General features: G+C 44.1%; 4 protein-coding genes across 4 annotated transcripts; all 4 read right to left on the reverse strand.

The window, feature by feature from the left end:
- Window positions 1–29,109: 29,109 nt before the first annotated feature.
- On the reverse strand, window positions 29,110–43,881 carry LOC141932961 (myosin heavy chain, skeletal muscle, adult). The gene is made up of 34 exons (XM_074847214.1): window positions 43,876–43,881; window positions 43,690–43,782; window positions 43,497–43,560; window positions 43,306–43,404; window positions 43,096–43,199; window positions 42,858–42,996; window positions 42,100–42,218; window positions 41,854–42,003; window positions 40,836–41,006; window positions 39,890–40,199; window positions 39,669–39,739; window positions 38,491–38,578; window positions 38,294–38,411; window positions 37,847–37,970; window positions 37,056–37,192; window positions 36,698–36,953; window positions 35,439–35,681; window positions 35,048–35,224; window positions 34,816–34,961; window positions 34,638–34,728; window positions 34,160–34,549; window positions 33,882–34,008; window positions 33,585–33,703; window positions 32,998–33,194; window positions 32,415–32,598; window positions 32,163–32,328; window positions 31,866–31,990; window positions 31,409–31,717; window positions 31,104–31,307; window positions 30,709–30,834; window positions 30,444–30,614; window positions 30,253–30,357; window positions 30,014–30,109; window positions 29,110–29,393 (listed from the first exon to the last, which is right to left on the reverse strand). The coding sequence occupies exons 1-34, from the start codon at window positions 43,879–43,881 to the stop codon at window positions 29,238–29,240; spliced, it is 5,181 nt and encodes a 1,726-aa protein (XP_074703315.1). The 3' UTR covers window positions 29,110–29,237.
- Window positions 43,882–45,804: 1,923 nt separating this feature from the next.
- LOC141932963 (myosin heavy chain, skeletal muscle, adult-like) lies at window positions 45,805–46,521 on the reverse strand. Its single transcript, XM_074847215.1, has 3 exons — window positions 46,313–46,521; window positions 46,090–46,233; window positions 45,805–45,996 (listed from the first exon to the last, which is right to left on the reverse strand). Exons 1-3 carry the CDS (start codon window positions 46,517–46,519, stop codon window positions 45,805–45,807), a joined length of 543 nt encoding a protein of 180 aa, XP_074703316.1. The 5' UTR covers window positions 46,520–46,521.
- An 11,567-nt stretch (window positions 46,522–58,088) lies between these two features.
- LOC141932964 (myosin heavy chain, skeletal muscle, adult-like) lies at window positions 58,089–102,225 on the reverse strand. Its single transcript, XM_074847216.1, has 73 exons — window positions 102,006–102,225; window positions 101,776–101,919; window positions 101,526–101,682; window positions 99,948–99,975; window positions 99,736–99,850; window positions 99,550–99,642; window positions 99,359–99,422; window positions 99,169–99,267; window positions 98,959–99,062; window positions 98,721–98,859; window positions 97,941–98,059; window positions 97,674–97,823; window positions 96,710–96,880; window positions 96,062–96,371; window positions 95,839–95,909; window positions 94,969–95,056; window positions 94,757–94,874; window positions 94,039–94,162; window positions 93,810–93,946; window positions 93,451–93,706; window positions 92,451–92,693; window positions 92,045–92,221; window positions 91,813–91,958; window positions 91,634–91,724; window positions 91,156–91,545; window positions 90,799–90,925; window positions 90,516–90,634; window positions 89,827–90,023; window positions 89,282–89,465; window positions 89,030–89,195; window positions 88,732–88,856; window positions 88,275–88,583; window positions 87,970–88,173; window positions 87,575–87,700; window positions 87,310–87,480; window positions 87,119–87,223; window positions 86,880–86,975; window positions 86,520–86,674; window positions 71,691–71,768; window positions 71,482–71,593; window positions 71,190–71,282; window positions 70,999–71,062; window positions 70,808–70,906; window positions 70,598–70,701; window positions 70,360–70,498; window positions 69,602–69,720; window positions 69,356–69,505; window positions 68,338–68,508; window positions 67,392–67,701; window positions 67,171–67,241; window positions 66,824–66,911; window positions 66,612–66,729; window positions 65,894–66,017; window positions 65,665–65,801; window positions 65,305–65,560; window positions 64,305–64,547; window positions 63,899–64,075; window positions 63,668–63,813; window positions 63,490–63,580; window positions 63,012–63,401; window positions 62,734–62,860; window positions 62,437–62,555; window positions 61,850–62,046; window positions 61,267–61,450; window positions 61,015–61,180; window positions 60,717–60,841; window positions 60,260–60,568; window positions 59,955–60,158; window positions 59,560–59,685; window positions 59,295–59,465; window positions 59,104–59,208; window positions 58,865–58,960; window positions 58,089–58,244 (listed from the first exon to the last, which is right to left on the reverse strand). The coding sequence occupies exons 1-73, from the start codon at window positions 102,210–102,212 to the stop codon at window positions 58,089–58,091; spliced, it is 11,190 nt and encodes a 3,729-aa protein (XP_074703317.1). The 5' UTR covers window positions 102,213–102,225.
- LOC141933131 (myosin heavy chain, skeletal muscle, adult-like) lies at window positions 74,577–76,197 on the reverse strand. Its single transcript, XM_074847521.1, has 4 exons — window positions 76,187–76,197; window positions 75,471–75,713; window positions 75,239–75,382; window positions 74,577–75,145 (listed from the first exon to the last, which is right to left on the reverse strand). The coding sequence occupies exons 2-4, from the start codon at window positions 75,675–75,677 to the stop codon at window positions 74,966–74,968; spliced, it is 531 nt and encodes a 176-aa protein (XP_074703622.1). The 5' UTR covers window positions 75,678–75,713; window positions 76,187–76,197; the 3' UTR covers window positions 74,577–74,965.
- Window positions 102,226–119,358: the final 17,133 nt, after the last annotated feature.

Here is a 119,358-nt window from a genome sequence, read left to right on the forward strand (position 1 = left end):
TCAGCTAGTTCTAGGATACAGTTCAGAAAAGGGTCTTACTAACAATCAAGAACACTAACTTCAGTTCTAAAGGTGTGTTTCAGAGTGAAGACAAACTTTTCAGAATTACCTATCAAAATGAAAAAGAGAGCTGTTCCTCACTTACTAGTTTGGCTTTAAACACCTAAAAATTGTGCAGGCTCCAAAGAGCATCTCTTTATACATGTCTTCCTGGCAGATACTCTTGTATCTTTTTTGAAAGCCACCCTTCAAGCATTATAAATAGTGCACTTTGTCTACTTCTCCCTTACACATCTTCCACTTTAGAAAGACATACACTGAAAGACAAGCTTATGTATATTTTATCTACTGTAAATCGAGCCATAATTGCCATTTTAAGAGCTATATTCAGTCATTTCCTGGTTTTGAAAACTTGCTAATGGGGAAAAAACTAGTTTCATTGGTGTTTCTCTAAATGCAGTCCTCAGCTCCTACCCAAGCAAAGATGTTCAAATGTATCAAATTCAATAAAGAACACACTAATATTATTCTAACTTCGAAGTGGAGAAAACAGAAAATGCTTTTTTTGTCAAGAACGTGGAAACTAAATGAGATGTGATTGGAGAAGCTAAGAAAGAGAAACTAAACATAGTTGTTGTTGATATGTCCTCACCAGTTTTCCACAGGTGGGGTGTAGGATCTTCTCATTCCTAGCATCTTCAAACTCCTATAACGGTGTTCCACATTATCTCAGTTTGCATTTCTGATCTAGGTGCCTTCCCTGGTCTCCTAAGGAATTGATTTATCAAGCGTTACCCAGATTTTTTTGCCTTGGTTTGAAAAAGTCTTTGGGGTGGGGTTTTTTGTTTGGTTATTGGTTGGTTGTGGTTTTTCATTTGGCTGTTTAATGTGGAGGCCCAGGTGTCTCTACAGTTTCTGAAGAAAAAAGCCACCTCCAGGAGTTAACTCCACCTTTTTTGATACATCTTTCTCAGGATGGCCTGAATCATTCTCTGTCAGTATCCACTCTTCTCCATTAACTACAGACAGAATTTAGGTGACAGAGACTTAGAACAAGGACAAGTTTGTTCTTTTGAAAGTGATTTTTTTTAATTTTAAGCTTACCACCTTAGCACCCTTATATAGTCAGTGGAGAGAAACAGAACCCTGCAGAAGGCAACTGATATAGCCTCAGACAGGGAATATGGAGCACAGATCATTTCTGCAGTTCTGTATAAGCCGCCTAGTGTATATGATTTAGCACTCCGGGAAGTATCAGGCATCAAATCTGGGATCTTCCTTACAGGAAACATCTAATCATTCTTCCAAAGATATGATTCAGCCCTTCCCTCATCTTCTAAGGCAGACTGGGTGGTGGAGCACTTATTATATGACAGGCATGTGAACCTTATTTAATTACCAGCATCTATTTTCTATTACCATCTCTTACAAACTCCACTGAAAGCCAAACAAAACACTTCTGTCCATTGTTCCTACTGAAGGTGAATCCTTGTACAGAAAGGACTGCAAAATGCACAGGATAAGAAAGATCTGTGCCTGCGGTTCCAATCTTCAGTCACTGTTCCTACATTTTTTTTCCTTATTCAGTGAATGCTGAGTACAGATTTTGTTGCTATTACCTGCCATGTATGCTAGGCTTTTGTGGCTCAGGTGTTCTTGACTGGCCAGTAAGATAATTATTAAGATACACCTTCACTTAATCCTAATGGGATTTAAGCAGGAAGCACTTGACTGCTCAGAATCTGGGGCACAACACATGGCAAAACTGGAGACATCTCCGGGTCTTTAACATAAGTGCAAATACCTTCAAGAGTCACTCATATTCCTATTTTGACTTTTATTCTTAAGGTTTTCTGGCAAATATTCTGGAAAACTTAGGTCTTGAAGCATTGTTAGGAAGTGTCTCCCCACCCTTCCTAGTCCATTCCTGCTCCCTAGGGCAGGAACAATTCTACTCCAGGAAATGATCAGTTGTATCACCTAGCCAGAGGCAAAGTCCACCTGCCTAAAGCACCACCCTGAGGTGGGCACTGGGAGCAGGTGAGTGTCAGCAAAGAAGCCATGGTTCCACAAACAGTTCTGGTTGGCCAGAACACAGGAAAACCAGGCTGTCTGCTGCTGCATACAGGAGCATGGCCTTGGGGAGAAACAACTTCCCACAGCAGACACCTCAGACTGTCCTTCTCCCTTGTGGAAGCGGGAGGATTGAATCAAGGCAGTTCTCCCAGTGGAGCAGTGAGATCCAGTGTGCCACCCAATGTGAACAGCATCATTCATCCACTACACCCAAGAACAACTGTTTCATGTGGAGATGCTGCTTAGCTGTACTCTGCCTCTCTGTGAAACAGAAATTCTGGCCTGAGTCCCCTGCACAGCAGAATCTGCGGTCCTGTCCTTGCACAGACAGGAGTGATCATCCAATGACCAAAAAAGGCATCAGCTTCAGTGCACGCAGTATTTCAGTGCCACATTTCCAGTTTTCCTCTGCAAATGGCCTTAGAGACAGGTTCCCACATATTCACACTGTGGAAGATGGCACTGAAACTTTGCATATAAAAAGAAGTTTAGGTCAAAAAACTTATACTTCCCAACATCTAGCCAATTAGGCATACTTTTATTCTGAATAAGCCTGCCGATCTGAGACACATATACTGCACTTTTTAGAGCTTTTCTCCCTTTTGACACTCAACTATAACGTATTATGACTACCTGAACTTAAATTGACAGCACAAATATTTGGTGACTAATAGCGCTGATTGGAAATAACTTGTAAGTGACATAATTGCATGAAAAAATGACTTTTTAATGTTTATCACAGTTTCAGTTTAATGGTGTTTTGATGCCTTGTAAATGTACATGAAAATAATTTATAAGAAAATAAAGGTTTATGAATTTAAAAAATTGAAGTGGATTTTTAAATCCAGTATTAGAATCCCCAAATGATAATACATTTCTCATAACTGGAATGTTCAGAAGGCAAGGCAATTTTAGATTTTCAGCTAAGTCTTTAAGCACTGATTTTGGATAACCAAGAGCAAAACATTAAATTAATTGCAGTTAAATGAGAGCTCCCTACATACTCAACAATTAAGTTTGAGTTTGGATGGGAAGAAAGATTTCCAGTTTTATATGTGGAGTTTGGATGGGCATAATAGCACAAAGTCCTTAGCAATGTCATAAAAGTTCCCTTCTTGTGAGGAAATGTGAATGGGTTGCATAGGTACCCCTCCGTATGGATGGAGAAACAGCCATCAGAAGACAGCAGGCTGAACAGAAAAAAAGTGCATACTGTGAGAGTAATACTGGTAATCTCTGGAGTCTAGTGGTCCTGCTAACTACTCAAGAACTGCCAAACCCACAACACCAAGACCTGCTAAATCTGCTCAAGTCCACCAGCGCACACCACCATCAACAATGACTTGTACAATTGAGATGACATCCAAGAGGTTAGTAAAGACTACAGGATGATACGTATCACCTGATGAAACCAGGAGCCACTGAGGGTTTTCTTGAACACGCAGCTAGAAGCTGCTGTCCTGTCAGGGCTGGCCTCCTGGTTATTGCTCCTACTGGGGAGTATGTGCATGAAAGAGCTGTGAAGAAGTACATTAATGTACAGTGTCCAAGGTTGCCTGGCATGAATAGTAACAGCTTGAGTCTAGTAATTGTGGCAGATTTATTAATGAAAGGTGTTCCAATAAATGTTGGTTGTGATCTGTGTCTTCACTCGACTCAAATCACATATCAGAAACCAGGAAATTTGCAACACTAGGAGGACACTGTATCACGTTTCAAAGATGACCAGCAGGACTTGTATGCTTTTCAACACAACGTTTTTCAATAGAAAACATGGGATAAAGTGATAGACTGACTCACACATTTTTCACTAATGAATAAAATATGCAAATATTTTCTCCTGGTGTAATCTGATCAGTTTGGATACTGCCAAGTCAAAGATTGAGGGACAAAAACCCCACCCTTTTCTTTGGTCCACAATTAAATGTGAGATGTCAGCTGGAAGTGAGTTTAAGTCCAGATAAGTGGAATTATAATTGAATTTTACATAACAGAGACGAAAACAGCTTGTCAACAGCAAACAATGTCTACCTTAGATGGTCTCTTACGGTAGGTCTACAGCACGTTACAAAGCACTATGCATTTCATAGTGTTCTGTGCACAGAATGACCATCATCAGGTCTGCATAACTGCATCAGTGTGCTCTCTCCACCCAAGTTACTTCATCCTACCAAAGAGCAGGTCTGATATAAACATACTGCTTCTAAGTAACATGTTATTTTTCTTACATTGTACTTCTTAGACACACTCTTTGGATGGCAAACAAACTCCCAGAATAATTTCCCTCTCCCCCCCTGCCTCCCTTCAGTAAAAATATATTTTAAAGTAGAACTGCTACACAAGTCCAAATCAGTTATATGTCTTTATTATACACAAGGAATGAATAAAACAGTGTCTTACCTCTTGTGGGATAGAATGAGTTACTTGCAGGCTGGTGACTTGCAGACTGGTAGTACTGTAAAATAAAAAAATAATTTCCCTTCTTATTGTTGTGCAGAAATTCAGAGTGAAGTTGCAGAATGAATATTTACAGATACCTTGAAAGCTTATTTAAAATATGAGCTGAGAAAGAGATCCCCTTCTGAAAATGAGGTCCAGGAGGAACAGGACTGCAGTTGTAACAGAGAATGCAAGACTCTATCCCCTCTTTGCTAGGCAAGATGCCCCACACTTACCTTGAAATTTTCTTTAAAGGCAGATCTGTCTTGTCTCACATCATTTTATACTCTTGTCTTCACATGGTACAGATACCCTTTCTTTCTTCAGTCATAACATTTTTGGCAAACTATGTTCCTGGCAAAGCATTGTTTGGCAAAGTCAACTAAAGGGAAAACTGTCAGGTGATGTGATCAGATATAATTAGAAATTATTGATATCTCACTGACTGAATAAATCCCCTATAAATAATATGAGAAGGATATAAAAGAAGGATTTGGACAAGTCCAGCAGCAACAATTTGAAAGGGCCTACTAAGCGTGGTGAGTTAAACACTGAAAATAATCCAGGGTGCATGTCCAAGGACACAGAGGCCTTGCTCTTGATGGAGAAAAATCACTGAATCATGGCATCCTGGAAAGATTTATGTCAGAATGTTCTCTGGAAGTCTCTCATACAATTCTCAAAACAGAGGTAGATCAAGCTGTGCAGGAACATGTACAGGTGAATTTTGGAAATTTCCAAAGAGGAAGTTGCCACAACCTCTCTAGACATTTTCCAGTGTTTAAACATTTGTTTGTACTTCTCCTTCTCACAGCACAGTCTAAAGTTTATGAAGAAATGTGCTAAATGTTTTAAATAAATTATGCCATAAAGAAGCAAGTAATTTTTTGTTAAAACTACTTACCAGCTGCAATAGCAAAACACCTAAAGCAGAAAAGACGAGATGTGTTACAGTCCAGGCTCCTTCCTGTGACAGTGCTGGTACTGGGGGTCCCTCACTGTCTGAGTCCATGACCATGCTGAGTTTCTGAGCTAGAGCCTCACACAGAGTACATCAGATGAATTCTGAGGTAAGTAGTTAAATACATACACGAGTGTACACATCCATTTGCACATGTGTACACAAGTACACTCAGCCTTTGTATTCCTTATAAAAATGGAAGAATGCTGTAGAAAAGGTGCTCTGTCCCAGCTGATCAGTTCTTTCTGAAGGAGCGTGCTTAGACCTGTGCCACCTGCACCACATCAGAAGCCAAAAGAGATGGTCAATGACATTCACAGTCTCTGACATAGGATCTACTCCACAAACACAGAGCAAGAAGTTCCTTCTGACAGCTGTAAACACACCTACATTGAAATATCACACATCCAGAAAATGTAAGAAAATATGCTATTTAGATGTTTGTATTTTCTAACTTCAAGATTCCAATTTACGATGCCTTGAATTTCAGTGTTGTGAAAAGAAGTAATTTGCAGATTAAGATTAAAGTGATTGATACTGGGTTTTTTAATGAGGAAGTGACTGATATTCATCTTCACCTAACACACAATGCACTATATTAACATGAAGACCTTCTGAATGGAGCCTTTCCACTTCCTTGCTACGACATTGTTATACAGATTATTGTCTGAGAAACTGTAGAAAGGTGCCCAGACATTAGCTACTGTGTTGGCCCTGAACCCATCTTCATCAGAGATTAAAATTAAGTTATAAGATGTTATAAGTAGCAGACAGGTGTGGGCACACATTTCCATCTGTCAACTCTTCTCTGCTACAAGGACCTGTGAGACACCTGAGAACAGCATTCATAAATTGCTGCACCTAAATCCAATAGAGCTCACCTGTTGGACCTTACACATCAGCAGCTTTAAATCACACCAGATTTAAACACATTCTTCTTCTGGTCATAGGCATTTTGGTTATTAAAAGAACTCAGTTGATAAAGCTCAGTCAATAGCACAGTTGGTAAGCTTAGAAAAATGATGCCTGTGATTCAAGGTAATAGCCAACATTAGGCACTGTCTTGAGCATGAAGAGCTTATTCCAAGCAGGGCTCTGGCACTACAGCACCCACATTTTGAGTGACTAGGCCCCAGCCTGGATCACTGCTGAACTCCATGTGCAGGACATGGGGAGGCTGATGGAAACACCCTGCCCAGGAGGAGCCCAGAGCCAGGCAGTGGGAAATGGCGAGCGCAGGGGTGCATCTGAAGTCCTGCCTCTCTGGGGAGCAGGCACCAAGGGGTGCTGGCAGGGCACCTCCCTCCAGCGGGACCCAGAGCACAAATGCTCCAGCGTGGAGGCAGCAGGCTTTGCTCTGAGGGGCTCCTGCAGCTGAGTCCCCGGGTGGTGGACTGCCACTTGGTGTCCAGCAGCCCAGTGGCTATCAGACCTGGCCAAGGAGGGCACAGAGAGGTCTTGGCAGCTCAGAGCATGGGATTAAGTATGGACATGAAGAAGCAGGGCTGCAGCTGAGCCCTGGTGGCAAGGGCACTGCACTGAACTGGAGCCCTGATTCTCTCAATATATTTTCACAGTTTATCAAACTGGTATTTTAAATACTCTACATAAAGAAATATATTTCACACACTTAACTTCATGAGCAATATCTATAGTATTATAATCTTGCTCTTTTCTATACATGATTAACATGCTGTCTCTGTACATCTCAATCTGACAATTGTGACATAAGGGCTAGTTGCAACTACTAAGTCATTGTTCTTTTATATGTCTTTAGTTCATAACTCAAATTTTCCAGCCTTTGGGGTTGGGTTTTTTTTTAAGATCTGGTGCTTTACATCCTTTATCCTTTCAGACTCATAACAGTTCAAAACTAAACACTAAAAAACCACTAAAAAACACTAAAAATTTTTCCTCAATGTGAAGCAAATTTCATGACCTATGATACACAAAAATGATTCAAGAGTATTAAATTAGAAAGTATGAAGAAAGTTGCAAATAATTCACAATCCTTCAAACTTTGCTACACTTACAATCAGAAGTACACTTTTTTGATTGCCACACTTACAATCAAATTTGAAGAGAAAAATATTTAAACATGATAATCTGAATTTGCACAAAGACACTGCCAAATTTAACTACTTGTTAAACCAAATGCAAGGATAAACATAGTTGCTGTCTATGTACTGCTAGTTCAACATTTAATGATACTGCACTCAGCTAAAAATACAAATGCTCCTCGTAAAAGAAGATACTTAACTTTGTTTTTTCCAGAAGCTAAGTGGTGTATGACAGAACTGTTCCACCTTTGGTCCACAACCTTGAATTGAAGGCTCAAAAGAGCTAAAGGCTCTTTCTGGGTTACTGTAAGAAGAACAACAAAAAAGAAGTAACGATATCCACCTGCTGTCAAGATGTCATAGAAATCCAGTGGTGGAAAAATCTACTCATTAGCAGGATCTTGTTTTGACATTTACAGTTGTTCTTTGCTTCTGCCCTCAGAGTAATGTTAACTGACTGTCTTCCACAGAAAGGTTTGCCTCATAACAAGGATTGGAAAACTTCAGAAAAGGTATTGATATCAAACATCATCAGAGCAGTAAGTACAAAATCTTCAGCAACCACCTCACACTGAACTAAGGTGAAGTAAAACAACTTAAAAAATGAGCTCGTTTTAAAAGACAGGTTTCTAAACCATGTTCAATAAAGACTAAATACACTGGCATGACAGTATTAGATAAGCTACCACTCTAGTAGTGTGAAGGATCAAGGAGTCTATGACAAATGCAAACAGATGCAGAACTTGTGTTCCCCTTGAGCTATCAATGACAGAGAGTTTCATAAGATCATAAATTGTCTGGATTTCAATATGCATATAATATAATACACAGAGAAAAATTTCATTTGACCTGAAAAATAAATGCCACTATCTGCTTAGCTTCAATAGGAAAAGACTATCTTGCTTGCCTGTGCAGATTCAGACATTTGCAGTACAGTAGGTGTCATTGTCTAAAAATTTGATTTCTGGTCTAAATTGGTCTTCTAGACTTGTCTTCCTATGGAAAGAAATAGGTACCTTTGTAAGTGATAAACCCTTCTCTAAAAAAGATGTCATGGTCATGGAAAGAAGTGACTTTCAGAATTACTTCTTTCCATATGCTACAGACTGAAACTCAAAATGAATAGCTTGAATCATGAGAATGACTGTTCTGGGTCAGACCAAATGTCAAGCCAGTCCACAAGGTGCCTAAAGCAGTTTCCTAGTGTAGTCCCATAGCATATTATATTTCCTGTTGCCATTTCTATCAGAAGGCCAGAAGCCTTGAGCTAGTTTAACAATACAAGGACTCATCAGAGCTTGCCTTGTCTTGTTGAGTCTTGAGCTTATTTAGCTTTGTTTAGCTGAAACAGCAAGTTTCCCAAAAGTTTGGAGACAAATGTCTAACTTGTGTTTAGCTTTAGCCTAGTTTGTATGAAGAAATTTTACTCTGTATGTTAGAGACCTGAAAACACTAAGTGATGTTTAGGCCATAGATTTATGGACAAAAAAAAAAAAAAAGGAGAATGTAGAAACCCCACCAGCAACATCATACTCTTCCTGGTAAAGAACTCAGGATGCTGAAGACTCACTATATCAGGAAGGACCCTTGATCTCAGAAGACTGGAAAAATGAAAACTCAGCATTTTTTAAAAAGGAGCAGATGCTATTAAATTTGTGATTTATCCATTTTGACTGTATCACTAAGCACCACTGGGAGGAACTGGGCAATTTAGATTGTAAGTATTAGTGACTGGACAAATAATATGTACTGTATTTTGATCAGACTGTTGAAACACTGTTTAGACTAACAATAAATTTTCTTGGACTGATGTGTGTCTCATCAGTGACACCTGGGGATGCACTGGATGGACATGGCATGGTCCATTGCACATCCACAGGACAGGGAGTCGCAGACCTCAGTACTGCTCTCACTCTCCCAATAGCTCCAGCTACGTGAGAGCGTTTTTCCCTGCCTGTGTCCCAGACACAGTTGCCCTTACAGATGGTCACCATGTACTCTGTGTCTTCTGAGGACCAGGAGCTGCTCACATCCCTTAAGTAGCAAGAAGACTGTGGAGCAGAGGAGGTCCTGGACTCTAAGGAGGAAACCTCTACCTTCTGCTCTGAAGTGGGGGCAGCATTTTGCCTTGCTGGTATGGAAGGTGACACTGGAGGAATCAGGGTGCTGTCATTCTCATGGCACCTCTATCCACAAGGAAAGCAGCTCTAGACTTCCTGCTGCCAGCTTAAGCCTCAGTGTGGTCCCAATTGCTCAGCTGCATCCTGGGACATCACCTTGTGGACCCAGATGATGACTCTTCCTCCCCAGAAGCTTGTCTCTTCTGTCAGTCTTCACGAGACCAGCCTTGCCAAGTAGCAAGTTCCATGCTGTCCACCCCTGGTCAAAGGTACATCTCTGACGCCTTCTTCCTTAGCCACTGCCTCAGCCTCTCCATCCTGCAACCAAGAGAAGCAGTTGTGAGACTGGACTCAGTATCAGCTCTCCCCTCTATCCTCCCCCAGGCATACTGGGACACTGACTGGCACTGGAAGGAGCCACAGCTCCAAAAGGGTGATCTTTGGCTTCTCACCCCCAGCCAGGCTCCTGCAGGGCTGGCTATACATTTGTGTGAGTTGATGGAGGGGATGCTCAGGTGATTTTTCTGCTCACCTCACTGCTCTACCTTCTGGGTGGCAGAGGTGCTCTGTTTGCATCCCTCTCTCATCCACCACAAAGCAGGTGAGGAACTGCTATATGGCCTGTGAAAACAAAGGCAGATCTTGCTCTACAGGGGCAGACAGGCTTCTAGCATCCTGCTATCACTGCTGATGCTGTGCTGGGAGGAACATGTCCTCTACCACCTAACACCCTCTTAGGAAGCTGCCTGGCTGTGTGTCCTCTGTGCTGGGAACTAGGACTGAGGGTGGGATACAGGCAGAAGGTGCTTCCTCTCTGGATACCTTCATCCCTGAGGGAATCAGAAGCCAGAAGGCATGGGAGGGCACTCATACATCATTACCCAGCCTCTGGTCTGTCCTCTTGGGCATCTCCAGTCATCTTCTCTCTGAAAAGCACTCATTTACTTACCTCACCACAGCACTCACAGTTGTCCTGGGACCAGAGTCAGTTCCCCAAGGCTGGTGCCAGAAAGAAGGGGAAGCAAGTTCCCATGCAATACTTGCTCACACTGGCCCTGCCAGGTACCAGCCCCTACCATCCATGAAGCTGTCCCGAGCATTTCCTGGGGGCTTTGCACTGGGACTCAGATGTCGAGGAGCTGCTCTGGTCACAATGCAACTCCCTCCAGATCAGGTACCGTGATATTCTCCCCACCCTTCCTCAAGCCTGTCCTCCTCCAGAAGCATTTTGTGCTGCTGGTCTGTGCCCAGGCTCCCAAGTCAACCCAGTCCCACTGCAGCAGCCCTGCCATAGATGTGCCCCTACAGTTCCCCGTGTCCCTTTCTGAAGCCCAACTACAGGAATGACTCCTTGTTTCCTCCAAAGTCACTTGGGCTGGGTTCATCTGTATCCATCAAGTATTCACAGTTCCAACCCAGGTTCCTTGCAGGCCTCTTTGTCAGCTCTGGGGAGAGGAACAAAGAAAACAGCTGTTATTCGGTATGCCTCACTGCTCCTCTTGAGATACTGTTTGAAGAATGAGGCTCCTACTTATCCCACAGCCTGGGTGGGAGCCCCTGTGCAAAGTTCCCACTAGAAATCACTCTCTGGGCTGAGGCCTTGGCAGGGTCCTGCCCACAACGCCTTTCCCATGCAGGCTGGAGGCTAGAGACCCACCAGGTGCCTCAGCAGTAGCTGGTTTGCACTCCTCTGCAGCAGCAATGGCACCTCCCCAGCAGCTGGCATCCCCCTATTGTCTGCACAACCTGCACAGAGGCAGAGGTGGGGCCACAGCACCCCTGGCCCAGGAGTTCCCTTGAGCACAGCAAGGCCCTCATTGTGGCCACCCTCCTTTTCCTGGCCCTGTGGGAAATATTGTGCTTCTCATGTTGGAACAGGCACGTCCTTATGGGACTGTGGCCCATGGATACACCCATGTAAGGGAAAGGAGTTCATGGCAAATGTTAAACCCTCATCCAAAGGGTCAAGGGGTGGAGACAATAACAGATAAACCTTTATATTGTTGTAGCCCATAATCCGCATTGTGTGTTATAGGAAGTGTTATAGCAGGAACCACACACAAAACAGTGGAGGATTAGCCTCACGAGAAGACATGCAAGTGCAGCAGTGAGCCATCCTGAGCTGGATTTGATGTCAAATAACTCCAAAAAACACACTGTCTTTCCTAGCCTAAGTGACCACCATAATAGATGGAACCCAAGTCATGGACTATATGAACTCAACAGATGTTTATGGGCATTTTAGGGACATTTTACAGGAGTGGTCTGTCATAAGAAATTATATTTGTGTATATATGATAAGATGTGGTAGGGGGTAGTGATTAATAAGGATGTATTAGTGTGAGACCAGTGCATGACTTAAATGGTATGGAATAACAGGTAGAGATGGTATTGGTTTTGGCTGGGATGATAATGAAAGCGCTGATGAGCTCATCATTCCATCTTTTTGCATTCACCAACACTTCATCTAGACAATGTAATGAAGAAAGACCTCATTGTACTAACAGATTGCATTTTGACAAGCCAGAAATGTGACTGTAGCATGAAGAAAGCAAAGGCACTCTCTAGCTGTATCAATGAAGAAATTTTACTCGACACAGTAAACACTGAATAAGCATGATATTTCATTCTATGACTACAGCCTTCTGTGAATCCCAGAAAATATTATCCTGCTAGATCTGTGCCTATGAATCGATGTTCACTGTCTGAAAGATACACTAGTGTGCTTTTGATTGATGTAGGAAGTGGTCTTGTCTTAATAATCTAGCCAAAATTAAATCCAAATAGAGATTCTGTTTAAAAAATTGGACTAATTTAAGAGAAAATAACTCTCTGAGCTAAATGAGAGAAATTGAACAAAAGGGTTCTGGATCAGAATACCATAAAAAAGACAGAGAACACATGAGTTTTAGTCCCTCATGGTCTCCATCACCTTTGCTGTAAGCCCTGCTGCTGTGTCCCCATTGTCTGTAGCACCCCACGAGCAGGATTTGCTTAGCTGTGAGCAGGCCCAGCTGTGCCACAGGTCATACCTCAGCACCTGAACCCAGGGAACATCCAAGGCCATGGCTTGGCACTGTGAGATGGATGCATAGAGTGCCACGAGCAGTGGCTGTGTCTGAAGCTGCCTGTGCTCAGCCTGCCTGCCTGTGCAAACAGAGGGCTGTCCTCCCTCCCAGGGAGCACAGCCTGCCCCGGCACCAGAGCAGCAGCACATGGGCTCCAAGCTCTCCATGGCACAGCCTCTTCTTGGTTGATCCCAAGTGGGACCTGTAGCCATTGGTCAGCAGTAATAATGACAACAGTAATTTTCAAAGAAAATATAGTTTCTCAAAGGCTCATGTCACATGTTTACTGTAGGCAGAAGGTGGGAAGGACATCCCCTGGAAATGCAAGAAATATCAGTAATTTTGAGTTGGAAACATACAGGGACACAAGATAAACTTGATCCTTTCCCTACCACACATGAAGTGTGTAATGACTTCTTAAAATGCACCAAGCTGAAATCAGGGCCCCACAGGGTCTGACTTGTTATGAAAATGCCTGTTCTATACTGGGCTCAAGAATCCAATTGTAAACACTTTTCTAAGGACCCCAGCCCAGACAGTTATTTTTATGGATGCTAGTGTCATTGCTCTTTGGAGTTGGGTTTCAGCAGAAAGAAGCTAGTGTTTCGCTGACATCTTAAGATATGAAGGAGAGCTTTGAGCCCTCTGAGGAGTGAGTGAAACATTTGGCTCTACCAGCTGCACAGGGAATATGATCTGAGCCAAATATAAGAGCTGAGGGATTTATACATTTGTTTCAGACATCATAAGTTCATTTTAAGAAATGATTCTCCCTGCACACATGCACACACACTTAACTCACTCACACCTGCATGTTATGATACTCTAACATTTTCCTTCAGCGTTAGTCTTACTGTTGCTGTGCAGAGCCTGAAGTCTTCCTGGGAAAAAATCTCTATGTGATGTACAGAGTGGTTACTTTTTCCACAAAGCTTTCTGAACATGACCATCATGATCACCCTCCTCTGCCCTGTTTCATAACATCCCTAGATCTCTCTGGCAAGAAAAGAAGTTCTTTGGTACAGGAGACTGAAAACTTCTCTCAGCTGATCAGATAAAAGAGTGCCTGGCAGAGAGATTTCTCCATGACTTATTTGGCCCTGAGATGTGGATTTCCTTCCTCAGCAGCAGGATTATAGTGATACATATGCTCTCCACACACACACTATTCTCTCATGAATACTGCTGGAGGGACGTCTCGTGCCGTCAATGTTACTTAGGGAAGCAGAGGCATCATATGTTATTCAAAGCACAGGTACTACTGATAAATGGCTGCAAAAGTTAGTTTGTCCCTTCAGTCTTTAATACCAAAGGCCTTGCAAGCCTTATACTTAGCAAAACTATGTGGGAAATTTTCCTGAATTTTACAACACAAGATATCACTTATCATCATGGTCCATGCTCAGAAGTGTTTTGCTATTCCTTCCTTACAGCATCTTGTGAATGCAGTTGCAGTTTTGGTTACCCATCCCTACAGGAGCATCAGGCAAGGAAGAACAACCCCTTCTCATTGTCCATAGCAGGAACATTATGGATGGTCTGAAAAGCTATGCTTGCTGAGTTCCCAGTATTTGTCCATAAAGATGCTGTTTCCTGATCAGAGGAAGCTGATACTCTCTTTCCCTCAAGAGATGCTAAAGTCTTCAAAGTCATGACAGCCAGCATTGTGGAGAACACTGCATACCTCCTTTTACCCTGAGTTATGTGGTTATAATCAAATACCAAGAATTACACGCATTGCTTCTGGGATGTCCAACAAGTCTATTTACACACTAAATCAAAGATAACTCCTTCACAGGTCAACAAAGGAACAAAGTAAGTCTACATATAGCAGAAAGATGTACAGACTGTTATTCACCCAGAAGTGCCCCCTGAGAGCGAGACAGATCTCTCCCCAACATGGAACAAAAAAAGAACCATTTTTCTTCCCATCCCAAGTGTTTTCTTCACACATAAGGTATGGAGAGTAGAAGAGCAAACATCCCCAGGCTAGTATCTCTGTACTGCTCTCACGCCAGCTTCATTCCAGACCTGATCAAAGGACAGAACACAGTTTTGTTACATCCCCTTGTCCACACAGTAACAATCCAGAAGAAAGAAAGAATATTAAAAAGCTACATAATTCTTCAGAGGAAACAGAAGAGAGATAAAAATATATTACAAAATATATATAACAGTCAGAGACAACTAATGATATGCAGGCCATCTGATTGGAAGAGGCCAGCCCTGTCTATGACTGCCTTGGGAGTGCATGAACTAGCAGGGCTAAAGGCATCAGGCACAAAAATTTGCCATAAGGGTGACTTGTACCTGAAGAAAGATAAACAGGGGCTGTTTAGACAGGAGACACTGGTATACTTGTATGTGTATCCAAACTGATCCTCAGCAATCAACCCTGTTGTTAACCTGCTACTGTGAGGGTAATCAAACATTGGAGCTGGGTGACCAGAGAGGTTGTTTAGTCTCCAGCCCTGGAAATATTCAAACCAACTTAGCAAGGTCTTGAGCAACCTGCTTTTGTTCACCTTACTTGAGCAAGAGGGTTGAACTATATGATTTCCAGAGGTTTCTTCTAATCTCGAGTATTCTGAGATTCTACATGGAATGTAGAATGGACTGTAGAATTCTACATGGAATATAAAAATGGTCCACAAAACTGGACAAACAAAGTTAACTACTAAAAGAACCGAAGATCAGGAACTGCTGTGAAAGTTAAAAGTTCAGAAGGAATATTAATATGAGCAACTCTGCCCCTTTCCTCCTCAAAGCAATAAAAGACACACAAAAAATGGCCTAGTTCCCTGCTGATGTGAGAATAGAATAGAATAGAATAGAATAGAATAGAATAGAATAGAATAGAATAGAATAGAATAGAATAGAATAGAATAGAATAGAATAGAATAGAATAGAATAGAATAGAATAGAATAGAATAGAATATTTTTAGAATTACATCACAATAATTCTCCAAATGGGACTATTGTACTTAATTTGTGCAAAGAAATGGAGCTAATTCATGATCAGCCAGACATCGCCTCATACAGATATCTAGGAATTTCCATTATTCCGAAGACAAAATGTTTGAGTATTTAATGAAGTTTTTGCTTGAGTTGTTTCTGCATCTCAAAATAACTCTTGAATAGAAAAGAGCTCTTCCTGACTACATGTGTATCTTTTATAAGCCAAATGCTCTTTAGATGTCTTCTCCATCTGCATTGATACCTGAGGGAATGGTTTCTAAATGTGTCTGAATTTGGCTTAGTAACTTGGACTCTATTCAGCAAGAAGACATAAAACTCAGAAGTAGGAGAATCTGCCTTCCAAAATCCTATCTGTTTTGAAGGGTTCTTCTCTCTTCTTCTTTGACTGATTTACTTTCCAACAAGCTTCCTACTTGTCAACACTGACTGGTTAATTAGTGTGTTTAAAATAGATGAGAAATGCTAAGATTCGTGTGTTACAAGCCAGTCAGACTGTGGAGCTTTCCAGACATGCTTGTCATTCGTTAGTATCTAAGACACTGCCAAAATATCTTTAGTAGTAGTTATTGAACTTCTTCCAGTCCAGCTAAGGCCAGCTAAAAGGTTAGCTTTATCATAAGAAAACAAGCCTAGAGGAAGAGTGGCATAGGAACACTGAACAAGCAATGAGACTCTCACTCTGCTATTACAAGCCTCAACGTTACAAATAGAGGAAATGGCAACATCCTAAATTATATTAAATGCAACACTGATTGCCTTCTCTGTAGCACTAGTTAAACTTCTTATTGCCTAAATAAATGCCTGCTGGAACTGTTCTTAGATGTTCAGTGTTAGGTGCTATGTTCCCTCAGAAGCAGTCTCAACCTGGGGAGACAGGTGTCTTTTTGCTCCCTAAATCTTTTGGGATTTAGGTTAGACAGAGTGTTATCTAAAAATCTTTGTGGGAATGCCTAGTGATTACACCACATGCTGTGATAATGAAATAGCTGTGCTGTGGGCTCTCATTAGCCTGAGTGACCATCAAATAACATACTATGACAATGCTATAATCATTAAGATATAGGCCACTTCATGTAGAACAACTTTCAAGATTTGTGGACCAGAGAAGAGAATACAGTTAGCAGACTGGGTCTGTTTCCTGCTAAGATGTGACTTCTTAGCAAGATATTGTGAGGGAGACCTGAACCCTAAGGATGCCTGGCAAATTTACAGTGGCAGTACAATCAACTGATTCTGTATCAGCCTGTTTGACAGTTAACTTGAGCAGTTTGTGACAAAATCAGGGGTGTTAGAGGGTGTAAAAGAGAAGCATTTTGGGATGGGAACAGTTGAAAAGGGAAGAAAGTACTATTATCTTTTTATATGGATAAGATAGCAGGAAGCACAATGATTTCAAGCACAAAAGCAGAGTAGAGTGCCACTTCACATGTAGTTGCTGTGAAACAGAAAGAAACTGCTCAGTAATGATGCTGCACAGAAAAGTGGCTACAGATATGTTAGGTAAGTATATTTAGGATGAAAGATTGCTTGGTCAAGACTCATTAACCAGGAAGTAGACTTCTGCTTCTAGACATTATCTAAACAGGTTTGGTATACATTTTAAGAGCAACCAGACAGGATGCGAACACTTTATTCATAAAGAAAAAAGCATTGTGATGGAAAAATTCTGAAATATTCAATACTGACACAGATCAGTGTTAACACAGCATGAGGGAAATAAGATTGGAGCAGTTAAGTACTTCCAGTTCAAATCATATGAACCCAGACTGGCCAGTCACTGGCATTCCATGTAGCTGAAACCATTCAGCCCAGCTCCCACTGCAAAAAAAAATTTTAGAATAAAGCCAGAATAGCAAAAGCTATAGTTGAAAAAAAGACAAGATAAAGCCAGAAAAGTACAGAATGGAACCAGAAGTAACTGAAGACATGAGGAAGCCACTTAAAGATCATCAAAGGAGATCTGAATCTTTGAAGTAAGAATTAAAGGACATTATGCCCAGAGATGTACAGGAAGAATGGCTTTACATCAGCTTTTGAAGCAAGCTCATGGGCCAGAAATCTATGCCTTTGATTGTTGCATAAGGTTAGCTAGTTGTTGTGGTTTAAACTCAGCCAGCAATTAAGAACCATACAGCTGCTTGCTCACTATTTCCCACTCCCAGTGGGATGGGGAGAAGAATCAGGAAAAAAAAGTAAAATTCAGGGGTTGATATAAGAACCGTTTAATAACTAAGATAGAATAAAATGTAATAATAGCAATAATAATACTGAATAATAATAATAATTGTAATAATAATTATAATGAAAAGTTTCTAGAAGTACTAAAGTTCAGGCACTGCTTATGAAGGAAGAGAGTATTCAGTTACTGATGGGGAACTATATTATTCTTCCCAAATAGTCAATCCAATAAGCTGCACTGTATCTAAGAAGACAGCCAATGGGTATGAGGTTGGTTTCATTCACTAGCAAGTTTCTGCTATTTCATTAGCCACATGGTCAAAAAGATGCGAGGTCAGAGAGATCCACAGATCTCATTGGCAATTTACAGGCAGGCAGTCCTAAGTCTCACGTGGATCAAGTCATTACATCTATTCAAATGTTATGTAATTACTTAAAATTCACAATGAATCTGGTACAGCAATATGTATCCAAGACCTGTAAGTTTCAAAAAAGTGTTATATGATAAAAAAATATAAAAATGTGAATGCATCCATTTCAAGGGAAAATTTGAAGGTTTAAGACATGAAGGGGGAGGTTGAAATAAATAATAATGTTGCCTATGATTAAAAGTCCTCAGAGCTAGGTTATTCAACTTTTATGGATGAGTAGTTTAACACCTTATTGTGGCAGTAAGTAGATACCACAGGCTATAGACATTGCCAGATCTGTGTAGTGACGATTCAGAAGAAATCACCATAAATTTATAATTTGAGGAAGAATTAAATAGAAAGAGAGACTGTAAGTCTTTACAGAAGGATCGGAAGAAAATTTTTTCTCAACCCAGGTTATTACATTTAAGTATATCCAGGTAAGGTGATTTTGAGCATAGCTCTGTAAAAAATATCGGAACTAGAGATTATGTCTACTTACCTCATGCTTCCTCACTAATTATGGTATCTGAGAAAAAAGGGATGCTAAGGTTTTGAGCAGACTGCAGAAAACTTAACAAGGTGGCTCTGCCCAATCAGTATCCCATATATAAAAGAGACTCATTTATCACTCTAGACAGAACAGAATACTTCTGTATGTAGGGTTTAAGACTACTGATAAATAGTATTGAAAAATGATTTTCAGAAAATTAGTCTTCATTTACCATTGACATGGAACAATGAGTTGAGTTTAACACAATTCTTTCTAGATAAAAATATAATTAAATTTCAGAGATCAGTCAGCTAAGTATTTGTAGAGTACTTGTTCTTGCTGCTCCTGGTAGTTCATCCACAAAATGCAGCCTACTATTTTTTCCATAAAAAGAGATCTGGAACAAAATCTGCATTTTCTTGACCAGACTGGTACACTCACTTCAAAAAAAAAAATGGTCTTTGTGTGATCTGCAACTTGTAAATACTGTTGTCGGCCATGTTATCAGAATTAGAAGAACATGCTTGGAAAGATCAATATGACCTGTAAACCATCAGTGTATATGACATGATGTAGGAAGTGTAGCCTCATTCTGCCGTTCCCTTGGTAAAAGGAGAGCTCCCAGGAATGTTGGCAGATGATAAGTAGAAATGTCAGAACATTAATCCTCCAGAGCAAAGCTTCTCATTGCTACACTTCGACTAATGTGTTGCTATGAAGAGGACCTGGAGATGGTAAGGACATACTTTTTTTATTAGATTTAATAAGTATTGGATCAGACTAAATTAATTACAGGGACTACCTTCTACATCATCCATGGAACTTGTCTGTTAAATATGGAGCTTATCATGATGTTAAGCTGACATTCTTAAGATGTCCTCTAAGAATCTCTTTGAATGTTCCTGATAAAGACTTCATGTGCTGGGGTGAGGGCAGATGGAATTTCAAACTGATTTCTTGAGATAACCCAGTAATTACCATTACTAATGTGAGTTGTGGAGTAATTCTCTAGGAAGAAATGCAGTTGAGACCAATAATTTATGTACATATGTAAAAGGCAATGTCTGGGAATAAATGTAAATCTCCCAAGAATATTATTGATGAAGACTAGCTTGTGCTGCGGTTCACTGAAGGCAGCAGCAGATGTCCATCCTATTTCCTAATCCTGCTCTTGCCTTCAAGAACTAATATCTGCAATGCACTATGCATTTGTAATTTAGCCTTATTACATAAGAAAGGAAACAAACATTCCATGTCTCCACATAGAGAATTTGGAAAATGGACTTTCATACATGTGAAGTCTTCTATTTCCAGAAATAACTCTCTGTTCCATACATAGACTAAAACAACCTAGTCCCTTGGAAAGGTCCTGAAACAGCCAGCTGAAGGTAGAAAGGTGGGTAAATGTGCAACCTGTGATTGAAAATGGGCAGTACTGCATGTACAGCAAGGTGAACAATGCACACACCTCCTATATCCACAGCAAATATTAAGTAACTCCTACGTGACATTCAGAATTCCATTTCCCTCACACATTTAAGCAGCTGAGTGACTCTAGTTACAGAACAGGTGAGTGAAGTAAAAAGGCTCAGAAGCCTCTGGGTAAAGTGCAGAAAGCAGAGGGAAAACAGGTGGCAAAAAGAGTTGGAGAAGGAGAGAGAGGTGGATGGAAGCTATTACAGATGAGTGGTTTAGATCACCTAAAGAATTTGTAAAAATGCAACTTCATTGGCAAGGTTCTATTACTTACTATATGGGAGAAATGTACAAAGGAAAATCGAGTTAGAATTAATTTAGAATTATTTACACAGAGATTAGAGATGTGAAAAAGTAAGGAGATCCTCCCATTGAGTCACGAGGTTCAGAATGGACCCCCTTGCTTTCTGAACTCCTTCTTAGAGAGGAGTCTAGGTGTGGCTGGATCCAGACTTTGTCTCAGACTTGGTCAATGGTTTATGGCTAAAAGATTGTGTGTGCACAGTCAATCCCTAGATCACTTCATTAGGATTTCAATGTTTTGCATGCTATTAATAACTTACAAATCTGTCTGGGCATCCAATGTTAGTTTGCTCTGAAGTTCAAGCCCTTGGTTTCCCAAAACAGAATCTCAGGCACTGAGTCTTATAAAAATAAATAATTTAATGGAGTGCTACAACAGCAGGATCAGCTTGAGCTGGGTGCCCTGGAGAGGGGGGGGCGGGCAAGGAAGAACCTGAACAAAGAAATCCCTGGGCAATTATACCCTTACAGATTATTTACCTGCCATTCAGGTGATCTTCACGCACCTTCTACACACACTTTGGTCCAATAGTGATTCTAGTCTATAATTTTCTGACACCTTCTGACACCTTACTGGATTCCTTCACTGTTTCCAGGCAGGCTGTTCTCTTGTCGAGTTGCAGCTGCTGTTGATGGTTGTAGCCTTGAAGCATCCTTATCTTCTGATTTACGCTGGCTCTGGAGGCCCCTGTTTTGACTGAGTAGGTACATGTTCAGTAAATTTAAGTGAAAGTTTACAGCTTGCATCTTGAGGTTTCAGCAAATCTGGCTACTCATGCTAAGTAAAGCTAAGCAAACAGCATATTAAATCACACAACTTTATAGCTCCAAGTGATTCATTCTATTTAAAACTTACTTATTTAGGCTAAGCAACTAATATCTCTTAACATGGAGAGTTATCCCTGCTCAAGGGGACAGTTGCCTGGTGTACAGTCCAGTTGCCGTCCAGGAAGAACTCAAATTGGGCTCATCCAACAATGTGTCATTGGTGAAAGATCTTGTTACTTCGAGGAGCAACCTTGAGAGGCGTCCCAGCTCAAGGGGAGATCACTGCCATGCAGCCACACTGCCTAGCAGGGACACCTCAAAGAAGGGTCACTTAGGCTGTCATATTTATGGGTAAAGTGGTTGGCTCATAGTCAAATTGCATACAGTGGGAAAGGTATGCACAAGATTCCTTCTGCCCACAACTCTCATTGTGTTGCTCTGCTCCTTTGTGGATTTCCTAGAGGAATTCTTGGCCTGGCTACGGATCAGATCTTTACTTCCTTTGGAGCCAGTACCAAACTTGTGCTGGTTTGGTTAAAGGGGGGTCAAGTGCCTCTACCACAGGAGGGAAATCAGAGTTGTTAGCACAATATTACTGCGAAGGACTCAAAAAGAGGTTAGGTGTCACGTTCCTTAGATGACCTTCTGTCTGTCACAGAATTGGAGAGGTGTCATGATGCAGGCAGTTTATCATAACTCTGTTGTGTGACTGTCAGACACTATAAATGGAATGTACAACTAAATTACGGTTTGCCTGAACTTTGTATGAATATTTTCTATCTGTCTTAAGCTATAAAGACCACTTCACTCAATCACTGCTTTACCAAGCATGCAGACCTAACCTTTGCCTTCTGCATCCATATTGTCAACTCCCTGGTGCTCCCTTAGGGATTTCTCCAGCTAGCCTGTGTCATCTTGGAGCAGGGTGACCTCTAGGGGACTCCGGGCAGAGCTGGCGTGGAATGAGCATGTCAGTGCTCTGCCCCACACTCTGCTTTGCACATTAGAAAACCTTGAACTTTACCTAGTGCCCTTAGTCTGAGGTCTTTATATATGTTGAATCATATATTCCCAGCAATATTATCTTGTCTTCCAAAAGACTACCCAGGTAAGTAGAACAAGATGCTTCAACAGACTCTGTCCTTTCTCTCTTTCATGAGAAAGACAGGATCTTTTTCAGCTACTAGTTTCTTCTGGGATTTGAATAGACTTGTAAGTCGTGAAGAACTGAATTGATAAACTTGGTTTGTCAGAATTCACTGAATAGAGGTTTTTTTCTACAGAACTGGAATATTTTCAGTTAATGTTATTCTGTCAATGAAACAGTGCTTATTTACTTAGGAGGCACATCACTGATGTCTAGATTATTATAGTTCTAAGAGTCTTTGCAATCTATGCAGCTCCACTGGAGTACACCAGCTGCATCTATTTTAAACTTCCTATCAATCAGAGATGTTTCTTTGTGGTAATTACGGACCAATGCTTTTTTCAAAGTCAGTGACCTCTGCTAGTAGGCAGCCTGACTACAGAGCGTGTTTATACAAGCTGATTCTAATCTTCAGTTTATGGCATCAAACTATAAATACATGAGAAATTAAATATACTTTAATTTACATGAATGAATATGAGATATTTCCCCAATATAAATAAGGAACTTTTCCAGATTCACAAGAACTAAACAAGTATTTAGGACATAATGTTTATTATTTGACTTTTTCTGGACATATGCAGCCTGGTGGCACATGCAGGTTGTTGCTATTAAACACCATCACCACCATAAATGTTCATCATACTAAGCATGAATGTAGTATAAAATTTTATTTAAAGAAAAAAAAACCCTTTTATTTTAATTATGGAGTACTTACCTCCTATTCAAATAAATAATCACATCAAACACGTAAAGTCTTTCTAAAATTTCTCTGCAAAATAATACCACGGCTCTCTGTATGAATGCTGTGATGTCTGCTTATTAGATTCTACCAAGATAATTTTTCTGGTCACCGAACAAATGAAAAGGAGATGGAAAACAAATAGCTTTGTAATAACATCAATATAAAATGTTTTAGTTTAGCTACTAAAAAATAATTGTGAACTGACATAGGCATATGGTTTTCCCCCAAATTATACTGACTGTATACAGATTTTTCTTTCCGTCTTCAGAAATGCCAGCATAGAAAATGTTGGCCAGGAAAGTTTTTTCAACAAAAGAAAACTCAACTGCCAGTATTTTTCTTCACAGACATTTTCCTTTATCCAAGATGCTTGCAGTGACCTTAAATGTTTAAAAACCAAAGTTATGATCTTCCTTATGTGATGCCATTTGCTTAAATTGTTAAATGTAAGCCATTATAGCATCTAGTTATAGTAATGTCATAACTATGGTTAGAGTTGCTCATATAATCATAATTATTTTACACATTTAAAGATATCCTCAAGCCTATCAATTCTTACACTAAAAAAGCAGCACAGTTCTTGTCACTTTTTCCCACCTCTAACTCCTATTAACTTCTCTTTGGTGTCACTCTTACCTGTAGCCTCTTCTAAGTGCAACAGCTATCAGTTTTTTACATTTTTCTTCCCCAAAGCTAACATCAATTTGCTTCTTATTCCCTTTTTCATATCCTTTCCTTTCACATATAGCCACACCTTTCCAGCTCATATTCCAGTTTCTTGAGGCTCTTCTGTGCCTGCAGCCTCAGCTGCACAGAGACTCCCAGACTGGACTGTCCCCTTTGGCACACGGACAATGTCTTTGGGGGTGGGTGTCACCCAGCCCCTGCCTCACCTCAGGTCCACACATGCTGCCATGGTGCAGGCAGCTTTAATTGCAGGGGGGGTCTTTGAAGATATCTTCATTAATGCTTCATGTCAAACAGGAAAATGCTATTGAAGCAAATCTCCCTGTTGCCCAACACTTCGGTTTGCAGGACAGGTGTGCACCAGGGCCACATCTAATGTGCTCCCCCCTCAGACTGGCACTCAGCTCTTGGGACTCCCACCCTTTCCCCCTGATACCCATTTAGTCTAGGTCTGCCAGGTCCTCAACACTTGCTGTTCTCCTGTCATGCTGTTCTCCTGTCATGATGAGGAAAGGACAGCCTGTGTTTCAAGCGTGTGCTAGTTGGTAGGATCACTGATGCTGCATGTTGGCCTTTTGATAGTCACACATTTCCAAGCATCTACGTGGTGCCCTTTCTGGGTAGAGTTCCCAGTGCAACTGAGGTTCTGCACACTGACCAGTGGCTGCTTCTGTCAGCTCAAGGTCTTTTCTTTCAGCATTGCTGACCCCAACATTTCCAGGCCTTCTTCGGCCCATTCCACCTGTCTTGGTTCTGTCCCAGCGGTGCACACATGAAACTGGCTGATCCACCTGGTTGGATTTTAACCTTTCTGGTGTGATTCGATCATAACACGTGGGCCAGGAAGTTTCAGCAGCTTTAAAAGCGCCCATTTTTAAGTGAGACCTAGTTGCTGCCACCCAGAGCAGGGTCCACCTTGATGGCTCCATGCTGCCACCCCCTGGCAGTGTGTGCCTGGAGCAGCGCGCCCGGACCGCTGCTGCCTGGCTGAGCTCCCTGGGACTGACAGGAGCCTGATGGAGCTCCAGACCAAGGAGAAAGCTGACGGGGCCTGTGCCCTCACAGCAACAGCCCAAATGGTGAGGCAAAAGACAGAGCCACCGTTCCAGCTGATGTCTCTAGGCCCTACACCAGCACCCACCTTGGGGTCTCACCGCAGCTGGCTGCACGTCCTTCATGTGTTGCCACCACCTGGGGCTTGTGTCAGTGTGAGTCAGTGGGCCGCTGCCTCATGGCACCCACCATCTCCTCAGGACCTCTTTGCCTGGGGGTGAGCAGACAGACAGTTTACTTGTAATCCCTGCCAGCACTCACCTCATGGGCTTGGCCTTCTCAAAGCTGGTGGGGTGCTTACATTCCAACCCACTTCCTGACACATTGTCTCAGGCCTCCAGCCTGGAGCTGCCCTCTCTGATGGCTCTTGCCTCGTTTGTACCCTTTCAGCCGGGGAGAATGAGGTAAGCTATGCAAATCTCACTGGGATAAGAGTATTGATTGTGTGGGCACATGACACAGTAGCTCGATATCACAGTTTAAGACACAGATCATCTACCTCCAGCCCACGTTTCTAAGGGAAGGGGATAGCTAAGGCAAGCGTGACCTGTCTAAGCAGGTTGTTAACAGTCTGTGTCTCCAAAAGACTCTTCACAAGTACTAAGAGAGTCAAGCATGTGCCTCCTAGTAGTACAGCCTCTGCTCACTCTCATCTGAACCCTGTGTGGGAGGATGTGCTTCATACCTCAGAATGGCTTAGATTTTTCGACTGGGCACATACAAAAATATTACTGATGATGGCTCAGTGAAAAATTTTTAAGACCTGAATTAAGTTTGAAACTAAAAAGGGCAGACCACATTTCTTCTGGCCTCCATTTATAGGCCGGAGATGTACTGCTGAGGTAGAAACTCCATGTATACCTCCCAAGATTTTAGGTCCACCTGTGGCATTCAAATCTGTATGGCTAGTTCCTGACATAGGAAAGGATCTGCTACATGATTTTACACATTTCCAATAAATAGTGCATCTTCCTGAAGAAGTGCAGTTTGTGCTTTTCCTTCTCTACAAGGTTATCTTAGAAATTGTCCCAAAAAAGGAAAACTGCATCTGACAGAGGCCTAGACCATTTTGTCCTGCACTCCTTTCTAACAGGAAAGGTCCCTCATACTCAGCTGGAGCTGACACATGCTAAAGATTTCACAGTAATTTGTACATTGTCTGTTGAGTGTGATTTGAAAATGTCTCTAAAATCTATTCTACATGGAAAATCACACATCCTGACTAGTGGGGCACAGAAGGAGGTATTTCCTTGCTATGGGCAGTTTGGTACACACCATATATGTGGATCTAAGTTCCCATTCTAAGTCTAATAATAAATTCATCTCATTGATAAAGAAAAGCCTCATTAATAAAACAGTTAAAATTCTTACACAAAATACTTTCTCTTAACAGCCTCTTTTGTGTGGTATTATACTTACCCTCCCAATGTTACTTTCTGTCCTAAGGTTGACTCTTCAGTCTTTCTTAAGAATGGTAGTGTGACAAGGAGGGACCCTACTACATGTTTTCAGCATCCTCAAGTCTACCAGGAGGAGTATGGTATAGCAGGGATTTCTTCCTACTTGGACTTGGGTTTGCTTGAGTGTATTATCTATTTCCTTATCACAGTCTGCTTCCCTTTCACTGGTTCCCAACTGATGTTTAAAAACTGCAGAGTAGCTTACCCTGCCCCAGTAAACATGAAGGGTAGTTCTTTACTACACAGTGACCCCCAAGGCTTGTCAGAGCTTTACTGTATATGGTATTCACAAAGTTTAACCTAAGCCATATTAGGTAGAAGTTGTTTGACTACTACACAGTTATTAGAACAACCTAAAATGACTTCAGGTGCAGACAAGCCCTAAGACTATGCCCTGTGAGGTCCATACAAACCCTCAAGCCTTTTGTTATTAATGGAAAAAAATCATATTTGCTGTTCTACAATAATGGAGGTTTTAAGGAACTGAAGCACCTTAGGCTAGACAGAGAATGGTGGGATATTCAGAAGGAGGAGTGAAAAGAAGATAAACTGATGGCAAAAACAGTATCAGAAAACAGTCAGGCTGGTCTCTGTCATGAGTGTGGGGAATAAAATGAAGTGAAAGAAATCTGAAGTCTACTAGGAAGCCACAGAAAGCCTTCTAACATGTCATGGGAAGGAAGAGCTAGAGTGGTATCACTGCTAGGTGTTAGATGGATTTATTGAGCTCTTTGTGGCTGAAAACTGATCAGCTCCAAAAAAGCTCACTCTCATCACTCTTTCAGAGAGCAATGACAGAGACATCAGGGGTTCTTGCTTTCTCATCCTCACTACTGACAGTAGAGCATCCTTAAAATTACTGGTGCATTTGTGAGTTAGCATCTTGGAGACAGATAATTAAATACTCATTTTGGTAATTCAGTCTTAGCCATACAGACATGCTGCTGTCGGCTTGAAGTTTCCAGTAGAACGAGCAAAGTTCACTGGAAGCTCACTTTGCTCTTTGGAAGCAAAGCCCATGCTGTGACAGTGGTTTCTACACACACTGACTGAGGGACCACTGTCAACCCTCAGAACTTCCTAGGAAACCTCAAAGAGCTCCAATGGCAGGCTCTCCTTTGAAAGCTTTGTAGATGAGTAAAGTTTTTGGAGACCACTGACCTCAGGTCTGGGCACAGCCATGGTCTGCATGCCATGCTTGACCACGCAGGTGACAGTCAGGGTCCCCTGCATTGCTCTCTGCTTGACAGTGCAGCTCCAAGGCAACAACAGTCATATCTAGAGCTTTTTTTTTTGTTTCCAATTTTCCTTTTAGGCAAAACCTAATACAGTCAGTAGGTGTCCAGAGAGCAAGCTATGGACAGCATAGACTGTAAATTCATGAGAACAACTCGGAAGCCTCCATATCCTTCCCAAACCATATATTCATCCCTCTGACCCTGACTGACAGACTCATTTTCCACTCCCAAATGGACTTGGAGCAGAGGATGCCCTCCCATTCCCCAAATGTATTCGTGCTCTGCTGACAGTAGCTAAGCCTGTAAAAAGAGAGAAACCAAGCATGCTGTTACCCTCAAGTGCTCTCCTGAACCTCTGTCTTTCCATACAGCTCTAAGCCTTTGAACTATGGAGAGGATTTCTGTGCAGTTGGTAAATTCTGGTAGATTTCTTCTCTATTAACATGTTCAAGCCTCTTTTCAATATGTGTAATCCTTTAGTGTGCAGTGACAAGGACTTCCACAGCTTAACTGCATACCTTCTCTCTTGTGGCTTTGAGTACCTTGCCGTCAGGTAGTTTCATTTTATTTACAGCTCCCTGTGCGTGCCCTCCCCAGCCCCCTGTCCTCCATCTTCTGCCCTTTGCACTCTCCTGTTCCTTTTAATGCCAGAGTTGCTTAGAACATTGATCCCTGTCAAGCCTCACCACACTGGGCTGATTTGTTCTGCTTTGTATGCCCACTCAGTTCTCTCCTTTCTTATCTTAAGTCTCTGGGTCTGTTTAATTGGTCCTCCAATGGAAGTCTCTCCACAGGTCTGATCACCTTTATTGCCTTTGCAATCATAATTCCTTGCAAATTGAGTTTATCTCTTTTTATTTTCTCTTTTGCTACCACGGCTGAGAAAAAGTGGATGCCTTCACATGATTATGCAGCTTATGTGGCAGACCTTGCTCCTGACCGGTAATTGTCAGTTCAGAGTTCATCTTTTTCTATGTGACACTGCATTGTTTCCCCACATGCATAATTTTGTGGTTTTAACTGTACTGAATTTTGTATGCTATTTAATGTGATTGTTTACTTAGAGTCATGAAAGTTTCCTGCATTTCTTAGGTATTGGTCATTGTCCTTACTGCCTGGAACAGCATTATTTCATTGGAAAATATCATGTTCCTTACTCTTCAACATCACTTGCTTTATCAATAACTTGCATAAAACAGCTCCCAGGAAAAAATTACTTTTCTCTTTCATTCTGTGTCTCTGAGGATAATTTATCTCAGTAAGAAGCTTCCTTTTTATAAGTCATTGAAGTAATATAGAAGGGTAAGTATTTAAGGACTAGGTAACAACAAGCTGTACTGTGACATAGGTACACAAAGGTTATAAGCCAAAACTGTGCCCAAAGGCTAATGATGACACAACCCTAATCAGTGAAAAGTGAAAAAAAGAAAAATACTGCTCATGGCACATATGCAAAGAACTCTAAACTTTATTCCCTAAATATTGAGGTGACTGCAAATATAAAATATAGAAGAAAGTGACAGAGAGGTTCACATTTTGTGCATCCCTCCGGTCACTTTGCTGCCTCATGACATCCTCACTCCTCCTCTTCTATCTTCTTGCCATGAAACTCCCGGCTTTTCACACGGAGCTTGTTGACCTGTGACTCTGCAATGTCAGCCCGCTCCTCGGCTTCCTCCAGCTCGTGCTGGATCTTGCGGAATTTGGAGAGGTTGACATTGGACAGCTCCTCCTGTGTGGGGAGAGGGAGTCGGTGGTGAGGAGCCCAGGGCAGGGGTTTCACTCCTCCTGTGCCTCGGCCTTGCGGGGCTGCGGCTCTTCCCTGGGAGAAGGCACAAACCTCCATCCCCCACCCACCACCGCTTACACGTAAGCCTCACACAGACCTCCTCATCCTCCCTTATTCAGGGCCCCACCATGACAAGCCTCAGCAGTACTGTGTCCCTCCTGAGGAGCAATTTTGTCACTTGGATTTGTCATTTGGGTACTTATTCCCCCATTATAGCTGCCCAACTATCAGTGTGGCTATTAGGTTGAGAAAGAACCTGAAACCCTCTGCTTTTGGTCAGCAGCAGAGATTCAGGAACCTCTTAGTCAGTGGGTGTGACCCCTGGTTTTGTTTAGTCTGACCTCCTGTATCAAACAGGCTGCAGAACTTCCCTCAGTTCATCCCTGAGTGCAGGGTGCCCAGAACTCTGCAAGGACTCGTGACATGATAGCAAAACGGCGTGGCCAAGACTGCTGTGACTTGGGAGTTTCTTTCATGCCCCTTTCCTGGGATTCGTACTCATCTCAACAAGCATGCTGCCCCGGTGGAAGGTGGCTCTTGCCCATTCTTCAAGCAATACTTACAGCCTCCTCAGCTTGTCTCTTGTAGGATTTCACCTTCATTTGCAGCTTGTCCACCAGATCCTGCAGCCTGAGAATATTCTTCCGGTCTTCCTCAGACTAGAGTGATTGGTAAGCAGCAAAGAGAAGGAATTATTGGTTCTGCATCATGTGTGGTTAACAGTTCCCCTTGGGGATGGTGTGTGCAAAATTTGACTTCTTGTGAGAAAACTCTGTCAGCCCAAGGAGGCCTCCTGCCTTACCTGGTAGGTCAGCTCCTTCACCCTCCTCTCGTACTTGCGCACGCCCTTCACAGCTTCAGCGCTGCGCTTCTGCTCAGAGTCAACCTCCGCTTCCAGCTCCCGCACCTGCAATGAGAAGCCCAGCTTTGGAGCTTCCCTGGTGGTTACTTACGTGACACGTTCACTCACACACAACTAAAAGCCCTACGCACTCTGGCCTCCAGCTTCTGGATTTGCTTCTTGCCTCCCTTCAGTGCCAACTGCTCGGCCTCATCCAGACGGTGCTGCAGGTCCTTCACCGTCTGGTCCAGGTTCTTCTTCATCCTCTCCAGGTGGGCACTGGTGTCCTGCTCCTTCTTCAGCTCTTCTGCCATCATGGCTGCCTGATGAGAGCAAAGGGTGAAAGCCATTTTGGGGCTGGAGACATTCTGGGGAGAAGGCAGTAATCTTAAGCAGTGAAAGGAACCCCCAGCTCACATCTGTGATGGCCTTCTTGGCCTTCTCTTCAGCATTGCGGGCTTCCTGGATCGTATCCTCCATTTCACTCTGAATTTGCACAATGTCTGTTTCCAGCTTCTTCTTGGTGTTGATTAAGCTGGTGTTCTATGCAACAGAAAAGACATGATTGGTACAGTTAGACCTAATGCCTCCACTTCAAGAGCTAAAACTGTGAGTATTGTTTATGAAAGTCTTTAAGGCAGGAGCCTTCTTTAGAGCCACAGCAGCAAACCAGACAGGGGTGGCTGCCTGGACTGGCCATGTTACGGCGTAGCTCTTCAGGTCTTTATATAGTAGTTACTGACAAGACGCATAGCAGTCGCATTCTGTGTTATCCCTGGCTAATGGGACTCATTTCCAGCAGAGTGCCTGACCTGGGTATGGAGGAGCTGCACACGTTCAGTGGCATCCAGGAGCTCCTGCTCAGCCACTTTCCTCGACCGCTCCGTCTGCTCCAGGGCTGCCCGTAGCTCCTCAACTTCAGCCTGCAACAGGTTTGCTCTGCGCTCCACCATGGCCACCTGCTCCTTCAGGTCCTCCTGTGTCCTGAGAGCATCGTCCAAGTGTATCTGGGTATCCTGTAAAAGAGACAACAGAAATTACAAGGTGGCACAACACTCTTGCGTCTTAAAAAATGTAAGGTGAGACATTCTTCTATACGCATCTTTGCTGAACAGACCTTGAGCACTGCCTGCGTGTTTCTCAGGTTCTTTTGTGCCTCTGCAGCCACGCGGTTGGCATGGCTCAGCTGGATCTCCATTTCATTCAGGTCTCCCTCCATCTTCTTCTTCAGCCGCAGGGCTTCGTTCCTGCTCCTGATCTCAGCGTCCAGGGTGCTCTGCATGGACTCCACAATTCTGAGGTGGTTTCTCTTCATCTGGTCGATTTCCTCATCTTTCTCTGCAATCTTCCTGTCAATCTCAGACTTCACCTGGTTGAGCTCAAGTTGGAGGCGCAGGATCTTGCCCTCTTCATGTTCAAGGGAGGCCTGGACAAGTCAGCAGGAACAGTGACTCAAACTAATGCTCCCTTTCTAACTAGTCTCTGATGCAGTGAAATCTAGGCTTGCTTTCCTGCCATCCCTGCAAATAACTACTCCCATACTTTCAGTCTGGACACCATTTCTTAGCACGTACCTCAGCTTCCTCCAGGGAGGCTTGGAGTTCAGATTTCTCCTGCTCAATCTGCTTCTTGATTTTCTCCAGCTCATGAATCGCCTTTCCTCCCTCTGCAATCTGCTCCGTGAGGTCGGAAATCTCCTCTGTGGGAACAAAGACCAGTGGCATGGTCAGGCTCAGAGCCGAATGGGAAGGGCACTGCCACACCAAGGTGACAGGCATCTTTGGAGAACTGCAGGCACAGACCCATGTCAACCGGTGGGCAGTGGTGGAGAGCGAGAAAGCCCTGCCAGGAGGAGAGGGCCAGGGACTTACGCTGCAAGTTCTTGTTCTCACGCTTCAGCGTTTCCAGGTGGTCCAAGGACTCCTCATAGGCATTCTTCATCTTAAACAGCTCCGTGCTGAGAGAGCGAGACTCCTTCTGGGAGGCTTCCAGCTCAGCCTGCGTTTCCTCATACTTCTGCTTCCATTCTGCCAGGATCTGAAGAGAAACGGGGCGTCAGTATGGAGGTGGCAATCAGGAGGACATGCTCTGCCCAGGAGCCCCGGTGCTGGAGCCCAAAAGACCTTGTCAAAGTTCTTCTGCTTCTTATCCAGAGCTGCACAGGCAGCATTAGATCGCTCCACGTCAATCATCAGGTCCTCCACTTCATTCTGCAGCCTCTGCTTTGTCTTTTCCAGGGAGGCACATTTGGCATTCACAGCCTCAACGTGTTCCTCTGCATCCTGCAGGCGCTGTGCCAGCTTCTTCCTGGGAGGAGATAAGCGCAGCTCTCGGTTAGAACTTAGAGGGGAGACAATTTTCGCAAGAGGTCAGTTGGCCACTTTGGGGGCTTCGAGCCTAGCGATTTTCACAGTGGTTTTTCTGTTCCAAGATTACATCCAGCCTAAAGGGTCTATCACCTCCTTGTCCTAGCGCCTGCTGTGTATTCACCCTGTCTTAGCATTTCTAGCCCTAAAGGCTACGTTTTCCTTCTAATCTACACTTTTTCCACACCAAACTTTCCTTTCTCTCCCTCTCTTCCCTCTACCATGAAGACACTATATCCCTGCCTTCATCCCACCCCTGTCCTAATGCACTCTAAAGGCTCCAATTTCCCTTGACAGGCTCAGCCTTCTCCAGCCATTTGACATCCCACGTCCCACGTACTTGGCCTCCTCCAGCTCCTCCGTACGCTGAATAGCATCCGTCTCGTATTTGGTTCTCCACTGGGCCACTTCGCTGTTGGCCTTGGACAGGGCGCGCTGCAGCTCCCCCTTGGCTTCCTGCTCCTCCTCATATTGTTCCCGGAGCAAGTCACAGTCGTGCCGAGCTGACTGCAAGGCGTGGGCCAGGGCGTTCTTGGCCTGTGGGGATATTGGGATTGGTAACCTGAATACTTGCCTTGAGATGCCTTTTGACAGTGAAGCTGACAGGGAAATTAGAATCAAACTCTAATTAGGCAAATGTAAAGCTGGGGGATGATGAACATCAACGTGTTCTGGAGGATCAGGATGTGTTAGTGACAGGTGCTCTGGGGAAAGTAACCTGCTGTCTCTGTAATAAGTGTCTCAATCCTGTCTTAGAGAGTATGGTCAGAATGTCATGAAAGCCTTGTGGATGACTTCCTCCAGCATCAAAATCATTACGCTTCCTTTCCTCTCTGGCTTATGAGCAGGGGGCATGTGCATTATTGGTGTTCACTCCAGTGCTACATGTGTTTGAGGAAGGAATGTTGGAGTAGAGTCATTCCAGACCTTTATTTCTTCCTCTAAATGTCTCTTGAGTTCCTCAATTTGTTGGGTAAATCCTTGCTTGCCCCTGGACAGCTGAGAAATCAGAGCATCTTTTTCCTCCACCTGGCGTGAATATTCACCTGGGAAGGGCAAAGTGAAAAAAGTAACTAGATTATTAATAATATAACTATTTTTGCCTGTAAACACATGCAATCATGAGTAGCCTGTAGAGGTTATGCCAGTTGTAACTTTTCAAACTGTGTTATCCTCATGGCATGCAGGACCTCCTATTGCACCTCAGCAATGAAGAAATGTCACCTGATTCTGTCTGCAGACGAGCTCTTTGAGTGTTGAGGTCATTGATCATGTGCAGATTCTGCTCCTCCTTAGTTTTAATCTCACTCAGCTGATCTTCCAGAGTGCGGCACATCTTCTCCAGATTTGCCTACAGAGCCAGTACAAGCAAGGAAAGGAAATGAACACCTGGACTCTGCCTTATTCTCACAGCACGGACTTTGTGATGAAAATGTGGCTGGCAGATGTAGCCTATGTGCCATATTTTGGCCCTGTGGGCATGGTCCACTGCAATCCCGTACCTTGGCTTTGGAGACAGACTCCATGTTACTGGCCAAGTCATCAATCTCCATCTTCAGCTCACTCTTCTCCTTCTCCAGCTTCTGCTTCACTCGTTGCAGGTTGTCGATCTGCTCCCCAAGCTCAGCTGTGCTGTCCGCGTGCTTCTTCCTCAGGGCGGCAGCCGTGGCTTCGTGCTGCAGCGTGGCCTCTTCGAGGTCACGCCGCATCTTCTGAAATTCTGCCTCACGCTTCTTGTTCATCTCGATCTGAGCTGCTGTAGCCCCTCCTGCTTCTTCCAGGCGCTCGCTGATCTCCTCTAGCTCCCTCGAGAGGTCAGCCCGATGCTTCTCTGCTTTTGCCCGAGAGGTTCGCTCTGCCTCAATCTCCTCCTCCAGTTCCTCAATACGAGCCTGGGGAACATTAGGGACCCTTCACACCCATGCCCTCCTCCTTCCTGACCTGACACTGGCTGAGAGAGGGCAAGGGACAGAGGCTTGCCTGCAGCTCCTTGATCTTCTTCTGTAATTGCATGCCCAGGGCTTGCTCATCCTCGATTTTGCTCTGGATCTGGCTGATTTCAAAGTCTTTCCTTTGGGCAAAGCAAACCATGTCAGAGCTCAAAGAGAAAAGACAAGTGCACCAGCCCAGCACTCAGGGGCCCCACAGCGACACTTACTTCTTCAGTTTCTCATCCAGCTGCTGCTTATCATTTTCCAAGTCCATTATGGTGTCATGGGCCAGCTTCAGGTCTCCCTCAAGTTTCCTCTTAGCTCTCTCAAGGTCCATGCGCAGTTTCTTCTCTTGCTCCAGGGACCCTTCCAGCTAAAAATAACAGGAATATCAGTGCTCTGCTGGCTATGCTTTCCTCTACAAAGTTTTCTTTTTCGTTTAGCTACACATGTGCTTACATCATCCACTTGCTGCTCCAGCTTGGTCTTAGCTTTGGTCAGTGTATTGACTTTGTCCTCTTCTGCCTGCAGGTCATCCAGTGTCTGCTGATGGGCCTCTTGGAGGGCTTTCTTCTCTTTTGTCAGCTTGGCAATGCTCTCATCCAGTGCTGCCATCTCCTCTGTGAGGTTTTTCACCTAAAAATATAAGCAATTGTCAAAATTAGGTGGAAAACATGCGTGCTGGTTCTTGGAAATTTTCCCTTTGCTGTCCTTAGCCAGTAATTTCATTTTTTTGTTTACCGCTTTGATAAGGCCCACCTCAAATGTTGCAAAGTCCTGGGGTAGCAGGATTTTTGCTCCAAGAAATAGTGATTTTTTTGACCCCTTATGTCATTCTCTATGTGTGTACCTTGTTTTCAGTGGCATGCTTTTCCTTTTCCACCTTGGCCAACGTTAACTCAAGGTCATCAATATCTTTCTTCAGCTCTGAGCATTCATCTTCCAGTTTCCTCTTCTTGGCTGTCAGCTCAGCATTAATTTCCTCCTCATCCTCAGCCCTTTCAGTCACCTCTTTTATTTTGGCTTCCAGCTGGATTTTGGTTTTGATGAGCTGGTCACATCTTTCCTCAGCATCAGCCAAGCTATCTGCTTCCTGGTGGGGACACACAGATTTTTATAGGTTGCAATGTTTTGAAGTTTCTCTCCTCTGTCTTTTGTATCACAGAGTAGACATCTGTTAAAATGGAGGCTGAACCAGGCCCTCCACTCCAGCAACAGGAAGATCTGGCCCAGTGGCTACTGGGAAACCTTGTCATCTGGAATCAACATCGATTTCAAATTCTTTTTGTCTCTTAAAAATGCCTCACAGGGAAGGTATCTATGAGAATACCTCATGAACCCACAAGCACAACACAACAACTTCAGTTACTAGTTTCAGCAGGAACAAGGGTTTAGAGTCTTTTTTCCTGACAGAAAATGTATTTAGTTACTTTTACTTTTTAATTGTTTCATCAAGAAACTTATAATATTTGGGAACTAAATGCTTTTCCACTTTTGAGAATAATTTAGTTGAGAAAGGAATTCATCACTTTTCTACATGCATTGAAATTGTTACAAGACAAATAGAGTTCTTGCATTGCTATCAGATACCTCCTTGTCTTCCTTCCATGCCATGCCTAGCATTTCCAATGTTAACTAGCTGATCATTTAATTTGGTGTGAAGAAACTGCCTTCTCCTAATTGAGTTTGAATGGGAAGTATCCATGTTTCTGAAATAATCAGTGCCTTCAAGTGTAGCTGTAAGTGGGCAATGTGGGTCCTTCTCAGGTTTACCTTTACTCTGTTAGACAGATACTCTGCTTTGAAAGTTGAGTAGATGGAGATCCTTCCCTTCCAGTTCAGAGCTCTGCTGTGGATTACATGTTGGCGAGCGCTACATGGCTCTTCCCCCAGACAGTAGGAATGCCAGGCCTCATGTGGGGCTGCCATGAGACACATCATGCCCCTGCCCGTACCTGTTTCCTCAATGCTAGTGTGCCTTAGGGTGTGTGATTTAGACTGTTTTCTGCTGCATGTTAGTCAGCTTCCTGCAAGTCTCTGTTTAGGGTAAGAAGCATTCTGGCTGCATATTGTTCTTTTCCCAGGGACAAAAGAATGCTGGTTACTCACTGCCTGCACTTGGAGCTGCAGGTCATTTTTCTCCTGCAGCAGGGCCACCATTTTCTCCTCCAGCTCCTTCCTCTTTGCCTCAGACTTTGCAAGCTCTTCCTTGGTTTTTTCAAACTCTTCCTTCATGTTGGCCATCTCCTTCTCAGATTCTGCACTCTTCAGCAAGGGCTTGATCTTGAAGAACAGCTTCATCCAGGGCCAGTGCTTGACATTCATGAATGCACGAACATTGTACTGGATACAGAAGATGGACTCCCTGAAATGAAATTCACATGCCTATTGCATAGCTTCGGTGTGATGAATTTAAACTTCATTAGTCAAGTACCATGAGAACAAACTTAATATGAGAAATGTCTACCTCCTCTCCACCATTCTCCGATACTCCACTCTCATCAGGAAGCCTCTGCACCTGGCTTGTGTGCGAGTGATGATTTCTGCCAGCTTGTCATCTCTCATCTCCTCCAGGAGCCCCAGCAGTCCAGCTTTGAAGAACACCTTGAGAAAGTAAATGTTGCAGCATGTCATTGTCAGGTAGTACAGAATAGAGGCACAGAGTGTTTTAGGATCCTTACAGACCTTAATGGCCATGACCAGGCTCCACTTGGGCCCCTTCTCAAACCATCCCTCCACAGGCCTACGAGCTTCTTATAAGTTCAGCTCTAAGCATTTGGTCCCTGTCTGAGGTATGTGGTATGTGTTCTGATTTCCAGCTCAGCCACAGCCTCAGCCACACCTCTGACTGATCATGGACCCCAGGGAGCTCTACCATGACCCATGGACTTATTTCCTGGCTTGCTTTTAGACCAATCTCATTGCTGTGGATCTGTCCAGGAATTAATGAATAGTGCCAGGGCCTTGTTAGCCTACCTATATCTGACCTTGAGCAATCTTAAAAACCAAGGCTTTATGGCTTGACCTCAGACTTCCTTCTTGTCACAAACCTTCCTGATGATCTGGGCTCTTGGCTGAACCTGATTACCATTCCAGGGTCTTCCCCACTTGCCTTGCTTGAGTACTGTTGGGATGGACACTTGCTGATTAAGGCTTCTACCCTACCAGCTCTGTTATTGTGTTGTGCTGTCTGCCACTGATGGAGCAGCCCACCCTTACCTCTTCCCAACAAACTTTTAACAGAGGACTTATTTCTACCTTGGTGTGACCAAATCTGTATTGGGTGTGATCCACATCAATGGACCCAAGGAGCTTTTCTGAAGCCTTCTTGCTGTCCATGAATTGTCCCTCTGGGATAGCACTTGCATTAAGCACTCTGTATCTGCAGAATAAAACAGACATGAAGAAATCCTCATCACTGAAACCACCACTGTGAGTGAAGCCCACAGCCTCCTCAGACTGTCTCACTGAACTGATCTCATGCCTGGAGACAGTTCATCCTTTCAGAATAGGATACGGAAAGTGGTTTTACTTTCTAAGTGCAAGAGAATCCAGATCTCAACATTGTCATATCATCATGAAGTGATGAAGAAACATTTCTGTATTACTGCTCAGTACCAATTTAAAGTAAAATGTTTCAAGTATATTATGGTACACAGGCTCTTCAGCTTGGTCTGAATGGGCAGAAAGGTGGAGCATTCTTACCTCTGTTTGAAGTCAGCATACAGGACTCTGCTGGGGAATCCTTTCCTGCAAATTCTGATCCCTTCCAGCACACCATTGCACCGCAGCTGATGCAGCACCAGCTCATGCTCCATAGCACCTAACAAACACCACCGTTAGTGACTACCCCGAAGAAGAGCTTCTGTGGCTTGAGTTTTTATCCTATTGGCTCCCCTTACCAGGTGTTTTTGTTTCATTTGGGATGATGCATCGTACAAAATGGGGGTGAGTGCTTCTCAGGTTAGCCATCAGCTTGTTTAAATTCTCCTGTCAGATCATGAAATGAAGTTTATATTATTAAGTGTAAGTACTGGAAGTTTAATAATGGACGCATCAAACCGAGTGTTTCAGGAGCAGACCTGTCTTCTCTAAAACACCTTGTAGAACTCCCAGAGGGAAACTTGGAAATTGAAGGCTCTCAGATTTTTGGTTTTGAAATTCTTTTGTAGAATAATGGTTAGTATTACTTTCCTTGATTTTCTTATACAAGTACAGACCTGCTACCTCACAGCATTTCTTCCACCTGGTATTTCTTGTGGTACGTATTTGGGCGTTTTAAGTGGATGACAGGTACTCTTGGTTACACATGAATAGCATCTAAATTAGCAGATAAGTCCTTTTTAAATAGATGGAATATTTCTAAAGCCCATATAAATTGACTTTTTTAATGGTAATTCAATCTCTCTAAATATCTCCACTTCAGAAAAATGGAAACCTTGAAAACATAACTGAAAACTGACCGGAAAAATTATTTATTTAACATTCACTCTCTTTCCCCATTGAAATTAAAACATGGACTTACAATCTTACAATCTCAAGGCAATTATTTTGCTTTTGATGTTTAATTTCTTATCTTTGAATTCTAAAATGTGACAATACTGAAAATCCTCATAGATACTTAAAACAGATATGGTAAGTATCTCTGAAATTTCCAGAACAGATGTTAAGGAAGTTCAGCTGATTTGTTATTCACTCCCAGTCTAAGTAGGTGAACTTCACCCTTGGAGATTTTGTAGAATATTCAGAAAAGGTAATAGCAAAACTAGGTCGGGTGGAAGAAAACAGCCAAAAGAGGGTGTAAGGCCAATAGTTAAGGGGAAAAAAAAAAGACTAAGACAATTGCCTAGGGAGTTCCAGGAGGCTGAAAATATCACTCTCTCTCCTTAAATAAAAGGAAGAACATGCACACATTGAAGTAGAGATTTTGTACTGTTCAAGGTAGTTCTGTAATTTCCAAGAAGAGCAAGGGAAAGATTCTCAAGAATGACAAGACCTATGACCAAAACTAACACACAACTTCTAGATTAATAATAAAATTCCTCTCCATCTTCAAATAAATGATGAATTCTGTACTTACCCGGAAAAGAGCTGAGACAGTCTGGAAGGAAGAACCCTTCTTCTTGCCACCTTTTTTGCCACCACCACCCTCTGTGAATGGAAGAAAAGAAGGAAGTATTAAAATATGGATGTTGCATATTGGAGACGACGGAACACAAAATTTTAAATGCTTAGTGTTCACTGCTTTAATTCTGTGTCAACATTGTCCCACACTGAAAATACAGTTTTCACAGAGCTGACCTGCATCTGCTCCACCATAGGTGGCAAAGAGTAAGGCCAATGTTTTCAGTGATGATTTCTGGTACAACCCAATGACAGTTTCATTCAGGGGATCCTTGTTCTTCTCAAGCCAGCCAGAGATGTTGTAGTCCACTGTGCCAGCATAGTGCACCAGGGAGAAGTGGGCCTCAGCCTTGCCTTTGGCAGGCTTGGGCTTCTGGAAGTTGTTGGACTTGCCCAGATGCTGGTCGTAGAGCTTGTTCTTGAAAGAGGTGTCAGTTGCCTTGGGGAACATGCACTCCTCTTCCAGGATGGAGAAGATGCCCATGGGCTGGAAGGTACCACAAGAAGTCACAGAGAAAAATTATAACGATGTGAAGCATGTGCTATGAACATCAAAGATACCAGGGTATTGCTGGTAGCATCTCTGCCGGGGTAAGGGCCTGAGTTTGTTCTCAGACAGGGAGCTTGTTTCTGCCTTCCATTGATGTCCTGCAGCCTGTCTTCACAGGACTGGTAAGAACATCTGTCTGGTTCAGGTTAGAATGCTGAGTAGAATCGGAGGGAGAAGTGGTAAACAGAAAAATAATTGGGAAAACAGCTAGAAGAGTCCCATTTGATTTGGCAAATCAGGCGAGACGATATTTATTTCCCAAATTTGTGTGTGGAGTCCTGATTTGAGTCTTCAGAGGAAAAAGGAAAGGAGATTGACTCCAGGGTTTTTTTAAGAAGTCTGTTGGTGGGAGTCCAGGCTATTTTTCCCATGCTTGAAGACCAGGTAATACAAGATTGATGACACAGATTTTCATTTCCTAATTACTCTTCCCCAGACTAAAATCAATTTTGGGGCGAAATATCTTGCTTAACTGACACTGAATGCCTGGCTGTGAGTTCCTTCTGAGCTGAATGTGGTTCAGAAACATCACAGAATTTCAAAATACATCATAAGCTTGCACAGAATAGGTACCTTCTCAATGAGCTCAATGCAGGCAGCCAGGTCCATCCCAAAGTCAATGAACTCCCATTCAATTCCCTCCTTCTTGTACTCCTCCTGCTCCAGCACGAACATGTGGTGGTTGAAGAACTGTTGCAGTTTCTCATTGGTGAAGTTGATGCACAGCTGCTCAAAGCTGTTGAACTGCCCAAAGCAAGGAGAGGTGCACAGGTTCTCAAGGTGTGCCAACACCACCGGGTTTTGCTAGCAGTCTCCTAATGCTCTTTGAAGTGCCCCAGCTGAAACACCACTCCTAACTGTACTGTAACTGCATGTGTTTCCTTAGCAGGACTTCTGTGGTAAAGTCTACTGTCCTTGAAGGATTTTATTATTATTGCTTTTGAAATCAAGGTTAAAGTAACAACCCTTTTTTACTGTGCTACTCAAAAGCAAATCCTTCAGTAACTTTAGCTGTGGCATCGTGTAGGTGTCTCAGTTCTCTGACCTCCCAGAGAGTGGACACCTCCTCAGGGTCCCACCCAAGAATGCCTCTGTCCTCAGATCAACAGTCAGGGGGTTTCTCTGCTCTGACAGAAGTCCTAGCATCATCACTGCATTCACAACACCAGAAACATGCTGTGAACTTCCCCATAGCACTACCCTTCCCTTGGCTCTTCCAAGAGCATCCACACATTTGGCCCACATCTGTGTGAGCCTTAGTCCTAAAGCTGTCTCTTTGTTTGCAAAGCCTAAGACCTTTGGCTGTCTCTTTGTTTGCAAAGCCTAAGACCCAAGGCCCCCTCAAGGGCCTCTGGGACCATTTGTCAGAAAGCAGAGCTTTCTTCTACCTCTTGACAACGTTAGAATCAAAGTCTTTGTTAGTAAAGCCATTTGAAGGTGCTACTGTGACAGAGAAGAGGGAGGAGTTTCTAGAAAGCTGCAGATGAGGAGGATAAACTCCTGAATCTTCTTAAAAAGAAGTGCGTTTCTGAGTCCTCATGACACCTCCCTGCCCCTCCCTTGACTGTGGTGCCAAATCCCGGTTCCTTACATCAAAGATCTCAAAGCCAGCAATGTCCAGGACACCAATGAAGTACTGTCTGGGCTGCTTCGTGTCCAGCTGTTGGTTGATGCGAATAACCATCCACAAGAACATCTTCTCAAAGACAGCTTTTGCCAAGGCACCCACTGAATTGTTCACCTAGAGCACAGAAGAAAGAACAAGAGTTACCTCCTACAGTCAAAAAAGAATGCTCAAGTACTCTTTCAAGATGTATTTTCAACCTCCAGATTTTACCTGTGACACAGTTTGACCTTTGGTCACAAATTCATTCCCAACCTTGACTCGGGGATAGCACAGGGCTTTGAGCAATTCAGCGGAGTTTAGTCCCATCAGGTAGGCAGCTTTGTCAGCCACTAAAGAGGGAAAGAGAGAGAAGCATTTATCTTTGGACAACGGCTAGAATTTGGTCAGTGTGAACAACTGCTGTTCATGTTCTAGAAATGGAAAAGAATTGGTCTGGTCTCATACATAAGCTCTGGGAAGGAATATAAATTCTGGAAGCCAATGATGGCCTCCTTTGAAGGCAAGAACAGGTAGGGGTTGTATAGGAATAGCTGGAATCTGGAAGTTCCCAGAAAAACTCCAAAAGCCTCTGAGAATACATGAGGTGTGCATGCAGCACATTCCTTTCCTGTGGAAAGTGGTTTTCTGCATAGCAGAGAAAGCAGGGTTTATTTCACTAAAAATATGATTGCACATCATGGTGACTTAGTGGTTGAAGGCTTTGCAGAGAGAGTAGTACTCTCTGTTGAAGTTGAAGTTCCCCCTTTCAGGCTGTGTGTGTTTGGGGAGTATCCATTAGATAAAATAACGGTATTTCCCGTGATCAGGGAAGCACCTCTGCAGATAGAGAGTCAATGAACAAAGATGTTTTTCCTCAGAATTTTATGTGGTGACTCGGACAAACAAAATGCCTGTCATTAGAGGCTAACATATCATCTCTGCAAACAGAGAAGTTCTCTGAACAAGTCAGCTGTTGAATTTGCTGATACCTTCTGTGCCGTCTGGCTCTGCCTGCTCTTCTCGTTGTTTCTGCTTGAACTTCAGGTTCCCGTAGTGCATGACAGCCCCTGTCAGCTTGTAGATGGCGGTCTTTTCATCAGCAGTGAAGCCCAGGATGTCAATGGCACTCTGCAGACAAAACAAAGAATTAAAATTCGTGTCCTTAGCAGGTCACCTATGTCACCTTTGAGACATGTACACTAGGTACCTTTTTGCTGTGTCACTTACATCTGTAGCCATGAGCTCCTCCTGGTCATCAATGCTGGGAACAGTGACCTCACCTTGACTCACATAGTGGAAATCAAAAGGGTTGGTGCTAATGAGGAGCATGTCTGAAAGCAGGAAGAGGCAAGGCACAGGCTTAGTTTTGCCAACCAGGTAACAGAGGCAACTGTTGCTCAGCAATCATCCTCAAGAAGACATCATGGTCCTTCCTACCAATTAGCTCCGGCTTCTTGTTGGACATGATCTGATAGAATATGTGGTAGCTTCTTTCTGCCTTGAGCTGGAAAGTGACTCTGGACTTCTCCAGCAGATCTGCCAAGGAAGGTAGAAAGAGTTAGGCACGGGAACGCACGTGAAGCTGGGCATTTAGGAAAGAATGGGATCAGGCCAGGAGAGTGTCTTACAAGTTTCAATGTCGGCAGAAGCCAGTTTGCCTGTGGCCCCAAAGTGGATTCTGATGAATTTGCCCTGTTAAGGAGAAGCAGCACCATTTCAGACTGGATAGGTTCTTCTGACGTCACCTTTACATGGAATACTGCTAGAGTGTCACTTATCTTGTAGTGACAGGGAGAGGTTTTGTCCAAAGCAACAACTTACAAAGCGTGAGGAGTTGTCATTCCTCACGGTCTTGGCGTTTCCAAAGGCCTCCAGCAGTGGGTTAGCGCTGATGATTTGATCCTCAAGCGTTCCCTGCAGAATTATAATTATTGCTGGTTATCCTCTCCAAAAATCATTTCAGGAACAGAGGAAAGGTTTGATTCAAGCTAGTATCTATTAATTTACCTGCATTTTGCCTGATGTCTGCTCCTCCTTCTTCTTATCTCCACTCGCTGCAATTGTTGCAAAGTACTGGATGACACGCTTTGTGTTCACAGTCTTCCCTGCTCCGGATTCTCCGCTGTGAAACCAAAGAGAGAAGCAGAGAGCGTGTGGTCAGGCGGGAGGTCCCCCAGCACCGGGCAGCCCCACAGGGACCCAAGAAGGGGTGTACATACGTGATCAGGATCGACTGGTTCTCACGATCTGTGAAAGAGGCAGAATGAAAGATAGTGTTAGTGACATTATTGAGTAGTACAGAACACAATGCACGTGACAAACACAAGCAGTGCTTTTAGAGAGCTTATTTTATATTGTATTATATGGAAAGGGCTGGAGTTATCAAAGTTTGTATTTCTTCAATGTTCCTTTCACCTCTGAGGGATTAATTTAAACTCCTTTTTCAGTTGTTTGAATATGACATTTCTTCTTAATTTAACTGATTTTTCTTGTCAATCTCTGTATGAAATGAATACTTATGCAAGAATGCCTGTAACTTTCCAGTGACCTCAAGAAGTCTGGAGGATTATCTTCCTCAGAGAAGTCTGTTATAGAGATTGGAAGATTTTGGTATGAAAGAACTCTCTGTAGAATCCACACAGATTAATATCTCATTTCTTGTGTGCCTTTTTAAGGTCCCAGCAAATATAACTAACTGCTTATACATCAGTGAGTCTTCAAACAATTTAAGAATCTTAAAGCAGTTTATACTTGGTCCCCTTTAACAAAATACCTTTTGAGAAGTCTGATTAATTAGGTCTCATCTCAAAATAACCAGGGGCTGTAGCCACTAACTGTATGGAACAAAAGCATTCTGATCTCCCCCTTTAACTAATTTGTAAGAGTGTAGAGATTTAATCTATGTTGGAAATGTTCAAACAATATTTTTTTTCCTCCTTTTCTTGTTTTTCTTTTTCACCAGTGAATTCAAAGGAATTATTTTTTTCTGAGATAAGAAAAAATGTAGGGTTTTGTGGGTTTGGTTGTTTTTTGTTTCAGATGTTTTCTGCTCTTTTTATTATTTCTGTCTTTACAAGTTTGTTTTTAAAGGAACCAACTAAGAGAAGGAAGAAAGAAAATAGCAAATGTGAAAAAAAATGTTAAATTACTTGTTATTTATAAACCAGCTCCAGTGTTAAAAGTGGAAGTGGAAAAGGAAAAGAAGAACTATTCTTATTATCATTCTATTTTTATTCAATAATCAGGGATTTTTCAAACCGTCAATATTATTATTATGTGATGTTCAGTAATATCCCTGTGGAATCATGAAACAACTCTAGATACATGACTATCAAATCATAGATTCCCTTCTGCATATTGCGGTTTTGGTGCACAGAATCTAGTCCTTTCTGGTCAAGTAACTTTCATGCCTAAGAGGCAAATACATAATACAGAACCATTAACTAGCAGCTAATTTGAAATGAAGTCATTTATCATTGTTTTCAGAGGGTGCAACTTTGCTAGGATTCTGGTTTTTGTTCATTCCCAAGAAGCTGTAAATATTAAAATAACACTTGAAATTGGATCATTTGTTTTTTTCAAACAATGTCTTCATGAAGCTAAAACACCTAGAAATTAACTTAAAGTATAGTTTTGGAAGATATTAATGAAATTGTTCTGAGGTCTATTAGTATTTTCTGTCACATTTTGAGCAAATCAGATCTCAGTAATAGGTAGGGGAGAACTTTTGTTTCACCTGACTTAATTCATCCTATTAATTGTTCTTCACTGTAACTTTTACAGTGGTGTTTTCTGTATGCTATAAATTAGTGTTCTAAAAATCATTAGGACAGAACTGTGTCTAATGCATAATATCAACAACTGTTAAAATAAGTTAATTAAAGTCTCATGCTGAGGTTTACACAAACAAATATTTTTAAAAAAAAACCTGAAATGTTATATCACCATGAAGATGCTGCCAAATGACTCACCAGTCAGCATGAACTGATAGGCATTGTCAGAGATGGAGAAGATGTGTGGAGGGGCCTCCTGGCGCTTCTTGCCTCGGTAGGCCAACACCACCTCCGGGTTGTACACCGGCAGCCACTTGTAGGGGTTGACAGTGACGCAGAAGAGACCCGAGTAGGTCTGTGAGGAAAGGAGACAGCATGTTGGCTTCCACTTACCCTGGCAGAGCAGTTCCTCCTCGCTGCCCGGAGGAAGACTGCTGCTGGTACTTACGTAGATCATCCAGGCTGCGTAACGCTCTTTGAGGTTGTACAGCACAGCGGGTTCATGGAGGTGGGTCATCATGGCCATGTCCTCGATTTTATCATACTTGGGAGGGTTCATGGAGAAGATCTGATCTTCCTTCACGGTCAGGGTCTGTCAGAGGAAGAACATATGTCAGCTAAGAGCTGAGAGTGGGAATCAAATGGGTCCTTCAGCCTTGTTCCTTACTCACCTCTCCACCTTCAGTCTTGACAGTGACCTTCCCTGATTCTTTACTCTGGATTGTCCCTTTCACAAAGGATTCCTTAGGATGCACCACAAAGACAGATGTCTTGGCATCAAAAGGCTTGTTCTGGGCCTCAATTCTCTCCTTTTCTGACTTTCGGAGATAAGGGGCCGCCTCCCCAAAAACAGCCATCTCAGAGTCTGCAGAAGCCATGTCTGCACTTTACAGGAGTCACAGTCAGCAGAGTACTCTGTAGGAAAGAAGACATGTTGAGTCAGTGAGTGAACAGTTTTATGTGGAAGAGAGGAAATCTCCTGCACTTTGTTCTCTTCAAATATCTAAGTAGGTATAAACAAGTCAAAGGTTGGATTTAAAGTACCCAGTCTTGACTGAAATTAATCCTTTGACATCTAGCTATATAACAAAGTATAGAACAGTCCTTTATTGTTGCAGTATTGTAGGACAATTTAGCAGTATTATTTCAACTTTGTGGACTCTGGTGAATATGGACATTGCCATAACAGAGACTTCATATTAAATAAGTCTCTGATTTTTTTTAAAATGCTACGTGAAAGCCTCTGAAAGACTTCCTTGTCTGATAGCAAATAGTGGCTTTTCACTGGAAAATTTACTTGCTAGGAAAATTCATCTTGCATTATGACAGATAGAAATGTCATTATTGCCTGTTCGGCTTTCTAGAAATCTTAAACTGTTGGATTTCTTCCTGTAACTTAAAAGCTGGTAAATTTTGGTATTAATTCTGGCGGCAGAGGCTGGAAGTCAGTCACTGCTGTTCAAAAACATAGTAACTCATTTTGTGTTGCACAGATACGCAGAGCTAATATATAAGCTGAAGGAAAAAAAGCTGCCTTCAAACCTAGAATAAAATCACTGGTCATAGAATCACAGAATCACAGAAACATCTAGGTTGGAAAAGACCTTGAAATCCATGAAGTCCTTGAAGTCCAACCATAAACCTAAATCATAGAGACAGTCCCTGATAGCCTGATAGAAATGGATATCCAAGACTTATAGGAAGTTAAATGGAATAAAAAGGTATATGCTTTGCCCAGAAGTTCACAGGAGCCATACACTTACCTTGAAATTTTCTGTCAAGACTGGGTACAGCACTCCAAAGAGACTTTTATAGGGTCTGGTATGCAGATGTTCTGGATGTTTCTTTTTCCTTCAGTGAAAATTTATTTTGGCAAACCATCTTTGGCAAAACATTGTCTGGCAAACTTAACTAACAGCATAATTGTCATTTGATTTGACCGGATATATTTAGAAATGTTTTACATCTTACCATTCCTGGGATTACATTTCCTATAAATAGTCTGACAGGGCTATTAATAAGGGAATCTTGACTAGTCAAGGCACTTAAAGAACTTGGATGTAGAATTTATAGGTTCCTCTACTGTCTCTACTGATAACTTGATCTTTGACCCAGAGGACATTCTTTGGCACTTCCATACTGCAACTATTCCAGACATAAAATGGGAAAAATACAATGTGTCTTGCACACGTGGTCCTGTGAATTTAGGGACTGCCTTTACAGCATTAGAAAAGACAATTGTACAAATGACAAATCATGACTAAATGTCATTCAGTAGTTCATTAGATGTTATACTGAAAAGGGGAAAACCAGGCACATATTGTAGGCCAGGACATTGACTGCAGTAGCGTTAGATACAGAGGGAAACCAAGAGACAGCAAGTCAGAATACAAGTTCAGGTTGGACATGCAACTCGTGCTTAGAGTGTGAAAGATGACCCTTTAGCTATAAAAAGAAATAAATCTCTATGAAAGCAAATATGCACTTAGTATTTTGCAGAAACTGAAATATTCAGAATGTGTGTACTAGAGGAATGACTGTTGCTGAGTCAGTCATAACTGATATTGAAGTATTACCTAGTTTTAAAAAAATAAATTACTTATGGTACATTGTCCCTGAAAAATGAAAAAAAATTATAATGCTTTTTTAAAAAACATTTCTGGTTTTACAAGATTCAGTGTTTTTGTTACAGAGCTGATCTAGAAGGAATGTGTAACATTTAATGACTAGCACTTGTATTAATAAGAAGTTATTCATAGTCAAAGTTATTTCTATTTTTCAAAGTTTATTAAAGATATTCTAAGGATTGAGAGACAAACATGCAAAATTAACCTAGACCACGAAATATCTTCAGCCACAAATACATGCATACTCAATAAATACACTGTGATACCTCCTGCTTTCCATCGCACAAAAAAGAAGTGCTAATGCGCCTTAAAGAGCTTAAGCCTATGTCTCCAATATGTACGTTCCCAGTGCCAACATATAGCAAGCAATGTCCTCAACTGGGTCAGGAAGCTGGGGAGGTCCCTGTAGCCTTTCACTACCTACAACTCCAAACAAACCCCACCCAAACACAACTGTACACACAATCACACGCACAGCATATAGTCCGAGATCCTCTGCACTCTGACGCATCCTCAGTCCAGCACTCCCATCCCATCCCAAATATCTTGCACACTTACACATTCGTACAGTTCCAGCAACAAAAGCTATCAACACAGTATTGTCTGTATCAGAGCACTAGAGGTGGTAGGCAGTCCTGTACAATGCTGATACTCTGAGAAAGGGGCAGTCTGCTGGTAGTCCTGGAGAGTGACTGATCCAGTTCTAGGAAAAGGGCACTGTCACTTGAGCTGCTTTAAACACTGTCAGTTCTAAACACGCTCTCCTCCTGGGTCACTGGCATTTTGGTTATTAAAAGAGCTCAGTGGATAAATCTCGGTGAATAACACAGGGGTAAGGTCAGAAAAATGATGCCTGTGATCCAAGGTAATACCCAGCCTCAAGCACTGGCCCGTGCATCAAGAGCTTGTTCCAAGGAGGGCTCTGGCATTGCAGCACTCATTTTTTGAAGTTCAAACCCAGAGCTCACCCCAGGGCTCCCTGAACAGGACATGGGGAGGCTGATGGAAACACCCTGTGCCCTGCCCAGGAGGAGTCCAGAAACAACCAGTGGGAAAGGGTGAGTGCAGGGGTCTGAAGTCCTACTTCTCTGTGCAATCTCTGACTCCCATGGACGTGCAGAAGCTGGAGGGTAGAGTCATAGAATCACAGAATCATGGAATGGTTTGGATTGGAAGGGACCTTAAAAAGATCATCTAGTGCAACAACCCTCCTGTAGACAAGGAGATCTTTGAGTAGAACAGGGTGTTCAAAGCCCCATCCAACTCGAGCTGGAGCACTTCCAGTGATGGGCATTCCCAAATTCTGGGGCCAATCTGTTCCAGTGTCTCACCAGCCTCATCTTAAAAAAATGTCTCCCTTATACCCAACCGGAATCTACCCTCTTCCGGTTAAAACCTTTTCCCCTTGTCCTATTGCGACAGGCCTTGGTAAAAAGTCTTTCTCCCTCTTTCTTATAAGCTTTCTCTAGATATTGAAAGGCCGCAATATGGTCTCCTCAGAGCTTTCTCATCTCCAGGCTGAGCAGGCCCAACTCTCTCAGTCTTTCTTCATAGGAGAGGTGTTCCAGTCCTTGGATCACTCTTGTGGCCCTCCTCTGCACCTGCTCAAGCAGGTCCATGTCTTTCTTGTACTGGGGGCCCCAGAGCTGGATACAGTACTCCAGGTGGGGGCCTCATGAGAGCAGAGCAGAGGGCGAGAATCCCCTCCCTCTGCAGGGCTGCTCCCAAGCCACTCATCCCCCAATATATACTGATAGTGGGGATTGTCCTGACCCACGTGCAGGACCTTGCACTTGACCTTGTTGAACTTCATCAGGTTCACATGGACCCACTCTTCAAGCCCATCAGGGTCCCTCTGGATGGCATGCCTTCCCACTGGTGTATCAACCGCACCACTCGACTTGGTGTTGTCTTCAAGCTTGTTGAGGGTGCACTCAATCCTACTGGGTATGTCATTAAGGAAGATATTAAATAGTATTGATTCCGGTACGAACCCCTGAGGGACACCACTGGTTTCTATTTGGACACTGAGCCTTTGACTGTAACTCTTCTGATGTGGCCAACCAGCCAGCCAGTTCCTTATCCAACTAACAGTCCATCCATCAAAACCATAACTCTCCGATTTAGTGGCAAGAATGTTGGGGGAAGCCGTATCAAAGGCCTTACAGAAGTCCAGGCAGATGACATCAGTTGTCCTTCCCTTGTACACTGATGCAGTCACGCCATTGTAGAAGGCCACTAGATTAGTCAGGCACAATTTGCTCTCAGTGAAGCCATGCTGGCTGTCTCTAATCACCTCCCTTTTCCATAGACTTCGACATAACTTCCAGGAAGGTCTGTTCCATGACCTTACCGGTCTCTGATGTGGGGCTGACTGGTTGGTAGTTCCCAGGGTCCCCCTTATCACTCTATGCAAACAATGAGAATAATTCCAAGGATGAAAGTAATTCCAGGAGAATTCCTGAATAAGTAATAAGAGCCTAACTGACTGTGGGCAGAGTCAAGGAGAGGTAATGAACCAAATTCCGTTCAGACATAGAAGGAAAAGTATTCCAAGAGAAGACCATTCGTAGGTGAGAAGACGACTAGGAGATCTGCAAAGGAGAGCCCAGAAACTGTGGGCAGCAGCTTCCTGAAAGGAAGATGTGAAAAGCTGCCTGACTGCTCAGCGGGCAGAAGAACTGTAGCACACAACACACTGTCCCACCTAACCTTGCATGTAACTGGAAGATGTTGGAGGACGTCGTCCTTTGACAGAATGTTTCTTTGGTCAAATGCTAGCAGCAGGTGCAAATGACCAGCACGAATGTATGTGCTGGCTACCTCCTGAAGAAGAAACTGCAGTTCAGTGGAGCTCTATGTGGAATTTCTGTCCTCAGCATGGAGGTTGAGCTCTGTCTGTTAACAGCTGGGCTTTGATACCTTACTCCCCAGGTACACACAATGGAAGTTAACATAAAGCAGTTACAGATGCATGGGCTGTGTTTGGTGTGGTGGAGCAAAACATACCTTGAAAGGTGACTGCTATTAATCAAGTAATAATCAGGAAGATTATTGAAAGCAAGCAAGGATGACTTTGAAAAAGCAGTCCCTGTGGGATTTGCAGCATGCTGCTGTTGTTATCAGCCATGCTGTCTGGATTAGCAGAACATGCCTGTGGGGATCAGTGCACCCTGTGAATCACCAGTGGATCATGTGACATGGAGGATCTAGCTTCAAGGGAGTGTGTAACAAGGCAGACTTGATAGAGGACACTACTCACTGAAGTGGGAGATACAGCAGCATCGAGATGTCAGTGTGTCATCAAAGTATCCACAACTCCTCCTTCCTTCCTTCCTTCCTTCCTTCCTTCCTTCCTTCCTTCCTTCCTTCCTTCCTTCCTTCCTTCCTTCCTTCCTTCCTCCCTCCCTCCCTCCCTCCCTCCCTCCCTCCCTCCCTCCTTTCCTTCCTCCTTTCCTTCCTTCCTCCCCCATTTTCTTCCTTCCTTTGAGATTTTTAGATTATTTCACAGAGTGGATTTCCTACCCACAGGGTTAATGGGATGGTGTCTCTCGTGGGTGATGCTGTATGGCACCTCCTAGGTGAAAAAATAAAGATATCGTAAACTTCCATTCAGTAACAGGGAGGGATTGCATTTGTTCAGCACTGAACCCAACGTGCTTAGAGGTGAAGCAAAAGCATTTCCAGCATGAGAAGAGACAAACATCCACTGTTAAGAAGTGCAGCTTTCACATGGTGCGGTCAGTTATGCTGCAAACATTTGCTAAGCACGCTGAGAGAGACATCACTACACCAGATGGGCAGCCTGACAGGGAATGCCCAGCCTCCACTTCAGCAGTGTTTCTTCAGACAACAGTCCTCCGTGTAAAAGAAGAACTCCCAGGAATGCTAGCCCAAGCTGGACAGAAATGCCAGCACCCTAATCCTTTGGAGGAAAACTCCTCTTCCCTGCCCTTCTGCTAAGACATGGCAGCGTGCTGGAGCCTGCATATAGTAGGGATGCACTTTCCTCATCAAGAAACCCGTTTATTCTGCTGGTGGGCATTGAGTCGTGTGGAATCAAATATGAGGAGTGCTTTCTCCACGCCTAGCATACCATGTCTAGTCCACACTGGTGTTTGTGGGCTATCTGGTTAAGATATATCCTATCTCAGAGTAGCCACGAAGAGACCAGGATGGCCTTTTGCCATCTCCTCATGCTGCTTCTCCACTCAGTGCACAATTTCTGCAGGTCTTCCCTGACCTCACAGCAGGGAAAACAGAAGCGAATGCATATTTCCTTTAGGGAGTCCGACTCACAGCTTTTTCTATTGGTTGTGTCTCCTCTTTCCAGCAGCCTGCAAAAGACTGAGCATCTCTACCATCTCAGTTGCTGGTAGGACTGTCATTTGAAGTTGGGCTGCACTTGAATGAGTGCCCGAGTTGCGTAGTTACTCAGACACCTCTTATGTTCTCAGCTAACATCTCTGGAAGCAATCGCTGCTGGGCAGTGGGTCCTGGCTGAGAAGGTGACCTTCCAAATGCCCTTTCCATCACCCATCAAAGCAACTGGAGTGCTCCTGCTACAGGGCAGGTGAGGGGGGGAGCAGGCCTCTTGGGTAAGAACAGGGAAGGAAATGGGTCAGAAATGAAACAATGATGGCAACATGCCAGCAGATAGCCAGCCGCCATAGTGTCAGGGTCCTCTAACAGTCCTTGCATCCCCCATCCTGAGGAGATTCCCTGCTCACCCACTAAAGGCTGCTAGGGACACACCTTTCTCTCCATGAGGCTTGTACTTGGCAAGGTCTGAGTTTAACCCAAGAGATGGGGACATTGTTTGAGCTCTAAGCAAGTAGATTTGGGACAAGGTATCTCATATCCTCTCCAGCTCAAGCTGCAATGACCACTTCACTTGGTCACTGTTTTGTCAGGCAGCACAGGTGTATATTGTCTTCCTTCCAGATCACTCTCTTCAGCTCCCTGAGAAGTGCCCCCAATTAGCCAGTATCTTCCAGGGTGACTCACAGGGTCTCAGAGCAGAGCCATCCCATGACCGCACACTGCTCTCAGCCGCACACATTAGCTAAGCTTGGACTTTACCTCTTTGGGCTCCGATTCCAAAGCCTTCCTGTGTGCTGGACTGTGTTTCCCCAGCAGTACTCTGTTGATGTTGGGGCTGTGCTGCTGGCATGGTGAGGGGGTGTGGCATGCCTATTCCGTGGGAGGTGTAAGAGCACGGTCCTGAGACCCTAAGAGCAAGGCTCAGGTACTAGGTGATTCCTCTACGCCATGGGGAGGTGTGACAGGGACCTTGTGGAGCTGGCAGCGTTCCTGGATTTTCATCAGAGGGATTCACTGGTGCCTGTAGAACAGAGCAGCTGAATTGGGCTTCTCTGACAAAACTGTCAGTGAAAGGAATTTCCAGATTCTGTTGCTGGTCCCCTTGATGGTGTTATTACCGGAATGCTGCTTTTGTGCTTGGGAGAGACAGCGTGCTGTTTCTTGTTCAGATTGCCATAGATCCATGATCCTCTGCAGCCCGTGTGGGGAGCACATCAACTGCATCTATTTAAAACTTCCTCTGAGAGATCATCCTTTATGGGCTCTTACAGAGCGATGATTTCCCCACTTGGCATCAGCACTTAGCAGGTGACAGCAGCCTGACTCCAAAAATAATGTGTCAGGGGAAAATGGCTCCTCTTCTCCGTGTATGGCAGCAAATCCCAAGTCAACAAAAAGTAAGCTTCAGTGTCTCGTTCAGTAGTGTTTTACTTCAATGCTTATGTCTGCTATGCTCAGTGGGCACTCTCAGTCACAGATTCATCAACAGAGCATCAGTACATGGGACGGATCTCAATTCGCTGCCAGTGGCATTATAAGTAACACACCTTGGGATTTATAGTGTAAGTTTAAGCAAGTCCATGGCTATAGTTGATAAGACATTCCTCAGAATCTGTCACACAGGCACGCCAAAGGGGCTGACGAGCCTAGGAGTATTTTCAGGGCGTTTCAGTGTGAGAACAGCTGTTAGATGATTTTCTCAATCTGTCAATTTCATTTTCTCCCATTTTAGTTTTCATCCTAACGGTGTCCTCCTTTTCAGTGAGTGTCATCGTAGTATGGTGTGACTGTAATCATCATTAAGCTGTGCAAGCAGGCAGTGATCGACACGGCAGCTCAACAGCAGAAGGCCTGATGTCCTTGTGTTTCCTGCCTTACCCCCAGTCACTGAAGCTCAGTGTTCCCTAGCAGACTTTGTGGGGCAGCTCTTCTCCATACTTGTACCTGTCAGTACTTTGGCTGCTGGTTGGTGAGTGTCAGTATTCTGAGTGAGCAGCACGCTCACGGCCCCTTAGAAGTTTCTTCAGATCCGTAAAGGTGGAGCACAGCACAGATTGACTTTTTTCCATACTAATAACTAGGAACACTGGGTTTTCTCGATGAGCTGCATTCCCAGGAACACTGAGCTGATTCCAAGTTCCCAGACTGGAGAGAGGTGAGGAACAGAATGTCATCATCCCACTGTAGCCCTGCTCAGCTTCTGTGTGTGAACAGTGAAGGCCCAGGTGGGCTTTGTTTGGGTCCACAGTGCCATTTTCACATCCACTTCACAGGGGCAAATATTGTGATTACTTGTGTTTTGAGCCAGCATAAAGGTAGACCGTGAGAGTGACGCCTGTACACTTCACTGTGCAGAAGGCTTCCTCTGAGGCAGCTGCTCTGTTCCTGGAGGGGAGACCACATCCCAGGAGAGGCTGGCAAGCACGCAGGGTTCCGGGTTCACAGTGTCATTCAGCTGACTTCACACTCTTCTTTGTGCATGATGAGGGAGAGCACATCCAGGCCTGCTGCTGATTCTCAATGTTTGAGGCAGAAAAGGAAACGTGCCCAGCTGAATCTTTCTGAGAGAAGAGCAGCATCTTCTACCTTTAGATGTGGGCAACTGCACCGTGCCCGAAGATGGCAATTACAACACATTGCAATGCAGCATGAGGAAGATTCAGTAGTCCGTGTGTTGAACACCGTTGTGGGTTAATAGAGGAAGATTATCCCTAGAAGGAGACATGATCGGGGTGCAGGAGCTTTCCAAGGGAAGCACACTCTGTGAGCAAAGCACCATATGCTCAGCATTCACCTAGTAGCTCTGCACAGCGGCGTGTCTTAATGTCAGTATCCTGGGACTTTTTTCCCACGGCACATATGGTGGCCTTATATCAGGCTCATGAGTAGAATATTTGGCAAGATGCATAAGGACCTATACAGCTTGAAGGAATAAACCAGGCTCTTTCTTGGCTGCTTCTCACTCCAAGGTTGCTTATGATTACCCCCTGAGCTGGTTACTTTGTGCTCAGCTACCAGGAGTGGTGAACCAACAGAAATACACACCTCGGTAGAGCACACAAGGCAAGGCAAGGCCACAGCACAACAGCTTCCTTGTGCTGATGAAAGTCCTGACTGATAGCGTGTGCCTCCATTTCTTACCAAGGACAGAGCAGGAACTGAGCAGCTTCCAAGACACATCCCAACAAAGCTACTGCCTGTTACACTAAGGAGAAGAGACCTGGTAAAGGACCTGGTAGGTCATGTAGTAGTCCTGCTACGAATGCGTTACCTTTGCTGCAGCTGGGGACTGCTGGCAGCTGAGCAGATGATCACTTCCTAGACTTCCCCTGCACTCTCCCTGCTGGGGCATGCAGCCCCAGGGAAACTGCAATCACAGCTGCAGCCCAAATTCACAAGATCTTGTCCTTAAGGACCCCTAAAGCAGTGGGTGGGCATCCAAAGAGCCAACTGCATGGAGCATAGGCATGTAAACTCAGTAGAGCTACCCAAAAACCTACCTCCCTCTTCCCTGCTTCTCTGGTAAACACTCCCATAAGTGTCTTAACCTGGGAGAGCCCAGCAGTGTTGTTACTGTGCCAAGCCAAACATCTCCTGCGTAAAAACACTGGGATTCAACAACTCTGTGTTTATCCCTGTGTTCCCTTGGGGTGCCTGGTTTGGTGGGTGTGTTCTGACTGGTAACATCATTTCCTACTCTCAAAACCCACCTGAGGTGGAGGCTGTCCTTCCTTGCGCTGTCCCATACACAGAAATGCAGAGACATGCCTTGTGCAGTGGCCTGCTCTTTGGTTCACTTCTCAAGAGGTGGATGTCCAGGACTCTGTGCCTGCTCCCAGGCCTAGGAAGGAGTCTGGTTCTCTGTAGGGACTAGAATGGAGCTAGGACTCAGGAGTGCTCCCTCAGCAGTTCAGGCATGCATCCAGCATAGAAAAGACCTGGTTCTTTACTCTCAGCTGCCTCCGTTTTCTCCTTTTTATCCTGATACTTGCCGATGGGGAAATGTGTTCTCTGTCCAAATACAAGACACCACAAAGCCCAGAGCTCCTGCAGATGCTTGCCTGCACATTTTCATTTCTTTTGGATTTCTTGGGCATTGCAAGATCTTATTAGACCTAGGGTCTTTTTTGCACAGGTGCCCCTTTTCTCTGTGAAATGAGCAGAGGTCGAACAGTGCCTCTAAAAGTGATGGAAGTCACCTGCTGTGGATGGAAGCACACCTTTCTTCCTGATGAGAGCAAGCAGAGAATCAGTGTTCTTATGCTGGATGCTGTTGTGCAAGTTCACATTTTTTAAAGGGTTCTCAGCCTGTAAAGGAAGGGCTGTTTGGGGCAACTCTCAGTTCAGCAGGTCCATCACTGCCTCCTCAGCACGCCATGCCATCTCCACTCCTATCTGTTGCGCCCTGCTAGGCCCAGTGCTCAGTGCAGGAACTAGCTCCTGCTTCAAACACCAGCAGATGCGTGGCAGAGCTGGAAAGAGGTACGCTGTCAAAAGTACTCAACATAAACACAAACTCTGGCCTCCACTTCATAATGGGCTCGTTGTTTTCCCTTTGTTGCCAGCTGCTCTTCAGTCCTCATTTTTTTTCTGACTTCTATCTGGTTCAGTTAGCATTCGTCTCTCACCCAGAGCTCCTTCAGTCTTTCTGGTTTCTAAGAAAAAACCTCCAAGGTTGTCTGGTCATCCTGAAAATAAGGGACAGAAGTTACCTCAAAGCACAGAGCTGTTGGTGCTATGAAAATACCAGCTTAGGCAGGCATCTCTGCATAGGTTTTTCTTTTAACAAACCGTGACACTGCCTGTGTGTCTTTCGCTTGAAAGGCAACACATAACGCATAGGAATAAAACAGCTGAGAGGGCTGATAGAGCACATGAGAATTCATGGCTGGACATGCCCAGTGTGTCTCTGCTGTTCAGATCAGGGTCTGAATGAAGGAAAATGTATTTGCCAATACTCTCCATTCTCTTCCCTCTCACTCCCTAAAAAACACTGCCCTGATGTGGCCCTGTGAGCTGCCCGGCAGCTCTATGGAATTCTGGAGCCAAGAGGTGTAGGTGAAGGGAATAGTAGCCAGATTGTGCGGAGAAAAATTGCATAATTGTGGGGTATCAGTGAAATACATAAACAGTGCTGTGTCTGTTGTAAACTGGTCATCTTCTATGTCCATTCCTCTAGCAAGGAAAACTACACTATTACCTATACTTTTAACTGATTGTGAAATAAAAACATGTGCTACACATCAGACAGATAATGGACACAAGCTAAACATTCAACAATAGCCAAAGTTTAATGGGATCCTATAGCTAACTAGGCAGACAGAACCAGGAAAACATGGCGGAGTGAGAAGAAGCCACTCATGTCTGTATGCAGAGGAATCTACAGTCTTTATTCTCTAGACATTGACACGGTTACAAACATTCATTGCAGGAGAAAGCGACGGAGAGGTTCACATTTTGTGCATCCCTCCGGTCACTTTGCTGCCTCATGACATCCTCACTCCTCCTCTTCTATCTTCTTGCCATGAAACTCCCGGCTTTTCACACGGAGCTTGTTGACCTGTGACTCTGCAATGTCAGCCCGCTCCTCGGCTTCCTCCAGCTCGTGCTGGATCTTGCGGAATTTGGAGAGGTTGACATTGGACAGCTCCTCCTGTGTGGGGAGAGGGAGTCGGTGGTGAGGAGCCCAGGGCAGGGGTTTCACTCCTCCTGTGCCTCGGCCTTGCGGGGCTGCGGCTCTTCCCTGGGGGAAGGCACAAACCTCCATCCCCCACCCACCACCGCTTACACGTAAGCCTCACACAGACCTCCTCATCCTCCCTTATTCAGGGCCCCACCATGACAAGCCTCAGCAGTACTGTGTCCCTCCTGAGGAGCAATTTTGTCACTTGGATTTGTCATTTGGGTACTTATTCCCCCATTATAGCTGCCCAACTATCAGTGTGGCTATTAGGTTGAGAAAGAACCTGAAACCCTCTGCTTTTGGTCAGCAGCAGAGATTCAGGAACCTCTTAGTCAGTGGGTGTGACCCCTGGTTTTGTTTAGTCTGACCTCCTGTATCAAACAGGCTGCAGAACTTCCCTCAGTTCATCCCTGAGTGCAGGGTGCCCAGAACTCTGCAAGGACTCGTGACACGATAGCAAAACGGCGTGGCCAAGACTGCTGTGACTTGGGAGTTTCTTTCATGCCCCTTTCCTGGGATTCATACTCATCTCAACAAGCATGCTGCCCCGGTGGAAGGTGGCTCTTGCCCATTCTTCAAGCAATACTTACAGCCTCCTCAGCTTGTCTCTTGTAGGATTTCACCTTCATTTGCAGCTTGTCCACCAGATCCTGCAGCCTGAGAATATTCTTCCGGTCTTCCTCAGACTAGAGTGATTGGTAAGCAGCAAAGAGAAGGAATTATTGGTTCTGCATCATGTGTGGTTAACAGTTCCCCTTGGGGATGGTGTGTGCAAAATTTGACTTCTTGTGAGAAAACTCTGTCAGCCCAAGGAGGCTTCCTGCCTTACCTGGTAGGTCAGCTCCTTCACCCTCCTCTCGTACTTGCGCACGCCCTTCACAGCTTCAGCGCTGTGCTTCTGTTCAGCATCAACCTCCGCTTCCAGCTCCCGCACCTGCAATGAGAAGCCCGGCTTTGGAGCTTCCCTGGTGGTTACTTACGTGACACGTTCACTCACTCACAACTAAAAGCCCTACGCACTCTGGCCTCCAGCTTCTGGATTTGCTTCTTGCCTCCCTTCAGTGCCAACTGCTCGGCCTCATCCAGACGGTGCTGCAGGTCCTTCACCGTCTGGTCCAGGTTCTTCTTCATCCTCTCCAGGTGGGCACTGGTGTCCTGCTCCTTCTTCAGCTCCTCTGCCATCATGGCTGCCTGATGAGAGCAAAGGGTGAAAGCCATTTTGGGGCTGGAGACATTCTGGGGAGAAGGCAGTAATCTTAAGCAGTGAAAGGAACCCCCAGCTCACATCTGTGATGGCCTTCTTGGCCTTCTCTTCCGCATTGCGGGCTTCCTGGATCATCTCCTCCATTTCACCCTGAATTTGCACAATGTCTGTTTCCAGCTTCTTCTTGGTGTTGATTAAGCTGGTGTTCTATGCAACAGAAAAGACATGATTGGTACAGTTAGACCTAATGCCTCCACTTCAAGAGCTAAAACTGTGAGTATTGTTTATGAAAGTCTTTAAGGCAGGAGCCTTCTTTAGAGCCACAGCAGCAAACCAGACAGGGGTGGCTGCCTGGACTGGCCATGTTACGGCGTAGCTCTTCAGGTCTTTATATAGTAGTTACTGACAAGACGCATAGCAGTCGCATTCTGTGTTATCCCTGGCTAATGGGACTCATTTCCAGCAGAGTGCCTGACCTGGGTATGGAGGAGCTGCACACGTTCAGTGGCATCCAGGAGCTCCTGCTCAGCCACTTTCCTCGACCGCTCCGTCTGCTCCAGGGCTGCCCGTAGCTCCTCAACTTCAGCCTGCAACAGGTTTGCTCTGCGCTCCACCATGGCCACCTGCTCCTTCAGGTCCTCCTGTGTCCTGAGAGCATCGTCCAAGTGTATCTGGGTATCCTGTAAAAGAGACAACAGAAATTACAAGGTGGCACAACACTCTTGCGTCTTAAAAAATGTAAGGTGAGACATTCTTCTATACGCATCTTTGCTGAACAGACCTTGAGCACTGCCTGCGTGTTTCTCAGGTTCTTTTGTGCCTCTGCAGCCACGCGGTTGGCATGGCTCAGCTGGATCTCCATTTCATTCAGGTCTCCCTCCATCTTCTTCTTCAGCCGCAGGGCTTCGTTCCTGCTCCTGATCTCAGCGTCCAGGGTGCTCTGCATGGACTCCACAATTCTGAGGTGGTTTCTCTTCATCTGGTCGATTTCCTCATCTTTCTCTGCAATCTTCCTGTCAATCTCAGACTTCACCTGGTTGAGCTCAAGTTGGAGGCGCAGGATCTTGCCCTCTTCATGTTCAAGGGAGGCCTGGACAAGTCAGCAGGAACAGTGACTCAAACTAATGCTCCCTTTCTAACTAGTCTCTGATGCAGTGAAATCTAGGCTTGCTTTCCTGCCATCCCTGCAAATAACTACTCCCATACTTTCAGTCTGGACACCATTTCTTAGCACGTACCTCAGCTTCCTCCAGGGAGGCTTGGAGTTCAGATTTCTCCTGCTCAATCTGCTTCTTGATTTTCTCCAGCTCATGAATCGCCTTTCCTCCCTCTGCAATCTGCTCCGTGAGGTCGGAAATCTCCTCTGTGGGAACAAAGACCAGTGGCATGGTCAGGCTCAGAGCTGAATGGGAAGGGCACTGCCACACCAAGGTGACCAGGCATCTTTGCAGAATTGCAGGCACAGACCCATGTCGAGCGGTGGGCAGTGGTGGAGAGCGAGACAGCCCTGCCAGGAGCAGAGGGCCAGGGACTTACGCTGCAAGTTCTTGTTCTCACGCTTCAGCGTTTCCAGGTGGTCCAAGGACTCCTCATAGGCATTCTTCATCTTAAACAGCTCCGTGCTGAGAGAGCGAGACTCCTTCTGGGAGGCTTCCAGCTCAGCCTGCGTTTCCTCATACTTCTGCTTCCATTCTGCCAGGATCTGAAGAGAAACGGGGCGTCAGTATGGAGGTGGCAATCAGGAGGACATGCTCTGCCCAGGAGCCCCGGTGCTGGAGCCCAAAAGACCTTGTCAAAGTTCTTCTGCTTCTTATCCAGAGCTGCACAGGCAGCATTAGATCGCTCCACGTCAATCATCAGGTCCTCCACTTCATTCTGCAGCCTCTGCTTTGTCTTTTCCAGGGAGGCACATTTGGCATTCACAGCCTCAACATGTTCCTCTGCATCCTGCAGGCGCTGTGCCAGCTTCTTCCTGGGAGGAGATAAGCGCAGCTCTCGGTTAGAACTTAGAGGGGAGACAATTTTCGCAAGAGGTCAGTTGGCCACTTTGGGGGCTTCGAGCCTAGCGATTTTCACAGTGGTTTTTCTGTTCCAAGATTACATCCAGCCTAAAGGGTCTATCACCTCCTTGTCCTAGCGCCTGCTGTGTATTCACCCTGTCTTAGCATTTCTAGCCCTAAAGGCTACGTTTTCCTTCTAATCTACACTTTTTCCACACCAAACTTTCCTTTCTCTCCCTCTCTTCCCTCTACCATGAAGACACTATATCCCTGCCTTCATCCCACCCCTGTCCTAATGCACTCTAAAGGCTCCAATTTCCCTTGACAAGCTCAGCCTTCTCCAGCCATTTGACATCCCACGTCCCACGTACTTGGCCTCCTCCAGCTCCTCCGTGCGCTGAATAGCATCCGTCTCGTATTTGGTTCTCCACTGGGCCACTTCGCTGTTGGCCTTGGACAGGGCGCGCTGCAGCTCCCCCTTGGCTTCCTGCTCCTCCTCATATTGTTCCCGGAGCAAGTCACAGTCGTGCCGAGCTGACTGCAAGGCGTGGGCCAGGGCGTTCTTGGCCTGTGGGGATATTGGGATTGGTAACCTGAATACTTGCCTTGAGATGCCTCTTGACAGTGAAGCTGACAGGGAAATTAGAATCAAACTCTAATTAGGCAAATGCAAAGCTGGGGGATGATGAACATCAACGTGTTCTGGAGGATCAGGATGTGTTAGTGACAGGTGCTCTGGGGAAAGTAACCTGCTGTCTCTGTAATAAGTGTCTCAATCCTGTCTTAGAGAGTATGGTCAGAATGTCATGAAAGCCTTGTGGATGACTTCCTCCAGCATCAAAATCATTACGCTTCCTTTCCTCTCTGGCTTATGAGCAGGGGGCATGTGCATTATTGGTGTTCACTCCAGTGCTACATGTGTTTGGGGAAGGAATGTTGGAGTAGAGTCATTCCAGACCTTTATTTCTTCCTCTAAATGTCTCTTGAGTTCCTCAATTTGTTGGGTAAATCCTTGCTTGCCCCTGGACAGCTGAGAAATCAGAGCATCTTTTTCCTCCACCTGGCGTGAATATTCACCTGGGAAGGACAAAGTGAAAAAAGTAACTAGATTATTAATAATATAACTATTTTTGCCTGTAAACACATGCAATCATGAGTAGCCTCTAGAGGTTATGCCAGTTGTAACTTTTCAAACTGTGTTATCCTCATGGCATGCAGGACCTCCTATTGCACCTCAGCAATGAAGAAATGTCACCTGATTCTGTCTGCAGACGAGCTCTTTGAGTGTTGAGGTCATTGATCATGCGCTGATTCTGCTCCTCCTTAGTTTTAATCTCACTCAGCTGATCTTCCAGAGTGCGGCACATCTTCTCCAGATTTGCCTACAGAGCCAGTACAAGCAAGGAAAGGAAATGAACACCTGGACTCTGCCTTATTCTCACAGCACGGACTTTGTGATGAAAATGTGGCTGGCAGATGTAGCCTATGTGCCATATTTTGGCCCTGTGGGCATGGTCCACTGCAATCCCGTACCTTGGCTTTGGAGACAGACTCCATGTTACTGGCCAAGTCATCAATCTCCATCTTCAGCTCACTCTTCTCCTTCTCCAGCTTCTGCTTCACTCGTTGCAGGTTGTCGATCTGCTCCCCAAGCTCAGCTGTGCTGTCCGCGTGCTTCTTCCTCAGGGCGGCAGCCGTGGCTTCGTGCTGCAGCGTGGCCTCTTCGAGGTCACGCCGCATCTTCTGAAATTCTGCCTCACGCTTCTTGTTCATCTCGATCTGAGCTGCTGTAGCCCCTCCTGCTTCTTCCAGGCGCTCGCTGATCTCCTCTAGCTCCCTCGAGAGGTCAGCCCGATGCTTCTCTGCTTTTGCCCGAGAGGTTCGCTCTGCCTCAATTTCCTCCTCCAGTTCCTCAATACGAGCCTGGGGAACATTAGGGACCCTTCACACCCATGCCCTCCTCCTTCCTGACCTGACACTGGCTGAGAGAGGGCAAGGGACAGAGGCTTGCCTGCAGCTCCTTGATCTTCTTCTGTAATTGCATGCCCAGGGCTTGCTCATCCTCGATTTTGCTCTGGATCTGGCTGATTTCAAAGTCTTTCCTTTGGGCAAAGCAAACCATGTCAGAGCTCAAAGAGAAAAGACAAGTGCACCAGCCCAGCACTCAGGGGCCCCACAGCGACACTTACTTCTTCAGTTTCTCATCCAGCTGCTGCTTATCATTTTCCAAGTCCATTATGCTGTCATGGGCCAGCTTCAGGTCTCCTTCAAGTTTCCTCTTAGCTCTCTCAAGGTCCATGCGCAGTTTCTTCTCTTGCTCCAAGGACCCTTCCAGCTAAAACAAACAAGATCATCATTGCTCCATCAGTCAGGCTTAACTCTATACCTGTCCTGCTCTTGCTGTACGCCTGTGTGCTTACATCATCTACTTGCTGCTCCAGCTTGGTCTTAGCTTTGGTCAGCGTGTTGACTTTGTCCTCTTCTACCTGCAGGTCATCCAGTGTCTGCTGATGGGCCTCTTGGAGGGCTTTCTTCTCTTTTGTCAGCTTGGCAATGGTCTCATCCAGGGCTGCCATCTCCTCTGTGAGGTTCTTCACCTGTTGATTGTAAGAAAGTGCCAAAAGTCTGTGTAGAAGACTTGACTGTTAGTGCAGTGACCTTTTCACTTTGCAGTGCTTAGCCAGGAGCTTGGTTTTTATCTGGGATGCCTAGCTTCTTGCAATGATGTTCCTGGCTTGTTCCACACCTAGCTTTGTTCTGAGGATACCAGGCTCATGTGAAAGGCATCTGTCCCTTCCCCCTTTATGTGACTGTCTCTGTGTGTACCTTGTTTTCAGTGGCATGCTTTTCCTTTTCCACCTTGGCCAACGTTAACTCAAGGTCATCAATATCTTTCTTCAGCTCTGAGCATTCATCTTCCAGTTTCCTCTTCTTGGCTGTCAGCTCGGCATTAATTTCCTCCTCATCCTCAGCCCTTTCAGTCACCTCTTTTATTTTGGCTTCCAGCTGGATTTTGGTTTTGATGAGCTGGTCACATCTTTCCTCAGCGTCAGCCAAGCTATCTGCTTCCTGGTGGGGACACACAGATTTTTATGGGTTGCAATGTTTTGAATTTTCTCTCCTCTGTCTTTTATATCACAGAGTAGGCACGTGTTAAAATGGAGGCTGAACCAGGCCCTCCACTCCAGCAACAGGAAGGTCTTGCCCAGTGGCTACTGGGAAACCTTGTCACCTGGAATCAACATGGACTCTAAATTTTTTTTGTCTCTTAAAAATGCCTCACAGGGAGGGTAACTTACAGAAAAAGTATTCAATATCTTTTTCTTTTTAATTGACTCATCACAAACGTTATAAAATTTGCAGAGTAAAGGCTTTGTGAAAATAATTTACTGGAGAAAGTGTTGTTTTGTTCGGTGTGAAGAAACTGCCTTCTCCTAATTGAGTTTGAATGGGAAGTATCCATGTTTCTGAAATAATCAGTGCCTTCAAGTGTAGCTGTAAGTGGGCAATGTGGGTCCTTCTCAGGTTTACCTTTACTCTGTTAGACAGATACTCTGCTTTGAAAGTTGAGTAGATGGAGATCCTTCCCTTCCAGTTCAGAGCTCTGCTGTGGATTACATGTTGGCGAGCACTACATGGCTCTTTTCCCAGACAGTAGGAATGCCAGGCCTCACGTGGGGCTGCCATGAGACACATCATGCCCCTGCCCGTACCTGTTTCCTCAATGCTAGTGTGCCTTAGGGCCTTAGACTGTTTTCTGCTGCACATTAGTCAGCTTCCTGCAAATCATTCTTTTCCCAGGGACAAATGAACGGTGATTACTCACTGCCTGCACTTGGAGCTGCAGGTCATTTTTCTCCTGCAGCAGGGCCACCATTTTTTCCTCCAGCTCTTTCCTCTTTGCCTCAGACTTTGCAAGCTCTTCCTTGGTTTTTTCAAACTCTTGTTTCATGTTGGCCATCTCCTTCTCAGATTCTGCACTCTTCAGCAAGGGCTTGATCTTGAAGAACAGCTTCATCCAGGGCCAGTGCTTGACGTTCATGAATGCACGAACATTGTACTGGATACAAAAGATTGAGTCCCTGAAATCAAATTCACATGGTTATTGCATACATTGGGTTGGATGGATTTAGACTCAATTTGCTGGGACCCATAAGAATGTGATACGTGGGTGAGAAATGTCTACCTCCTCTCCACCATTCTCCGATACTCCACTCTCATCAGGAAGCCTCTGCACCTAGCTTGTGTCATGGTCATAATCTCTGTTAGTTTCTCATCTCTCATCTCCTCCAGCAGACCTATCAGCCCAGCCTTGAAGAACACCTTTAGAAAGGGAACATTATAGCACATCAGTCTCAGCTGTTTCATAGCTACCTGAGAACCACACAGTGTTTGAATGCAGGACTCGTTTCTACCTTGGTGTGTCCAAATCTGTACTGGGTGTGGTCCACATCAATGGACCCAAGAAGCTTCTCTGAAGCCTTCTTGCTATCCATGAACTGTCCTTCTGGAATTGCACTTGCATTTAGCACCCTGTATCTGTAGGAGAAAGCAGAAGATGAAGGTATCTACATTGACAAAACCATCACTGTGACCAAACCCCACAGCCTTCTCAGCAACCTCTGGCTGTCTGACCAAGTAATGTCATGTATTACAGACAGTCTATTCTTTCAAGACAGTATAAGTGAAGATAACATACTGTTAACTCAGAGGGAATCCTGATCATCAGCCATGTCATATCATCATGAACTGGCAGTGAAACATTTTTATATTTCTGCTCAGTTCCTTGTTAAAATATTTGTGTTAGTATACTCAGTCTGTTCTCAGCAAGAACTCTCAGTGGGTCATTTTCAGCAACAGCTGACTACATCGTTGATAGGGACAGACCTCCTTAAAGGCAGCTTACGGGCATTCCTAGGACATTGGGTGGAAATATGTATTGTTGTTCAAATGTAACGTGGATGTGTGAAAGAAACTTTCATGTTACCTCATTGTTTTCCAGAAGTAGTCTATGGTAATGTGATTAGATTACAGGGTGTATACACTGAACTCCGTAGTAACTATGATAAGTAATTTAGGACATAGAAGGTGTGAAACACGAAAAGAATGGGCAGAAAGGTGGAGCACTCCTACCTCTGTTTGAAGTCAGCATACAGGACTCTGCTGGGGAATCCTTTCCTGCAAATTCTGATCCCTTCCAGCACACCATTGCACCGCAGCTGATGCAGCACCAGCTCATGCTCCATAGCACCTAACAAACACCACCGTTAGTGACTACCCCGTTGTTTGACACTCAGGAGAAGAGCTTCTGTGGCTTGAGTTTTTATCCTATTGGCTCCCCTTACCAGGTGTTTTTGTTTCATTTGGGATGATGCATCGTACAAAATGGGGGTGAGTGCTGCGTAGATTTGTCATCAGCTTGTTTAAATTCTCCTGTGAGATTACAAGGTGAAGTTTAGATTAAAGCTTGTAGGCACATATGCATGCTTCTATATGACTTGCATATTAAAACTGAATCTTTCAGTGTCTTGACCTATAAGAAATGCATGGTTATGCTGCTGTAAAGCTCCTTCAATAAATATGAATCTGAGTCTACTCAGGAATTAAATGGCTGTGTTCTCACAGCAATTCCACTGAACTCTCGTGCTATTTCAGTAGGTATTTTTAACAAGGTAGTCTATTCTGTACTTACTCGGAAAAGAGCTGAGACAGTCTGGAAGGAAGAACCCTTCTTCTTGCCACCTTTTTTGCCACCACCACCCTCTGTGAATGGAAGAAAAGAAGGAAGTATTAAAATATGGATGTTGCATATTGGAGACGACGGAACACAAAATTTTAAATGCTTAGTGTTCACTGCTTTAATTCTGTGTCAACATTGTCCCACACTGAAAATACAGTTTTCACAGAGCTGACCTGCATCTGCTCCACCATAGGTGGCAAAGAGTAAGGCCAATGTTTTCAGTGATGATTTCTGGTACAACCCAATGACAGTTTCATTCAGGGGATCCTTGTTCTTCTCAAGCCAGCCAGAGATGTTGTAGTCCACTGTGCCAGCATAGTGCACCAGGGAGAAGTGGGCCTCAGCCCTGCCTTTGGCAGGCTTGGGCTTCTGGAAGTTTGCAGACTTGCCCAGATGCTGGTCGTAGAGCTTGTTCTTGAAAGAGGTGTCAGTTGCCTTGGGGAACATGCACTCCTCTTCCAGGATGGAGAAGATGCCCATGGGCTGGAAGGTACCACAAGAAGTCACAGAGAAAAATTATAACGATGTGAAGCATGTGCTATGAACATCAAAGATACCAGGGTATTGCTGGTAGCATCTCTGCCGGGGTAAGGGCCTGAGTTTGTTCTCAGACAGGGAGCTTGTTTCTGCCTTCCATTGATGTCCTGCAGCCTGTCTTCACAGGACTGGTAAGAACATCTGTCTGGTTCAGGTTAGAATGCTGAGTAGAATCGGAGGGAGAAGTGGTAAACAGAAAAATAATTGGGAAAACAGCTAGAAGAGTCCCATTTGATTTGGCAAATCAGGCGAGACGATATTTATTTCCCAAATTTGTGTGTGGAGTCCTGATTTGAGTCTTCAGAGGAAAAAGGAAAGGAGATTGACTCCAGGGTTTTTTTAAGAAGTCTGTTGGTGGGAGTCCAGGCTATTTTTCCCATGCTTGAAGACCAGGTAATACAAGATTGATGACACAGATTTTCATTTCCTAATTACTCTTCCCCAGACTAAAATCAATTTTGGGGCAAAATATCTTGCTTAACTGACACTGAATGCCTGGCTGTGAGTTCCTTCTGAGCTGAATGTGGTTCAGAAACATCACAGAATTTCAAAATACATCATAAGCTTGCACAGAATAGGTACCTTCTCAATGAGCTCAATGCAGGCAGCCAGGTCCATCCCAAAGTCAATGAACTCCCATTCAATTCCCTCCTTCTTGTACTCCTCCTGCTCCAGCACGAACATGTGGTGGTTGAAGAACTGTTGCAGTTTCTCATTGGTGAAGTTGATGCACAGCTGCTCAAAGCTGTTGAACTGCCCAAAGCAAGGAGAGGTGCACAGGTTCTCAAGGTGTGCCAACACCACCGGGTTTTGCTAGCAGTCTCCTAATGCTCTTTGAAGTGCCCCAGCTGAAACACCACTCCTAACTGTACTGTAACTGCATGTGTTTCCTTAGCAGGACTTCTGTGGTAAAGTCTACTGTCCTTGAAGGATTTTATTATTATTGCTTTTGAAATCAAGGTTAAAGTAACAACCCTTTTTTACTGTGCTACTCAAAAGCAAATCCTTCAGTAACTTTAGCTGTGGCATCGTGTAGGTGTCTCAGTTCTCTGACCTCCCAGAGAGTGGACACCTCCTCAGGGTCCCACCCAAGAATGCCTCTGTCCTCAGATCAACAGTCAGGGGGTTTCTCTGCTCTGACAGAAGTCCTAGCATCATCACTGCATTCACAACACCAGAAACATGCTGTGAACTTCCCCATAGCACTACCCTTCCCTTGGCTCTTCCAAGAGCATCCACACATTTGGCCCACATCTGTGTGAGCCTTAGTCCTAAAGCTGTCTCTTTGTTTGCAAAGCCTAAGACCTTTGGCTGTCTCTTTGTTTGCAAAGCCTAAGACCCAAGGCCCCCTCAAGGGCCTCTGGGACCATTTGTCAGAAAGCAGAGCTTTCTTCTACCTCTTGACAACGTTAGAATCAAAGTCTTTGTTAGTAAAGCCATTTGAAGGTGCTACTGTGACAGAGAAGAGGGAGGAGTTTCTAGAAAGCTGCAGATGAGGAGGATAAACTCCTGAATCTTCTTAAAAAGAAGTGCGTTTCTGAGTCCTCATGACACCTCCCTGCCCCTCCCTTGACTGTGGTGCCAAATCCCGGTTCCTTACATCAAAGATCTCAAAGCCAGCAATGTCCAGGACACCAATGAAGTACTGTCTGGGCTGCTTCGTGTCCAGCTGTTGGTTGATGCGAATAACCATCCACAAGAACATCTTCTCAAAGACAGCTTTTGCCAGGGCACCCACTGAATTGTTCACCTAGAGCACAGAAGAAAGAACAAGAGTTACCTCCTACAGTCAAAAAAGAATGCTCAAGTACTCTTTCAAGACATTTTCAAGCTGTCTTCTACTTACCTGTTCCACAGTTTGACCTTTGGTCACAAATTCATTCCCAACCTTGACTCGGGGATAGCACAGGGCTTTGAGCAGGTCAGCTGAGTTTAGTCCCATCAGGTAGGCAGCTTTGTCAGCCACTAAAGAGGGAAAGAGAGAGAAGCATTTATCTTTGGACAACGGCTAGAATTTGGTCAGTGTGAACAACTGCTGTTCGTGTTCTAGAAATGGAAAAGAATTGGTCTGGTCTCATACATAGGCTCTGGGAAGGAATATAAATTCTGGAAGCCAATGATGGCCTCCTTTGAAGGCAAGAACAGGTAGGGGTTGTATAGGAATAGCTGGAATCTGGAAGTTCCCAGAAAAACTCCAAAAGCCTCTGAGAATACATGAGGTGTGCATGCAGCACATTCCTTTCCTGTGGAAAGTGGTTTTCTGCATAGCAGAGAAAGCAGGGTTTATTTCACTAAAAATATGATTGCACATCATGGTGACTTAGTGGTTGAAGGCTTTGCAGAGAGAGTAGTACTCTCTGTTGAAGTTGAAGTTCCCCCTTTCAGGCTGTGTGTGTTTGGGGAGTATCCATTAGATAAAATAACGGTATTTCCCGTGATCAGGGAAGCACCTCTGCAGATAGAGAGTCAATGAACAAAGATGTTTTTCCTCAGAATTTTATGTGGTGACTCGGACAAACAAAATGCCTGTCATTAGAGGCTAACATATCATCTCTGCAAACAGAGAAGTTCTCTGAACAAGTCAGCTGTTGAATTTGCTGATACCTTCTGTGCCGTCTGGCTCTGCCTGCTCTTCTCGTTGTTTCTGCTTGAACTTCAGGTTCCCGTAGTGCATGACAGCCCCTGTCAGCTTGTAGATGGCGGTCTTTTCATCAGCAGTGAAGCCCAGGATGTCAATGGCACTCTGCAGACAAAACAAAGAATTAAAATTCGTGTCCTTAGCAGGTCACCTATGTCACCTTTGAGACATGTACACTAGGTACCTTTTTGCTGTGTCACTTACATCTGTAGCCATGAGCTCCTCCTGGTCATCAATGCTGGGAACAGTGACCTCACCTTGACTCACATAGTGGAAATCAAAAGGGTTGGTGCTAATGAGGAGCATGTCTGAAAGCAGGAAGAGGCAAGGCACAGGCTTAGTTTTGCCAACCAGGTAACAGAGGCAACTGTTGCTCAGCAATCATCCTCAAGAAGACATCATGGTCCTTCCTACCAATTAGCTCCGGCTTCTTGTTGGACATGATCTGATAGAATATGTGGTAGCTTCTTTCTGCCTTGAGCTGGAAAGTGACTCTGGACTTCTCCAGCAGATCTGCCAAGGAAGGTAGAAAGAGTTAGGCACGGGAACGCACGTGGAGCTGGGCATTTAGGAAAGAATGGGATCAGGCCAGGAGAGTGTCTTACAAGTTTCAATGTCGGCAGAAGCCAGTTTGCCTGTGGCCCCAAAGTGGATTCTGATGAATTTGCCCTGTTAAGGGGAAAAAGAAGCATTTCAGCCTCGGTACATTTCATTGCCATCTCCTTATGTGAGAACACCACTAGCCCATCACTGCTGTTGTAATGAGGAGGCATTTTTGTCCAAAGCAACAACTTACAAAGCGTGAGGAGTTGTCATTCCTCACGGTCTTGGCGTTTCCAAAGGCCTCCAGCAGTGGGTTAGCGCTGATGATTTGATCCTCAAGCGTTCCCTGCAGAATTATAATTATTGCTGGTTATCCTCTCCAAAAATCATTTCAGGAACAGAGGAAAGGTTTGATTCAAGCTAGTATCTATTAATTAATTATTTGATCGTCAAACATTCTCTACAGGGTGATAATTATTCAATTACAGTGTTTATCTGACATGGCAATTACATGGCAAATGTTCAACCTGTTCCTCCTGACTCACCTGCATTTTGCCTGACTGCTCCTCCTTCTTCTTCTCCCCACTCGCTGCAATTGTTGCAAAGTACTGGATGACACGCTTTGTGTTCACAGTCTTCCCTGCTCCGGATTCTCCGCTGTGAAACCAAAGAGAGAAGCAGAGAGCGTGTGGTCAGGCGGGAGGTCCCCCAGCACCGGGCAGCCCCACAGGGACCCGAGAAGGGGTGTACATACGTGATCAGGATCGACTGGTTCTCACGATCTGTGAGAGAGGCAGAAACAAATAGATTATTAATATATATCATGAATATCCTAGATAAAATTTGTGACTTTTAGAAGACTCTCTAGCAGTAGGCTAATTTCTTTCCTAAACCTGTGTGGCTTCACCCCAAATTCCTTTTGAACATTTCAAAGTTCCCAGCTGTAGCTGGGAAGGTGACATGTCAACAGTGATGTGGATGTCAGGTGTAGTATATGCGCTTCTTTTTCTGGATATTCTCTTCATATCAAGCTGCTGATTTTCTTTATGAAAATAATTCCAACTAAGGAGTATTTTTGAAGAGTTACTGATTAATCTGTAAACTAAAGTGAACTGGAACAGGTGCTTCTCATAAACTTTATAACATAAGAACAACCACTTCTGATCAGTCCACAGGCCTCCATAGATGGTTTTTCTGTCAGTGGCCAATTGATTGTTACCTAAAAAAAATCACAAAGTCATCATAAGCATGTAGTAATCTTTTACCAGAATACTCTCCCATAATCTCAAATATTGAAATTTTGATACTTCCAGAGGTAGATTTGATGTTTTTATGTGTAATAGCTTAGGATGAGTTTGTTTTCCAGAATTTTGTCTGGTTGCTTTTTTAAATCATGCTCAGTTCTTTTTGTGTGGCTTCAACTTTTACCATCCAGTGTGCTCTGGTTTTGAACCACATCCTGTGTGAAGGGAAAAAATGTGGTTGGTACTGAGCTTGGTTTTTCATGTGTTCTTTCCTCGTCTCTTCATCTTCTCTGTGCCATGCAGAATTTTATAAAGTAGCACAAATCATTTGTCTAGAGTTACCTGAGCAGATGTCCTGTCATAACTTTGGGAAACCTTTTCATCCTTGTCTTGACCTGTTCCATTTCTACTACATCCTTTTTGAAAAAGGAAGGGCAGAAATGCATACAGTACACAAGGGGCAGACATTCCTTCAGTAACCACCATGATATAATGATGTTTTCTGTTTTGGTCACTATTTCTTGCTCAGTGACCTCCACCTTTCAACTTGTTATTTTGAAGATTTCTGATCACCGAGACAAAATTTTCAAAGCTGTATTAAAGGATATCTATAACAAAAGCAGTAGTTGTCAGAAAAGAGCCCATCTTTTGGGTTTTTTTTTCTACGTCTATTGTTTTACATTCTTGTTGAGCAAACTTTGTTGCCACTCACTGAATAATAATTTCATCATTTAATGTCATAAAGTCCCTCTGAAATTCTTCACTGTTAGACTTCGTCTTTACTGGCCTGAAGGACTTAGTCAAAACAGAAGGTTTGTCATCATTTCCAGATCATTTAAAAAAATATTGAGCAGCAGAAGTCCCAGAACATATCCCAGCGTGACTTCACTGATAAAAACTTTGCACTATGAAAACTGAAAAAACTATTTTTATACATCTTCCTTTTTCTTAACCAGTTCTTTTCGAACCTTCTCAATTCTACAGCTGGTGATGAATGTAAGCATAAACAATTATGTTAATAATAGCTGCTTTACCAACTGTATGAAGATCTTTACTGGATTCAGATAGGCTACCTTGACCAGCTCTTTTTTGTTAAAAAAAAAAAAAAAAAAAAAAAAAAGTGGTTTTGTAAGGCTTCCCTTTAAAAAAAGTACATCTTTCCTTCTTGGTAAGTCACATATTCACATGCCCCTAATTCTCTTCTTTAGAAATTGCTGGCAGTTTGCCTTTTACAAAAATCAAGCTTACTGGTATGCTGTTCCTCAAAACTCCCTCACAACTCTTTAAAAGTTACTGCAGCAGTCGCCATTTTCCAATAAATTTTCAGTGAGAATTTTGATCTGTAGAGTTCAACTGGAATGCCTGGTTGAATTCTGTCCTGGCAATTTGCTAGTGTTTATTCTATTGTTGGGTTTTTTCAAGGACACTTCAATCAGAAGTTCCTCTGATGAATCCCACTATAAGGAGGAGTTCCAGAAATGAATACTTCCCACACTGCTTTAAGGTAAACAAATCTCATTTAGTGTTCTGATACAACCTTATATTTTCCAAGCTGTCTTTTTAAATTTTGACTGTGTCAGTACAGACTCTACAGACTCACTTTAAACCCTTCTGCTCCTTATGTATTTGAAAAAGAAAGAAGCATTAAGTATTCATGCTTGCTGCAAGTTGTTCTCAAACCTTCGCATGCCTTTTTGTGTTTTCACAGTTAACTAGCCAGAGTTATGTTTTGAAGAAAGTCTATGTGTGTTTAATAACCTACCTCAATAGGCTGTGTAACTGGATTGGCCTTCAACAAAGTGCTTTTTGCCAGTTGGCTTACATTTGTTCTAAGCCTCTAGGATGGTGTTTTCCAATACACTGCATGCAGTCTGAAGAGACTAAGCCATTAAGTAACCATCCACTAGGAGTTAGTTTGGATTCGTGTTCACCAAGTTCCTGCACATATCTTGAAGGTGCCAGTAAGAGTAAATGTATGATGACTTACATAAATACTGCCATGGTAAGACACACTAAGCAAACAATTTATTATTGTTCCATTTTCATAGTACTCTCTTCCAATTAACTTTCTAACTTCTCTGTATAGTACAGAACTAAATACAGTAGTGGGGGGGGGAAGCGGGGAACAAGTTTTATTTTAACAAATTAAAATATACCTCTCTTTGTTTAATATTTTTCTGACTAATATGCTCTTTTTTGAAAGTCTGGAGATTTAAACAATTCTAGAAATGTTTTCATTACCCTTCTTTCTTACTGCTTACATTTCTATTAATGAATGGAAAAGAAGGAATTGCTTCTGAGATGGAGGGTGGAAGTATTGATTTTTCAAGCAGCTTTCACTGTAACGTCTGATTAAGACTGCTTCCTGAGTTTTCATAAAAACACCATAGAAAGCATTGGCTTCAATGTTGAATCTTCTTTTCCTTTACAATCAATTTTATTTATAGAACACTACCCTAGTGACTTCCAGTCAAAAAGAAAATCCAAGCAAATCATTCAAAGAAAAATCCTCTCAACTAAGAAAAAACCAGAACTTTAAAAGTTTATCCAATTTTCTTTGAAGGAAAATCTGACAATGTATTCAGCATTAAACCATATTCTTATAAATATCTTGGACAGTAAATTATAATGTTGATTGTTAGAAACATGGTCTCAATGACAGTGTCCAATAAAAAAAATATGTCCAATGATGTGAAGACATCCACTCTCCCAACACCATTAAACTGAACTATTTTGCAAAGAAAATAATTTTTTGCTTCCCTGAGAATGTTCACAGCCAAATAATTTAAAGAACACGAAACAACTCACCAGTCAGCATGAACTGATAGGCATTGTCAGAGATGGAGAAGATGTGTGGAGGGGCCTCCTGGCGCTTCTTGCCTCGGTAGGCCAACACCACCTCCGGGTTGTACACCGGCAGCCACTTGTAGGGGTTGACAGTGACGCAGAAGAGACCCGAGTAGGTCTGTGAGGAAGGGAGACAGCACGTTGGCTTCCACTTACCCTGGCAGAGCAGTTCCTCCTCGCTGCCCAGAGGAAGACTGCTGCTGGTACTTACGTAGATCATCCAGGCTGCGTAACGCTCTTTGAGGTTGTACAGCACAGCGGGTTCGTGGAGGTGGGTCATCATGGCCATGTCCTCGATTTTATCATACTTGGGAGGGTTCATGGGGAAGACTTGATCATCCTTCACGGTCAGGGTCTGTCATATAAGGAAAGAAATGTATGAATGTCTGAGAGCGCTGAGACTGGGAATTACATACAGTTTTTAAGCCTTGGTTTTTACTCACTTCTCCTGCTTCAGACTTGACAGTGACCTTCCCTGATTCTTTACTCTGGATTGTCCCTTTCACAAAGGATTCCTTAGGATGGGCCACAAAGACCGATGACTTGGCATCAAAAGGCTTGTTCTGGGCCTCAATTCTCTCCTTTTCTGACTTTCGGAGATAAGGGGCCGCCTCCCCAAAAACAGCCATCTCAGAGTCTGCAGAAGCCATGTCTGCACTTTATTGAAGGCACGTCACCAGACAACCCTGTGGGAGAAAAGAAATGTAGCATCAATAGATCATTAATGTACCTTGCTTGCAAGGAGAACTTTTCCAATGATGTAAAATTAAGCACATACTAGAACTGCTAAACCTAGCAAAACTAGCTTTCCTCCTGTTTAATAATTTAAACCCAGAAGAGAAACATCTTGTTTTCATCCTTGAATAATACAGAATAACCTCTTAAAAATTGCTGTGATTTCTGTCCCATAACACTACACAGATTGTACATTGGCATTACAGATTGTACAGCGTCATATCTGTGAATATTAAAGGAATCTTTGTATTCTTATGTAAAATTCAAAAAAAAAAAAAAGGTATAGGTAAAAAATATACAGATGCCTTGAAAGCAGGTGGAGAAACTTATTTGGAATCCAGTTTCAGAGGGAATAATATACTGTATAATATGCGATAAAGGGGGATGCCTATTTTCAACAAACCAATAGACCTAGCACACTTACCTTGAAACTTTTCTTGGAGACAGGGCAGAGCACTGCAAAGACACTTTTATAGAGTCTGGTTGGCAGATGCTCTGGATTCCTCCTCTTTTTTCGGTCAAAATATTTTTTGGCAAACATTCTTTGGCAAAGCATTGTCTGGCAAACTTAACTAAGGACATAATTGTCATTTGATTTGACCAGATATATTTAGAAATGTTTTGTATCTTACCAATGATGTGAATGTATCGACTATAAATAATTTGACAAGAGACTTAAGGAGAGAATCTCAATTAGTCAAGGCACTTGAAGAACTTAGATGTAGGACTTATGGATACTATTGCTCCATTTCCAGTGATTTCCTCCTGGACTTAAGGAAGATTTTTAGTGCGTGTCTGTGCTGCAACTCTTCCAGGTGCATTGTGTCAATAACATTTATTTTTTCCAGGTGATGTTCTGAAGTTAATGAAGAAATGCATTAAGGACAGTAGATAAACTGTGAAAAAAAATAATATATTCTTGCTAAACTAATTTAAATCATGTTCATCCAAAATTTAAAATGAGAGAAACAAAATGTGTTACAGTCCAAATTCCTACATATGACATCCTTGGGAAATGAGATGCACCCCAAGACAAAGAAACATTTACATTGTTTTTCTAAACATTCCAGTTGAAAGATATGGTACACTCAAAAATGAATTAGGCACAGGGCTGAGTAAGTATATCTGTGTAATATTTAGTGACTAGTACTAAAGAACTTTAGAAATTTTCTAGTATACCTACAAACTTAGTACAGATATAGTGATAGAACAATACAGGAGGTGATAGAGCCAAAAATGCAAAGTAATGTTCTAAACAGCTTAAGATTGTTCCTCACATATGTACTCAGTGCCAACATATAGCAAGCAATGTCCTCAACTGGGTCAGGAAGCTGGGGAGGTCCCTGTAGCCTTTCACTACCTACAACTCCAAACAAACCCCACCCAAACACAACTGTACACACAATCACACGCACAGCATACAGTCCGAGATCCTCTGCACTCTGACGCATCCTCAGTCCAGCACTCCCATCCCATCCCAAATATCTTGCACACTTACACATTCGTACAGTTCCAGCAACAAAAGCTATCAACACAGTACTGTCTGTATCAGAGCACTAGAGGTGGTAGGCAGTCCTGTACAATGCTGATACTCTGAGAAAGGGGCAGTCTGCTGGTAGTCCTGGAGAGTGACTGATCCAGTTCTAGGAAAAGGGCACTGTCACTTGAGCTGCTTTAAACACTGTCAGTTCTAAACACGCTCTCCTCCTGGGTCACTGGCATTTTGGTTATTAAAAGAGCTCAGTGGATAAATCTCGGTGAATAACACAGGGGCAAGGTCAGAAAAATGATGCCTGTGATCCAAGGTAATACCCAGCCTCAAGCACTGGCCCGTGCATCAAGAGCTTGTTCCAAGGAGGGCTCTGGCATTGCAGCACTCATTTTTTGAAGTTCAAACCCAGAGCTCACCCCAGGGCTCCCTGAACAGGACATGGGGAGGCTGATGGAAACACCCTGTGCCCTGCCCAGGAGGAGTCCAGAAACAACCAGTGGGAAAGGGTGAGTGCAGGGGTCTGAAGTCCTACTTCTCTGTGCAATCTCTGACTCCCATGGACGTGCAGAAGCTGGAGGGTAGAGTCATAGAATCACAGAATCATGGAATGGTTTGGATTGGAAGGGACCTTAAAAAGATCATCTAGTGCAACAACCCTCCTGTAGACAAGGAGATCTTTGAGTAGAACAGGGTGTTCAAAGCCCCATCCAACTCGAGCTGGAGCACTTCCAGTGATGGGCATTCCCAAATTCTGGGGCCAATCTGTTCCAGTGTCTCACCAGCCTCATCTTAAAAAAATGTCTCCCTTATACCCAACCGGAATCTACCCTCTTCCGGTTAAAACCTTTTCCCCTTGTCCTATTGTGACAGGCCTTGGTAAAAAGTCTTTCTCCCTCTTTCTTATAAGCTTTCTCTAGATATTGAAAGGCCGCAATATGGTCTCCTCAGAGCTTTCTCATCTCCAGGCTGAGCAGGCCCAACTCTCTCAGTCTTTCTTCATAGGAGAGGTGTTCCAGTCCTTGGATCACTCTTGTGGCCCTCCTCTGCACCTGCTCAAGCAGGTCCATGTCTTTCTTGTACTGGGGGCCCCAGAGCTGGATACAGTACTCCAGGTGGGGGCCTCATGAGAGCAGAGCAGAGGGCGAGAATCCCCTCCCTCTGCAGGGCTGCTCCCAAGCCACTCATCCCCCAATATATACTGATAGTGGGGATTGTCCTGACCCACGTGCAGGACCTTGCACTTGACCTTGTTGAACTTCATCAGGTTCACATGGACCCACTCTTCAAGCCCATCAGGGTCCCTCTGGATGGCATGCCTTCCCACTGGTGTATCAACCGCACCACTCGACTTGGTGTTGTCTTCAAGCTTGTTGAGGGTGCACTCAATCCTACTGGGTATGTCATTAAGGAAGATATTAAATAGTATTGATTCCGGTACGAACCCCTGAGGGACACCACTGGTTTCTATTTGGACACTGAGCCTTTGACTGTAACTCTTCTGATGTGGCCAACCAGCCAGCCAGTTCCTTATCCAACTAACAGTCCATCCATCAAAACCATAACTCTCCGATTTAGTGGCAAGAATGTTGGGGGAAGCCGTATCAAAGGCCTTACAGAAGTCCAGGCAGATGACATCAGTTGTCCTTCCCTTGTACACTGATGCAGTCACGCCATTGTAGAAGGCCACTAGATTAGTCAGGCACAATTTGCTCTCAGTGAAGCCATGCTGGCTGTCTCTAATCACCTCCCTTTTCCATAGACTTCGACATAACTTCCAGGAAGGTCTGTTCCATGACCTTACCGGTCTCTGATGTGGGGCTGACTGGTTGGTAGTTCCCAGGGTCCCCCTTATCACTCTATGCAAACAATGAGAATAATTCCAAGGATGAAAGTAATTCCAGGAGAATTCCTGAATAAGTAATAAGAGCCTAACTGACTGTGGGCAGAGTCAAGGAGAGGTAATGAACCAAATTCCGTTCAGACATAGAAGGAAAAGTATTCCAAGAGAAGACCATTCGTAGGTGAGAAGACGACTAGGAGATCTGCAAAGGAGAGCCCAGAAACTGTGGGCAGCAGCTTCCTGAAAGGAAGATGTGAAAAGCTGCCTGACTGCTCAGCAGGCAGAAGAACTGTAGCACACAACACACTGTCCCACCTAACCTTGCATGTAACTGGAAGATGTTGGAGGACGTCGTCCTTTGACAGAATGTTTCTTTGGTCAAATGCTAGCAGCAGGTGCAAATGACCAGCACGAATGTATGTGCTGGCTACCTCCTGAAGAAGAAACTGCAGTTCAGTGGAGCTCTATGTGGAATTTCTGTCCTCAGCATGGAGGTTGAGCTCTGTCTGTTAACAGCTGGGCTTTGATACCTTACTCCCCAGGTACACACAATGGAAGTTAACATAAAGCAGTTACAGATGCATGGGCTGTGTTTGGTGTGGTGGAGCAAAACATACCTTGAAAGGTGACTGCTATTAATCAAGTAATAATCAGGAAGATTATTGAAAGCAAGCAAGGATGACTTTGAAAAAGCAGTCCCTGTGGGATTTGCAGCATGCTGCTGTTGTTATCAGCCATGCTGTCTGGATTAGCAGAACATGCCTGTGGGGATCAGTGCACCCTGTGAATCACCAGTGGATCATGTGACATGGAGGATCTAGCTTCAAGGGAGTGTGTAACAAGGCAGACTTGATAGAGGACACTACTCACTGAAGTGGGAGATACAGCAGCATCGAGATGTCAGTGTGTCATCAAAGTATCCACAACTCCTCCTTCCTTCCTTCCTTCCTTCCTTCCTTCCTTCCTTCCTTCCTTCCTTCCTTCCTTCCTTCCTTCCTTCCTTCCTTCCTTCCTTCCTCCCTCCCTCCCTCCCTCCCTCCCTCCTTTCCTTCCTCCTTTCCTTCCTTCCTCCCCCATTTTCTTCCTTCCTTTGAGATTTTTAGATTATTTCACAGAGTGGATTTCCTACCCACAGGGTTAATGGGATGGTGTCTCTCGTGGGTGATGCTGTATGGCACCTCCTAGGTGAAAAAATAAAGATATCGTAAACTTCCATTCAGTAACAGGGAGGGATTGCATTTGTTCAGCACTGAACCCAACGTGCTTAGAGGTGAAGCAAAAGCATTTCCAGCATGAGAAGAGACAAACATCCACTGTTAAGAAGTGCAGCTTTCACATGGTGCGGTCAGTTATGCTGCAAACATTTGCTAAGCACGCTGAGAGAGACATCACTACACCAGATGGGCAGCCTGACAGGGAATGCCCAGCCTCCACTTCAGCAGTGTTTCTTCAGACAACAGTCCTCCGTGTAAAAGAAGAACTCCCAGGAATGCTAGCCCAAGCTGGACAGAAATGCCAGCACCCTAATCCTTTGGAGGAAAACTCCTCTTCCCTGCCCTTCTGCTAAGACATGGCAGCGTGCTGGAGCCTGCATATAGTAGGGATGCACTTTCCTCATCAAGAAACCCGTTTATTCTGCTGGTGGGCATTGAGTCGTGTGGAATCAAATATGAGGAGTGCTTTCTCCACGCCTAGCATACCATGTCTAGTCCACACTGGTGTTTGTGGGCTATCTGGTTAAGATATATCCTATCTCAGAGTAGCCACGGAGAGACCAGGATGGCCTTTTGCCATCTCCTCATGCTGCTTCTCCACTCAGTGCACAATTTCTGCAGGTCTTCCCTGACCTCACAGCAGGGAAAACAGAAGCGAATGCATATTTCCTTTAGGGAGTCCGACTCACAGCTTTTTCTATTGGTTGTGTCTCCTCTTTCCAGCAGCCTGCAAAAGACTGAGCATCTCTACCATCTCAGTTGCTGGTAGGACTGTCATTTGAAGTTGGGCTGCACTTGAATGAGTGCCCGAGTTGCGTAGTTACTCAGACACCTCTTATGTTCTCAGCTAACATCTCTGGAAGCAATCGCTGCTGGGCAGTGGGTCCTGGCTGAGAAGGTGACCTTCCAAATGCCCTTTCCATCACCCATCAAAGCAACTGGAGTGCTCCTGCTACAGGGCAGGTGAGGGGGGGAGCAGGCCTCTTGGGTAAGAACAGGGAAGGAAATGGGTCAGAAATGAAACAATGATGGCAACATGCCAGCAGATAGCCAGCCGCCATAGTGTCAGGGTCCTCTAACAGTCCTTGCATCCCCCATCCTGAGGAGATTCCCTGCTCACCCACTAAAGGCTGCTAGGGACACACCTTTCTCTCCATGAGGCTTGTACTTGGCAAGGTCTGAGTTTAACCCAAGAGATGGGGACATTGTTTGAGCTCTAAGCAAGTAGATTTGGGACAAGGTATCTCATATCCTCTCCAGCTCAAGCTGCAATGACCACTTCACTTGGTCACTGTTTTGTCAGGCAGCACAGGTGTATATTGTCTTCCTTCCAGATCACTCTCTTCAGCTCCCTGAGAAGTGCCCCCAATTAGCCAGTATCTTCCAGGGTGACTCACAGGGTCTCAGAGCAGAGCCATCCCATGACCGCACACTGCTCTCAGCCGCACACATTAGCTAAGCTTGGACTTTACCTCTTTGGGCTCCGATTCCAAAGCCTTCCTGTGTGCTGGACTGTGTTTCCCCAGCAGTACTCTGTTGATGTTGGGGCTGTGCTGCTGGCATGGTGAGGGGGTGTGGCATGCCTATTCCGTGGGAGGTGTAAGAGCACGGTCCTGAGACCCTAAGAGCAAGGCTCAGGTACTAGGTGATTCCTCTACGCCATGGGGAGATGTGACAGGGACCTTGTGGAGCTGGCAGCGTTCCTGGATTTTCATCAGAGGGATTCACTGGTGCCTGTAGAACAGAGCAGCTGAATTGGGCTTCTCTGACAAAACTGTCAGTGAAAGGAATTTCCAGATTCTGTTGCTGGTCCCCTTGATGGTGTTATTACCGGAATGCTGCTTTTGTGCTTGGGAGAGACAGCGTGCTGTTTCTTGTTCAGATTGCCATAGATCCATGATCCTCTGCAGCCCGTGTGGGGAGCACATCAACTGCATCTATTTAAAACTTCCTCTGAGAGATCATCCTTTATGGGCTCTTACAGAGCGATGATTTCCCCACTTGGCATCAGCACTTAGCAGGTGACAGCAGCCTGACTCCAAAAATAATGTGTCAGGGGAAAATGGCTCCTCTTCTCCGTGTATGGCAGCAAATCCCAAGTCAACAAAAAGTAAGCTTCAGTGTCTCGTTCAGTAGTGTTTTACTTCAATGCTTATGTCTGCTATGCTCAGTGGGCACTCTCAGTCACAGATTCATCAACAGAGCATCAGTACATGGGACGGATCTCAATTCGCTGCCAGTGGCATTATAAGTAACACACCTTGGGATTTATAGTGTAAGTTTAAGCAAGTCCATGGCTATAGTTGATAAGACATTCCTCAGAATCTGTCACACAGGCGCGCCAAAGGGGCTGACGAGCCTAGGAGTATTTTCAGGGCGTTTCAGTGTGAGAACAGCTGTTAGATGATTTTCTCAATCTGTCAATTTCATTTTCTCCCATTTTAGTTTTCATCCTAACGGTGTCCTCCTTTTCAGTGAGTGTCATCGTAGTATGGTGTGACTGTAATCATCATTAAGCTGTGCAAGCAGGCAGTGATCGACACGGCAGCTCAACAGCAGAAGGCCTGATGTCCTTGTGTTTCCTGCCTTACCCCCAGTCACTGAAGCTCAGTGTTCCCTAGCAGACTTTGTGGGGCAGCTCTTCTCCATACTTGTACCTGTCAGTACTTTGGCTGCTGGTTGGTGAGTGTCAGTATTCTGAGTGAGCAGCACGCTCACGGCCCCTTAGAAGTTTCTTCAGATCCGTAAAGGTGGAGCACAGCACAGATTGACTTTTTTCCATACTAATAACTAGGAACACTGGGTTTTCTCGATGAGCTGCATTCCCAGGAACACTGAGCTGATTCCAAGTTCCCAGACTGGAGAGAGGTGAGGAACAGAATGTCATCATCCCACTGTAGCCCTGCTCAGCTTCTGTGTGTGAACAGTGAAGGCCCAGGTGGGCTTTGTTTGGGTCCACAGTGCCATTTTCACATCCACTTCACAGGGGCAAATATTGTGATTACTTGTGTTTTGAGCCAGCATAAAGGTAGACCGTGAGAGTGACGCCTGTACACTTCACTGTGCAGAAGGCTTCCTCTGAGGCAGCTGCTCTGTTCCTGGAGGGGAGACCACATCCCAGGAGAGGCTGGCAAGCACGCAGGGTTCCGGGTTCACAGTGTCATTCAGCTGACTTCACACTCTTCTTTGTGCATGATGAGGGAGAGCACATCCAGGCCTGCTGCTGATTCTCAATGTTTGAGGCAGAAAAGGAAACGTGCCCAGCTGAATCTTTCTGAGAGAAGAGCAGCATCTTCTACCTTTAGATGTGGGCAACTGCACCGTGCCCGAAGATGGCAATTACAACACATTGCAATGCAGCATGAGGAAGATTCAGTAGTCCGTGTGTTGAACACCGTTGTGGGTTAATAGAGGAAGATTATCCCTAGAAGGAGACATGATCGGGGTGCAGGAGCTTTCCAAGGGAAGCACACTCTGTGAGCAAAGCACCATATGCTCAGCATTCACCTAGTAGCTCTGCACAGCGGCGTGTCTTAATGTCAGTATCCTGGGACTTTTTTCCCACGGCACATATGGTGGCCTTATATCAGGCTCATGAGTAGAATATTTGGCAAGATGCATAAGGACCTATACAGCTTGAAGGAATAAACCAGGCTCTTTCTTGGCTGCTTCTCACTCCAAGGTTGCTTATGATTACCCCCTGAGCTGGTTACTTTGTGCTCAGCTACCAGGAGTGGTGAACCAACAGAAATACACACCTCGGTAGAGCACACAAGGCAAGGCAAGGCCACAGCACAACAGCTTCCTTGTGCTGATGAAAGTCCTGACTGATAGCGTGTGCCTCCATTTCTTACCAAGGACAGAGCAGGAACTGAGCAGCTTCCAAGACACATCCCAACAAAGCTACTGCCTGTTACACTAAGGAGAAGAGACCTGGTAAAGGACCTGGTAGGTCATGTAGTAGTCCTGCTACGAATGCGTTACCTTTGCTGCAGCTGGGGACTGCTGGCAGCTGAGCAGATGATCACTTCCTAGACTTCCCCTGCACTCTCCCTGCTGGGGCATGCAGCCCCAGGGAAACTGCAATCACAGCTGCAGCCCAAATTCACAAGATCTTGTCCTTAAGGACCCCTAAAGCAGTGGGTGGGCATCCAAAGAGCCAACTGCATGGAGCATAGGCATGTAAACTCAGTAGAGCTACCCAAAAACCTACCTCCCTCTTCCCTGCTTCTCTGGTAAACACTCCCATAAGTGTCTTAACCTGGGAGAGCCCAGCAGTGTTGTTACTGTGCCAAGCCAAACATCTCCTGCGTAAAAACACTGGGATTCAACAACTCTGTGTTTATCCCTGTGTTCCCTTGGGGTGCCTGGTTTGGTGGGTGTGTTCTGACTGGTAACATCATTTCCTACTCTCAAAACCCACCTGAGGTGGAGGCTGTCCTTCCTTGCGCTGTCCCATACACAGAAATGCAGAGACATGCCTTGTGCAGTGGCCTGCTCTTTGGTTCACTTCTCAAGAGGTGGATGTCCAGGACTCTGTGCCTGCTCCCAGGCCTAGGAAGGAGTCTGGTTCTCTGTAGGGACTAGAATGGAGCTAGGACTCAGGAGTGCTCCCTCAGCAGTTCAGGCATGCATCCAGCATAGAAAAGACCTGGTTCTTTACTCTCAGCTGCCTCCGTTTTCCTCTTTTTATCCTGATACTTGCCGATGGGGAAATGTGTTCTCTGTCCAAATACAAGACACCACAAAGCCCAGAGCTCCTGCAGATGCTTGCCTGCACATTTTCATTTCTTTTGGATTTCTTGGGCATTGCAAGATCTTATTAGACCTAGGGTCTTTTTTGCACAGGTGCCCCTTTTCTCTGTGAAATGAGCAGAGGTCGAACAGTGCCTCTAAAAGTGATGGAAGTCACCTGCTGTGGATGGAAGCACACCTTTCTTCCTGATGAGAGCAAGCAGAGAATCAGTGTTCTTATGCTGGATGCTGTTGTGCAAGTTCACATTTTTTAAAGGGTTCTCAGCCTGTAAAGGAAGGGCTGTTTGGGGCAACTCTCAGTTCAGCAGGTCCATCACTGCCTCCTCAGCACGCCATGCCATCTCCACTCCTATCTGTTGCGCCCTGCTAGGCCCAGTGCTCAGTGCAGGAACTAGCTCCTGCTTCAAACACCAGCAGATGCGTGGCAGAGCTGGAAAGAGGTACGCTGTCAAAAGTACTCAACATAAACACAAACTCTGGCCTCCACTTCATAATGGGCTCGTTGTTTTCCCTTTGTTGCCAGCTGCTCTTCAGTCCTCATTTTTTTTCTGACTTCTATCTGGTTCAGTTAGCATTCGTCTCTCACCCAGAGCTCCTTCAGTCTTTCTGGTTTCTAAGAAAAAACCTCCAAGGTTGTCTGGTCATCCTGAAAATAAGGGACAGAAGTTACCTCAAAGCACAGAGCTGTTGGTGCTATGAAAATACCAGCTTAGGCAGGCATCTCTGCATAGGTTTTTCTTTTAACAAACCGTGACACTGCCTGTGTGTCTTTCGCTTGAAAGGCAACACATAACGCATAGGAATAAAACAGCTGAGAGGGCTGATAGAGCACATGAGAATTCATGGCTGGACATGCCCAGTGTGTCTCTGCTGTTCAGATCAGGGTCTGAATGAAGGAAAATGTATTTGCCAATACTCTCCATTCTCTTCCCTCTCACTCCCTAAAAAACACTGCCCTGATGTGGCCCTGTGAGCTGCCCGGCAGCTCTATGGAATTCTGGAGCCAAGAGGTGTAGGTGAAGGGAATAGTAGCCAGATTGTGCGGAGAAAAATTGCATAATTGTGGGGTATCAGTGAAATACATAAACAGTGCTGTGTCTGTTGTAAACTGGTCATCTTCTATGTCCATTCCTCTAGCAAGGAAAACTACACTATTACCTATACTTTTAACTGATTGTGAAATAAAAACATGTGCTACACATCAGACAGATAATGGACACAAGCTAAACATTCAACAATAGCCAAAGTTTAATGGGATCCTATAGCTAACTAGGCAGACAGAACCAGGAAAACATGGCGGAGTGAGAAGAAGCCACTCATGTCTGTATGCAGAGGAATCTACAGTCTTTATTCTCTAGACATTGACACGGTTACAAACATTCATTGCAGGAGAAAGCGACGGAGAGGTTCACATTTTGTGCATCCCTCCGGTCACTTTGCTGCCTCATGACATCCTCACTCCTCCTCTTCTATCTTCTTGCCATGAAACTCCCGGCTTTTCACACGGAGCTTGTTGACCTGTGACTCTGCAATGTCAGCCCGCTCCTCGGCTTCCTCCAGCTCGTGCTGGATCTTGCGGAATTTGGAGAGGTTGACATTGGACAGCTCCTCCTGTGTGGGGAGAGGGAGTCGGTGGTGAGGAGCCCAGGGCAGGGGTTTCACTCCTCCTGTGCCTCAGCCTTGCGGGGCTGCGTGGCCAAGACTGCTGTGACTTGGGAGTTTCTTTCATGCCCCTTTCCTGGGATTCGTACTCATCTCAACAAGCATGCTGCCCCGGTGGAAGGTGGCTCTTGCCCATTCTTCAAGCAATACTTACAGCCTCCTCAGCTTGTCTCTTGTAGGATTTCACCTTCATTTGCAGCTTGTCCACCAGATCCTGCAGCCTGAGAATATTCTTCCGGTCTTCCTCAGACTAGAGTGATTGGTAAGCAGCAAAGAGAAGGAATTATTGGTTCTGCATCATGTGTGGTTAACAGTTCCCCTTGGGGATGGTGTGTGCAAAATTTGACTTCTTGTGAGAAAACTCTGTCAGCCCAAGGAGGCTTCCTGCCTTACCTGGTAGGTCAGCTCCTTCACCCTCCTCTCGTACTTGCGCATGCCCTTCACGACTTCAGCGCTGTGCTTCTGTTCAGCATCAACCTCCCCTTCCAGCTCCCGCACCTGCAACGAGAAGCCCGGCTTTGGAGCTTCCCTGGTGGTTACTTACGTGACACGTTCACTCACACACAACTAAAAGCCCTACGCACTCTGGCCTCCAGCTTCTGGATTTGCTTCTTGCCTCCCTTCAGTGCCAACTGCTCGGCCTCATCCAGACGGTGCTGCAGGTCCTTCACCGTCTGGTCCAGGTTCTTCTTCATCCTCTCCAGGTGGGCACTGGTGTCCTGCTCCTTCTTCAGCTCTTCTGCCATCATGGCTGCCTGATGAGAGCAAAGGGTGAAAGCCATTTTGGGGCTGGAGACATTCTGGGGAGAAGGCAGTAATCTTAAGCAGTGAAAGGAACCCCCAGCTCACATCTGTGATGGCCTTCTTGGCCTTCTCTTCAGCATTGCGGGCTTCCTGGATCGTATCCTCCATTTCACTCTGAATTTGCACAATGTCTGTTTCCAGCTTCTTCTTGGTGTTGATTAAGCTGGTGTTCTATGCAACAGAAAAGACATGATTGGTACAGTTAGACCTAATGCCTCCACTTCAAGAGCTAAAACTGTGAGTATTGTTTATGAAAGTCTTTAAGGCAGGAGCCTTCTTTAGAGCCACAGCAGCAAACCAGACAGGGGTGGCTGCCTGGACTGGCCATGTTACGGCGTAGCTCTTCAGGTCTTTATATAGTAGTTACTGACAAGACGCATAGCAGTCGCATTCTGTGTTATCCCTGGCTAATGGGACTCATTTCCAGCAGAGTGCCTGACCTGGGTATGGAGGAGCTGCACACGTTCAGTGGCATCCAGGAGCTCCTGCTCAGCCACTTTCCTCGACCGCTCCGTCTGCTCCAGGGCTGCCCGTAGCTCCTCAACTTCAGCCTGCAACAGGTTTGCTCTGCGCTCCACCATGGCCACCTGCTCCTTCAGGTCCTCCTGTGTCCTGAGAGCATCGTCCAAGTGTATCTGGGTATCCTGTAAAAGAGACAACAGAAATTACAAGGTGGCACAACACTCTTGCGTCTTAAAAAATGTAAGGTGAGACATTCTTCTATACGCATCTTTGCTGAACAGACCTTGAGCACTGCCTGCGTGTTTCTCAGGTTCTTTTGTGCCTCTGCAGCCACGCGGTTGGCATGGCTCAGCTGGATCTCCATTTCATTCAGGTCTCCCTCCATCTTCTTCTTCAGCCGCAGGGCTTCGTTCCTGCTCCTGATCTCAGCGTCCAGGGTGCTCTGCATGGACTCCACAATTCTGAGGTGGTTTCTCTTCATCTGGTCGATTTCCTCATCTTTCTCTGCAATCTTCCTGTCAATCTCAGACTTCACCTGGTTGAGCTCAAGTTGGAGGCGCAGGATCTTGCCCTCTTCATGTTCAAGGGAGGCCTGGACAAGTCAGCAGGAACAGTGACTCAAACTAATGCTCCCTTTCTAACTAGTCTCTGATGCAGTGAAATCTAGGCTTGCTTTCCTGCCATCCCTGCAAATAACTACTCCCATACTTTCAGTCTGGACACCATTTCTTAGCACGTACCTCAGCTTCCTCCAGGGAGGCTTGGAGTTCAGATTTCTCCTGCTCAATCTGCTTCTTGATTTTCTCCAGCTCATGAATCGCCTTTCCTCCCTCTGCAATCTGCTCCGTGAGGTCGGAAATCTCCTCTGTGGGAACAAAGACCAGTGGCATGGTCAGGCTCAGAGCTGAATGGGAAGGGCACTGCCACACCAAGGTGACCAGGCATCTTTGCAGAATTGCAGGCACAGACCCATGTCGAGCGGTGGGCAGTGGTGGAGAGCGAGACAGCCCTGCCAGGAGCAGAGGGCCAGGGACTTACGCTGCAAGTTCTTGTTCTCACGCTTCAGCGTTTCCAGGTGGTCCAAGGACTCCTCATAGGCATTCTTCATCTTAAACAGCTCCGTGCTGAGAGAGCGAGACTCCTTCTGGGAGGCTTCCAGCTCAGCCTGCGTTTCCTCATACTTCTGCTTCCATTCTGCCAGGATCTGAAGAGAAACGGGGTGTCAGTATGGAGGTGGCAATCAGGAGGACTTGCTCTGCCCAGGAACCCCGGCGCTGCAGCCCAAAAGACCTTGTCAAAGTTCTTCTGCTTCTTATCCAGAGCTGCACAGGCAGCATTAGATCGCTCCACGTCAATCATCAGGTCCTCCACTTCATTCTGCAGCCTCTGCTTTGTCTTTTCCAGGGAGGCACATTTGGCATTCACAGCCTCAACGTGTTCCTCTGCATCCTGCAGGCGCTGTGCCAGCTTCTTCCTGGGAGGAGATAAGCGCAGCTCCAGGTTAGAACTTAGAGGGGAGACAATTTTTGCAAGAAAGCAGTTGGCCACTTTGGGGGTTTCAAGCATAGTGATTTTCACAGTGGTTTTTCTGTTCCAAGATTACATCCAGCCTAAAGGGTCTATCATCTCCTTGTCCTAGCGCCTGCTGTGTATTCACCCTGTCTTAGCATTTCTAACCCTAAAGGCTATGTTTTCCTTCTAATCTACACTTTTTCCACACCAAACTTTTCCTCTCTCTCCCTCTCTTCCCTCTACCACAAAGACAATATATCCCTCCAATTTCCCTTGACAGGCTCAGCCTTCTCCAGCCATTCGACATCCCATGTCCCACGTACTTGGCCTCCTCCAGCTCCTCCGTGCGCTGAATAGCATCCGTCTCGTATTTGGTTCTCCACTGGGCCACTTCGCTGTTGGCCTTGGACAGGGCGCGCTGCAGCTCCCCCTTGGCTTCCTGCTCCTCCTCATATTGTTCCCGGAGCAAGTCACAGTCGTGCCGAGCTGACTGCAAGGCATGGGCCAGGGCGTTCTTGGCCTGTGGGGATATTGGGATTGGTAACCTGAATACTTGCCTTGAGATGCCTCTTGACAGTGAAGCTGACAGGGAAATTAGAATCAAACTCTAATTAGGCAAATGCAAAGCTGGGGGATGATGAACATCAATGTGTTCTGGAGGATCAGGATGTGTTGGTGACAGGTGCTCTGGGGAAAGTAACCTGCTGTCTCTGTAATAAGTGTCTCAATCCTGTCTTAGAGAGTATGGTCAGAATGTCATGAAAGCCTTGTGGATGACTTCCTCCAGCATCAATATCATTACACTTCCTTTCCTCTCTGGCTTATGAGCATGTGCATTATTGGTGTTCACTCCAGTGCTACATGTGTTTGGGGAAGGAATGTTGAACCAATTTGATTTTAAAATATAAAATATTGTACACAATATTTTTCAGTTCCATTTAGGGGTGATGTTGCTTGTTTAAAAAACAGTTCTATCATCAGAAAAAAATCATTTTATGCTAAACATCCTCACCTTTGTTTCTTCCTCTAAATGTCTCTTGAGTTCCTCAATTTGTTGGGTAAATCCTTGCTTGCCCCTGGACAGCTGAGAAATCAGAGCATCTTTTTCCTCCACCTGGCGTGAATATTCACCTGGGAAGGACAAAGTGAAAAAATTAACTAGACTATTAATATCATTTGTTCCTGTAAACCCTTGTGATCGGTAGCTCTGAGATACAATTTATTATATTGTGCCCTGTGCTATCCTAATGGCATGCAGGACCTCCTATTGCACCTCAGGAATGAGGAAATGTCACCTGATTCTGTCTGCAGACGAGCTTTTTGAGCATTGAGGTCATTGATCATGCGCAGATTCTGCTCCTCCTTAGTCTTAATCTCACTCAGCTGATCTTCCAGAGTGCGGCACATCTTCTCCAGATTTGCCTGTGGAGAACACAGAGAATGAAAGAAGATTAGTATCTGGACACCTCCTTATTCTGAACAGCATGATTCTCACCAGAAAAATGTGCACAGGCATGTAAGTTATTTACTGCTCCTTGGCATTAGATGGTTGGAAATACAGTTTCATACAGAGTCAGAGAGTTATATTGTAACCTGACCACAGGTTTCAGCATTATTTATTTTCAAGATGTATTCAGGATATTTTTCAATACCTTGGCTTTGGAGACAGACTCCATGTTACTGGCCAAGTCGTCAATCTCCATCTTCAGCTCACTCTTCTCCTTCTCCAGCTTCTGCTTCACTCGTTGCAGGTTGTCAATCTGCTCCCCAAGCTCAGCTGTGCTGTCCGCGTGCTTCTTCCGCAGGGCGGCAGCCGTGGCTTCGTGCTGCAGCGTGGCCTCTTCGAGGTCACGCCGCATCTTCTGAAATTCTGCCTCACGCTTCTTGTTCATCTCGATCTGAGCTGCTGTAGCCCCTCCTGCTTCTTCCAGGCGCTCGCTGATCTCCTCTAGCTCCCTCGAGAGGTCAGCCCGATGCTTCTCTGCTTTTGCCCGAGAGGTTCGCTCTGCCTCAATTTCCTCCTCCAGTTCCTCAATACGAGCCTGGGGAACATTAGGGACCCTTCACACCCATGCCCTCCTCCTTCCTGACCTGACACTGGCTGAGAGAGGGCAAGGGACAGAGGCTTGCCTGCAGCTCCTTGATCTTCTTCTGTAATTGCATGCCCAGGGCTTGCTCATCCTCGATTTTGCTCTGGATCTGGCTGATTTCAAAGTCTTTCCTTTGGGCAAAGCAAACCATGTCAGAGCTCAAAGAGAAAAAGACAAGTGCACCAGCCCAGCACTCAGGGGCCCCACCGCCACACTTACTTCTTCAGTTTCTCATCCAGCTGCTGCTTATCATTTTCCAAGTCCATTATGGTGTCATGGGCCAGCTTCAGGTCTCCTTCAAGTTTCCTCTTAGCTCTCTCAAGGTCCATGCGCAGTTTCTTCTCTTGCTCCAAGGACCCTTCCAGCTAAAAATAACAGGAATATCAGTGCTCTGCTGGCTATGCTTTCCTCTACAAAGTTTTCTTTTTCATTTAGCTACACATGTGCTTACATCATCTACTTGCTGCTCCAGCTTGGTCTTAGCTTTGGTCAGCGTGTTGACTTTGTCCTCTTCTACCTGCAGGTCATCCAGTGTCTGCTGATGGGCCTCTTGGAGGGCTTTCTTCTCTTTTGTCAGCTTCACAATGGTCTCATCCAGGGCTGCCATCTCCTCTGTGAGGTTCTTCACCTGTTGATTGTAAGAAAGTGCCAAAAGTCTGTGTAGAAGACTTGACTGTTAGTGCAGTGACCTTTTCACTTTGCAGTGCTTAGCCAGGAGCTTGGTTTTTATCTGGGATGCCTAGCTTCCTGCAATGATGTTCCCGACATGTTCCACACCTAGCTTTGTTCTGAGGATACCAGGCTCATGTGAGAGGCACCTGTCCCTTCCCCCTTTATGTGACTGTCTCTGTGTGTACCTTGTTTTCAGTGGCATGCTTTTCCTTTTCCACCTTGGCCAACGTTAACTCAAGGTCATCAATATCTTTCTTCAGCTCTGAGCATTCATCTTCCAGTTTCCTCTTCTTGGCTGTCAGCTCAGCATTAATTTCCTCCTCATCCTCAGCCCTTTCAGTCACCTCTTTAACTTTGGCTTCCAGCTGGATTTTGGTTTTGATGAGCTGGTCACATCTTTCCTCAGCATCAGCCAAGCTATCTGCTTCCTGGTGGGGACACACAGATTTTTATGGGTTGCAATGTTTTGAATTTTCTCTCCTCTGTCTTTTATATCACAGAGTAGGCACGTGTTAAAATGGAGGCTGAACCAGGCCCTCCACTCCAGCAACAGGAAGGTCTTGCCCAGTGGCTACTGGGAAACCTTGTCACCTGGAATCAACATGGACTCTAAATTTTTTTTGTCTCTTAAAAATGCCTCACAGGGAGGGTAACTTACAGAAAAAGTATTCAATATCTTTTTCTTTTTAATTGACTCATCACAAACGTTATAATATTTGCAGAGTAAAGGCTTTGTGAAAATAATTTACTGGAGAAAGTGTTGTTTTGTTCGGTGTGAAGAAACTGCCTTCTCCTAATTGAGTTTGAATGGGAAGTATCCATGTTTCTGAAATAATCAGTGCCTTCAAGTGTAGCTGTAAGTGGGCAATGTGGGTCCTTCTCAGGTTTACCTTTACTCTGTTAGACAGATACTCTGCTTTGAAAGTTGAGTAGATGGAGATCCTTCCCTTCCAGTTCAGAGCTCTGCTGTGGATTACATGTTGGCGAGCACTACATGGCTCTTTTCCCAGACAGTAGGAATGCCAGGCCTCACGTGGGGCTGCCATGAGACACATCATGCCCCTGCCCGTACCTGTTTCCTCAATGCTAGTGTGCCTTAGGGCCTTAGACTGTTTTCTGCTGCACATTAGTCAGCTTCCTGCAAATCATTCTTTTCCCAGGGACAAATGAACGGTGATTACTCACTGCCTGCACTTGGAGCTGCAGGTCATTTTTCTCCTGCAGCAGGGCCACCATTTTTTCCTCCAGCTCTTTCCTCTTTGCCTCAGACTTTGCAAGCTCTTCCTTGGTTTTTTCAAACTCTTGTTTCATGTTGGCCATCTCCTTCTCAGATTCTGCACTCTTCAGCAAGGGCTTGATCTTGAAGAACAGCTTCATCCAGGGCCAGTGCTTGACGTTCATGAATGCACGAACATTGTACTGGATACAGAAGATGGCATCCCTGAAATAAATTCACATGGTTATTGCATACATTGGGTTGGATGGATTTAGACTCAATTTGCTGGGACCCATAAGAATGTGATACGTGGGTGAGAAATGTCTACCTCCTCTCCACCATTCTCCGATACTCCACTCTCATCAGGAAGCCTCTGCACCTGGCTTGTGTCCTGGTCATAATCTCTGTTAGTTTCTCATCTCTCATCTCCTCCAGCAGACCTATCAGCCCAGCCTTGAAGAACACCTTTAGAAAGGGAACATTATAGCACATCAGTCTCAGCTGTTTCATAGCTACCTGAGAACCACACAGTGTTTGAATGCAGGACTCGTTTCTACCTTGGTGTGTCCAAATCTGTACTGGGTGTGGTCCACATCAATGGACCCAAGAAGCTTCTCTGAAGCCTTCTTGCTATCCATGAACTGTCCTTCTGGAATTGCACTTATATTAAGTACCCTGTATCTGTAGGAGAAAGCAGAAGATGAAGGTATCTACATTGACAAAACCATCACTGTGACCAAACCCCACAGCCTTCTCAGCAACCTCTGGCTGTCTGACCAAGTAATGTCATGTATTACAGACAGTCTATTCTTTCAAGACAGTATAAGTGAAGATAACATACTGTTAACTCAGAGGGAATCCTGATCATCAGCCATGTCATATCATCATGAACTGGCAGTGAAACATTTTTATATTTCTGCTCAGTTCCTTGTTAAAATATTTGTGTTAGTATACTCAGTCTGTTCTCAGCAAGAACTCTCAGTGGGTCATTTTCAGCAACAGCTGACTACATCGTTGATAGGGACAGACCTCCTTAAAGGCAGCTTACGGGCATTCCTAGGACATTGGGTGGAAATATGTATTGTTGTTCAAATGTAACGTGGATGTGTGAAAGAAACTTTCATGTTACCTCATTGTTTTCCAGAAGTAGTCTATGGTAATGTGATTAGATTACAGGGTGTATACACTGAACTCCGTAGTAACTATGATAAGTAATTTAGGACATAGAAGGTGTGAAACACGAAAAGAATGGGCAGAAAGGTGGAGCACTCCTACCTCTGTTTGAAGTCAGCATACAGGACTCTGCTGGGGAATCCTTTCCTGCAAATTCTGATCCCTTCCAGCACACCATTGCACCGCAGCTGATGCAGCACCAGCTCATGCTCCACGGCACCTAACAAACACCACCGTTAGTGACTACCCCGTTGTTTGACACTCAGGAGAAGAGCTTCTGTGGCTTGAGTTTTTATCTTATTGGCTCCCCTTACCAGGTGTTTTTGTTTCATTTGGGATGATGCATCGTACAAAATGGGGGTGAGTGCTGCGTAGATTTGTCATCAGCTTGTTTAAATTCTCCTGTGAGATTACAAGGTGAAGTTTAGATCAACAAATAAAGATCTACATCCCTGCAGATACATGAATTTCATCTATGGGAAAGAGGTAATAATTTGTCAGGTTTAAACTAGATTGCAAAATTCCCATATTAATGTACAAAATTTATGCTTTCATTCATCTTTTACTGTTAAACATGACTATTAAAAGGAAATATATTTTGGTTAATGTGTCACCAAAATTTATTATAAAAATGGAATAGAACTCATTTGATACCCTGAGATTCATTACTTTGATAGTTATGAATAATTCCCTGCGCTTGCCCTCCTGAATCAAGATACTGATTAGGCTTTTATATGTGATAATCTTAAAGTCAGCCTCTCTGTTTTTCAGAACCGTTGTATTACTTCTGAATTTTGCATGGTAGCAGTATCAAAAATATTCACAAGTCCAAAATCTCCCTTTGGTAAAACATTCTGAACTCTATGCCATAGCTGAAAGAAATTTACCAATTCCAATGTCATATTTAGCTTAAAAAAAAAGAGGTGTATGAAAAAAGATCGGAATGACAACATCTTCAACCATTTGAAAGAGTTTTCATTTTGATATATTAATGAGACAATATCATTCCACATGGAACAGAGAAGAAACTAGTACATCATTTAAATGGGAAGAAAATTTACCTGTAGTAAATAATGTTCTTCATCCTCTTGCTATAGGACTTCAATAGTTATAACATCACTTTTCATATTTTAAATTTCTTTCCTTCAAGTAAAAGGACACAAAGTGAGGAAACGGGTACATACCCGGAAAAGAGCTGAGACAGTCTGGAAAGAAGAACCCTTCTTCTTGCCACCCTTTTTGCCACCGCCACCCTCTGCAAAGGAAAGAAGGGGAAAATAATATTAAAATATTGACGTTGAACACTGAACAACTGAACAGAAAACAATTTTTAGATATTTAGGTTTTCCTGTTTGATTTCCTGTCAGCATTGTCCCACATTAAAAATACAGTTTTCACAGAGCTGACCTGCATCTGCTCCACCATAGTTGGCAAAGAGTAAGGCCAGTGTCTTCACCGATGATTTCTGGTACAACCCAATGACAGTTTCATTCAAGGGATCCTTGTTCTTCTCAAGCCAGCCAGAGATGTTGTAGTCCACTGTGCCAGCATAGTGCACCAGGGAGAAGTGGGCCTCAGCCTTGCCTTTGGTAGGCTTGGGCTTCTGGAAGTTGCTGGACTTGCCCAGATGCTGGTCGTAGAGCTTGTTCTTGAAAGAGGTGTCAGTTGCCTTGGGGAACATGCACTCCTCTTCCAGGATGGAGAAGATACCCAGGGGCTGGAAGACATTACAACAGACAAGAAAGAGAAACAGATTCCTTCGTTGGAAAGAAGCTAATGTTAGGAGAGAAAGCTGTGAAACAAATCAGAGGATAAGGTTACTTATGTTTTTTCTGGAGAATATGTCACAGAAAATTAACTGAGGTTCATAATTTTTCATCCTCGGTGTTTCACCTTTACTTGTGGAACTACTTTTAACTATTGCTTAAAAATTACAGAAGTGCAGAGCACTTTAATAAGTGAAATTTATCATATTAGTCCAGACATAAAAAATTCTTTATGTGTTCCTCAATAACTAGAGAAATCCAACATAATGCACCTGAACAGGAAGGATACCTTCTCAATGAGCTCAATGCAGGCAGCCAGGTCCATCCCAAAGTCAATGAAGGTCCATTCAATTCCCTCCTTCTTGTACTCCTCCTGCTCCAGCACGAACATGTGGTGGTTGAAGAACTGTTGCAGTTTCTCATTGGTGAAGTTGATGCACAGCTGCTCAAAGCTGTTGAACTGCAGAATGTAAAAAAACATTCAATGTTTTCAAGGTTCATCCATCACCACCAGGCTTTTCCCTGTCTTATTCTGATCTTTCATGTGTCTCTTCAGAGAAATACAAGGCCCCTTCCCTACCTGTTCTCCCAGAAATCCTTCAGTGGGACTGTACTTACATTCTGAAGAGAGAAAAGACCTCTAATTCATTGTAATGTAGAGATTTTTTGTTTGCTTGTTATCATTCTATATAACACGGGTACTTTGGAATCTCTGAATTCTAAAGCAAATTTAGTAAACAACTGCAGTACACTTTCTCCTATCAGGACAAAGTTATTACTAGACTCTGCCTCTCCCAACACCCCGATCATGAAAACTGCCTCAATCTGCTACTCAAATATTTTTCTATTCTCAAGAGAGTGGCTCTAGATATTTCCATGCACTGGTATGGAAGCTTTTGGGGTTCTTTCACCAACAACATTAACATTCTCTAATGTCTTTCAATAATTCCCACCAAGAGCATAAATATTTCTAATATCTTTGCATATTTTCTAAACCTTTTGCCCAGATACTTTGTCACAGATTTATTCCTTTTTTCTTTTGTTTTAAGTAAGCTTAATATTTTTGCACACTGTTGTATTATTTTCTTTCCTGTTAAGATCTAACTATGGAAAAGGTTAGTCTCTTTAATAGTGAGATCTCTTGACAATTGTATTTTTTATAAAACATCTGATTCTTCATGAAAGAAGTCTTAGAATTTTCTTAACATCCATTGTTCCTTCCATGAAGCTGTTGTGAAATCCCTGTTCCTTACATCAAAGATCTCGAAGCCAGCAATGTCCAGGACACCGATGAAGTACTGTCTGGGCTGCTTCGTATCCAGCTGCTGGTTGATGCGAATAACCATCCACAAGAACATCTTCTCATAGACAGCCTTGGCAAGAGCACCTACAGCATTGTTCACCTAAAGCCAAGGGGACATGCACAAAGGTTACTGTACAGATAAATTTTAAGGAATTTTAACTGTCTTAAAAGAAATTCTGAGTCATAGCCATGTATTCTTAGTAACCAGTTATTTTACCTGCTCAACAGTTTGACCTTTGGTCACAAATTCATTCCCAACTTTGACTCGAGGATAACATAGGGCTTTGAGCAGATCAGCTGAGTTCAGACCCATCAGGTAGGCAGCCTTGTCAGCAACTGAAAGACAAGAGAAACAAAGAAAAAATTGATCATTGGACAAGGAATTTGGAATTTGATCAATGGGTGTGTGTCTCAGAAATGACACCAATGTTCAAAATTCTTGACTGCAAATCACTTAATCTAGTATCACAGCAAGAATACTGAATACAGGAAAGCTGTGAAAGACAATATTAGGTTTTTTTTTTAAGTTGTTACCAGTAGGAAACCTTTCCTTATTACTTTAACTAAATTTATAAACTGAAACAAAGCTTTTAATAACTTCCTCTTTAAAAATACATGAAGATTACAACATGGCATCTTAGTCAAGATGGAAGGAAGTTCTTATATTTAAATAGGCCACGGTCTGCACTGCCAATAGGACAAATACGTACATGCTGGAGCCTATGTATGAAACTAGAGAAGCTTCCTCTTCAAAAAGGTTGTAAAGAGCCTCTGCATGCTAAATGGAAAAATGAATGAAACTAGCCCAACAAAAAGCTGCCTGAAGGAGTACAATTCAGTAAGATAGGCCAGGGACCAGAGAATCAAGTTAACAATTTCATGGACACTAAAAGAAACATTACTTAGTTTTCACTTGATTAAGCTACAGCTTTTGTCCTGTCTAAAAAATATATTTCCCAAAACTGATTTCTTTATTAAAAAGTCAGTTGCTAAGGACCTTCTGTGCCGTCTGGCTCTGCCTGCTCTTCTCGTTGTTTCTGCTTGAACTTCAGGTTCCCGTAGTGCATGACAGCCCCTGTCAGCTTGTAGATGGCGGTCTTTTCATCAGCAGTGAAGCCCAGGATGTCAATGGCACTCTGCAGACAAAACAAAGAATTAAAATTCGTGTCCTTAGCAGGTCACCTATGTCACCTTTGAGACATGTACACTAGGTACCTTTTTGCTGTGTCACTTACATCTGTAGCCATGAGCTCCTCCTGGTCATCAATGCTGGGAACAGTGACCTCACCTTGACTCACATAGTGGAAATCAAAAGGGTTGGTGCTAATGAGGAGCATGTCTGAAAGCAGGAAGAGGCAAGGCACAGGCTTAGTTTTGCCAACCAGGTAACAGAGGCAACTGTTGCTCAGCAATCATCCTCAAAAAGACATCATGGTCCTTCCTACCAATTAGCTCCGGCTTCTTGTTGGACGTGATCTGATAGAATATGTGGTAGCTTCTTTCTGCCTTGAGCTGGAAAGTGACTCTGGACTTCTCCAGCAGATCTGTCAAGGAAGGTAGAAAGAGTTAAGCCTGAGAAAGTACACTGCAGTGGAAAGGGAGGCGGGAATGTGGTCAGGTCAGGAGGTCTCTTACATGTTTCAATGTCGGCAGAAGCCAGTTTGCCTGTGGCCCCAAAGTGGATTCTGATGAATTTGCCCTGTTAAGGGGAAAAAGAAACATTTCAGCCTCGGTACATTTCATTGCCATCTCCCTATGTGAGAACACCACTAGCCCATCACTGCTGTTGTAATGAGGAGGTATTTTTGTCCAAAGCAACAACTTACAAAGCGTGAGGAGTTGTCATTCCTCACGGTCTTGGCGTTTCCAAAGGCCTCCAGCAGTGGGTTAGCGCTGATGATTTGATCCTCAAGCGTTCCCTGCAGAATTATAATTATTGCTGGTTATCCTCTCCAAAAATCATTTCAGGAACAGAGGAAAGCTTTGATCCAAGCTTGTGTCTATTAATTTACCTGCATTTTGCCTGACGTCTGCTCCTCCTTCTTCTTATCTCCACTCGCTGCAATTGTTGCAAAGTACTGGATGACACGCTTTGTGTTCACAGTCTTCCCTGCTCCGGATTCTCCGCTGTGAAACCAAAGAGAGAAGCAGAGAGCGTGTGGTCAGGCGGGAGGTCCCCCAGCACCGGGCAGCCCCACAGGGACCCAAGAAGGGGTGTACATACGTGATCAGGATCGACTGGTTCTCACGATCTGTGAAAAGACAGAGTTTTCTTAGTGCTGCTCAATTGCAGAGAAATCAAAATCTATGAGAGAAAGCAACTCTGAACTGAAGCTTCGTTAAGAGTGTAGGAACAATAGGTAGCCAATTCCCAGTTAAAATGCCCTGCAAATGTAGCACTTGATCCCTTTCAGCATTGTTTGGTGTTCCCCCAGTAAAAACATAAAGTCTTATTTGGATATGGATGTAAGATAAAATATACTAGCTTCTTTGAATCAGATCGATATTTCTGTATATAAGAAAGAACCAAAACCAAATGTTATTTTGTAATGTCAATATGATTAAAGTGACTAAAACATGCAACGTAAAATGAATTGACACTTTCTGGGGACTCAGGAGCCTTGAAAGATCAAACCATAGGCCCTCCTGAGTTCAAGGATTTTTTGAGCCAGGCATAGTATAATTGTATGTAATAGTTTGCATAGACTTTGCATTAATTAATCTCCTTATTTTAATCATTGAAATAGACCTTTAAGACATATAATTTTCTTTGATAAGAATATCCAGGACTTAAGTATGTTGTATGGAATTTGTGATTACCTTTGCTTTTTTAAAAATGTTTCAACTGATAGTCGTTTTGAGGCTTCCTAGATGTTCAAATGTTAGACAGAAGTAAAGAATGCATTCTGGTTCTGCTTTCTATACAACCTTTGATTTTTATACAACTCTTGATTTTATAGATTTCTGTTATATATTCCCTCAGTTTTCTCTCCTCTGTCATCAAAGTATCCTTACCTACTTAATTGTTGTTCATACAGAATTAATTTAATGCCTATGAATATCATTTCATCCCTTGGTCAACTTTTCCAGGTCCACTATCTCCTTTTTTAAAGTGAGAAAACTAGAACTGACTCAAGACATCAATGTTCCATTTTTTAATGTTCTCTTTTTTTTTTCCCAAGTAATTACTAAAGTTCATTTTGTTTTCTGCCCTAATGAGCACTGAGCCAAAATTTCTGTAATATTATTCACTGTAAGTCTGAATTCAAGTCTGAATTCTTCTTCTTCAGAAGAAATAGACATTTCTTAGCTAACCATTCAGCCAATCTTTCATTTTCCATTGCATACTTTTAGGCTCCCTCTCCTTCATTTGACAATTCCTTACCACTTGGGGTTCTAAGAGTAAAGTCCCTGATAGTGCATTTATTCAGATTCAATTTATTCAGAACTAATTTATAGAGATTCTTTCTTACTTTCTGATATGGATATTAAGTTAGTAATGTTTGATTCCATGCTTTTTGTTAAGATAGAGCACCAACAGTTCTGTAGCATTGCTAATTCTGTTTTTCATCAGACTTTACTGCACAATTACACAACTTAATTTCTAGACTTGCTTCTACAACGTTACCAATATTCTTTCTGTGATATCTATCTCATTTAAAGATGGGCAATCTAGCTTACTCAGCTGACATATATCATGTAAACATAACTCCACATGTTCAAAGAGTATCTGCTGAGAAAAGGAAGGTTTTTCCTGAAGTGCACACTATGATATCATTTGAACAGATATCAAGCAACTCACCATTTAACATGAACTGATAGGCATTGTCAGAGATGGAGAAGATGTGTGGAGGGGCCTCCTGGCGCTTCTTGCCTCGGTAGGCCAACACCACCTCCGGGTTGTACACCGGCAGCCACTTGTAGGGGTTGACAGTGACGCAGAAGAGACCCGAGTAGGTCTGTGAGGAAGGGAGACAGCACGTTGGCTTCCACTTACCCTGGCAGAGCAGTTCCTCCTCGCTGCCCGGAGGAAGACTGCTGCTGGTACTTACGTAGATCATCCAGGCTGCGTAACGCTCTTTGAGGTTGTACAGCACAGCGGGTTCGTGGAGGTGGGTCATCATGGCCATGTCCTCGATTTTATCATACTTGGGAGGGTTCATGGGGAAGACTTGATCATCCTTCACGGTCAGGGTCTGCCAAGGAAGAGAGACTGATATATGTCAGCTAAGAGCTCACAGTGGGAATTAAATCATGTCCTCAAGCCTTGTATTTTGCTCACCTCTCCACCTTCAGTCTGGACAGTGACCTTCCCTGACTCCCTGCTCTGGACTGTCCCTTTCACAAAGGATTCCTTAGGATGGGCCACAAAGACCGATGACTTGGCATCAAAAGGCTTGTTCTGGGCCTCAATTCTCTCCTTTTCTGACTTTCGGAGGTAAGGAGCCGCCTCCCCAAAGATGGCCATCTCAGAGTCTGCAGAAGCCATGTCTGCACTTTATTGAAGACACGTCAGCAGAAGACTCTGAGGTGGAAGAAACACACTTTCCATCAGTTAGACAATAGTTTTCCATGCCAGTGATGAAATCTCTTACAGTTTCTATCTTTCCAGTATTTAAAGTAGTATGTCATTTTCAATAACACTTTTTGAAAGCTAGTTTTGATTTGAACACGTAAGTACTTACATTCCACTTGAGAATGAGACACATTCTAAATTTCACTCTTCAATGAACAGAATTTTTAGTAATGATTATCATTTTGCCATTTTACTATTGGTATACTGAAGAACTAAACATAAAACTAATCTCTCGCTTCTGTTGCCTTTAATTATCAGCGATGAGTCTGCAAGAAGTCCTTTCATTGACCATGATCTGTGGAAAGTGAATTTACTTACTTTCACACTGTATACGTCTTATCAGACTCAGTCCAATCCTTTCTGCAGGAATGAATATAGTAAAATTATCTCAAGGTAACTGGACTAACAGTTAATAACTTCGGGTGTTGCCTGTCATTATATCAGATGTTCTAAGTCAGTAGCTAATATATTAACAAGATGGTAACTTTCTTCTTATGTTCTATAGTATTCCAGAGATAAATTTTAACTTGGAAATAAAAAGATGTCATGGAAAGCAGATTGAAAATTCCAGCTATCATAACCAAGCCCTCCCTTCAGAAGTAATCAGACATGCAAGATAAAGAGCAATTGCTCAGTCTCTGTAATCCTACAGAACTCATACACTTACCTTGAAACTTTCAGTGAGAGCAGGGCAAAATAGTCCCAAGGAGATTTTATAGACTCTGGTATGCAGATGCCCTGGATTCTTCCTCTTTCTTCGGTCAAAGCATTTTTGGCCAACCTTCTTTGGCAAAGCATTGTTTGGCAGACTTACCTAAAGACATAATTGTCATTTGATTTGACTGGATATAATTAGAAATTTTTTATATCTTACCAACTATGTGGCTATATCTACTATAAATAATTTGACAAGACAATTAAGGAGGGAATCTCGATCAGTTAAGGCACTTAGAGAACTTGGATGCAGGACTTAAGGATTATGCTGACATACTTCTGGGTGACTTTCTGATCCATCCAAGATAGCTTATTTGGCATGCAGTGCTGCAACAATTCAAAATATACAATGCAGGTAGTAGCATCTATCTTCTTCACATGATGCTGTGTTTATAAATAAACACTTGAAAAAAAAAAAAACCACATACCAAAACCTATAAATCATTGTGACTAAAACCAAGGTGTTTTTCTTGAAAACAGAAAACCAGAAACCTCTTGTAGCTCAGATTCCTGCAAGGACAATATATCAACTCTTCAAATATAGTTCATGTGTAGAATGCTTCATGTGATTTCCAGGGTCTTGAGACAAATATAGATGCCGATGGATATAACGGTATGTTACATTTGAAATATATTAAATTTCCCAGAAAGGTGAGGTATCTAAAGACATTCTGCACGTCCCTAACAATGAACAAGGAGTTGCAAATTGTTGTGGCATCTACTATATAACATATGAGGTCAAAAGATGTCTTTTGATTTTAACAGCTAAAAATCACAGCATCCCCATGTCTGCAAAAAAAAGGAAGTGCTTTCAGCTGAGCAAAAAGATTAAATTCCTGATTTACAGAGTTCAACCAGAGAAAACATGTAACAACTCTTGCTTGAGCTGCTTTCAGTTGTGTCAGATGTAAACATCCTCTTCCCCTGGTCGTTGGCATTTTGGTTATTAAAAGAGCTCAGTGGAGTGCATGGGTGGTGCACGGATCTGATGTTATATCCAGCATCAGATAACGTCCTGTGCTTGTAAAGACCATTCCAAGGAGGGCTGCAGCACTGCAGCACCCACATTTCTGGAGCCCAAATCCATAGCTCACCACTGGGCAACATGTGCAGGACATGGGGAGGCTGATGGAAACACCCTGCCCAGGAGGAGCCCAGAGCCAGGCAGTGGGAAATGGCGAGCGCAGGGGTGCATCTGAAGTCCTGCCTCTCTGGGGAGCAGGCACCAAGGGGTGCTGGCAGGGCACCTCCCTCCAGCGGGACCCAGAGCACAAATGCTCCAGCGTGGAGGCAGCAGGCTTATGCTCTGAGGGGCTCCTGCAGCTGAGTCCCCGGGTGGTGGGCTGCCACTTGGTGTCCAGCAGCCCAGTGGCTATCAGGCCTGGCCGAGGAGGGCACAGAGAGGTCTTGGCAGCTCAGAGGTCAGGGTTTAGAAGACCATGCAAGAAGATCAAGGGATGGCTGAGGCCTCTCCCAGGGTGTGAGCTCTGGAGGTTTTCTTCCCTCAGGTTAGGAAATGAAAATCTTTGACTTCTCAGTGGCCAATGACAAAGTCAGTCTTATCAGTAGAACTCTTCTGGGGTTTTGCTGTTGGGTTGCACAGGATGTGGACACAGCTGTGTAACAGGCAGGAGTGAGGCACATGGCCAGACAGCTCTGGGCGTGCAGTCAGTCAAGGGAAGGTCCGGTTTAAAAAGGAAGTTGAGGTGTCTCCATGCGTGGACAGTCACTCAGCAGTGCTTTTAAGATGGAGGGCTTGGGTGTAGCATCTGCTCTGCCCACACAAGACAGTGTTAGAAAATAAAACATTTTTTGAAAGTGCTTTTAGACTCAGACAATGGTAATATTTTCTATGTGAGATAGCCCATAAAATAGAAGAAGAGGAATTGTTCCTCACTTGCCCATCTCCATAACTCCTCCCCCACTGCCTGAAAAACACAGTAGGTCAGCAAACAGAATTTTTAGATCAGTCAACAGGGCTATGAAGTACCAAAGAAAGTATAAGATAGCTTAACACTAAGAAGTCTCCAAGACTAAAAGGAAGGACCACACAAGTAACATGGTCTACTTGGTTAAGCTCAATAGCTCACAGAGAATGAATAGATATGTCTTAAAAATCAGGCTGTCAGATGGGGAGTGCTGAGACTGCATGGTTGACTCTCCTGGAGCTGTGCATAACCAGATACAAAACCTTCAGTAGCCTCTTGGAGACATCAACTCTGTTACTGACAATACTTGAATCAATTAATGTCACTTTCACATCCTGCCTTAGCTTGCAGAAGATCTTCAGAAGGCTAGTCTTAAAATAAGGTAATATATCAGAGTTCCCAAACAGACAATCATTTTGGTTCCTAAGTTTCCTGAAAAGAAATAGTGTTTCTTCTTCATGAGTGAGCTTAATCTTGTTCCCCATAAAGTATGGGGTTTTTTACTTAAATAAAATGAATATGTTTTGCCTAGATATGAGATAATCATCAAAAGAAGTATAATTGGAAATGGATACATGCATGCCAGAAGAGGAAAACTCAATTGAAACAAATTTGTGGTTTTTTAATACATGAGTTCTTGCTCTAAATTATCTAAGAAGTATTACTGGGGAAGAAAGGAGGCATATAGAAAGAGCCTTTTCAGTCCCTCTACAAGCAAGGAAAGTGTCTCTTATCTCCTGCAGGAAGGACCTGAGCACTGTTGGAACACTCACCGGTAATAAGAGCATAATTCCAGGGATTGTAGTTGGGTGTGAGCAGAAGACTCATGGATCACACTTGCTACTTTGCATCATGTAGGAACTTCACACTGTGTGCATCTAAATTGTCTGGCAACTACACACTGTAAAAAGATAAATCCATTTCATCTGTGGTTTAAACTTATGATGAACACTAGAAATTGAACATGGAATGAGTGAGACGACTGTAACTTCAGCATAAAACTAAGGAACTAACCAGACATAAAGTGGTGTAAGGGCATCTGATATCTGCTTGAATTATTTGTTATGAACACATATCAGCAAATTCTTCAGCCCTTCCATCTGTGTCTTGACAGAAATATTCAGGAATTTACTGAGATATTGTGTTCCTGACACCCCAGAAAGTGGATATTCCCTATCTCTTCTCCTTGATCTGGGATTACAGGTTGTGAACTCCTTACAAGCAAACAAGGCCTATAATCACCTGATTAAGAGACAAAGGACCATTGCTTACATGGGAGCACTGCAAGATTTCCCCAAGAACTGGGCTTAGATGTCTCCATCCAGTAAATAGATTACCCTCACCAGCAGATCTAGAAAGCTGCTAAAATTAAGAGTTTAAGACCCTTCATAGGTCCTACATAGGCAGAAGCCTCTGGAACAATTGCTAGTAGCATGCAGTGTGCATATACGTGCAGATTACTGTTCAAAAAAGAACAAGGTGTTGTTAAACGGGAGCTCAGCTTTCAACTGAGCTCTTGTAACTGTTTGTTCTTTCAAGCTTTGCTTTATAACTGAGAGTTTAAAATATCATGGCAAGAAGTTGGTATGAAATCACATTTAGGAAGATCCATAAAAGTTTGCAAAATTCATCATATGGTTGCAGACTTAGGAGTTTGTCGTTTTACTTAAAATTCTAATTACAAATATTCTTCAAAAGTGTACCCATGTAGTACATACTACACTTAGTGCACTTGTCTAATTTTCTGTTAGTTGGGTTATACAATTGAGGTGATTGTTAATTTATCAGGCTCATCAAGGATGCAGGTGTTCAACAGCAGTAAACTGCTCAGTGCTTGGAATTAAACAATCCAGTGCCAATAAAATGAATGACAGTGTAAATTCAGTAAGTCCTGCTGCACTGAACAGTAATTAAAATCTTTTGCTAAGTGTGAAGAGAAAGAAGACATGTTTCACATTTAACATTTCATTTGAAAACTGCAATATCATACAAATTTTTTTCCAATTCTCATCAACCAAAAATTACCTGTTTTTTCACCAATGCTATTAAAATGCATATATTTTAAGCAAGAAAAAATGATTGATAGCAATGGCAGCTGTGACAGAGCATGTGATGTCAGTCACAAGATAGTCATGAATTCCCAGTATAGGTTTAAATAGGAAAGACCTTTGCCACTTGGATTTGATTTGAAGGTGTTGCAAAAGGAAAAGAGGTCAGAAGACAATACATATAAAAGAGACTAAGAGAAAAAATGTCCACTGCTTCTTTGCCAGTGAGAATGTCATTTGTAACCATATTCTCTAATGGTTCTTTCTAGAGACTAATAATGGTATTAATGAAAGCTTGCAGGCAGCCTATCCTTGAAATCCCATGTTCCATAGGACAGGAAACTCCTGCAAAGAAAAACATAGTGTTTAATCATCTAGCCACTCATATGAGTGTTTGTGAAAAGCTCCTGGACTACACAGCATTTGCTTTGCTGTCTTTCTGAAATACTTATGGTGTATCACAAAGGGAGCTATTTGAATGCTAGCTCTCAGTAAAGAGCTTTGTTGCTGAAAGAAGCAACAGTGCCTTAATGTGTAAAGAAAAATTAAATAGTTCCTGCCCACCACTAACTTTCTCCCAGTCTTGTTACTGTCTCTGCAGGGCTGGACTCCGCGGCAGCTGAAAGCAAAGCACAGCACAATCAAAAAGAGAAGGGGCAGTGTGAGAGCAGGCCCTGGATACAGAATGTCCTGCTCAGCAATGTGGTGTGGGCAAGGTGCTGCAGTGCTGACATTTCCCATGGAGAAGAGACTCAGGCATGCTGAAAATAGAACGATCTTGAGAAAGAGATCAGGCAGCTGCCTCACTCTCTGGCAGCCCTTAAGATATGACTTCTCCTCAATCAGGCTCTGTGTTAGTCTTAGAGAATACTTAGCAATACATCACAGTCAAACTGAAAATATGTACATAGACACAGATTCCAGCCTATGGCCAGGTAGAATCTCACAAGTTTTACTTTTAGATTTGCATTGTCAACTGGAGACTCGAGTTTATAACATTCCAGTGTGGAAGGAAATTTCACAGTCTGGAAGTGTGATACCTTCTTCATTACTTTTATCCATGAGTTTCAATGTGATCATTAGTGGAAGAAACCTCATGGCCCTTGTTCAGGTGTCAGAACCTCCTGCCAGAAATAAACCTAGGAAAAGAGTGATCACAGGCCCCAGATCTTTATATAGTACTGATCCATTCTGTTTTACAACTTGAAAGAAGTGATTGAAGAGGAGCACTGCTGATTTCTTCATTAGGCTAGGAAAGTCTTTGCATCTTCTCTATGTTAAATCTTACTATAAACAGGTAGCCCTGTGGCAGCTGGCAAATTCTAGTACAGTAGAGAATAAATGAGTGAGGTCCCATTTCTTCTTCCATTACGGTGCAGCAATGAAATTCTGTGCAATTTATAATTTTTATATGCTCATCATATATCTTTGGCAGCCTCATTATCTTCCACTTTTTCACTAGGTTTCCCAGTACAGTCCTAACAATTTCAGACATATCTTGGGGAGATTTTTTTATTCACTAGGGCATTCACTTAGGGGACAGTAGATTAGGAAATCCTAGTTTATAGGTTCATTGCAGTCATAAAGGAACCTCCAAAAGTTAGGTAGCATCGTTCCTTGTACTGAAAAATTGTGACTCTTGAGTTCTGTCATGCAACTTTTCTTGAAGATTGGTTGCTATGGCATTTATTTCTTATTGACTGTATCTTTGGAGAGAATTAATTCAAGTCCATAAACATTAGTAGATTCCAACATAACACTGATTGTACTTATATGATGAACATGTCCTCTGATCTGCACACTGTCCACTGCTTGCACAGTGGCACAGCATGGGAAAGATGCAGGTAAAAAGAGATTTACAGGGATAACAAGGTGCATTGCAGAAATTAGGTATAGATAAGTACATTACTGCTGCCACTAGATGAAAATTAAAATCATGACTCCAAGTGACCTACTTATCTCCCTCTTAGCATGAAGCTCACAGGATAAAGCAAACAACCCCTGCTAGTGAGCTGTGGGAGACTGGGGAGAGCCCAGAGCTGCTCAGCTTCTGCTCTAGCAGGAAACCTCCTCCTGTGGGTTGATGGCCTGGAGAGCAGGCTCATGTTCCTACTCAGATAGCAGTGTCTCCTGTGCCTGGGGACGGGTCAATTCAGCTGCTCCTCCTCAGGTGATCGGGGTCCCTGATGTCCTGACCAGGAACTGGGAGGTGCTCAGGGCCACAGGAGGTACCAGGAATGTCTGCATGGATGTGCTGCTCTCTGACAGACCATGGGTCTGCATGAACTAAACAAGGGTGCAGCTGAGAGAGCAGAGGTGCAGTGCATGTGTGCCTGTCCCACCCTGTGCACGAGCAGGAAAGGACTGGTGTGCAGTGCAAGGGACATCCCACCAAAGACATGTCATGGTCAGGTGAGTGAGGGCAAGAAGAATGAGAGACACTGATCAGTGGAGAAACTGAAATGCAGGATAGGGGATGTAAAGAGACAAAGAAGAAATGAGTGAGGCACCTCTATGGAGGGACAGCTGGTGAAGAAGATGCAGTAATGTGAGTGTGCTGTATATGAGAAGGTGATACAGCAAAAGTTTTGCTGGAATGGAAAGGGCTTGAGCTAATCTCAGCTGTCACACCTATAGAAATCCAAGAGGCAAACTCATTACAGCATCATTCATTTCAGAATGAAGTAGAATGTTCTTTAATTGCTGATTATCACTCTTTAACATTTCTTTTTCAGTCTCAAAGAGCAAAATCCACAATAGAAGCTGTGTCTTTTGGAGATGAAAGGTGAGATTTGTGATGAAATCCTGTCCCCTTTCATGTGGATTTGCAAGACTGCTGCAGTCCAACACTTCTTACACAATGCTTCGGAGAGCAGTGTGTTCTGTATTGACATGTGGGAGTGCAGTGCAGTCTGTGCAGTCCCACCTAGTGAGAACTTGTCCTTGCACCTAACTTCATTTCAACGATGTCAAAAAGCTGTTCAGGGAAATGAGAAATCCTTGCTGAAACTCAAGTTTGGTTTTCTGTGAAATGTAATTTTTCCACTGGCTTTCTGCATAACATTTTCTCATTTCAATGTTTCTTTATGACTCCCTCATTGAGAGGCTGGGCCCCAAGAGCTTTCTGCAGCAGACTGTGTATGTGGAAGGTTGTTGTCCATTTGGCATGGTTCGATAAGAAACATCTCTTCACACAATTTGATGCTAACTCATACCACTATCAGAATAACATGGCTTCCAGAAAATCCTACTGAAGGTGCAAGTGGCTGCTTTCTGCACTGGGCTACTCAGGCATATCTCTAGGGCTCCAAGCTGGCTTCAAGTGTGATGTTGGGACATCTATATCAAAGAAGACCTTCCCTGAAGATGTTCATTGCAGGTGACAACTGTCCCTAGGGACAACAGACGTGTCTGGCTGGTTAGGAAATCATCAGATCTAGCAAGAGGAAGGAATGGTAAAGCTGAGGTAGAACATGACGAAGGAAAAAAGGCATTTTGCCTGCCGCGCTCTTTGCTCTCAACCACCTCTCCTCCCATTCCAAACACTTTGATTTAGGCCTGGTTCCTGCTGACACACAATGGAAATCCTGCATCCCTTCATCTTCTCACAGTGGACTTGAATGGCAGATCTGAGGGGAGCAATGCCAGAACAGCTCTGACTTCCAAACAGCATGGGGCACCATTAATTATCAGCTCACAATTCATTCCCTCCCCACTTCTCTGGAGAGCCATGTTAGAGAAGGAGTTGTGTCTGAACTGCCTGTGGTGTCACTGGATACCTGCATCTCATGCTCATACTATTCAGATGTGCCTATTTCAAGAAACAACTAGGTTTCCATAGCAGAAATACACAGTAAGTATAAGGTCTGTGTCTAATACTGATAAATTCATTAAATTAAATTAAATTAAATTAAATTAAACTCTGCCAAGAGTGCTCAAAATATATTAGTGTTCTAATATATGCTTATGCAAAACAACACTGGAAGGTTTATCACTAAATATTGTAACAGCTGATCTTTACTGATGCCTTTCATGTTAGGATGCTGTTTCTTTTCACAAGCTAACTGCAGTTCTTCCCTAGACACAGAAGCATAAATTTATGCCACTGATTTTTCATCTTGCCCCATACTAAAACAGTACAATAATAACTTAGATTTTGCTGAGGTGTCAGAGTACCTCTGACAGAACCTCTGCTAGCCTCAGAGGAGAAAGGACCTGGTGAGTTGGAAGAAGAATCTGGTTAGGCCAACAGTAACAGATGAGAAGCCTAGGTCTTTCATTTTTAAAAAAAAAAAAAAAAAAAAAGAAAAAAAGTCAGAGAAAGAAAGCATATAATTTTTTATTAAAAAATATCCCTGCTTTTTGTGTCTTTCTGGAGCAGGTCCTTTTCTCCAGTACTGGTTTCAGCTGTGGAATTTTCAGCTGTCTGGGCTCAGCAAGCTGTGCAAACCTTTCCAGTCTGTTGGACATCCTTCTAGCTGATATTTTTGAGACCTGTGTGCCTTCTCCCTGCTATTCTGAGCAATCAGCTGCAGGCCCCTATGTTCAGAACTCTTTCTTGCACCTCTCTTCTCCCTTCACTCTGGAAGTTACCTCTCATCTTCCTGTCCTGTTTAACTCTATCAGGTAAGGTCCAGTCTTCCCCTCAGAAGACTTCACCTGATCCACAATGAAGCAGGCAGGACAAGGCTTTCCCATCTCATCCTCAGTCACAGCTTTATAACAAAATACAACTCCATTGATTGCAGGGTTGAAGAGAGCTAATCAAAACCTGTTGTTAAGCTGAGGATATCAGCTTTTCAAAGGGCACCCCAATATTTCATCAGTTTCAAGGTTTTGGCAATACATTACAATCACATACAACCTGTAGCCTCCAGAAATCAAACACAAAAGTGGGCATTACAATCAGACTTTTTAAGTAAAACCTTTAGGCTATTCGCTCCCTATGAGATCTTTCAAAAATACCTAACTGAAACATCATCTGTTGTTCTTTCTTCATCGTATCTTATCTTATCATACCTTAGGCAGGAACTTGCCACTTGAGAGCGTTATTTGATTTTCACTGCAGGAAACAAGAAGCCGAGGATTCAGTGTAAGACATTAACCACAGAATGGTTTGAATAAATAACAAGACAAAAGCATAAAGTAGTCTTCTGTTCTACACAGAGGAATGATCAGCTTCCATTATGACCAGAGACACTGGAGTTAAATTTTACACATCCCTGTTGCTTTACTCTGGATCCCACTTCCTCTGAAGGTGGATAGTCCAGGAGTTCTCCACAGATCAACTAATGTTTCATTCTTTTCTGTGAAGTGAGTAAAACACAGGTTTTGGTCACTGGCTCTTGGCAAAATAATGGTCATCTGTTCAGAAAATCAAGTGATTTCCAGGTGAGGTGGGAATAGATTGAGATAAGATGTATGAGATGTTTTCTTGAGAAATCCATACTACATAGTGCAAAATACCCTTTCCCCAAACTTCCTGTACAATTCCTTTGTGTCCCAAGCACTTACAGATCTAAAGCCTCTCTATGTAAGTAAAACAAATACTCTCAAGATTTGAAAGTTTGAAATCATTCTTTCCATTCTGGATAAAGAAATATCTTTAATTTCAGTACACAGTATCCAAAAAAAAAAAAAAAAAAACCAACTTAATCCAGATGCTGAAGCTGGAACACGTAAATATTTCTTCTTGTTGTCAAAATAGATTATTGTTACATGGATTTAGGAAATGGATTTAACACCACAGGATTACTAAAATAATAAATAATCTTTGGAATGAGAGTGCTAGGATATGACAAGTTTTTAGCTAAAGGAGTCAAATTATCATCATGCAACAAAATATGTTGCCTCGTAATGCTGAATTGCTCACAAAACACAAAGATAAGCACCCAACTATCTTGTTAAAATTCAAATATGTTCAGTATTTTTTACTCCTTAGTGTTAGTTTTTACACTAATCTTGAAGAAAATTCCTGATGGGATTTGCAGCTTGCAAATGCTGTTCTCAGCTATGCTGTTAATATTTATAAAACAAGCCAAGAGGGATCTTTGTGCCTGTGGATCCTTAAGGAACAGACTGATAAGGAATGTGTAGCCTCATACTGAAGATCCCTGGGTAAAATAAGACCTCTCAGGAATGCTGGCATGAGACAAGGAGAAATGCCGGAACACTAATTCTCTGGTGCAAAGCTTCTCATTCTGACACTTCTGCTAAGATCTGGCTGGGCACTGGATCCCGGAGATGGTAAGGACACTTTTCACATAAAAAGTTCTTTTTATTCTACTGAAATGTTGGCATTGTGTTGAATTAAATGGATTATGACGAGTGTTTGCTCTGTTCCTGGCATAGCATATCTAGTCTGAGTTTGTGGTTTATCTGGGTAAGACACATCCTTCAGGGATTTGAGCTATCATTCCAGATGAACAACGCTAAAAAGGATGGAGCGGGAGAGGAGTTGGGGATTATTTCTAGGGAAAAGCCAGTGATGAGCCTAACAAATGAAAGACCAACTAACCTGGTAATATTAAGGTACATTGGGCCGGTTACTGGTTTGGCTATTGCAAAAACAAAACACAAGGGAGCTAACCTTTGTGTCTGTTGCTGTTCAGAACCTCCTTGTATCTCAGGCTGTCTATGAATGGACTGAGATGGCCTTGCTATCTTCTGATCCTGTTCCTTTGTTGGGAGACTATTTTCTGCAATTCTTGATATGGTTATTATTTGACCTCACAACAGGGAAAAAAAAAAGTGACTTCTAGTTGAAAAGTTTCAACAGTAAATTTTAAACCCAGGAATGTCTTTACTTTGCTCTGATGACACCTAAGTAGTTGCGCACTGAGAAAAAGTAACAGTTTTGCAAAGAAAAGTGATAAGGGAGGGCAAAATCAGCTAGAGATTAGACACAATTAACACACAGTTCTTTTAGTTTTAAAGAGGAACAGCTCTTGAGTGTGCATGAGATTTCTATGGTTACTCAAATTCCTCCTATCTCCACAGCAAATGTCAGAGAAAGATATGTGAGCAGTAGGTCCTGGCCGAGGAGATGACATTCAGGGTGCCCTTTCCATTACATGCCAAAGCAGCCAAAGAGCTTCAGTTACAGCAGAACAGGTGAGTGGGGTGGAAAGCTCTGACGTCAATGGAAGGGGAAGGAAAAGGCAAAAGGAGTTGGAGAATGGCATGAAAGGAGAAGAAATGAGGACAGCAGTATAAACTAAAAATACCAGACACTTGATTATTTGGCTCGTTTCTCTGTTGACAGTACACCTGTGAGAGAAGCAGGGAGAGGCTACACTATAGAGATATATTTGTTTAAATTTTCACAACTAGCTGTTTGTTGCTATAGGTGGATGCTACAATTATATCCAAAATTTTTACCTCCTTTCTTCATAAAACAAGAAAGATTTTAGAACATTGAAACTATTTGAATTACACAAGGCATTCCCAAGTGCAGAGAGTTTGCAGTATTGATACCATGTGAGATGTTTTCTGTTGGTAATTCTTATATTCATTATTTACATTGAAAAAAGAGGATTCTTAAAACTTGCTTTCAGTTTGGAGAATAATAGGATAACACCTCTCACTGGAGGACAAGATACATTGGTGTTCATGTAAAATTAGCCTATTTTAATACTTGCCTAACCAGCTAAATGTGCTGACCACTTCATTTGGTCACTGCCATGCCAGGCAGCACAGATCAGTCTCTTCAGCTACCTGGAAAATCCCTCCAGTTGGCCATACATTCCTGAAGCAGGGGGCCTTGTAAGCTCTCAGAGCAGAGCCATTCCATGACCCCACACTGCTGTCTGACTTACACGTTAGCTAAGCATGGACTTTACCTCTTTGGGCTCTGATTCCAAACCCTTCACGTGTGCTGGACTGAATGTGTGTTATTTCTCCCAGCAGTACTGTGCTGATGTTGGGGCTGGGGCTGTGCTGTTGGCATGGTGGGGCTGGGGGGGTGCCTATTCTGTGGGACATGTTATGAGCACTGTCGTGAGACCTGAGCAGCAAAAGTTCAGGTGCTAGGTGATTTCCTCCTTGCCTGGGGTGTGGTGGGGAGCTCACAGTGTGAACTGTTGAATTTTACTTTATTGACAAAGAGTGTCTGATGGGAAATGCTTTCAACCATTTGTGCTACTACCACTGGAACACTGCTTTTGTGCTCCAGAAATCCCCTGTCAATCCCCTGCCATCCATATGGGACAGAAGCTCTATTTGAGCCCATTAACTGCATCTATTTTAAACTTTTCTCTGAGAAGTCTTTCTTTATGGCCATTATGGACCAACGTATTTTTCAGGACCTTTGCACTAGTACTGATCAGATGACAGACAGCTTAACTCTAAAAATAGTACATCAGTGCAAAGTAACCCCTGACCGCCACACATAGCAGATAACCTCAAGTCAAGAAAACTTTAGTTTCTCACTGGTGTTCTACATGTGTCCTAATAATATACTATACTGGATCCTCAAAAAAACTGCACTGTAATTCAAGCACGGGACAATATGTAGGACCAGAATAATCTATCTATAGATGGCTTTAGAAAGAGCACAACTTGACTGGGATGATTGGTTCAGACTGAAAAGTACAGCAAGCTGTAAGGATCCTAAAATAACCTGCACAATAAAAAGTCCTATAAGAGTGATGTGAGTTTAAAATCCTAAAGAATATAATAATTTTCAAGTAAGGCAGATCATATATTTAAAGTATTTCTTATTGATGGTAAATATTTTTATGATTTTATCTTGTTCAAAATATATTTTCCAAAGTAAAGGTAATGTTTTTCTTATGCACATAATTATCAGTTCAACCCACTGAAATGTGAATTGTCACCTACTACAGAAACTTTCAAGGTCTGCAACAACATCCAAACACCAATACAGACCCAAAAATTGCCTAGAAACCTTCAAAAGTATCAAAATGTACCTTTCTTTAATGTGATATGTTACAATCTCCACTTCCTTTCCTTCTTAGTTCAACAGCCATAAACCATGCATTAGTCTATCTCATCTAATCTTCCCAAAAGTACTTTGTTTCTCTTCATGAAATTTCCTTCTCAATATTTGAGAAAATTTCTACAATTTCTCAGAGCTACTTCTAATTCGTATGCCATTTCACCCTGCCAAAGTGCTTGGATGCCCCTTGCCCACAAGCTCTCAGGCCCTTCATAAAGTCTGCAATGTAGCAACCTTACGAGGTAATCACAGCAGGCAGTCGTGATAATCACGATGTGCTTAAAATGGCAGCTCATGTGGCTGCTATATGGTGTGGTTCCCAAGTGTGGCACTGAATAACACTCCTGCTCTAAAAGCCAACAGAAATCCCAGGATTGGATGCCCAAGTGCTCTTTACCAACCATTGTGTATTTCATCCTAGAGATTCTTGGCCCTGGAGACCCAGGTCTCTGGCAGGCTCAGGCTGGGACAGCCTGCTACCGGCTCAGCAGCTGTATCGTGAAGGAAATGTCACATTCTGGCCACAGACTCCTCCTTAGAGAGGGAATCCACAGAGCAAAGTGCATGAAGCGCAGCTCACCTAAATAAGGCAAGTATCTGTTCTTGGCCTTCCAAAGTCCTCTCCTCCAGCAGTCATGGCTAATTCATTGCCACAGACCAGGGCAGAAGTAGAGAAAAGACTTCACCCCTGTCAGCAAGAGGAAGAAGAAGATTTTAGGGCACTGCAGCTGGAGGGCTCTTCTGTGCCTGCAGCCTCGGCTGCACAGAGACTCCCAGACTGGACTGTCCCCTTTGGCACACGGACAATGTCTTTGGGGGTGGGTGTCACCCAGCCCCTGCCTCACCTCAGGTCCACACATGCTGCCATGGTGCAGGCAGCTTTAATTGCAGGGGGGGTCTTTGAAGATATCTTCATTAATGCTTCATGTCAAACAGGAAAATGCTATTGAAGCAAATCTCCCTGTTGTCCAATACTTTGGTTTGCAGGACAGGTGTGCACCAGGGCCACATCTAATGTGCTCCCCCCTCAGACTGGCACTCAGCTCTTGGGACTCCCACCCTTTCCCCCTGATACCCATTTAGTCTAGGTCTGCCAGGTCCTCAACACTTGCTGTTCTGACCCACTGATCTGTCATGCCGCTCTACTCACTGAGGAAGGGACAGCCTGTCTTTCAAGCGTGTGTTAGTGACCGACTCTGATTCTCACATCAGTCCTGTCTCCCAGGGAACTTGTCCTGCTGACATGTCTCAGAGGGAAAGGGGATTGCTCTCGCCCCAGCCTCGGGCTTCCTCTGCAAAAGGAAACCTCAGGACAGAAGAGCCAGGCGAGAGAGATGAGGGGCAGGATTTCTTCTTCCTACATAGCCCTGCTTTTATGTTTGAATAGTGAAGGTCTAGATGGACTTTGCTTGCATTCGCAGTACCGTTTTCACATTCACTTCACAGGGAAGAATATTGTGATTGCTTGTGTGTTTTGAGAAAGCATAAAAGTAGACTGTGGGAATGACCTTAGGCTGCAAAGGACTTTCTCTGTCACCCTTGCTAGCCTAAGAGACTAGGAGATCCTCATCTGTGGAGGCTGGATCTCATGGTCATCCTAAGATGAGTGAGGGTGATCCAGAGTCCTGGGACTCTCTTGGAACCCGCATCTGGTCCAGACAGATCACAGCTGTCAAAAGAGATGCTGCAGTTGCTCTTCTTAGGCTGCTCTACCGGGTGTGTGGTGGAGTTGGTAGGATCACTGATGCTGCATGTTGGTCTTTTGATAGTCACACATTTCCAAGTATCTACGTGGTGCCCTTTCTGGGTAGAGTTCCCAGTGCAACTGAGGTTCTGCACACTGACCAGTGGCTGCTTCTGTCAGCTCAAGGTCTTTTCTTTCAGCATTGCTGACCCCAACATTTCCAGGCCTTCTTCGGCCCATTCCACCTGTCTTGATTCTGTCCCAGCGGTGCACACATGAAACTGGCTGATCCACCTGGTTGGATTTTAACCTTTCTGGTGTGATTCGATCATAACACGTGGGCCAGGAAGTTTCAGCAGCTTTAAAAGCGCCCATTTTTAAGTGAGACCTAGTTGCTGCCACCCAGAGCAGGGTCCACCTTGATGGCTCCATGCTGCCACCCCCTGGCAGTGGGTGCCTGGAGCAGCGCGCCCGGGCGGCTGCTGCCTGGCTGAGCTCCCTGGGACTGACAGGAGCCTGATGGAGCCCTGTGACTGACAGCCCAGCTCCCGACCCCCGGTAATAATGCCATCGCCTTTCTGCCAAGCATCCCTTAAAGAACTTCTCCGTCCCTTTAGTGTCAGGTGACAAGACCCAAGCTGAGAATAAAGCTGATGGGGCCTGCGTCCTCCGAACCACAGCCCAAATGGTGAGGCAAAAAGCAGAGTCACCATCCCAGCTGATGCCTCTGGGCCTTGGTTTCCTCTGCCTGATGGCCTGTGGTGACCGTACCAGGCAGTGATGCCGGCGTTACTGAACTCTCCAATGGGCAAGTGGAGCCAGGCTGCAGGCAGAGCTGGGCCTCCATAACTATCACAGGCTAGCCACCAGCCCGGCCCGGGGTTCCCCTGCAGTGCTGATAGTCCAGTGGCCCTTGAGGGATCTCTGGTGCGCAGCCCGCCTACCTTCTCTCAGTGAGTGCTGTGAAAGCATAGCCTGGGCAAAGGGCCATGGCCTTCTGCAATGCTGCTGGACCTTGGAGCAAGCCCTGCCTCTGCCTGCATCCTCACCCAGACAGGACTCAAAGGGAGGCAGCTGTAAAATCCTGCACTTTCAGAGCTACAGCCCAGCTCGCCGTTTTCATTTGTTGGTTTACAAGATAAGTGATGCCCCCACCCACCCCAAACTGAGCCCCAGCTGACCGCTGGAAGTACCTGGGCAGCTGCTGTGTTCCCCTGGGACAGCACGTCCCAGGAGGGCATGGCGAGCACCCAGGCACTGGGCTGGCACAGCGTCATCGCACGCACTTCAGAGGGGCCGCTCTTGATTTATACTCTTTCCAGGGAGAACACACTCGGGCCTGACTCTGATTTTTAACATTTCAGCTGAGAAAGGAGCTGTGCCGCAGCAAGTCTCTCTGGGGTAAGAATAGCATCTGCCGTCTTAGGACACAACACAGTTGTCCAGCTCCTGCATGGCAGCACGTTGCGCTGAGATATAGAAGGCAACCTACCCGCTGAGGAATGTCTTCGAGTGCTATTAGTGGAAGCGTATCATCTACACAAACAGGCATGACCCTGCGCAGGAGCCTTGCAAGAGCGAGGCTATTTTGAGCTTTTGACACTGAGGACGAAGGGAGACAAGTGACAGGCTGATCCTCCTGGCATGGGCAACCTCCAGAGTTCTCTGTGGCCTTGTCTCCTCCTCTTGACTCCTGTGAAGGCTGATGGGTGATTTGCTGGGACCG

This window comes from Strix aluco, chromosome 21 (genome assembly GCF_031877795.1).
Source record: "Strix aluco isolate bStrAlu1 chromosome 21, bStrAlu1.hap1, whole genome shotgun sequence".
Classification (NCBI taxonomy): Eukaryota; Metazoa; Chordata; class Aves; order Strigiformes; family Strigidae; genus Strix; species Strix aluco.

Excerpts from the sequence above, each read along its gene's own strand:
- LOC141933131 (XM_074847521.1), bottom strand. The coding sequence starts at position 75,677 with ATGGCTTCTGCAGACTCTGAGATGGCTGTTTTTGGGGAGGCGGCCCCT. Across the intron at positions 75,383-75,470 it reads TCAAGTCTGAAGCAGGAGAA|ACCCTGACCGTGAAGGATGA; the intron begins GTGAGTAAAAAC and ends CTTATATGACAG. Across the intron at positions 75,146-75,238 it reads ACGCAGCCTGGATGATCTAC|ACCTACTCGGGTCTCTTCTG; the intron begins GTAAGTACCAGC and ends CCTTCCTCACAG.
- LOC141932964 (XM_074847216.1), bottom strand. The coding sequence starts at position 102,212 with ATGGCTTCTGCAGACTCTGAGATGGCCATCTTTGGGGAGGCGGCTCCT. Across the intron at positions 87,481-87,574 it reads CCAAGAAGGCCATCACAGAT|GCAGCCATGATGGCAGAAGA; the intron begins GTGAGCTGGGGG and ends TGCTCTCATCAG. Across the intron at positions 62,861-63,011 it reads AGTCTGTCTCCAAAGCCAAG|GCAAATCTGGAGAAGATGTG; the intron begins GTACGGGATTGC and ends CTGGCTCTGTAG.
- LOC141932961 (XM_074847214.1), bottom strand. Across the intron at positions 34,962-35,047 it reads TGGAGCAGCAAGTGGATGAT|CTGGAAGGGTCCCTGGAGCA; the intron begins GTAAGCACATGT and ends TGTTATTTTTAG. Across the intron at positions 33,704-33,881 it reads TCGTCTGCAGACAGAATCAG|GTGAATATTCACGCCAGGTG; the intron begins GTGACATTTCTT and ends TGCCCTTCCCAG.
- LOC141932963 (XM_074847215.1), bottom strand. The coding sequence starts at position 46,519 with ATGGCTTCTGCAGACTCTGAGATGGCTGTTTTTGGGGAGGCGGCCCCT. Across the intron at positions 46,234-46,312 it reads TCAAGACTGAAGGTGGAGAG|ACCCTGACCGTGAAGGAAGA; the intron begins GTGAGTAAGGAA and ends TTCCTCTGACAG. Across the intron at positions 45,997-46,089 it reads ACGCAGCCTGGATGATCTAC|ACCTACTCGGGTCTCTTCTG; the intron begins GTAAGTACCAGC and ends CTTTCCTCACAG.